Source organism: Brassica napus, chromosome C9 (genome assembly GCF_020379485.1).
Source record: "Brassica napus cultivar Da-Ae chromosome C9, Da-Ae, whole genome shotgun sequence".
Classification (NCBI taxonomy): domain Eukaryota; kingdom Viridiplantae; phylum Streptophyta; class Magnoliopsida; order Brassicales; family Brassicaceae; genus Brassica; species Brassica napus.
Genome location: NC_063452.1, coordinates 12230245 through 12371892, shown reverse-complemented (window position 1 = coordinate 12371892; position 141648 = coordinate 12230245). Strand labels below are relative to the sequence as shown.

The 141648-nt window shown below is 36.0% G+C and overlaps 16 protein-coding genes and 2 pseudogenes across 18 annotated transcripts; 11 read left to right on the top strand and 7 right to left on the bottom strand.

Moving 5' to 3' along the window:
- The first annotated feature begins 3957 nt into the window (after nt 1-3957).
- LOC106385276 (reticulon-like protein B3) lies at nt 3958-5589 on the top strand. Its single transcript, XM_013825199.3, has 5 exons — nt 3958-4262; nt 4577-4757; nt 4838-4979; nt 5058-5127; nt 5217-5589. Exons 1-5 carry the CDS (start codon nt 4079-4081, stop codon nt 5390-5392), a joined length of 753 nt encoding a protein of 250 aa, XP_013680653.1. The 5' UTR covers nt 3958-4078; the 3' UTR covers nt 5393-5589.
- A 30818-nt stretch (nt 5590-36407) lies between these two features.
- Nucleotides 36408-37222, top strand: LOC111209757 (defensin-like protein 269). The gene is made up of 2 exons (XM_022709768.2): nt 36408-36809; nt 36933-37222. The coding sequence occupies exons 1-2, from the start codon at nt 36758-36760 to the stop codon at nt 37136-37138; spliced, it is 258 nt and encodes an 85-aa protein (XP_022565489.1). The 5' UTR covers nt 36408-36757; the 3' UTR covers nt 37139-37222.
- Nucleotides 37223-41092: 3870 nt separating this feature from the next.
- Nucleotides 41093-46028, bottom strand: LOC106382013 (putative cell division cycle ATPase). Of its 2 annotated transcripts, none has more exons than XM_013821967.3 (17): nt 45731-46028; nt 45339-45578; nt 44859-44980; nt 44687-44775; nt 44555-44593; nt 44334-44427; nt 44194-44242; nt 43994-44082; nt 43858-43922; nt 43277-43776; nt 43102-43189; nt 42870-43001; nt 42148-42716; nt 41822-41960; nt 41646-41714; nt 41445-41555; nt 41093-41350 (listed from the first exon to the last, which is right to left on the bottom strand). In XM_013821967.3, exons 2-17 carry the CDS (start codon nt 45557-45559, stop codon nt 41237-41239), a joined length of 2490 nt encoding a protein of 829 aa, XP_013677421.1. In that variant the 5' UTR covers nt 45560-45578; nt 45731-46028; the 3' UTR covers nt 41093-41236. The 2 variants fall into 2 exon arrangements, with proteins under 2 accessions (XP_013677421.1, XP_013677420.1); XM_013821966.2 differs by having other exon boundaries at nt 41445-41561; nt 45731-46027.
- A 3015-nt stretch (nt 46029-49043) lies between these two features.
- Nucleotides 49044-52394, bottom strand: LOC106382017. 2 transcript variants are annotated; one of them, XM_013821972.3, is made up of 3 exons: nt 52222-52394; nt 52092-52139; nt 49044-51528 (listed from the first exon to the last, which is right to left on the bottom strand). In XM_013821972.3, exon 3 carries the CDS (start codon nt 51265-51267, stop codon nt 49321-49323), a length of 1947 nt encoding a protein of 648 aa, XP_013677426.2. In that variant the 5' UTR covers nt 51268-51528; nt 52092-52139; nt 52222-52394; the 3' UTR covers nt 49044-49320. The 2 variants fall into 2 exon arrangements, with proteins under 2 accessions (XP_013677426.2, XP_048625964.1); XM_048770007.1 differs by having other exon boundaries at nt 49044-51522; nt 52222-52338.
- Nucleotides 52395-55149: 2755 nt separating this feature from the next.
- On the bottom strand, nt 55150-59655 carry LOC106382018 (protein PAM71, chloroplastic). The gene is made up of 12 exons (XM_013821974.3): nt 59335-59655; nt 59179-59242; nt 58763-58972; nt 58610-58663; nt 58472-58533; nt 58301-58369; nt 58153-58204; nt 57129-57203; nt 56923-57052; nt 56743-56813; nt 56315-56362; nt 55150-55396 (listed from the first exon to the last, which is right to left on the bottom strand). Exons 1-12 carry the CDS (start codon nt 59466-59468, stop codon nt 55325-55327), a joined length of 1041 nt encoding a protein of 346 aa, XP_013677428.1. The 5' UTR covers nt 59469-59655; the 3' UTR covers nt 55150-55324.
- A 10492-nt stretch (nt 59656-70147) lies between these two features.
- LOC106379774 lies at nt 70148-70949 on the top strand. Its single transcript, XM_013819651.3, has 3 exons — nt 70148-70396; nt 70586-70721; nt 70811-70949. The coding sequence occupies exons 1-3, from the start codon at nt 70233-70235 to the stop codon at nt 70874-70876; spliced, it is 366 nt and encodes a 121-aa protein (XP_013675105.1). The 5' UTR covers nt 70148-70232; the 3' UTR covers nt 70877-70949.
- Nucleotides 70950-73680: 2731 nt separating this feature from the next.
- Nucleotides 73681-74601, bottom strand: LOC106379775 (defensin-like protein 35). Its single transcript, XM_013819653.3, has 2 exons — nt 74495-74601; nt 73681-74262 (listed from the first exon to the last, which is right to left on the bottom strand). Exons 1-2 carry the CDS (start codon nt 74553-74555, stop codon nt 74096-74098), a joined length of 228 nt encoding a protein of 75 aa, XP_013675107.1. The 5' UTR covers nt 74556-74601; the 3' UTR covers nt 73681-74095.
- A 1839-nt stretch (nt 74602-76440) lies between these two features.
- On the bottom strand, nt 76441-78224 carry LOC106382019 (V-type proton ATPase subunit E3). The gene is made up of 7 exons (XM_013821976.3): nt 77922-78224; nt 77710-77810; nt 77292-77466; nt 77007-77203; nt 76817-76916; nt 76613-76682; nt 76441-76522 (listed from the first exon to the last, which is right to left on the bottom strand). The coding sequence occupies exons 1-6, from the start codon at nt 78021-78023 to the stop codon at nt 76635-76637; spliced, it is 723 nt and encodes a 240-aa protein (XP_013677430.1). The 5' UTR covers nt 78024-78224; the 3' UTR covers nt 76441-76522; nt 76613-76634.
- Nucleotides 78225-78751: 527 nt separating this feature from the next.
- Nucleotides 78752-81293, top strand: LOC106379921 (putative inactive receptor-like protein kinase At1g64210). Its single transcript, XM_013819768.3, has 2 exons — nt 78752-80635; nt 80705-81293. Exons 1-2 carry the CDS (start codon nt 79453-79455, stop codon nt 81289-81291), a joined length of 1770 nt encoding a protein of 589 aa, XP_013675222.1. The 5' UTR covers nt 78752-79452; the 3' UTR covers nt 81292-81293.
- Nucleotides 81294-81405: 112 nt separating this feature from the next.
- LOC106379776 (mitochondrial import receptor subunit TOM7-2-like) lies at nt 81406-81751 on the bottom strand. Its single transcript, XM_013819655.3, has one exon. It carries the CDS (start codon nt 81749-81751, stop codon nt 81530-81532), a length of 222 nt encoding a protein of 73 aa, XP_013675109.2. The 3' UTR covers nt 81406-81529.
- Nucleotides 81752-81968: 217 nt separating this feature from the next.
- LOC106379777 (ubiquitin-conjugating enzyme E2 28) lies at nt 81969-83112 on the top strand. Its single transcript, XM_013819656.3, has 4 exons — nt 81969-82110; nt 82460-82587; nt 82657-82773; nt 82863-83112. Exons 1-4 carry the CDS (start codon nt 82020-82022, stop codon nt 83004-83006), a joined length of 480 nt encoding a protein of 159 aa, XP_013675110.1. The 5' UTR covers nt 81969-82019; the 3' UTR covers nt 83007-83112.
- Nucleotides 83113-83399: 287 nt separating this feature from the next.
- Nucleotides 83400-86226, top strand: LOC106378592 (annotated as a pseudogene).
- Nucleotides 86227-86489: 263 nt separating this feature from the next.
- On the top strand, nt 86490-89621 carry LOC106378593 (annotated as a pseudogene).
- Nucleotides 89622-89881: 260 nt separating this feature from the next.
- LOC106378594 (kunitz trypsin inhibitor 6-like) lies at nt 89882-90445 on the bottom strand. The gene has a single exon (XM_013818700.3). The coding sequence runs from the start codon at nt 90443-90445 to the stop codon at nt 89882-89884; it is 564 nt and encodes a 187-aa protein (XP_013674154.3).
- A 7856-nt stretch (nt 90446-98301) lies between these two features.
- LOC106378596 lies at nt 98302-101997 on the top strand. The gene has a single exon (XM_048770006.1). The coding sequence runs from the start codon at nt 100597-100599 to the stop codon at nt 101863-101865; it is 1269 nt and encodes a 422-aa protein (XP_048625963.1). The 5' UTR covers nt 98302-100596; the 3' UTR covers nt 101866-101997.
- A 21653-nt stretch (nt 101998-123650) lies between these two features.
- Nucleotides 123651-127541, top strand: LOC106395468 (mitogen-activated protein kinase kinase kinase 7-like). Its single transcript, XM_013835917.3, has 2 exons — nt 123651-127207; nt 127280-127541. The coding sequence occupies exons 1-2, from the start codon at nt 125251-125253 to the stop codon at nt 127468-127470; spliced, it is 2148 nt and encodes a 715-aa protein (XP_013691371.1). The 5' UTR covers nt 123651-125250; the 3' UTR covers nt 127471-127541.
- A 63-nt stretch (nt 127542-127604) lies between these two features.
- On the top strand, nt 127605-130307 carry LOC106392087 (putative pentatricopeptide repeat-containing protein At1g64310). The gene has a single exon (XM_013832861.3). It carries the CDS (start codon nt 128124-128126, stop codon nt 129786-129788), a length of 1665 nt encoding a protein of 554 aa, XP_013688315.1. The 5' UTR covers nt 127605-128123; the 3' UTR covers nt 129789-130307.
- Nucleotides 130308-134220: 3913 nt separating this feature from the next.
- On the top strand, nt 134221-138354 carry LOC106392090 (COP1-interactive protein 1). Its single transcript, XM_022713225.2, has 5 exons — nt 134221-134978; nt 135462-135524; nt 135626-136604; nt 136806-136910; nt 137136-138354. Exons 2-5 carry the CDS (start codon nt 135506-135508, stop codon nt 137923-137925), a joined length of 1893 nt encoding a protein of 630 aa, XP_022568946.1. The 5' UTR covers nt 134221-134978; nt 135462-135505; the 3' UTR covers nt 137926-138354.
- Nucleotides 138355-141648: the final 3294 nt, after the last annotated feature.

The window sequence follows — 141648 nt, the reverse complement described above, 5'->3', positions numbered from 1 at the left end:
AAAAGACTCATCCACGTTACATTTAGCCTAATGTGCCGGTGGAACCTTCCAGCTTTGCTTCCTTCTCACTTCTATCCTATTATTACAGCTTTGATTTCCTTCTTCATAATGCATATCTATTTTATTCCATTTATGCGCATCTTTTCTTGCAGCTAACAATACATTCCTCCAATGCGTTTGTTTATGTTGGAACATGAGCTTGTTTCGACTCTTCCAGATCCTCCATAAGATCCAACATGGTAGTTCCTGATAGTGGTGTAGTGAAACCGAAGATGAGAATAGCAATCAAGCCTCCATTTTGTCATCCAAAGTTGACAGTGGATTATCTATGACTATGTTAGTTAACCTCGATGCTCTCCAAATCCGCTTAGCATATATACAGTTGGAAAAGATGTTCTTCTGTTTCTTCCTCCAAATAACACATTTTACATATCCCATATGCAGTAATACGTCGAGAAGTTGACAGTGGATTATCTATGACTATGTTAGTTAACCTCGATGCTCTCCAAATCCGCTTAGCATATATACAGTTGAAAAAGATGTTCTTTTGTTTCTTCCTCCAAATAACACATTTTACATATCCCATATGCAGTAATACGTCGTCTTCTCAGATTGTTCCCAATGGATAGATTTCAAGACAAAAGCCTCTATAGAAATTGTTTCATGAGAAGAAACTTTTGTTTCCACACTTTATGTTTCAAGCACACATTTTCATGAGTAAAAATGATATAGTTATTATCTGGGAGATGTGTAGCTAACCAATACCCCAACTTGACTGAATATATACCATTATCATTATAATGCCATCCCATTAAGTCTTGTTGAGCCTTTGAGCTAACTTTTAATTCCAAAATCAACTTCAAATCGTCTTTAACCACCGCTTCACGTAACTATCAACATCCTAACCACTTCTGGTATCATTTAGGAAAGTGTAGACTTTTGTATCAAGATTTATTTCTCGCAAAACACGCGGAGGCCTTGGAGAATGCAGCGGTAACCATTGATCTGTCCACATATTAGTCGTCCGTCCATCACCAATGATGTGTCTCATTCTCTTAACTATTAAATCCTTTCCATAAAGAATTGATTTCCGTGCATAAGAAAACCTTTTCTTTAAGGTAGCCTTCAGTATAACACCATCAAGAAAGTATCTTGCTCTAAAAACCCGAACTATAAGACAGTTTGGATTTTACATTATCCTCCACACCTGTTTTCTCAATAAAGCTTGATTGAAAGCTGCTAAATCTCTGAAGCCAATTCCTCCTTCCTACTTTGGTGTACATACTCTTTTCCAAACATATCAATGTAGTCTTTTGTTGTCTCCAGAACCCCCACCAAAATAAATCTAGCCACAATAGCATTCTTTTGGTATTCTTTTAGTTTAACTAGGTGCATAGTCCCCGCGCAAGCGCGGGATCAGCTACATTATAGGTGTATTGTATAGTTTTGTTTACGGGATTTTATTGTTTTTTTTGTCTATAATGTGATTGATTGGACTTTGGATATTACATAGGTTGATGAGTTTGATATAAGAATGAACGACGAAGTCATATGTTGATATTTTTATATCTTATATGTTCAAAGTTGAGGGTGATGAAACTTGTTAGTGTTTACTTAGGTAGTTGTTTGTATATAAATCAAATAGTGCATGGAAAAAGATAATAAATTTGGATTTAAAATGTTAGGGTTTCAAAATAACTGGGTCTTGAATCTGTGGTTTAGTCTAATACTGAAAAAACTGTTAGGACTTCAACTCCTTTTTTTCTCTATGTCGGGAATGTGGGCACTAATTTCCCGATTCATGTAGGTAAAATTGTTTCTTAGTTTGTGAGATTGAAAAGCGTAGATTGATTTTAAGCATGATTGATAAGAGGTTTACTTGCATCAGCTTCGTCTGCCGTGGGTGTTGAGTTTCATCGGCGCCAGATGTTAGACATGCAAGAGAGAAGATCTGAATATGTTAATTTCGTGTTTTGTTTTTTCTTCTCTCGTGTTTTGTGGGTTCCACTCTTTGCTCAGGCTGTACAAAAGATGAAGTATGGCTAGGCCGTCTCACTTCTCTGAAGTATTCCCTTGATTAACCTCCCACCAACATCTATCTTCTGATTCTGTCTTGAAGTCGAGGAGCTTCCAGAAAAATTAGCTTCCATCTGCTGTTCCGCTTGGAATGGAGAGTTCTGAAATGCCGCATAAAAAACATATTGGCAAATAACTAATGATTGTCAACAACTATCACTATACTAAATAGAAAATAAATCAAGGTTTTTTGTTCTGCACAAACTAAAATCTTACAACAGGGTTGTCACGGTCTTTTTTCAGGAGCAATATCTTTTTCTTCCCAGAAACCATAGTCAATACAATTCTTGGGAGAGAGCTATCCATGACAGAGGCTAAAGTTGCGTAGATGAAAAAATAGATCAGAAACACAGTAGATTTTTTCAGATAAGGAAAATATGGGATAAGTTGTTGACTAATTACCAGTTTCAGTTGTTGGTATGTCATTCCACTTGAATTTGCCTGATAGTAATCTTGCTTGGAGCTATCAAATATGGTATGTTTACCAATTTCTAGGTTTGTGTTCGCAATCACTTTGAGCACCTAGCAACCTCAAAACGATCGACTTTCACAATGGAATCTGCTTTCAAAGATGGCATGTAATGATTAGCACGTCTGACGGGAGTAAACCCATGAATCACGGAATCTGCAAATAGTATTATCCAACAAAGAATCATGAAATAAATTAAAACAATTATGTTAAATAAGTGTGATAGATCGAAGATTAACTTACGTTTTCATCGAGGAAAAAAACCGTGATTCCCACAAACTCCCTGTATTTCTTGAAGTTCAGGGAATCCCAGAAGCGGAGGAAGCCAGAGGCTATGCTCTGACTACTAAGACCAAGACGGAGAGACTCGAGGTTGTGTGACGTACGCCGGGACTCCGGTTTGACGAACTGGAGAGGCAGAGAGAAACTTTTTTCTAGAAGATGGTTAAAGCTAAGAGGAATCAATGAGTTTTGTGGAGATGTAGATTGAGTTCATCAAAGATGAGAATCATATATATATATGGTTTAGAGAGGGGCTACAAATGAGGAACATTTATGATCAAACGATTTAAGATGGGGACATGAAGAGTTCACCAGTGAAAAAATAGATTACGAACATACACACGGCGCAACTCTGTAACTCAGACTTGTTTGAGACAATGATGAAAAGAACCCATATTAAACTACAACAGTTTACAATATAGGAAAACTATAATTGTTGCAAACTTAAGATTTTTTTCATATAACGTGATCAATCCCATTTAAAAATGAAACCCATAACTCATTTGTAGGTCCGATCCTCAGAGGAAGCCGAAGAAGCAAGAGCTTCCGACCTTCATAAATATATATTAGGTTAGACCATCAATGTACAAAGGTATCAGTTAGTTTAGTGGTATAAATGTTGGTGTTTATATCTCAATAACCCGGGTTCGAGCCATGGGCTTGACACTTTTTTACACTTTTTAAAAGTAGGGTCCACAAAACGATGACGTGGCGCGCTGAGGAGTGAGCAAAAACTGATCTATTATAATATAGATCAGTTGATTTTTTACACCGTTTAACTTACGTGGTACTACATAATTTTAGAAGAAACTCATGTAACGGTATCTGGGTTTATCTTTTGGGCCTACCTTAAAATTCCTTACAGGCCCAAACCGAACGGTTTACACATTGTTCTTTGACCCCTTCGCCTTATTCCTTATCCACGTGGAGTGTGGAGACATTTAAACGATTCGCTAACGGAGACATCTAGACTAGGAACAACAATTTAACGGTCGTTTGTCTACTTTTTTCAAATTAAATTATTTTAGAAAGCAAGCTACTGATTCCCAACGTGGACCGTACCTGCCCGGACAAACCAACGGCTCAGATTGAGTTATAAAATCGACGGTTGAGATTGAATCTGTATCAAACGCTCTTATTCAGAGGCGACTGAAGTCTTTTTAATTTCATCTCCCGTTTCTAAACTCATTCACGTCTGAACCAGAAAGAGTTTTAGGGTTCTTGCGGAGGTTTCAAGGAAGTAAAGTTACAATGGCGGAAGAGAACAAACACGAGGAGTCAATCATGGAGAAGATAGCTGAGAAGATCCATGGCCACGATAACTCTTCTTCGTCAGATTCAGATGACGAGAAGAAAGCGTCGTCTATCAAGACGAAGATCTACCGCCTCTTTGGAAGAGAAAAGCCTGTCCACAAGGTCTTCGGTGGCGGAAAACGTACGGATCTCTCTCTCTTTCTCCTGTTCTTCTACAGTTTGGTTTTTGTTTCCGCTTCGGTCTGAACTTTGAGGCATAGCGTTGTTAGCTGGTTTTTCTTGTCGGATCTGGAATCTAGCTGTCCGAATGTGAAGTCGTTGTTGTATGCTTACTTAAGTTGACCGTTACTGTAGATTTGGGTTTGTTGTTAGATATGATGTATAGTATACAATACGTATATAGAAGAATGATTTGATTTGTTATATTTATTAATATCTTATATTATACACCTTAGAAGATCTGTGAAATTTTTGTGGTTTACTGTTTTGATTCAGCTGCCGACATATTCCTATGGAGGAACAAGAAGGTATCAGGAGGAGTGTTGGGTGCTGCAACTCTCTCCTGGATCTTATTCGAGTTACTTCAATACAACCTCCTCACTCTCTTCGGCCACATCTCGATCCTTGCTCTTGCAGTGTTGTTCTTGTGGTCTAGTGCTTCTACCTTCATTCACAAGTAAGTTTCACAATGGCTGAGTGTTGAGATTATATGTATTTACAAAGTGTGCTAAAGGCCGATTATTTGCATTTTTACAGGAAACCTCCTCGTATCCCTGAAGTGCACATCCCCGAGGAAGTCGTTCTCCAGCTCGCCTCTGGACTAAGGATTGAAATCAATCGCGGGTTTACTCTTCTTAGGCACATCGCATTAGGAAGAGATCTCAAGAAGTTCCTTATGGTAAATACTCTTTTTATTTGTTAACCATTACTGTTGTTTGATTACTATTTGAAAATGACTCTTAAAATCTGTTTTTAGGTGATTGCTGGGTTGTGGGTTTTGTCCAAAGTTGGTAGCTCCTGCAACTTCTTGACCTTAGTCTATAGCGGTAACAATCCATACCCTTATTACATAAAAACACTCTTGTTTGTGTTTGTTTCTGATATCTTCTAATTCTTTTTTTTTCTCTCCTTTCAGCAACTGTTCTTCTCTTCACCGTTCCTGTGCTCTATGAAAAGTATGAGGATAAAGTCGATGACTTTGGTGAAAAGGCAATGAAGGAGATCAAGAAGCAATACGCTGTGCTTGATGAGAAGGTTTTGAGTAAGGTGATAAGCAAAATCCCCAAAGGAGCCTTCAAGAAGAAGGATTAGAGAGTGTGTAAGTTTCTCTCATCATCATCTGAGTCTTCCAGGTTGATATATAAATCTCGAAGCATTGTTTTTCTTACTTGCATTGGAAGCTGTGTTGGTTAATAAACCCTTTTAGTCTCTCAAATATCTGCTTTGTGGGTTTTATTCGGGGGTTTAACCAAATTTTATACAACCATATTAAATTTGAGCTTATATCATCGCCTCCTCTGTTATGGTAATTGATCTTTGAATTTAAATAATCCAACTTAGAGTTTGCGACGGCATAATGGACTTCGTCCATCTAGTTTTTTTGTTTGCAAAATTACTTTCTGAACTGATTGACATTATTAAAAATGCTTTTACGATTGTAAATATGCTCTTGTTTTGATCTTTTGATTATGGACTCAAATAAATAAAATCTGAGAACTAATAATCTGAAAGAAAAAACGTTAACCAATTTTTAAGTAGATTGGTAAAAATTGGGACTCATTAACGCACCAACCAAATTGAACTAGCAATTCAATATAATACGTCGTCAGGTTTTGATTCCTTTTACTTGTTTCGAATATCTCAAGGACTTTATACAAGGTTACACACACCGACACACGGATGGGTATAATAACTTGGAAGATTGGCAAGCAAATATAATTCAGGCGAAACAAAATGCTAGCTAAGGTTTTGATGGATATAAACCGAAAGCAACATATTATAAGCAAGATGGGTATATAAACATATTTTTGTTCTTTCATTTTCATAGAGTTGTCCTCTATTCTACTAAATCTCAAGTACAAAACAGTAATTGTCTATTTTAAAGTGATTTCTTAGTGACTTTCATTTCATTTTAAATAATTATAGCTATTTTATTTATTGTATTTTCTAAATAATTTGAATTTATTTATTACAAAAGTACAAAACATAACTTAACTACTTTGAAATGTTTTATTATATCTTTTATGTTGTGAATCAAGAGAAATGAGGAATCAGTTGTTCTTATTATTCCATAGATAATAATACATATATATACAGATACAAAGCTAGGGTTCTAGAACCCTAGAACATAGGTTTAATGGGTCTAATGGACATCCACACAATTGGTTCATAACATTTCCCATTGGATGTTCATTACAAAAATATTTCCTAAAGCGCGTAGAATACTGCCTCATTAAAAACTTTGCCAGGAAAACCCAGTGGGAAAAACTGTGGTGAAGGAAAAAAGAGTGCAGCGCGCATCTACTCCCCCTGATGAGAACATAACTTGAGATATCTGATAGGACACAATCCAATGTGATGAATTAACTCCTTCGTCTTAGGCTTGGACCAGTTCACTTCTTTTGGCAGATTCGACACTCCTCACTGAAACTTGAATATCTTGATGGCCGTAGGACAAAATGACTTCAAACCACTTGGAAATCGAAGCTAACATCCATGTCTAACTTTAGGCACCAATCTGGCTCTGTTAAGATGGAAATACCGAGCAGTATTTTGAATATCATACGATATTAGGTATTCTGAGACAGCTTGTACATGTCCCATGAAAACAACCATATCTCGAGTTCTATCATATAGAATGACATGATTCAAATTGGAGATGAAAATAGACTCAAAGATATTTCTCCGGACACAAAATTCATATTTTAATTCCATCTAGAAGGTCTCCTTTAATTCAAAAAATTTCGACCTTCGTTTCTGTCTAGCGAATGAAATATGTCCATATCTTGATTCTTGTTTAAGTATGATTGATCTTTGATCATCATCTTCTGCTTTTTTTAGTCTCAAAATACATTGGAAGATTGATAGATCTTCATCACTTAAGTGTTAACATTTCTCTTTAGGTATCTATCATTTACATGTTCTTTGTTGCCTCGTTAAAACCTTGACATGCATGGAAAACTCAATGGGACAAAAACCATGATAAAGAAAAAGAGTACAACTACGAACATCCTCATATTTCTCCCCCTGGAAGCATCATCTTAGAGAGATGTTTTCTCATCAAATATATCTTCCTTTTAAGAATTGATATAAGCATATCCTTAGTAATAAACTAGTTTGATTGTCAGATAATCTCTTAAACCATTGGACTTCTTATCCATTGCATTATTTTCACACAAAAGATCATATATTGGTCTATTTGGACTCCTTGTCCAAGTTTCCTCTTATAGACAATCTTCTAAACCTTCACATTATGCATACTTATACATACGAGTTATTATTTTGCTTATTGTGAAAGTTACAAATATGACTATCCCTCTTGTCATACGAAATCACATCTTTCAATCATGAAAGAGATCAGTAAATTTCCAATATCATGGTACTTCATGACCAATACTTTTTCTTTCTTTTATATGCTCAATATACCCACGCGTTAATGTTCTCGAGAACTTGCACTTACTGCTTCTAGCAGTCCAAATCCTTATGGGGTTTACTGCTTCTTACAGTTTATATTCTTTTGGATCTTTGATATAATTGTCATTTCCAGTGGCTTTCAATTCTTGCCAGATTAAAGAAACTAGAAAGTTGATGCTTCCACCATATGATGATGTGTTTCTTATAACTATTTCGGGTCTTTGTGAGAACTCTTGTGCAACTACTCTTTTGCATCTCACAACTTTTCATCATCTCATTCATTCTTTCACATAAAGACTCATTTATGTACCATTGGTTTTGCACTATTAGGTGTACGGACTATCAGTCAGAATTCTCTTCTCTTTGCAAGAGATTTAATCCTTCATCTATTGCTTATTTCCATTTTGGCCTATCATTTTCTTTGTCTACACTTTCCAATAGATGGTTCATGATCCTCATTCTCATCAACTGCTACATTGCATGCATATATATTTACGACGCCGATTTGATAACAGTTCCATATTATTCCAGACATGACATAGCTATTTGAGATTTCTTTATTCTCAGGTACCTGAATTTCCTTCTTGTCATGTTTTCTATCTCTTCTCGAGATCATTAATATTTCATTCCTCGATTCTGGCATTCTCATTCATGCTCCTTTTCTTTTCGAGGATTATTTATTTGGAACCAATAGGTCTTTCACGCTTCAAGAGCTCTTTAGACTCATTAGCAGTTTGATACTGTCCTTATGGGACATCCATTTTAATTGGAGCATTTACAGCTGGTACTTGTGAGTTATTCACTTTCTCAAGGTCAGTAAATGAGTCTGGCAACTCATATGCTAATCTTTGTAATATAATTATCTCCATATTTTCATTTTTGGACTTCTATTCACGCTATATAGTCCGAGGATCAATGATAATTCATTTCAACTCATTCATTCTCCAGCTGTTTATTTTCTCCTCCTAATGTTGGATAGACTAACTTTCGAGACTTTAAATAAATTTTATAAAATCTTCTAGATTTTATCATCAATGTAGATTATATCCAACATGTTCATAACCTCTTTCGAGGCCCCATCCTTTAGCGGTGTGGTGGATCAACTATAACTTATCCAAATTTTTAGATGGGATCTTTGGTTCTCGACCCAAAACCAGTTTGATCGGGAGAGTTCTTAATTACTCTTGGCATTATGCGAATTAACGCTGCTGCATCTTACGTATGAACATTAGCTATAAGATGTTCATCATGTATCTCCACATGCATAAAATAATCATCAAAGGCTTGTGAATTCACAGGTATACTACTTAGTCTCGCAAACATCAGGTTGCAGATTTATGACAAGGATACATGCAATCTTCTTATCGATGCATTAATTATAAACATATGGTGGATGATCAGTCCACCAGTGGGTGATCAAACCTCCTTGTATAAATAGATTATAGATCTATTTGACTGGTAAAAACTGTATTCTTATATTTCCTTATAAGCAAGCAGAATATAGCAGATCATTCGTAAGAATCTTCTGGATCTTCAACGAGTGTCTATATGATTATCTTTCGCATCATTACTAAACCGAGATGGCATAACCGGTTTGCCAAACATTACACTTTCAATAAACTTCTGGTTTACTATTACATTTATCTCCATTTTTAATCATTGTGTAGTACAATACAATAGTGTCTTGCGTAATACTTCTATTCGAAGGTATTCAACATTTCCATTTACTTAATTGTCTCAACATTACTAGATTATAAATCCCGTGGTTTTATTTTATAAATGACTCATTAAGTCTATTTCCAGTGTGAACATACTTCTGGATGTTCCACTTACTAGGGATGTGGGATTATGTAATTTTCCCCTCGAGATAATGACATTCCAAGTTAATATACTAGAACTGAATCCCACTTTAGAATCAACGACATATCGAACTTAATATCATGTGTTATATCTTAGATCATTTTGACCATTGAAACTTAGGAAAGTATAACGCACTAATGATTTTAAGTTGCGTTTCCATAGGCAAACATGTATGTGTTCCTCTGAAGCTTCCAATAATCTTGGTGATACAAGACATTGTACTTACACTAGTTTCTTTCCAAATAATATAAGAAAATATCTCTTGAAAAAAAAAATACTTATATCGATAAAAGGGAATGAAGTGGACACTGAAGATCTAACAAGATGATGGTCAAACCACTCTGCGAAAATCTCGCCTTGTATAAGATATAGCTCTGAAATATTTGAAGTTTTGCTCATGAAAACATGTCTATTACATTAGTAGACAACAACATTTAATTTCAAAACTAAATATATGACAGTACACCATTATCACATTTAATGGTAAGACTTCATAAAACAAAAAATATTTCAAATATTTTATTTCTATCATGCTATATATTTAACAAACTCTTATTCAACCGATCTTATAAATTTGTATATATATATATACAGCATCAACTCAAAAATAGATAATATCAAATTAATGAAGTTCACCACATATGTTTATAACTGAATGCTAATAATAACTAAACCAATATAATAGAATCAATATAATAGTTCTACTTTGTTTAGTAAATTTATTCGCAACTGTAATCACTATTCACCTATGTTACATGGAAACGGAAGTGGGTACGTGGAAGTGGAAGCGTAAAGAAGCGCAGAAGCGAGATTTTTTAAAATATTAGGAAGCGGGTACGTGTTGGAAGCGTATATCCATATATATATATATAATTTTTTTAAAAAAAATAGGACTAAAAATTATATGATTTGAAATAAAACATTTATTCATCTATAATAATTTAGAAATGATTTTATATTAAAACTGTAAAAATACACATAAATTAAGTTTACAAAAAATATTATATTAATTATTTTTAATACTTCATAAATAATTGACACAATATATTTCAATATGTGCTATATCTTTAATAAAAAATCTCAATGCATAAAGATAATTTATAGTATTATTTTTAATATTTGTATATTTATAACTCAATATTCATTACTATTAATTTTTTTTATATAGATTAAAACTATGGTTTTATATTTTATTGATATACATTGCACTTTTAAAAAAAACGGAAGCGTGATTCCGAAATGGAATCGTAAGCTTCCAACCGGTTTTTAAAGAGAATATTTTAGAAACGTTTTGGAAACGAGATTCCGCAAGCTTCCACAAGGTTCCGATTCTGATTCCGGTTCCGAAGCGAGAAGCGGACGTCCGATAAAGCTTCTGTGCAACATAGCTATTCACACAATTTGACAATAACTAGACGGTTGAATATATATATATATATACAAATCAACTAAAAACATAATTACAATCGAATACCAAATCAGGGTGACTAAAATAAAACATGTTTCAGTTAGAAAACATGATATGGTTAAGATGTATTACTTACCTTGAAATAAAGGTTTTTAGAGATGGAAATGTCGCCGGGAAACATTTAGACAACCACAAAGTTTATATCTTTAAACAAACTTAGAGATACCTTAATGCACAAGCCACAAATAACCATGTAGAACAAATAAAATATGTTCCAGTCATATTCAGTTAAAGACTGTCAAAGTCAACAATAGAAAACGAGACAGATCCGAACACGTAACTGAACTCAAATAAATTAGTTACTAGAAGAGATCATTACAAACAAATCTATTTATAAATCTATATGACATATTAGTTTAGATTCTGTCAACTGTTCGTTCAGATTTTATAATAATATTTAGGCAATCAATCTCAAAATTTTTTTTTTTAAAAACCCAACAATTTTTCCAAACCAGTGATTGATTTATTAAACCAAAAATAGCGTGCATGCTATATTACTGCTAGATCAAAGGCGAGATATGTACCAATGAATCGTATCAGTTTTCTTATAGTATACTCTAAAAATAATTAATCAAAGCCGGATATGTAACATAGTCTCCAATATACTTTTTTAATACTTTACGGTGATAAAAAGAATTGATATAGAGCATAAATATGGTATATGATTCTTGTCAAACCAAATTAAACATGAGTTGTGGAAACATGAGGACACAGCTGAAGTCAAGTCAATTCACGATCATTATATATATCACAAAACACTTAGTCTGATGAGAATTCTCTAATAAATAATTTATTAAACCAATTCAACCCAACATATATTAAACCAGACAGTTGAGAACATGCGACAGATCAAAATTTGATATAACAATTTTAGTTACAATTTTCATATGTCGGACAAAACATATATGGATCAAAAAGCCTATCTGAAACAAGATCAGTTTATAATTTAATAAACATATTGGAATTATGACTTATCTCGATTTGGAACGAACAAGGTTGGATTAACCAAAGAGCCCTCATTTAATAATGAACATGGGAGAGATCTCGATTTTTCTTTCGGTGGAACATTAGATGCACCAGTAGATAACACACGTTTTTGCTCGATGGCTAAGGGTTTTTTTTTGGATAAGAACGTGCTGATATCGTGTTGTGAATCAAGAGAAATGAGAAATCGGTTGTTCTTATTATTCCATAAATAATAGTACATATATATACATATACAAGGCCAGGGTTCTAAAACCCTAGAACATAAGCATAATGAGCCTAATGACATCAACTTAATTGGTTCATAACATTTTATATTTTTTTCTCACTCTTTTTAACTACTTCACTAATTATTTTTACTATAATAGTTTGACATCATTTATTATCATATTAACCATAATAATTCGATATGTTTGAACAAAATTGTTTCATTTGTGGCAAAAATTCAAAATGATTAACAAAGAGTTTTTTTTTTAATATTTGTTTACATAATCATTTAGGCATAGACATTCGGATACCCGTTCAGGTACAATTATTTCTTTCGGATATCAAGTTTTTTTGGGCTTTGAAATTAGACTCCACATAAAATTTCCGGTGGATTTCGAGTCAGGTCCTCCAGTCCGTATGGATTTGTTTTTGATAAATAGAAACCTAAAAGTATCTAAAAACTAATGTATTTGAAACATGTTCGGATATTTGTATAAAAAATAACCTTGCTAAACTATTCGGTTTGGATATTTTAAATCCAAACTAAAAAGGATCAACGATCTATTTCTCCACAAGAACTATCATATAACATCAGATATCCACCAAATTATGACCTGATGCTAGTTCCCCCTAAATCTAAAGTTATAAACTTATTTTTCTCTGATTCATAAATTGTAAACTTATTTCTCTTGAAACCAATAATTTAAAGCTTAATAACCCATCGACCATGGTTTTTACTGGTTTACACTTAACCAACCAACTTAACCAATCAAAACTCTAATTTTTTTTCTTGATATATAAAGAGTTTTTTTTTGTTTTTTTTTGACAACATCATTTAGAAACTACGAAGAAAAACCAACCGGTCCAACAAGCCAAACCGGTGGGACTGAATCGACATAAAGCATAGCTGAAGGAGAACTTCTCGCACCACGTGCAAGCTTGTCCGCCAAAGTGTTTTGTGCTCTAGGAATATGTCTGATCCGGAAGTGAGGAAAGAAAATCTTACTGCGTTTGAATTCTTCCATGTGTGTAAAGAAAGCATGCCATTCTTCAGGTGTCAACACCATCTTCACCAGCTGAGAACAATCCGTCGCAAAAACTACATCAGAGAATTGGAGGGTCTTCATGCACCCCATTGCCCAAATTAGTGCTTCACACTCAGCATACAAAGGTGACAAACTCCTACGAAGATTCATTGCCCCATCATAACATCTGTCGAGCCACTATTTCTACAGAACCACCCTTGTCCCGTATATATGTCCTCCTTTTTCCTAGCCCCATCAATATAACAAACTCTATTGTCTTCCAAAGCTATACAGACAGGTTGTTATATTTACCTACCATTTCTACGCCTCATAACATAATATAAATAGTCACATATATATAAGAATCTCAAAGCACAATCATAAAACATATACATCAAGTACAAATTGTAAAAGACATGACAGTATCAAAGACAACATTGCTTATTATTCTGGTCGCACTCCTCTCATGTTCGTCTCTACCACTCTATCTCTCTATGTGTGTGTGTGTATATATATGATGCCTAACTAGTTCGAAATTTGGAATGAAAGTGCATGTACTAAATTCTGTTTTATAGGTGTATGTATATCAAATGCAAGGGAACTAATAAAACCTGGACGATATGTGCAAAAGTGTGCTGGAGCATCATGCCAACCCAAGCTGGCCCAACCAAATCAATATTTTGGGAGTTGCATTAATAATATTGATTGCAAAAACAGTTGTTTTGATTCGTGTAAAGTTAAAAAATGTATTAATTTCCTATGCGACTGTGAAAATTGTTAGAAATCATGCTATGCACTTTGTTTTTTTCTTGCCACAGTTGTAAAATGATTTGATCATTAAATTACTTCTGGAAAATAATGTTTGATATGATGCATGCACATATTTTTCTCAATTTACCTTTGCTTCTTTTAAGAAATATGTTTTTGTTTGTTTTAAAGACATCAAAACTAATCATACTGCCTCTACTTTAATAAAAAATGATCGGATAATTAAATTCATTGCAAAAATTCACTTTTGTTAACCAGATAGATTATTTCAGGTATCCAAAAAAAATCTAGATACTTGTATTTATGTATTTTTTACATTGGATTATCTGATCCACACTTTGTTTGCCAAATTTTATATTTCGAAATTTTACACAGTACAAAGCAAATGAATAGTAGAAAAATGTCGATTCCTCCTTGCAGTTGATTCACTTTCACTTTAGTTGGACATGGCATGGAAAGCATGAATATAAAATTTGAGAAAACATCGCAATTTCCACATTGACAGCCTACATGTGATAAATTGAGTTTTGATAATAATATGCTTAAGATAAGATAATGACTTTGAACCTTTTACCGAAATGACTAAATCTTAGACTACTCGTTAAAATTTATTTTACGATATTAAAGATGAAAGTAACAACTTGCTGAAAACAAAAGAACAAAAATATGGGAAATGTTCATGCTGCATATGATATGTTGCCTCCGGTTTATACTCTAAAGAAAGAAAGCAACATGGTAATGAAGAGAGTTGCATATCTCCAAACTTTTGTCAGAATTTAGTTTCTCAACTCCATAAGCAAAAGGGCCAAGATTGTATTTATAATTCGTAAATGCTTTTTAATCCCGAAAATTATTTCAGTAAGTATCTTGTAAAAAAATGTTAAATAGATGAAACCCATTATTCTCATCGCATGTGTCTTTGGGATGATACACATATTTCTTCCACTAATAAAACTTCTAAAAAAACATAGTCATATTCACAAAAGATCTAACATCACATAAGTTCAAACATATAACACTTTCACAAGATGTCTTCTAGGAAGTCTTCCGGGAAGTCTTCTGAGAAGATATAAATTTTAAGTAGGAAACTTTACGAGAATTTAAAACATGCAGAAAATTTAAGCGGAAAATTAAAATTTAAGCAGAAAACTTAACTTTTAAGTGAAAATTGAAAATTTATATCTTATGAAAGTTAAAAAGTATATCTTATGATATAAGAAGACACATTAAACCACATGACTTGATATTCTTGAAATTACATAACACTTTTGAAAGTTAAAAAATATATCTTGAAGTTACTTAGCACTCTTGAAAATAGAAGTTTTACAAAAACTAACGTAGAAGACTTTTGGGTCTTCTCTCAGAAGATTTCTTAAAATCATGCTCTCAGTAGGTAGAAACATTAATAAACATGAATGTTGGTATCCTCACAATTGTCACCAATTAAGCTATCAATTTCATTGAGTAGCCTAAATATTGACTAATATGCATGAATTAACAAGAAAATATTAAAAAGTCTCTTAATTTTATATAAAATGAAATTTTATTAAACATTGACCTAGAATACTTCCACATAAGTCTTTTCAAAGAAGACTTCTACGGAAGTCTTCCGGTACAAGACTTCTAGGAAGTCTACCATTTTGGTCTTTTTGTAAACTCTAAACATATCAGAAAATATATATTTTTTTGGAAGTCTTCTCGGATAAACAAGTTAGTTTTGTAATTAACCGAATTGTATTAGATATTTGACTTTCTATAGAAGACTTCCCGGGAAAACTTTCGTCGGAAAACTCCTCAGAAGTCTTTCGTCGGAAAACTCCTCAGAAGTCTTTCGTCGGAAGACCCCTGGAAAGTCTGCTTAGGTAAGTTTTGCAGTTGACAATTAAAACTTAAATATTTAATTTTAATTGGAAGACTTCCATAGAATTCCGCTTTCATAACCAAAAGTTTGACTAGAATCACATAATAAAAAGCTACAAGAATTCCACTTAAATATTTAAGTCTTAATTATCAGTTGCAAATCTATCCTACATAAATTTCCACCAACAAGTGAGAAGACTTCCAAAGAGTTTTCCGACGGGAAGTCTTCTATAGAAAGTCAAATTTCTGACACAATTCGGTCAATTGCATAACTAACATGTTTTTTGTTAACAAAGAAAAGTTGAAAATTTCGAGAGAAATAGTCTTTAAAACACACACCGAAAGTCATTTTCAAAACTAACATATGCATTGACCATAAGACTTTCATAGAAGTTTTCTCGGAAAAACAAATCTTTAAAAAATTCAAAATTGTTTTTAAATCCGGTGAGGTTCATGTTTAGCTTTTCTAAGCACACATAACTTCTTAGTGAAAGTTACCCACTTGTTCTTGAGCAAGAATCATGAGCTTGAATTGGTCTATGAACCTTGCAAAGTTTGAAATCAAAATCTTGGATTTTTTGAATGAATATATAGAGAAAGTGAAATAGATATAGGGTCTGATTGGTGTTAAGGCTTTGAGGGCTTTATGGGATTAGAAAGTCTCTAAAGCTTCTTTTTTGTCAATCAGTTTTTTCTTTAAAATAATCATTCTAAAGTCTCTAAAGTCATTGTAAGTTTCTCTCTTCTCTTTTGTGTTGTTTTTTCTAAAGCCGTACGTGAATATTGCAACTTTTTTTTCCTTCTTTTTATTTTTTCACTAAAAATATTTTCTTTTCTTTTTCTCTTTGTAACTAAATCACTTATTCAAGTTTGTAACAATTTTATCAAAATTTATGATTGACAAATTAATCATTGAATTTTTTTTCTTGTTCATTTGAGATCCATATTGTACTACTTTTACAATCATATATATATTTAAACTACTAATAGTAGTATAATTTTACTTTTTAAATAAAATATTTTAAATATTATTTCATACTTCTATAATTTTAACTACCAATTTTATTTTAATAAAACTTAAAATAACAGTCAAAGTCTTAACATCCAAATTCTCTACAACCATAATTATAAAGCCAAAGCCTAAAGCGAAAGTACTTACCAATCGGACCCATAGTTTATGTGCATATGAATGAGATAAGAGCTGAGAAAATTGATTTTCTAGGTTCATTAATAGCTTCAAATTTGTTGTTCATGGTGGTTAGTGTGGTAAGACAATTGACAATATTGTAAATACTTGATGAAGATGAAGACGAAGATGAAGATGATAGAATAAAAAACTCATTTTTAATATAATCACATTTTCGTGAATAATTCGAATTCTTAGGTTTGAATAAAACAAATAAAAACTTCAAAAAAATCATCGATTGCTTTTGCATTAGACTTTTTGCTTTGGGTCATATTTGAAAAAACTCTTTTATATTATAGCATTTGTTGATATTTTAAAATCTGCAAATAATATTTTTTTGCAAAATAATATGCATTTCATATTTCCAAAAGTTGTCTATTTTTACAAAAAATATATTTCAAATAATATAATATTACTTTTATAAAATTGTATTATTACCATATTATTTATAAATTATATAGTATTACTTTCCAAAAGTTATTTTATGTGTGGTTATCATAAATTAATTTGTTATAGATATTTTCATTTTAATCATATTTATATAATCATATAAATATATCTATTCGAATATTTAAATAAATAAAGTTTATTTTAAGTTTAATATTCAATGTAATAATAAACTTACTCAAATCTCTAAATTATTGAGCATATTTAAAATTTAAATGTGATAAAACAATTTAATTAAGTGTTTAGCATTCAATTCATTAGGTTTAATAAATAATTTTATAAGTTAATTTTTAAACTAAAAATAACAAAAGTAAAATTTCATTAAAAAAATAAATATAGCAATATAATAATTATTATTTAGGAAAATGAAAAAAGTAAAATTATTAAATTAACCTAATTTAAATACAATTATATTAGAAAATTAAACTATAAGCGATTGCTTTATACTTAAACATATATAAAAAAATATTTATCACCAAATTTAGAGACGTAATTAAACAGGCTTTTTTTAAAATTGTACAATTTGTGGAAATGGTTGACTTTTGTGTAGATTTGACTCTATACTATGGATTTTATTCTTGTTTTGTTCCTTTCCATTTCCTTTGATTCCTTTGATTCTTCATCTTCTCTATTGTTCATGTATTGGCCACAACTTATTACTCAGAGAAGAAATTGTATATGTTACCTACCATTTCTATGCCTCGTAACATTATATAAATAGACACTAAGACATCTAAAAAATCTCAAAGCACAATCATAAAACATAAACATCGAGTACAAATTGTAAAAGATATGACAGAATCAAAGATAACATTGCTTATTGTTCTGGTCGCACTCCTTTCATGTTTGTTTCTCTCTCGCTCTCTTTATGTATATATATATGCATGTGTGTGATGCCTAACTAGTTTGATATTTGGAATGAAAGTGCATATACTAAATTCTGTTTTATAGGTGTCTGTATATCAAATGCAAGGGAACTAATGAAACATGGACGATATGTGCAAGATTGTGCTGGATCATCATGTCAACCAAAGCTGGCCCAACCAAATCAATATTTTGGGAGTTGCTTTAAAAATAGTGATTGCAAAAATAGTTGTTTTGATTCGTGCAAATTTCAAAAATGTACTAATCACCAATGTGACTGCGGCGAATGTTAGAAATCATGCTATGGACTTTGTTATTTCTTTTATTTCTATGTCTTTTAGTAGCTACAATTATAAAATTATTTGATCATTAATTTACTTTAGGACAATAAGTCAATAATGTTTGATATGATGCATGCACTTTTTTGTTTCTCAATTTACTTTTGCTTCGTTTAAGAAATATGTTTTTGTTTGTTTTAACGATATTGTGTAGAGGTAAGGTACATATATTTTGGATATCTAAACTAACCATACTGACTCTACTTTAATAAAAGATGAGTGGACAATTAAGTTCCTTGCACAAATTTTACTTTTGTTAACCAGATTGATTAATTCAGGTAGCCAAAAAAATCCTGATATTTGTAATTATGTATTTTTACATTGGATGATCTGATCCACATAACTTGGTTAGCCTAATATTATATTTCGAAATTTTACACAGTATAAATATTTTTTTTTGAGTAAACATAACAAGTTCCACATGGAAATTTGCTAAAAATATCACATTCATAATACTACTTTTCAGAGTTATACTAACCACTTTTATCCTTACTTTTAACCAACATAAACTTCCATCGACAGTTGAGAAGACTTCCAAAGAGTTTTCCGACATTAGATTTCCACGGGAAGTCATCTATAGAAAGTCAAATTTCTGACACAATTCGGTCAATTGCATAACTAACCTGTTTGATCGAGAAGTTTCTCATATTTTTGCTAACAAAGAAAAGTTGAAAATTTCGAGAGAAATAGTCTTTAAAAGCACACCGAAAGTCATTTTCAAAACTAACATATGCATTGACCATAAGACTTTCATTGAATTCTTCTCGGCCAAACAAATCTTAAAAAAGTTCAAAAAATTTTTTTATTCCGGTGAGGTTCATGTTTAGCTTCTCTAAGGACACATAACTACTTAGTGAAAGTTACCCACTTGTTCTTGGGCAAGAATCATGAGCTTGAATTGCTCTATGAACCTTGCAAAGTTTGGAATCAAAATCTTAGATTTTTTAGATGAATGTATAGAGAAAGTGAAATAGATATAGGGTCCGATTGGTGTTAAGGCTTTGAGGGCTTTGTGGGATTAGAAAGTCTCTAAAGTTCTTTTTTACCAATAAGGTTTTTTTAAAAAATAATCATTCTAAATTCTTTAAAGTCATTATAAATTTCTCTCTTCTCTTTTGTGTTGTTTTTTCTAAAGCCATACATGACTTTTGCAACTTTTTTCCTCCTTTTTATTTTTCACAAAAAATATTTTCTTTTCTGTTTCTCTTTGTAACTAAATCACTTATCTAAATTTGTATCAATTTTATTAAAATTTATGATCGAAAAATTAATCATTGAATTTTTTTCTTGTTCATTTGAGATCCATATTGTATTACTTTTACAATCATATATATATTTAAACTATTAATAGTAGTATAATTTTACTTTTTAAATACAATATTTTAAATATTATTTCATACTTCTATAATTTTAACTACCAATTTTATTTTAATAAAACTTAAACTAACAGCCAAAGTCTTAACGTCCAAATTCTCTACAGCCATAATTTTAAAGCCAAAGCCTAAAGGGAAAGTCCTTACCAATCGGACCCATAGTTTATGTGCATATGAATGAGATAAGAGCTGTGAACATTGATTTTCTAGGTTCATTAAGAGCTTCAAATTGGTTGTTCAAGGTGGTTAGTGTGGTATGGCAATTGAAAATATTATAAATACTTGATGAAGATGAAGATGAGGATGATAGAGTAAAACACTCATTTTTAATATAATCAAATTTTCGTGAATAATTCAAATTTTTAGGTTTGAACAGGACAAATAAATATTTCAAAAAAATCATCGATTGCTTTTGCATTAGACTTTTTGCTTTGGGTCATATTTGAAAAAAACCTCTTTTATATTATAGCATTTGTTGATATTTTAAAATCTGCAAATAATATTTTTTGCAAAAGAATATGCATTTCATATTTCCAAAAGTTGTCAATATTTACAAAAAATATATTTCAAATAATATAATATTACTTTTATAAAATTGTATTATTACCATATTATTTATAAATTAAATAATATAACTTTAGAAAAGTTATTTTATGTGTGGTTATCATAAATTAATTTGTTATTGATATTTACATTTTAATCATATTTATATAATCATATAAATATATATATTCGAATATTTAAATAAATAAAGTTTTATTTAAGTTTAATATTCAATGTAATAATAAACTTACTCAAATCTCTAAATTATTGAGCGTATTTAAAATTTAAATGTGATAAAACAATTTAATTAAGTGTTTAGCATTCAATTCATTAGGTTTAATAAATAATTTTGTAAGTTAATTTTTTAACTAAAAATAACAAAAGTAAAATTTCATTTAAAAATAAATATAGCAATATAATAATTATTATTTAGGAAAATGAAAAAAGTAAAATTATCAAATTAAACTAATTTAAATACAGTTATATTAGAAAATTAAACTATAAGCGATTACTTTATACTTAAACATATGTAAAAAAATATTTATCACCAAATTTAGAGACAAAATTAAACATGATTTTTAAATAATTGTACAATTTGTGGAAATAGTTGTCTTTTGTGTAGATTTGACTCTATACTATGGATTTTATTCTTGTTTTGTTCCTTTCCATTTCCTTTGATTCCTTTGATTCTTCTTCTTCTCTATTGTTCATGTATTGGTTACAACTTATTACTCAGAGATGAGATTGTATATGTTACTTACCATTTCTATGCCTCGTAACATTATATAAATAGACACTAAGACATATAAAAAATCTCAAAGCACAATCATAAAACATAAACATCGAGTACAAATTGTAAAGACATGACAGTATCAAAGACAACATTGCTTATTGTTCTGGTCGCACTCCTTTCATGTTTGTTTCTCTCTCTCTCTCTATGTATATATATATGCGTGTGTGTGATGCCTAACTAGTTTGATATTTGGAATGAAAGTGCATATACTAAATTCTGTTTTATAGGTGTCTGTATATCAAATGCAAGAGAACTAATGAAACCTGGACGATATGTGCAAGATTGTGCTGGATCATCATGTCAACCAATGCTGGCCCAACCAAATCAATATTTTGGGAGTTGCATTAATAATATTGATTGCAAAGACAGTTGTTTTGATTCATGTAAAGTTAAAAAATGTATTAATTTCCTATGCGACTGCGAAAATTGTTAGAAATCATGCTATGGACTTTGTTATTTCTTTTATTTCTATGTCTTTTAGTAGCTACAATTATAAAATTATTTAATCATTAATTTACTTCAGGACAATAAGTCAATAATGTTTGATATGATGCATGCACTTTTTTGTTTCTCAATTTACTTTTGCTTCGTTTAAGAAATATTTTTTTGTTTGTTTTAAAGATATTGTGTAGAGGTAAGGTGCATATATTTTGGATATCTAAACTAACCATACTGACTCTACTTTAATAAAAGATGAGTGGAGAATTAAGTTCCTTGCACAAATTTTAATTTTGTTAACCAGATTGATTACTTCAGGTATCCAAAAAAATCCTGATATTTGTAATTATGTATTTTTACATTGGATGATGTGATCCACATAACTTCGTTAGCCTAATATTATATTTTGAAATTTTACACAGTATAAATATTTGTTTTTTTGAGTAAACATAACAATTTCCACATGAAAAAATTGCTAAAAATATCACATTCATAATACCACTTTTCAGAGTTATACTAACCATTTTTATCCTTACTTTTAACCAACATAAACTTCCATCGACAGTTGAGAAGACTTCCAAAGAGTTTTCCGACAGAAGATTTCCACAAGAAGTCTTCTATAGAAAGTCAAATTTCTGACATAATTCGGTCAATTGCATAACTAACCTGTTTAATCGAGAAGTTTCTCATATTTTTGCTACCAAAGAAAAGTTGAAAATTTCGAGAGAAATAGTCTTTAAAAACAAACCGAAAGTCATTTTCAAAACTAACATATGCATTGACCATAAGACTTTCATAGAAGTCTTCTCGGCAAAACAAATCTTAAAAAAATTCAAAAAAAAATTTTAATCCGTTGAGGTTCATGTTTAGTTTCTCTAAGCACACATAACTTCTTAGTGAAAGTTACCCACTTGTTCTTGAGCAAGAATCATGAGCTTGAATTGCTCTATGAACCTTGCAAAGTTTGGAATCAAAATCTTGGATTTTTTGGATTAATGTATAGAGAAAGTGAAATAGATATAGGGTCTGATTGGTGTTAAGGCTTCGAGGGCTTTGTGGGATTAGAAAGTCTCTAAAGCTTCTTTTTTACCAATGAGGTTTTTTTAAAAAATAATCATTCTAAAGTCTCTAAAGTCATTATAAATTTCTCTCTTCTCTTTTGTTATGTTTTTTCTAAAGCCATACGTGACTTTTGCAACTTTTTTTCCATCTTTTTATTTTTCACTAAAAATATTTTCTTTTCTTTTTCTTTTTGTAACTAAATCACTTATCTAAATTCGTAACAAATTTATTAAAATTTATGATCGACAAATTAATCATTGAATTGTTTTTTTGTTCATTTGAGATCCATATTGTACTACTTTTACAATCATATATATATATATTTAAACTATTAATAGTAGTATAATTTTACTTTTTAAATACAATATTTTAAATATTATTTCAGACTTCTATAATTTTTACTACCAATTTTATTTTAATAAAACTTAAATTAACAGCCAAAGTCTTAACCTCCAAATTCTCTACAGCCATAATTATAAAGCCAAAGCCTAAAGGGAAAGTCCTTACCAATCGGACTCATAGTTTATGTGCATATGAATGAGATAAGAGCTGTGAAAATTGATTTTTTAGGTTCATTAAGAGCTTCAAATTGGTTGTTCAAGGTGGTTAGTGTGGTATGGCAATTGACAATATTATACATACTTGATGAAGATGAAGATGAAGATGATAGAGTAAAACACTCATTTTTAATATAATCAAATTTTCGTTAATAATTCAAATTTTTAGGTTTGAGTAGGACAAATAAAAATTTCAAAAAAATCATCGATTGCTTTTGCATTAGACTTTTTGCTTTGGGTCATATTTGAAAAAACACTTTTATATTATAGCATTTGTTGATATTTAAAAATCTGCAAATAATAATTTTTGCAAAATAATATGCATTTCATATTTCCAAAAGTTGTCTATTTTTACAAAAACTATATTTCAAATAATATAATATTTCTCTTATATAATTGTATTATTACCATATTATTTATAAATTATATAATATTACTTTCCAAAAGTTATTTTATGTGTGGTTATCATAAATTAATTTGTTATAGATATTTACATTTTAGTCATATAAATATATCTATTCGAATATTTAAATAAATTAATTTTTATTTAAGTTTAAAATTCAATGTAATAATAAACTTACTCAAATCTCTAAATTATTGAGCGTATTTAAAATTTAAATGTGATAAAACAATTTAATTAAGTGTTTAGCATTCAATTCATTAGGTTTCATAAGTAATTTTATAAGTTAATTTTTTTTAACTAAAAATAACAAAAGTAAAATTTCATTAAAAAAATAAATATAGCAATATAATTATTATTATTTAGGAAAATGAAAAAGTAAAATTATTAAATTAAACTAATTTAAATACAATTATATTAGAAAGTTAAACTATAAGCGATTACGTTAAACTTAAAACATATATAAAAATATATTTATCACCAAATTTAGAGACATAATTAAACAGGCTTTTTAAAAAATTGTACAATTTGTGGAAATGGTTGACTTTTGTGTAGATTTGACTCTATACTATGGATTTTATTCTTGTTTTGTTCCTTTCCATTTCCTTTGATTCCTTTGATCCTTCTTCTTCTCTATTGTTCATGTATTGGCTACAACTTATTACCTAGAGAAGAAATTGTATATGTTACCTACCATTTCTATGCCTCGTAACATTATGTAAATAGACACTAATACATATAAAAGATCTCAAAGCACAATCATAAAACATAAACATCGAGTACAAATTGTAAAAGACATGACAGTATCAAAGACAACATTGCTTATTGTTCTGGTCGCACCCCTTTCATGTTTGTTTCTCTCTCTCTATGTGTATATATATATATATATATATAGGTGTGTGATGCCTAACTAGTTTGATATTTGGAATGAAAGTGCATATACTAAATTCTGTTTTTTAGGTGTATGTATATCAAATGCAAGTGAACTAATGAAACCTGGATGATATGTGCAAGATTGTGCTGGATCATCATGTCAACCAAAGTTGGCCCAACCAAATCAATATTTTGGGAATTGTTTTAAAATAGTGATTGCAAACATAGTTGTTTTGATTCGTGCAAATTTCAAAAATGTACTAATCACCAGTGTGACTGCGGAGAATGTTAGAAATCATGCTATGGACTTTGTTATTTCTTTTATTTCTATGTCTTTTAGTAGCTACAATTATAAAATTATTTGATCATTAATTTACTTTAGGACAATAAGTCAATAATGTTTGATATGATGCATGCAATTTTTTGTTTCTCAATTTACTTTTGCTTCGTTTAAGAAATATGTTTTTGTTTGTTTTAAAGATATTGTGTAGAGGTAAGGTGTATATATTTTGAATATCTAAACTAACTGACTCTACTTAGTAAAAGATGAGTGAACAATTAAGTTCCTTGCACAAATTTTACTTTTGTTAACCAGATTGATTACTTCAGGTATCCAAAAAATCCTGATATTTGTAATTATGTATTTTTACATTGGATGATCTGATCCACATAACTTGGTTAGCCTAATATATTTCAAAATTTTACACAGTATAAATATTTTTTTTGAGTAAACATAACAATTTCCACATGAAAAAATTGCTAAAAATATCACCTTCATAATACTACTTTTCAGTGTTATACTAACCACTTTTATCCTTACTTTCATAATTGCTAACGGAATTGTGTCAGAAATTTAATTTTTTTAACATTAAGTATAATAAAAATAAAATATTTTGTTAAAATTATTATTTCTACCCAAGAAACCATCTGGTAGTCTTAGCGACGGAGGTTTCGTCGTAAACGACTCGTTACGTTTACGACGAAATATATTCCTCGTAAAGCGCAGGGAAAGGATTCGTCGTAAACGCCACGTAAGACTTCGTCGTAAAGCCCACGTAATTATTTTGATGTAAAGCACACGTAAATACTTTCGTTGTAAATCACTCGTAAACATTTCGATGTAAAATCCTCGTAAATATTTCGATGTTAACCACTCGTAAACATTCGATGTAAACTCCATGTAATGTTTACGAGGAGTTTACGTCGTTTCTTATTATATTATTATTAATTAGTATATAATAGATTTTAATTTATATTTAATATTCAGAATTTAAAATAATTTAAATTTTAAAACAAAATATGAAATTGGAAAACATATTTTAAAAAGTCATACAATAATATTTAAATTCATAATACAAACAGAAAAAAAAAACTACATATTGTCGAAGTAGTTGGTGGGGTTGCTCGGCTGTTGACGGGTTGGATCGGACTCTTGGGGATCTCTTGGTGGCATTCCAAGAGCGGCTCGTCTCTCACTCAACATTCTCTGCATAACCGGGTTTCCCACGGCCATCACGTCTAGCAAATCCTCAAGAGAGTCTAAACGAACCTGCTGGCTATCCATTTGAGCCTTCTGGCTATCCATTTGAGCCTTCATCTGAGCAGTCTCTTCATCCCGTCTCGAAGTGTATGACGAAGTTGCCCTTGCAACTTCGTTAACAGAGCCTATACCGACTATCCGTCTCTTATTTTTAGGAGCCACCTATAAAATCAAAACATATATTAATATAGTTAATTATGTTAAAATATTTAAAATAATGTAAACTAAAATTTTAAGTTACCTCTTCGAAGATTCTGTCGACCTCTTGGGTGGACAATGTGACTGGTAATCCATCGGGAGACTCCTGAGTTAGTTACGTCTCCCGTTCTTCAATCCGACCAGCCACTGTTCGGAAGAGTTTCTCAGATGCAGGATCCACAAAAACTCCGTCGGATGTGGCGTGAGTCATCTTGAATAGGTCAGACAGAGAATGTAAGACTCCCGTCTTCTCGAACTACAAAAAAAAATTAAATTAAATATTATAAATTATATTAATTGAATATTTTAAAATATATATTTAAAACAAAACTTACAGCTTCTAGACGGACTTCTGCATGAGGTTTTTGTCCGGTTCTGTGAAGCATGGGCAAATGACCATCTTTATCCTTCGTCCTTCGAGAAGCCGAGCACGAATTGGCCTTTCTGATCGAAGAGGGGTGCTCCCAATAGGCGATGAGGCCATCCCACACATCCGTCGTGAGCTCAGTGGGCTTTCCCTCATACCCGTAGATCTCCCACTTGTCCTTCCAATCAGTGGGCTTTCCCTCATACCCGTAAATATAAAAATCTTACCGCAAAACATTTAAACCATGTGATATTAACGTGATTTGGTGTCTTGCTCCAGTTCGGGTATGCCCCGTCGTAGTAACCCTTAATCGTCGCCGAAACGCTCCGGCTAACACGGTTGTTAGCCCCAAACCTGAAAAAAAATCAATTTAACGGTTACAAAATAAAAATTAATTAAATTTTAAAGTAATAAAAATTAATAACTTACCAATAAGTTCCTCGGGGTCTATCGGGGTCTAGAACATCCAAACCCTCCCGTCCAGGCTGGGCAAGCAAATCCTCCACCGTATATCTAGCGAAGGGAGCATATGAAGGCACACGCAAATCCGGATGAACTGCACCTTCTGGGACAGGCTCAGATGCAGCCGCTGGAGGAGGAGGTGGAGGCATCTGCGGTGGAAGAGGAGGACTCGAAAAAACTCTCTGAGAAGTCTGAGAGTCTGGAACTGCATCGGAAGACGATGGACCGGAAGAAGATGTGCCGGAACCATCGCCAAACAACTGGGCATAAGTAGGTGCTGCTGGTTTCCTTCTATGAGCCATCTAAAAAAAATTTAAATAAATTTAATCAATTATGACGACATAATTAAAAAATTATTCCGTTACCTAACTAATCACCTAAACTATAGGATTCCGTCATCTAACTAATCACCTAAACTAATTATCTAAATAATCACCTAAACTAATTACCTAACTAATTAATAACCTAAACTAACTTAAAAAAAAAAAAAAAAGGAGGGAAGAGAATGTACCTTAGGGAGAGGAGAGGAGTTTGGGAGGAATGGACGAGGCAGCCTCGTCTCGGCGTCCCAATATATTGAAAATGTTTCGTCGTAAACGCGACGTAACATTACGACGAAGTTACCAGGCCCGTGTTTTTTCATTTACGACGAAGTTACCAGGCCCGCGTTTTTCGATTTACGACGAAATTACGTCGAAACATCGGTTTACGACGAATTTACAAGGCCCACGTTTACGACGAAGTTACCAGGCCCGCGTTTTTCCATTTACGACGAAATTACGTCGAAACATCGGTTTACGACGATTTTACAACGCTTAACCCTAAACACCGAGAATGAAATCCCTAAACCCCAAAGTCACATATCATCTAACATCATATCTCTTCTTCTCTACTACTTTGTGCTCTTTCTCCAACTTAAACTCTAAAACCCTAAAACTCCAAATAATTTTTTTTAAATTAACACAAATACATATTATATAAAACAACATTTGTTACACATACATTAGGATGGTAAAAAAACAATATTTCTTTAAACATACGTTACAATAGAGAAATACAACATAAGAGACATATATTACATCACTCTAAATCGTTTTCGTTCTCATCAATATTACATCACTCTAAATCGTTTTCGTTCTCATCACTATCATTACAATCATCATCGTCGCTTCTCTCGAACTCGTCTTCACGTGCTTCATCTGTCGCATCTTCGGGAATATCTTCATATTGAAAGTTTTGCGGGTCGATCAAAAGGATTTCATCAGTTGGTTGTTCTGGTACCTCAACTTCATTGATAGCGTCTTCTTCTTGCAAGGGTGGTTCTTCTCCAGCGACAATGCGTCCACGAGGTGTAATTTTGATAGCAGCTAACCAGTTTATCCCGGAAGTTCGAAGCCGAGGATAAGGAAGGAAGCTTACTTGCTCGGCTTGTGAAGCTAAAATGAAAGGCTCAAATTTGTTGTATCTTCTCCCAAAATTGACATCCACAACACCAAATTTGTTATACCGAATCCCTCGGTTCACAACAGGATCGAACCATTCACATTTGAAGAGGACGCATTTTAGCTTCAATAACCCCGGAAATTCCACTTCAATAATCTCCTGCAAGATCCCGTAAAAGTCCGTTTCACCTTTCACACATATTCCGTAGTTACTCGTTGCCCGATGTCTCCCATACTCGTATGTGTGAAAGGTAAATCCTCGTGTGAAATACATAGGTGATGTGGTGACCTTTGCAACTGGACCTTGAACCAATTCGTGAAACCATACGGGATAATAAGGATCGTCATAATCAACCTGCAAAAAGCAGTTATTCTTAATTAATATTGAAGTATCAAAACACTTACTTAATTAATCAATGTATGAGATATATTACGTACCTGTGATTTTAACCACTTGACAAAGTGCTTATCTTTACGTGTGTCCACATCAGTTGCAGATATTCCTGGTATTGCTTCTTCAACTTGAGATACAAACATGCTGCAAATTAAACAAATAATCAAGTCATACATAATTAACTGCAATTCATATAATTAACATTCACAAAAATATTTACCTTTCAAAGTAACGGGTCACTGCATCCTCGCAGTTGAGCAGAATATAAGTGTGGGCACTATGTTTATCCTCTTCACATGACCACCATACTTCTTTCGTTTTACCACCAAACCGTGCAATTTCGCAGAAAATGTCAGGAACACCATCAATTGGATATGATGTCGGTACTCCACCATCATCATATCTTCTAGGAACTCTTTTCCTCGTACGAACAGTTGGAGCAAAGTAGTATGATGTGAAGTTAGATGTTTCGGCTGTCAAACTTCCCGCAACTATTGAACCTTCCACCTTTGCAAGATTTCTTGCTTTCCCCTTCAAATGTTTCATCTGTCGCTCATACGGATACATCCATCCGTTGTGAACAGGTCCACGAAGCAATGCTTCATACGGTAGGTGGACAACTAGATGCTCCATGACGTCAAAAAATGAAGGAGGAAATATCTTCTCCAGGTTGCACAATATGATCGGAATGTTATGATGAAGTTGTTCGATGACTTCTTCCTTGAACGTACGTGTGCTGAGATCTCTGAAAAAAGCGCCGATGGCTGTATATTGCAAAAGTAATCAAATTAATAACATTTCATAACATATGTATATATATTAACGTTTTATAATTACCTGCAAGTGCTTCATGGACATTTGCTGGAAGGAGCTCGGCAAAAGCAAATGGAAGTAGTCGTTGCATAAACACATGACAATCATGACTCTTCATTCCGGAGAACTTTTGACCTCGTTCAACACATCTTGACAGATTTGAAACATAACCATCAGGAAACTTAACTTCTGATGCAACCCAGTCAAACAAGGTTGTTTTGGCTTCTGATGACAACCGGAAGATGGGAACAAGAACGTTTCCATTGCTCTTGATATGTAACTCACTTCTTGAGCAAATATCAGGTAAGTCCATCCTTGACTTTTTGTTATCTTTTGTCTTCCCAGGGACGTTAAGTAATGTATTCATGATGTTCTCAAAAAAGTTCTTCTCAATATGCATGACATCCAGATTGTGGCGTAAGAGAAGATCCTTCCAATAGGGTAGCTCCCAAAATATACTCTTCTTATGCCAATTGTGAGACACACCATATCCATCAGGCATATTTCCAGGAACATGCCAATTTCCTCCAACTTTAACTGTTTCCTGAGCTCCGTAATAATCAATGTCTGCTTCGATCTGCTGGCCGGTGAGATATGGAGGAGGACCGTCTCTGACAATTTTTTTGTGCCGAAACAATGTCTTATTTCTTCTGTACGGATGGGCAAGTGGAAGAAAGCGACGATGACAGTCAAACCAACAACTCTTCCTACCATTCTTCAGTTGAAAAGCATCTGTCGATCCAAGACAATATGGACAAGATAATCTTCCATGTGTTGTCCAGCCAGACAACATCCCATAAGCAGGGAAATCACTTATCGTCCACAGCAGAACTGCTCGCATCGTAAAATTGTTTTTCAAGGAACAATCGTACGTCCTCACCCCTTCTGACCACAATTGCTTTAGCTCTTCTATCAACGGTTGAAGAAAAACATCAAGAGACCGTTTTGGATGCTTCGGCCCAGGGATTAATATGGTCAAAAATAGAAATTCTTGTTCCATGCACATATCCGGCGGTAAATTGTACGGCGTAAGAATGACTGGCCACAAAGAATATTGTCTACCAGACATTCCAAATGGACTAAATCCATCGGTGCATAACCCAAGATAGACATTCCGAATATTTGTAGCAAAATCTGCGTGTACCTTGTTGAAATGTTTCCACGCTCTTGCGTCTGATGGATGTGCAACCTCACCATCTCTCTGGACATGTTCCGCATGCCACCTCATCGATGCAGCAGTCCTCTCAGATTGATATAATCTTTTCAATCTGTCTGTAATTGGTAGGTACCACATCCTTTGGTACGGTACCCTATTCCTCCCACGGCCTTGCGGTTTGAATCGTGGTTTTTTGCAGAATCGACACTCTTCTAACTTGTCATCTTCTTTCCAGTAGATCATGCAGTTGTCGATGCAAACATCAATCATCTCCGAAGGCAACCCAAGACTATAAACCAATTTCTGAATCTCATAATAAGATTCAGCAGACACGTTGTCTTCTGGCAAATACTCTTTAAACAACTCCGCCCATGCATCCATGCAATTCTCAGGTAAATTATGATCCGTTTTAATATTCATCATCCTAGCTGCTAGAGACAATTTAGAGAGACCTTCTCTACAACCAGTGTAGATTGGTTGATTTGCAGCATCTAGCATTTCATAAAACCTTTTTGCATCCAAATTAGGTTCTTCTACATTTCCAGTTCCATCAGCTATTGTTGTAGTTGTTTCTAAAAATGCATCACTAATCATATCTTGAACCCTATCATGATCTACCATCTGCTCATGATCTTGATGATAATTATATTCATTATGCAAATGATTCGGTTCTTCACTATGATGACCATCCTCAAAATTATTATTACTACTACTAGCTTCATTTCCCTCATAACCCTCTCCATGTTGATACCAAATGTAGTACTGTGGTGTAAATCCTCTGTTTACTAAATGCTTCCATACAGTTTCACTACGTGCAAATTTTGAATTCTTGCATTTCCGACAGGGGCAGAACATCTTACCGCTTTCCTGTGTGATCGGTGTACAGCCCGCCTGGTGCATGAATGTCTCTAGCCCGCTCAGAAATGCGTTCGTCACCCTCCCGTCGGAATCTTTGTGCAAATACATCCAACTCCGTAACTCGTAAATACTACCGCCACCGGCCATTTTTTTCTTAGATTTTTTTTTGAAATCTTTTTTTTTCTGATTTTTTTTCGGATTTTTTTTCTCCCGTTTGTGTGTTGTGAGGAAGAGAGTTGTGGGAAATGACATATATATAGAGAAATTTTTGAGTTGGGTAGTTGAAATATAACAACGATTTTACAAGGAATATTTTACATGGATTTTACATGGTTTTAACATATTATTAACAACGACTTTACGACGAAATTAGGTAAGTTAAAGCACATTGAATACACGTTTTCACCTAAATATAACGGTAACATGCTTCGTTGTAATGTCGATGTAATGATTACGACGTATTTCTCATTCCACGTACATTCGTCGTAAATTTACATGGAGTTTACGACGAAATCAGTTCGTCGTAAATTTACATGGCGTTTACGATGAAAGTTAGATTCCTCGTAATTTCGTTGTAAAGACCATGCAAATTTACGACGAAATATTTTCGTCGTAAATGTTCGTTGTTATGGGCACGTTTTCTTGTAGTGTTTGCTTCTTTTAAGAAATATGTTTTTGTTTGTTTTAAGGACATCAAAACTAATCATACTGCCTCTACTTTAATAAAAAATGATCGGATAATTAAATTCATTAAAAAAATTCACTTTTGTTAACCAGATAGATTATTTCAGGTATCCAAAAAAAATCTAGATACTTGTAGTTATGTATTTTTTACATTGGATTATCTGATCCACACTTTGTTTGCCAAATTTTATATTTCGAAATTTTACACAGTACAAAGCAAATGAATAGTAGAAAAATGTCGATTCCTCCTTGTAGTTGATTCACTTTCACTTTAGTTGGACATGGCATGGAAAGCATGAATATAAAATTTGAGAAAACATCGCAATTTCCACATTGACAGCCTACATGTGATAAATTGAGTTTTGATACTAATATGCTTAAGATAAGATAATGACTTTGAACCTTTTACCGAAATGACTAAATCTTAGACTACTCGTTAAAATTTATTTTACGATATTAAAGATGAAAGTAAAAACTTGCTGAAAACAAAAGAACAAAAATATGGGAAATGTTCATGCTGCATATGATCTGTTGCCTCCGGTTTATACTCTAAAGAAAGAAAGCAACATGGTAATGAAGAGAGTTGCATATCTCCAAACTTTTGTCAGAATTTAGTTTCTCAACTCCATAAGCAAAAGGGCCAAGATTGTATTTATAAATCGTAAATGCTTTTTAATCCCGACAATTATTTCAGTAAGTATCTTGTAAAAAAAAAAGTTAAATAGATGAAACCCATTATTCTCATCGCATGTGTCTTTGGGATGATACACATATTTCTTCCACTAATAAAACTTCTAAAAAACATAGTCATATTCACAAAAGATCTAACATCACATAAGTTCAAACATATAACACTTTCACAAGATGTCTTCTAGGAAGTCTTCCGGGAAGTCTTCTGAGAAGATATAAATTTTAAGTAGGAAACTTTACGAGAATTTAAAACATGCAGAAAATTTAAGCGGAAAATTAAAATTTAAGCAGAAAACTTAACTTTTAAGTGAAAATTGAAAATTTATATCTTATGAAAGTTAAAAAGTATATCTTATGATCTAAGAAGACACATTAAACCACATGACTTGATATTCTTGAAATTATATAACACTTTTGAAAGTTAAAAAATATATCTTGAAGTTACTTAGCACTATTGAAAATAGAAGTTTTACAAAAACTAACGTAAAAGACTTTTGGGTCTTCTCTCAGAAGATTTCTTAAAATCATGCTCTCAGTAGGTAGAAACATTAATAAACATGAATGTTGGTATCCTCACAATTGTCACCAATTAAGTTATCAATTTCATTGAGTAGCCCAAATATTGACTAATATGCATGAATTAACAAGAAAATATTAAAAAGTCTCTTAATTTTATATAAAATGAAATTTTATTAAACATTGACCTAGAATACTTCCACATAAGTCTTTTCAAAGAAGACTTCTACGGAAGTCTTCCGGTAAAAGACTTCTAGGAAGTCTACCATTTTGGACTTTTTGTAAACTCTAAACATATTAGAAAAGTTTTTTTTTTGGAAGTTTTCTCGGATAAACAAGTTAGTTTTGCAATTAACCGAATTGTATTAGATATTTGACTTTCTATAGAAGACTTCCCGGGAAGTCTTTCGTCGGAAAACTCCTCAGAAGTCTTTCGTCGGAAGACTCCTGGAAAGTCTGCTTAGGTAAGTTTTGCAGTTGACAATTAAAATTTAAATATTTAATTTTAATTGGAAGACTTCCATAGAATTCCTCTTTCATAACCAAAAGTTTGACTAGAATCACATAATAAAAAGCTACAAGAATTTCACTTAAATATTTAAGTCTTAATTATCAGTTGCAAATCTATCCTACATAAATTTCCACTAACAAGTGAGAAGACTTCCAAAGAGTTTTCCGACAGGAAGTCTTATATAGAAAGTCAAATTTCTGACACAATTCGGTCAATTGCATAACTAACCTGTTTTTTGTTAACAAAGAAAAGTTGAAAATTTTGAGAGAAATAGTCTTTAAAACACACACCGAAAGTCATTTTCAAAACTAACATATGCATTGACCATAAGACTTTCATAGAAGTCTTCTCGGCAAAACAAATCTTTAAAAAATTCAAAAAAAAATTTAATCTGGTGAGGTTCATGTTTAGCTTTTCTAAGCACACATAACTTCTTAGTGAAAGTTACCCACTTGTTCATAAGCAAGAATCATGAGCTTGAGTTGCTCTATGAACCTTCCAAAGTTTGAAAACAAAATCTTGGATTTTTTGAATGAATATATAGAGAAAGTGAAATAGATATATGGTCTGATTGGTGTTAAGGCTTTGAGGGCTTTATGGGATTAGAAAGTCTCTAAAGCTTCTTTTTTATCAATCAGTTTTTTCTTTAAAATAATCATTCTAAAGTCTCTAAAGTCATTGTAAGTTTCTCTCTTCTCTTTTGTGTTTTTTTTTCTAAAGCCATAAGTGAATATTGCAACTTTTTTTCCTTCTTTTTATTTTTTCACTAAAAATATTTTCTTTTCTTTTTCTCTTTGTAACTAAATCACTTATCCAAGTTTGTAACAATTTTATTAAAATTTATGATTGATAAATTAATCATTGAATTTTTTTTCTTGTTCATTTGAGATCCATATTGTACTACATTTACAATCATATATATATTTAAACTACTAATAGTAGTATAATTTTACTTTTTAAATAAAATATTTTAAATATTATTTCATACTTCTATAATTTTAACTACCAATTTTATTTTAATAAAACTTAAAATAACAGCCAGAGTCTTAACATCTAAATTCTCTACAGACATAATTATAAAGCCAAAGCCTAAAGCGAAAGTCCTTACCAATCGGACCCATAGTTTATGTGCATATGAATGAGACAAGAGCTGTGAATATTGATTTTCTTGGTTCATTAATAGCTTCAAATTTGTTGTTCATGGTGGTTAGTGTGGTAAGACAATTGACAATATTGTAAATACTTGATAAAGATGAAGATGAAGATGATAGAGTAAAACACTCATTTTTAATATAATCACATTTTCGTGAATAATTCAAATTTTTAGGTTTGAATAGGACAAATAAAAATTTCAAAAAAATCATCGATTGCTTTTGCATTAGACTTTTTGCTTTGGGTCATATTTGAAAAAACCCTTTTATATTATAGCATTTGTTGATATTTTAAAATCTGCAAATAATATTTTTTGCAAAATAATATGCATTTCATATTTCCAAAAGTTGTCTATTTTTACAAAAAATATATTTCAAATAATATAATATTACTTTTATAAAATTGAATTATTACCATATTATATATAAATTATATAATATTACTTTCCAAAAGTTATTTTATGTGTGGTTATCATAAATTAATTTGTTATAGATATTTTCATATTAATCATATTTATATAATCATATAAATATATCTATTAGAATATTTAAATAAATAAAGTTTTATTTAAGTTTAATATTCAATGTAATAAGAAACTTACTCAAATCTCTAAATTATTGGGCGTATTTAAAATTTAAATGTGATAAAAAAAATTAATTAAGTGTTTAGCATTCAATTCATTAGGTTTAATAAATAATTTTATAAGTTAATTTTTTAGCTAAAAATAACAAAAGTAAAATTTCATTTAAAAAATAAATATAGCGATATAATAATAATTATTTAGGAAAATGAAAAAAGTAAAATTATTAAATTAAACTAATTTAAATACAGTTATATTAGAAAATTAAACTATAAGCGATTACTTTATACTTAAACATATGTAAAAAAATATTTATCACCAAATTTAGAGACATAATTAAACATGTTTTTTTTTAAATTGTACAATTTGTGGAAATGGTTGACTTTTGTGTAAATTTGACTCTATACAATGGATTTTATTCTTGTTTTGTTCCTTTCCATTTCCTTTGATTCCTTTGATTCTTCTTCTTCTCTATTGTTCATGTATTGGTTACAACTTATTACTCAGAGAAGAGATTGTATATGTTACCTACCATTTCTATGCCTCGTAACATTATATAAATAGACACTAAGACATATAAAAAATCTCAAAGCACATTCATAAAACATAAACATCGAGTACAAATTGTAAAGACATGACAGTATCAAAGACAACATTTCTTATTGTTCTGGTCGCACTCCTTTCATGTTTGTTTCTCTCTCTCTCTCTCTCTCTCTCTCTCTCTCTCTCTATGTATATATGCGTGTGTGTGATGCCTAACTAGTTTGATATTCGGAATGAAAGTGCATATACTAAATTCTGTTTTATAGGTGTCTGTATATCAAATGCAAGGGAACTAATGAAACCTGGACGATATGTGCAAGATTGTGCTGGATCATCATGTCAACCAAAGCTGGCCCAACCAAATCAATATTTTGGTAGTTGCTTTAAAAATAGTGATTGCAAAAATAGTTGTTTTGATTCGTGCAAATTTCAAAAATGTACTAATCACCAATGTGACTGCGGAGAATGTTAGAAATCATGCTATGGACTTTGTTATTTCTTTTATTTCTATGTCTTTTAGTAGCTACAATTATAAAATTATTTGATCATTAATTTACTTCAGGACAAGAAGTCAATAATGTTTGATATGATGCATGCACTTTCTTGTTTCTCAATTTACTTTTGCTTCGTTTAAGAAATATGTTTTTGTTTGTTTTAAAGATATTGTGTAGAGGTAAGGTGCATATATTTTGGATATCTAAACTAACCATACTGACTCTAATTTAATAAAAGATGAGTGGACAATTAAGTTCCTTGCACAAATTTTACTTTTGTTAACCAGATTGATTACTTCAGGTATCCAAAAAAATCCTGATATTTGTAATTATGTATTCTTACATTGGATGATCTGATCCGCATAACTTGGTTAGCCAAATATTATATTTCGAAATTTTACACACTATAAATATTTTTTTTTGAGTAAACATAACAAGTTCCACATGAAAAATTGCTTAAAATATCACATTTATAATACCACTTTTTAGGGTTATACTAACCACTTTTATCCTCCAACCTAAACTTCCATCGACAGTTGAGAAGACTTCCAAAGAGTTTTCCGACATAAGATTTCCACGGGAAGTCATCTATAGAAAGTCAAATTTCTGACACAATTCGTTCAATTGCATAACTAACCTGTTTAATCGAGAAGTTTCTCATATTTTTGCTAACAAAGAAAAGTTGAAAATTTCGAGAGAAATAGTCTTTAAAAACACACCGAAAGTCATTTTCAAAACTAACATATGCATTGACCTTAAGACTTTCATAGAAGTCTTCTCGGCAAAACAAATCTTAAAAAAATTCAAAAAACATTTTTATCCCGGTGAGGTTCATGTTTAGCTTCTCTAAGCACACATAACTTTTTAGTGAAAGTTACCCACTTGTTCTTGAGCAAGAATCATGAGCTTGAATTGCTCTATGAACTTTGCAAAGTTTGGAATCAAAATCTTAGATTTTTTGGATGAATGTATAGAGAAAGTGAAATAGATATAGGGTCCGATTGGTGTTAAGGCTTTGAGGGCTTTGAGGGCTTTCTGGGATTAGAAAGTCTCTAAAGTTATTTTTTACCAATAAGGTTATTTTAAAAAATAATCATTCTAAATTCTATAAAGTCATTATAAATTTCTCTCTTCTCTTTGTGTTGTTTTTTCTAAAGCCATACGTGACTTTTGCAACTTTTTTTCTTTCTTTTTGTTTTTCACTAAAAATATTTTTTTTTCTTTTTCTCTTTGTAACTAAATCACTTATCTAAATTTGTAACAATTTTATTAAAATTTATAATCGACAAATTAATCATTGAATTTTTTTTCTTGTTCATTTGAGATCCATATTGTACTACTTTTACAATCATATATATATATATATTTAAACTATTAATAGTAGTATAATTTTACTTTTTAAATACAATATTTTAAATATTATTTCATACTTCTATAATTTTAACTACCAATTTTATTTTAATAAAACTTAAACTAACAGCCAAAGTCTTAACCTCCAAATTCTCTACAGCCATAATGATAAAGCCAAAGCCTAAAGGGAAAGTCCTTACCAGTCGGACTCATAGTTTATGTGCATATGAATGAGATAAGAGCTGTGAAAATTGATTTTCTAGGTTCATTAAGAGTTTCAAATTGGTTGTTCATGGTGGTTAGTGTGGTATGGCAATTGACAATATTATAAATACTTGATGAAGATGAAGATGAAGATGATAGAGTAAAACACTCATTTTTAATATAATCACATTTTCGTGAATAATTCAAATTTTTAGGTTTGAGTAGGACAAATAAAAATTTCAAAAAAAATCATCGATTGCTTTTGCATAAGACTTTTTGCTTTGGGTCATATTTGAAAAAACCCTTTTATATTATAGCATTTGTTGATATTTTAAAATCTGCAAATAATATTTTTTTGCAAAATAAAATGCATTTCATATTTTTAAAAGTTGTCTATTTTTACAAAAAATATATATTTCAAATAATATAATATTACTTTTATAAAATTGTATTATTACCATATTATTTATAAATTATATAATATTACTTCCCAAAAGTTATTTTATGTGTGGTTATCATAAATTAATTTGTTATAGATATTTACATTTTAATCATATTTATATAATCATATAAATATATATATTCGAATATTTAAATAAATAAAGTTTTATTTAAGTTTAATATTCAATGTAATAATAAACTTACTCAAATCTCTAAATTATTGAGCGTATTTAAAAATTAAATGTGATAAAACAATTTAATTAAGTGTTTAGCATTCAATTCATTAGGTTTAATAAATAATTTTATAAGTTAATTTTTTAACTAAAAATAAAAAAAGTAAAATTTCATTTAAAAAATAAATATAGCAATATAATAATTATTATTTAGGAAAATGAAAAAAGTAAAATTATTAAATTAAACTAATTTAAATACAGTTATATTAGAAAATTAAACTATAAGCGATTACTTTATACTTAAATATATGTAAAAAAATATTTATCACCAAATTTAGAGACATAATTAAACATGTTTTTTAAAAAATTGTACAATTTGTGGAAATGGTTGACTTTTGTGTAAATTTGAGTCTATACTATGGATTTTATTCTTGTTTTGTTCCTTTCCATTTTCTTTGATTCCTTTGATTCTTCTTCTTCTCTATTGTTCATGTATTGGTTACAACTTATTACTCAGAGAAGAGATTGTATATGTTACCTACCATTTCTATGCCTCGTAACATTATATAAATAGACACTAAGACATATAAAAAATCTCAAAGCACAATCATAAAACATAAACATCGAGTACAAATTGTAAAAGACATGACAGTATCAAACACAACATTGCTTATTGTTCTGGTCGCACTCCTTTCATGTTTGTTTCTTTCTCTCTCTCTCTCTATATATATATATATATGCGTGTGTGTGATGCTTAACTAGTTTGATATTTGGAATGAAAGTGCATATACTAAATTCTGTTTTATAGGTGTCTGTATATCAAATGCAAGGGAACTAATGAAACCTGGACGATATGTGCAAGATTGTGGTGGATCATCATGTCAACCAAAGCTGGCCCAACCAAATCAATATTTTGGGAGTTGCTTTAAAAATAGTGATTGCAAAAATAGTTGTTTTGATTCGTGCAAATTTCAAAAATGTACTAATCACCAATGTGACTGCGGAGAATGTTAGAAATCATGCTATGGACTTTGTTATTTCTTTTATTTCTATGTCTTTTAGTAGCTACAATTAAAAAATTATTTGATCATTAATTTACTTCAGGACAATAAGTCAATAATGTTTGATATGATGCATGCACTTTTTTGTTTCTCAATTTACTTTTGCTTCGTTTAAGAAATATGTTTTTGTTTGTTTTAAAGATATTGTGTAGAGGTAAGGTGCATATATTTTGGATATCTAAACTAACTGGCTCTACTTAATAAAAGATGAGTGGACAATTAAGTTTCTTGCACAAATTTTACTTTTGTTAACCAGATTGATTACTTCAGGTATCCAAAAAAATCTTGATATTTGTAATTATGTATTCTTACATTGGATGATCTGATCCACATAACTTGGTTAGCCTAATATTATATTTCGAAATGTTACACAGTATAAATATTTTTTTTTTGAGTAAACATAACAATTTCCACATGAAAAATTGCTAAAAATATCACATTCATAATATCACTTTTCAGAGTTATACTAAGCACTTTTATCATTACTTTCATAATTGCTAACTGAATTGTGTCAGAAATTTAATTTTTTTAACATTAAGTATAATAAAAATAAAATATTTTGTTAAAATTATTATTTCTACCCAAGAAACCATCTGGTAGTCTTAGTGTTTATTTATGATGTATTATTAAGCATATCTAATTAGTATATAATCTAGTAACATACTATAATTTATTTTTCCGGAATACATGTTAGGGGTCAAGATAATTAAATATTATCGTTTCTCCTCTCTTATTATTAACCATGAAAAAAGTCATCATAATATTATTACATTACCAAAGTGAGTTCACATCCAACATAGTACCATGTCTTTACTCGTTTGATCCATCATCCTCATCATCATCATCATCACAAGAAGTAAGTGAGTTGTTCTTTCTTCCTGGATCCTCCTTCTCCATACAACTCATTCCACTGCTTCAGTTCTCCCATTCCAGCTCCCTCTGCCGCAAAACTCGCTGCCACCTGCGTTTTCAATTTCAAAACGTTTAAAACTCGAACGCTATTTTCCAAATATATAATAATTGCCAGAACAAATGTGCTTCAGTCTCTTTCAAACCTGATTCTTGGCTTCTTTAAAATCTTGTCTGTTCAACGGACGTAGTGTGATAATTCTCTCTTCTTTCCCTTCATCATCTTCACTTGTCTTTGTAGTCTCTCTCTGTTTCTTCTTCTCCTTTTAAAAAATTAATTACGAATAACAATAAAATCAAACAAAAAAAATTGAGAGAAAGAACCCTAGAATAATATGATTTCTTACAGTATCTTTGATCCTCTCTTGCTGTATAAGTTCTCTCACTGGCCTATACGCAGCAGTTGTGCACAGATTCTGTTTAGGTAAATCAACGGTCAGGAAAGATCATTTCTTTTTTTATTTTAGGATGAATTCAAAATGTGCAAAAAAAAAGGGATGAATTAAAAAAAAAAAAATCAAACCTTGAGGTCGCTTCCTGTGTAACCTTCTGTCATCATTGAAAGTTCCTTGTAATCCAAGTTTTCATCCACTTTCTCTTTTGCCAACAATGTCTTTAGTATCTTCTCTCTGTTCTCTACACCTGGTAGTCCCACCATAATCCTATGGAAGGAAAATTGATGAAAAAAAAAAAAGAAAAAATCCTATGGAAGGAAAAATAATAAACTAACTAAACCAATCTAAACCCCTACCAAATCAAAATAAACCGAAGAATCAAAAATCTAAACCAAAACCCTATCATTAGTTTAAATGTAAAAGGGTAGACAAAAAGTAGGTAGCTTGGGGGTACCTTCGTTCAAATCGTCTGATAATGGCCTCGTCTAGATCAAAAGGTCGATTAGTAGCAGCAAGGACTAAGATACGCTCACCAGGTTTAGTCATCAACCCATCCCAATGACTCATAAACTCATTCTTAATCTTTCTCATAGCTTCATGTTCTCCAACTCTCGTTCTCTGTCCCAACATACTATCAACTTCGTCCACGAATATAATCGTGGGCGACACTTTCGAAGCCAGAGTGAACAAGGCCCTAACATTCTTCTCGTCTTCTCCAAACCATTTCGAAGTTATGGTCGACATGGAAACGTTTATGAAACTGGCTCCCGCCTCTCTCGCTATGGCTTTAGCCAGCATTGTTTTACCGGTCCCAGGCGGGCCGAAGAGCAGGATTCCCCTGCAGGGCTTTAAGAGACCACCTGTGAAGAGATCTGGTCTGCGGAGAGGAAGCATTACAAGCTCTTGTAGTGATTCTTTTATGTCGTCAAGTGCACCGATGTCTTCGAATGTCACGTTGATTTCTTCTGCTGGGATTACTTCCGGTCTTATCCGTTTCTCGAACTCGTTATCCGGCGGAACTTCCTGTTCCATATGGTTATTAACATCATTGACATAGATTTGAACCAAGTAGGAAAATAATAGTAGATTTATTTTTTTGAATGATTTTTTTTTTAAATTAAGAATAAGGGCCCAACCGGGTACAAACCGGAAAATAATAGATTAGATCAAACATACCGCAGCTTTAGGAGTTGCTGCTTTCTCAGATTTAGTTTCTTTCTCCGGTTCGGTCTTGCTGCTGCTTGCGGTAGCGATGCTCTCTGGTTTGGTATCCGGTTTGACAGCAGCCGCTAATTCAGCTTTTGGTTCCTAAAACAGTTAAGAAACAGACAAGCTAATTGGTTCTACTCTGTTCATGTCAGAATCCTCTGCTTTCAGTTCAAAACAGAGTATAGAGAGAGAGAGAGACCTTGGATTTGTCTTCCTTAGCGGTTTGTTTCAGCTTCTCACGACCACTTGCTTTTCCTTCTCTGAAGAGGCTGAATCCATGCGACAAACTAACCTCGAAATAAAAAAAAATATATTAGTAACATTATGTGCATTGAGGTTTGCTTCTAATACAAGTTAGGGTTCTTTTTTTTAACCTTGTGGAAGATATAACGAGCTTTCCATTTCTGTACTCAGGATCTTTGTTGTTCATGAGATGATAAGAGAGAGCAGAGACGACAATCTCTTCGATGTAATTGCTCAAAACCTTTGTGTCCTCAAAAGAGATCGATTCGAGGTCGTCGCATATAAGATCATTCTCAGACAAAACCTCCATGATATGGTTCCTATTGTCCTGAGTTTGGATCATGTTCATGTCGCGTTCAAGCTGAGATTTCCAGCTAACGAGATGGGTCTCATCGTCAGGAGGTCTTATGTCAATGTTATAAGGGAAAACAGCGGAGAGCTTCTCATCGATTTCGTGAGCGTCTTCACTAGACAAGTCCACGATTCTCGAACCGAGAATGAGGACCGGTCCACTGAGTTTCTGGAGAAGCTTTTGGAACAGGTTGTAAGTTCTCTGAGAACGGAACAGAAGGTTCTCTATGTCTCGAAGGTATAACACAATCGGATTCGCCTTGGAGACATAGGTCAAGACCTACACTTGGTACTTGCACCATGTTATAAACAATATACCTTAAACAACGTACCTTACCTGCATGGTATTATAATACGTTACCTTGTATAAAGACTGGATGAGAAGCTTTTCGTCGAAGGACCAGCTACTCGTACGCTTCAGAGGCGCTGAAAAATGGAATCATATATTATTAGTCTACGTGCCGGAATAAAAAAAAATTTAGTGTCATTGATGAGACCTGAGTTTGATGAAGAGGCAAGGTTGCTTATATTAGCTGCTGAAGAGTTTCGACGAAGCTTTGAAGGATTACTAGACCCTTCCATTGGGCTGTATATTGATCATGGATCATACGTTAAACGATACACTTCCACATAAGTTTTGATTGTTAACAAATAGTAACGCTCCTTGGAAGTTTGAAGTAAAGGGCACAAACATTACCTTGATTTAATATCCATACCACTGCTTTGCCTCCTCAAGGTACCACCAGCTAAACAGAGTCATCAATGAAATGTCAATTACACTTTGATATATAGTAAGGTTCATTAAACAGGTTAAGCAGAGTCGGTTTAAACATTTACCTTTGGGCTCTTCTCTCTGAGGGAGGATGGAGAAGGAACTAAACAGTCCTGATAGTTGCTCTAAAGCAGATTCTGATGGGGATCTCTTAAACGACTAAAATACCGGATTTTCCAATTTAGATCATACGATGTTTTCCAATTTTGATCAAAAAAAAAAAAAAAAAAGATCATACGCAAGAAACAAGAAAACACTATGCAAACCAAATCAGTAAACCGCTTACCGAAGATTCTGTATTTCCGCTGCCATACTTGCTCTGAATCTGGAAACACACACAATAAAAAAGTAGATTTAAGGTTCACAACATAGAAAACTCACATAAACAAACAGATTATTGGTTAAGGGTTTAAGGTACCTTTAGCGCAAAATCATTAACGTCTAGAAGAAGTAACTTGGCGTCAAAGAAATGCGCTAGGGCTTTGGCAAGCATTTGTTGGTAAAGCTCTGCAAAGAAACGGGTTACCAATCAAAACATGACCAAATGGGTTCAAGAACGGCATATTGAGATCGAATCATCAGAATCTAACCGGCAGGGCCAGACAAGAGAATGGCTCGGCTCGCGGGAGACAAGTTTCTGGTATACTTTGAAGCATCAAAGTGTTTCAAGTGGACATAAGCTGCACTTGTTAGAAGCACTCGTGTCTGTTCACTGCATCAACATTGATGAACGGAATAATTCCAAACATATAGGGAGTAAAAGATCACAGGATCTGACTGTCTGTGCCACGTGTCAGAACAAGAAGACAATGAGACCGTCCCCGCCGTACATAAACAGAAACTCACATGCCTTCACTTTTATTTCTATCACTCCAACAAATATCTTATCCGTTTTTATTGATAATAATCTAATTTTAATACTTTAAAAAATATAAAACCTGTCCTGACTCTTTTTTTATTTACTTTATCATTTCTATATCCTCACTTGTATAGTTGTATCATCGTCTTGAAGTTCGGAAAAGTTTCGACTATTTATCAGAAAATGAATTAAAAATAGTTTATAAATTTACCTGAGATAATAAGGAAACTCATCGAATGTAATTTTACTCTCTCTTCCGTCGACAACTTGACGGAGTATCTCCTTCTCCATCTTATCCGCCGTAACGGCGTTACTTGACGTCGAATTACCGGTGGCCCATTTCCCGACGGCTTGGCCTGAAGCGAGGCCCAAACCGACACCGACTCCAACGCCGACGCCGAGCGCCGATAATAACATCTGTTTGCTATCCATTGTTCTTCCAGAAACGAAACTAAAAACAGAGTATTAGTAATATCATATATATAGTTTAAGATCTATACGAAAAATACTTAGTGTAACAATAATTAAATCATATAATAACATCCAAGCCTAGAACGCACACAAACTTTCCAAGTAGTTTCTTATTTAACAAGAAAAAATAACCTTGTTGTATAAGGTATCGTTAAGGTATTTTCTTCAGCAGTTTCTTTCTTTTACTTTCTCTCGAAAACACAAAACCTTATAACTCGAAACATAAACCGCTTCAAACTGTCTGAAAATCACAGAAACCGGCCAGTGTTAAAACCGGATCTACTGGCACGTCATCACAGGCGGTGGAAATGAGGCGCAGACGGCGGCGAATAAGAGATTTAGAGGGTTTTCTTACAGATTTGTTTGTTGGAATCGCTTATCTGTGTTTTAATCAAGAGATGTGTGTATTTTATGAGATGAGTGTATACACTACTTCATACATACACATGAAAACTGATGACTCATTACGGGACTTTGCTTGCGTGTCGTAAAATCAACGGCTAGCGGGTTCGGTTTTGGCAGTTTTTAATTCGATTTTGCCGCTTCTTACTTTAATACCCTTTAATTCTGTTGCTCTTTCAACTTATTCCTCGGTATTTCTAAAATTGACATTCCAGTCCCGGAAAATGTATACTGTTTCAGTAAAATATACCTCAGTTTTGCAATTCTAGAACTACATGTCAAACTAATGATATTAGAAAGAAAAAAAGTCAAAATATTTTGTTCAAATGCTGTAAAATTAGGCGCAGTAAAATGAGATTATGATTTTATTTCTAATGATTGAATAGTTTATGGGTATATATCTTAAGTTCTTAACTAGATTTGTACCCCCAAAAACGATAGAGAAAACAATTGAAACTGGAAATTAAATTAAATAAAAGAAGGCACGGAAAGTCAGAAACTAGTAGAAAACATGACTGTTAGATCTGGAAGGCATGGTTTATTATAAGCTGTTGGATTACAAAATAGGATCCACGTAAGGGGATACTTTGACGGCTTCGATCGAAAGGTATGGCTTCTCCTATCTTCGCAGCATGTCTGAATCATCATCTTATCGCCACGCACCCGAATATATCGCGTGAACTTGTATGGTTTACGTACTTATTCTTAGGTTCACCAAATATTGTGTTATTTCATATTCGATATCTTTTAAAAAAATATATATATATTGTCAAATTATATTATTTTTTTAAAATTATTTAGTAAAAATATATATATAAAAATAGTTATAATTACAAAAAAAAATATTTTTAACGTCGTCATCAAAACATTAAACCCTAAATCCTAAATCCTAATTCCTAAACCGTAAATCATAAATTTTAAACCCTTGGGTAAACCTTAAACTCTAGGAAAAATCTTAAACTCTAGAATAAATCTTAAACTCTAAATCAAAATCACTAAACACTAAAACACTCAAGGGTTTAGAGTTTAGGATTTAGGGTTTAGAGTTTTACGGTTTAGAGTTTTAGGGTTTAGTGTTTTTATTTAGAGTTTAGGATTTATCCAAAAGTTTAGGGTTTACCCAAGGGTTTAGAGTTTATCCAAAAGTTTAGGGTTTACTCAAGGGTTTAGGTTTACCCAAAGGTTTAGGGTTTAGGATTTAGGGTTTAGGGATTAGGGTTTAGGATTTAGGGTTTAGGGATTAGGGTTTAGTGTTTTGCTGACGACGTTAAAAAGATTTTTTTAATTCTTTTTTCTGTAACTGCTATTTTTTAAAAAAAAAATAATATAACTTCATAATATTTTGTTTTTTTAAAAAAAATATCGAATTTAAAATAATGAAATTTTATTGACTAGGGATTCACCCAAGAATAACTCTTGTTTATATTTGGAGGAGTGGGTGCGACGTGCGTTGTAATTTTCAAAAGAGAAATCTAACCCATTTGAAATTTTGAAGTAATCATATATATGTAGGCTTTATATTTTAAATGAGCCGACTTTTTTTTCTGTGATAAAATATTGGGCAAATCTCTAAAATAGCACATTTCTAAGTTTATATCACAAAAATAGCACTTCAAAACTAAAATAACCAAAATAGCATTTTTCTAAGTTTATCCTTTTAAAATTTTAATTTTTTTATTTTTCAAAATTTGAAATCTTATCCCCAAAACCTCATTTCTCAACTCTAAACCCTAAACCTTAAACTCTAAACCCTAAACCCTAAACCCTAAACCCTAAACTCTAAACTCTAAACCCTAAACCCTAAACTCTAAACCCTAAACCCTAAACCCTAAACCCTAAACTCTAAACCCTAAACCCTAAATCCTAAACCCCACCCTTTAACTCTAAACCCTAAGTTTGTGACTTTTGATAAAACATTAAGTGCTATTTTTGTGACTTTTGACCTTGAGTGTTAGTTTGGAAACAAAAACTTGATTTAATGCTATTTTTGTTTTTTTTCTCTAAAATATTTGTATATGATGCGATATTAATTTAAGGATGTGCTATTGAAACAAAAGTCAGGATGGCCGAGTGGTCTAACGCGCCAGACTCAAGTTCTGGTCTTCGAGAGAGGGCGTGGGTTCAATCCCACCAAAAACATTGTTTTTATTTATAATTTTGTACCTTCCATATATTTACATGCCAATTTTCTAATTATTTACAAAGCTCACAATCATATAAAAGCACGATTACTCTTAATTTTTTTTTAAAAAAATAAGTGGATTCCACCTTATTATTAAGAGTTGTCTCTTCTGTAAGAAGCGAATTTAGTTTGGTTTTTGCACTATGCGCGGACCCCATTAATACATGGCGTTCCGCGATTGGTTCGATTATTTTTTTATTTTGTTTTTTTTCAACCCAAAAAAAAAAAAAAAAACTAAAAACTTGTGCCTAAGAAAGATCAGAGATGTTATTATATAATTTGGTCGTTTAATAAAAAATATTGGGTAATTTGCTTATAAAGTATTAACTAATGCAATATATCTCCTAAACAGTCGTCTTACAACATGATTAATAGGAAATTCTTAGAGTGAGGTTTTTATATTCCGCTAAAAACTCCCGGAACTCTCCATTAATCATGTTCTTATGTTGTCAAAAAAGAAATACACGTGTCTTGTATAAACATGCAATAGAGTGAGAAGAAAACTATTTACAAAGCTCACAATCATATAAGCTAGTAACAAAGACAAAAACATCAAGAAGAGATGTCACTGAAACGAGTTTACAAGGTGGAGCTTGAGTTTCCGAATAAAGCAAGATCAATGTGGGAATGTTTTCTCGAAACCATGGATCATATATAGATGATCTGAGCTCTTAGGATATCTTTATCTATATAAATCTCCTTTTTGATCCAAAAAAAAAATCTCCTAATCTGATCATTTATGTATATGATATTTTGTTCATAACTCGATATGCACCTGTTAGTTGTTTCTATTGGTTGGACAAGGGTAGTAAAGATTAAAATGATCTGAGCACAAATAAAGAAGCAACTAAACTTGCAATCTGCAAACAAAGACATGACTTTTATTCTCATCATCATCATCAATAGATAGACTGTTTTGACAATTCACAATAACGTTGCTTGAACCCATAAATTCAATATCTACAGGAAAATAAGACAGAGAATAGAGACTTTGATCCCTTTTGTACTCTCTAAACACAAACCTAAACAAGAACAAACACAAGACTCCGTAACACTTTCACTTCACTCTCACGTGCCAACATACTACTCCACACGTGCAGAATTAAAGACTGGAAGCAAACTGAAGACGATTATTAACTTACACCCACCTTTTAGGCAGGTTGCTTGAGCCAGAGCCACCCTCTCTAGCAGCCAACATCGCCATTATCAAACTTCCACCATGGACTCTTCCTTCTGGAGCCAACCCCCGTCCTGTTTCATTCTCATTGAGATCAATATCAGTCTCTGGAGATCCAACAGCGCTTCTCGCTTTCATCCTATCCATGTTCATGTCTTGAGAACCACTAAACTCTTCCTCGCTGCTGCTTATTCTCGGTTCTTGGCTCTCTGAAGTCACAGTCATTCCTCCGTGAACCCGGTTATCCTCAACCAAACTGGTATGGAGTGCACAAAGACCAGTCTTACCTCTAGCAAACGAGGTACAAGGACCAGAAGAAGATTGACCCGCATACTCAGTCTCAGGATGACCCCAAGCACAACGCTTCCCTCCTCCATGCGCCTTGCAAAAATCAGTACTACCCTGTGCGCTTTTCCCACATCCTTCAGACTTGCACCTCTTCCCTCCACCGTGCCTGACGCAGAAATCAGTCCTTCCTCTAGCGCTCTTAGTGCATTCAGGAACCGCACATCTCTTACCACCGCCGTGAGCCACGCAGAAATTAGTACCTCCATGAACACTCTTGGAGCAAGGATGACCCTCTTGAAACGCGCATCTTTTACCTCCTCCATGTCCTTTACAGAACGGCGTGCTTCCCTCCGCGCCTTTGGAGCAACCAGGGTGCGTGCACCGTTTACCACCACCGTGTGCTTTGCAGAACATAGTGCTCCCTTGCGCTCCTTTCGTGCATCCACTAGACTGGCATCGACGACCACCTCCGTGAGAGATGCAGAGTCCCGAAAGCCCTTCAGCGCTCTTTGTGCAGTTCTCTCTTTGGCATCTCTTTCCTCCACCGTGCCTGATACAGAGCCCTGACCTTCCTCTGGCAGCTCGTGTGCAATCTTCATGGCTGCATCTTCGCCCACCTCCATGGGCTATACAGAAGTCAGTACGGCCTTCAGCGCTTTTGGTGCATCCGAGAAACTCGCATCTTCGGCCACCTCCGTGGGCTTTACAGTAGACAGTTCGGCCTTCAGCTCCCTTGTGGCAACCATGTCTCTGGCATCTACGTCCACCACCGTGGGATATGCAACGGCCAGACGCGCCTCTTGCCCCCTTTTGACATCCTTCAACTTGACATAGCTTGGAACTAGAAGAACTCTTATGCTGTGGCTTCAGCTGCTGAGATAAAACGGAAGTACATGTACCGGAACTTATTGGTGTTGTTGTTGTTGTTGTTGTTGCCGAGCTAGATGACAGGTCCAGAACACGAGGAGCAGGAATGATTATCTTTTTAGGAGCATGAGCTAAGAAGGAGCTTGTTTCTTTGCTTGATAAAGCTTGCAATGCAGGTGATGATGCAAACCCTGGTCTCCAGCCACGTGACGTGGATCCTTCATTAGTTGCACGTAGCATGTCCCCAAGAGTTGGAAACTGGTTCGCCTGCTGCTGGACCGCAGTGATCTCAGATTGAGAGGACCCTCCTCCACCAGAAAGACTCAGTTCAAGATCAAATTCTGGGGAGAGGACCTGCAACTCTTTCATTTTCAGATTAGCTGGTTTATGGTTGGTGGCAGGTTTCTCGTTGCCAAGATGGAGGGTAAAGTCCAGCTCAATATCCATTGAGGAAGCCTCCTCAATCTCTTTGGCAGAAGATAAACTCGTGAATGCAGTTGCTGAACTCCCTTTGCTATCAGAAGAGCTTGAGGAGTGACCGAGCCTCAAGGAGAGTAAAGGATCAGCTTCTTGATCCATCCATTTTCTTTTAGTACCAATTGAGTTGGAAAGTGGAGAGGAAAGGGAATCAAGACGCAGAGTAGTATCAGCGGCGGCCTCTGATTCTTGGACTTGAAGGGAACGGCCCAAGATCTTAAAGGAATTGGGTGAAGACTTAGAAGCAAAGCCAGTGTTTTGGAATCTGGCATGCATGGTCACAACTAAAAAGATGAAAACTGTTCAAGAAACTTCCGGGGGTTCGAGGAGAAAAAGCCACAGCAGCACTAGTAGTACTAAGAGTTAGAAGACCTTATAAGCATCTCCACCTCCGCTTACAAATCCTGAGGTATCACACCGATCCATTTCTCAAATTAAATGTTCCAAAACCAAATCTGGCAGCTGATTCCAATACTTGCTCTGAATTAACTCTCAACCTTGACCAATGTATTAAAGTAGCAGCTAACCATCCTGATCCTGCTTCATAACAACCAAACAAACAAGATTATAATCAAGTGAGTGCAAGTAACGTAGAGACAAGAAAAAAAAGCAGTGAGAAATTCAAGTGGGCTACCAAGTTAACAAAATCGTTCAAGAAAATTAAAAAAAAAACAAGCATAAATAATAAGATTGTGACAGCATAACAAAGATAAATGGATTTCATCAGAAATTAGATACAAAAGATTCGTTAATTAATCCTCAGCGTTTATGAGACGAGGGATCTTAATTAAGAGAGGTTGTAAAATCAGATGATATATTAACATAAAACAACCAAAACGAGAGCACCTCTAGAAAACTAAGTCCTTCACCGACACAAACTAACTCCATCGGTTTCAGAGATATAATTAAAAAGAAAACACAACAAAGCAACGGAATAAATTCGAAAGAGCTCAATTTCCAACGAAAACATACATCGACCGAGATCTCAGAGAGACTCATCCTTTTAACTCAATTTTCATCAAACAAACATGCAAATCAATCGAACACACAAAGTCAAACCTACGAATTAAAAGAAGGGGATTTGGGGGATCAAGTATTACCTCAATTCAACTCTCTCTCTCTCTCTCTCTCTCTCTCTCTTTTTGAATCTGATTAGAGAATTTCACGGCATCAAATGATTAATCAAATCGCAATTCTTCAACGAAATTTAAAAAAAAAAATACTATTCACCAATTGTCTTCTTCGTGTTCTTCTTCTTTCAGGTTGGGGATTTACAGCGCCGGCGAGAGGGGTTGAAAGAGATATATAAATAGAGGAGAAACAAAGCAAAGGAGTGGTAATCATCGAATCTCAAAATAAGCGGAGGAAATAAAACAAGACTTATTTGCCCACACGTGCCTTCCGAATCTTTGGCACGTGCCACTTCCCTTTTCTCGTCTTCTTCCTTCATTTTGTGTTGAATTATTATTTTTTTCATTAACAGAGCAAAATAAATCAATAATTAAATTAATTATTTGTTTGTAAGCACAGCTAAAAAGATACTTAATTACCTGTCAAAACATGATTTTGTTGTGTCCTCCACATTCCTCCCATTTTTCCTCATTTCTATTTCTTTTTTTTTCTCTCGGTTTTTAACTATATGTTGCAAGTTTTATTACCTCTCTTACTGTCTTACATTCAGATGTTTTAATTTGTATGTAAGATTCTTTTCTTACTACTGTATCTATTGCAGTGAAATAGAAGGTCAACTAATAAAAATGTTTTTTTCTCGGTAAAATGTTAAATATAAAAGCATTTTTCCAGCAAATTTATATTTGATCTTGCAACAAATTTATTAAAATGTGTAAACTATACAAGATTTTTTAATTATTTCATACACATTTTAATAAAACGAAGTTCTATTCTGAGAACAATTTTTTCCAAAGTTTAAGTTGAACAATCTAATAAATAATAGATGGGGCTTCTTGCAAGAATTAAGAAAGATTAATGTTGCTGGTAATGAATGATTTAAGTAGTTTACAAAAAAAAAAAAAAAAGAATGATTTAAGTAATTAGCGTATGACCAAATCAACAGTCGGCGGATGCCAGCGTCAGCATAACGCAATGCGTGGCGGCTGAAGCAGCAGCGGCTCGTCACCGTTCAATTTGGTTCTGTGATTATAGTCTGGGCCCTACTTGCCTCTTTGTGTGGGCCCCTTATGATTCCCTCGGGAATATCTACGATCGATAGCCTAATTTTCACGATTTTTTTTTTATTTTTATTCTGAGAACAACATATAAAGCGACATCGTTTCTTCCCTTTGCTATCATTCATTGTCCGTATTAAGAAACCAAAGAAGAAGGCCCACGTACGATCAAAGAGTGGTTCAGGTTGCACATGCAGACACCTTAGATTTTGTTACCTTTTTTTGTAAAAATAGATACTCTTTTGGGGTCAAATGTTTTAATTCTCAAATTCAACTAATTTTTGTTATTTACTCACTTCAATTAAATCATGTTAGAGTTTTATCAACAGCAATAAAATACATAACATATTAGATAGTATATTTTACTATTGATAAGAGTAGCTGAAAGTTTACAGTTTTCTAAACATTAAATATCAAATTTTGATAATTTTATATAATTTATGTAGTTTTAAAATAGACAACTTGCATTTTATTTGTGATTTTAAATATTGGTGGGAAAAGGTATTTGTAAGTGCTCTTTCTACAGTTTTTCTTCTAATCTTATCTTTTTATTAAATAAAACTACAGGTTACAAGAAAAGAAACTCATTTGGGAGTGGAACTTTTTTTTTTGTCATTTGGGAGTGGAACTTATAAAGCGTGTAAATTTGTAACTTTTCATATACTTTATTTCAGATCCACGATTATAATATTTAAATATACCTTTACACGAAGAATAATAAAAAGAATATGCTCTATCATGTTCGACTCCTTTATATTCTTTACTGTCCTGACCACGTGTTATGTTTGGACGTATCTTTCAAAAACATAATAAAATTACTACCTATGTTTTTTTTTTTGGTAAAAAATGTTGAAATTCATATACCAGATTTTAAGTTTTTTACAGAACACAGAGAAGACAAGAAGCAGAAGAATTTAAAAGCAACTAAACACAAGCTCCAGCTAAACTATGCAGGACAAACACAACAGGAAAAACAGCTAGCCAAAGACACAATAGAACAATACTAGTCGCTTGCCACAAAAGAGAGAACCCCAGATTAAAACGAGATGCTGAACCCGGTAGAATTGGCGGTACCCGATGAATAGATCTTAAAGATTGACTCAACAAGAACAGCTTGCGACCGACCACAATCTGTGTCTCAAACAGTTAGCGAACAGGACCTGAGGCTAGCCACAGTTGCAGAGAGGAAGCCGAGCATTATTTGGAAAGAGGAGTCACAAAGAGTCGCCACACCTGACGAACCTACACTAAGAAGACAGAGAAACAAGCACCACCTTGAGTCGAAAGCGGACATGGTGCAGCCCTAGATCATTCCCCTGAGACTTGCCTTCTCAACACGCGTTGCCACCGAGGAAGAAAGCCGCGGCTGACAAGACCAACGATACTCCGTCTCTCATGCACCTATTACGGAGAACCCGCAACAGATCTACTTAGCTTGGAAACATAAGCACTATTGAGCTTCCTCAGAAAGCTAGACTGACTAGTCTTAAAAAGTTCACCGCCGGAGACACAGAAACAAGCAGAAGAACACCGCCCTTCCACTGACCTGAGGAATCTGACCACGACTCAGACCAAGCGAATCTGCTAACCCACGCCGAGAAGGGAAAAGTAGAGGAGACAGAGGAAGGAGGAAAGAGACGAGAGACGAAGAAGAAGAAACAGAGCGGGGGCGGACCAGAGGTGGTGAAGCCGCCGGCCACCCAGACAGTAACAGAAATTAGGGTTTTCTTTTAGGGAGAGTTTAGAGAGAGAGGAGTTATCCCTCATTACTGAAGGGATTCTCACACACGACTGCCAGAGGTCGCGGGTTCGACACTCTGTCGGCAGGGTAGTACTGAAACCTTTTCAAAAAAATCCTAAATGGTTTTCCTGGATACAGAACTTTTCGAGGTGAGGTCAGTCACTATAAAAAGTTTACCCACAACAGTTTTATTAGTAACTATGTTGTTGACCTCTAAGCAACTCTAACCACTAAAACAAATGCATCGATGCTCGATAGTACACATGAAAACTGTGAATCCACAGTATAGTTAGCAGAAAAAGAGTGGACAGTAAACAATGATAAAAATTTACAAATAACATGAAAATTGTATTTTAAATTCACAAACAAATAAGAGGAAAAGAAATATCATTATTAATTTCGTCACTTACGTAATGATCTCAGACACTGTCACAGCAGCAAACACGAGAAACAAAACTCCTCCGACATAAGCTATTGCCTGTTTTGAACAAAACAAACATTTAGCTTACCTTTCTGTTAAGAATTCTCCTCTCACTCAAAACACTTCAATAAATAAAGAATTAAATTTTTGAGCAACTCCAAAAAGCAGTTTTAGAAAGTTTGTTTATCAAAGGCAAAAAAAAAAATGGTAGAGTTAGAGCATGATTATTGGGGATTCTTATGGTAGGGTTTTTAACAGAATATAAAAACCCGTCTCTTAACTTTTAACTAAAACAGTTAAGAATCAGTTTTTAAATAAGAGTTTTAAGAGCCGGTTCTTAACTTTTTTAGTTAAAATTTAAGAGACGGATTCTTATATTCCGGTAAGAACTCCACTCTAAGAACCCCCAATAATCATGCTCTTATGATAGTAGTAAAGGTTCTATATAAAACTACTAAAATATAATCTAAAATCAAAATTCTAAATCCAAAGTCTTCAAACAGAACTATAAACTTCAAAACCTAACGTCGAACACTCTTTTCATATACTTTTTCTGAAAGATTTGTTGGCGTTTAGCTTATTTGTTTAGGAATATTATCACGTTGTTGACAGATTAAATCGGACACAGGAAAGAATCAAAACAGTAAAAGATGTTATTTTGACTCTTTCTGGGGGAGGGGAGGAATCGATACCAAATGATGTGGAAGGATTGAGATCAATGAACATAGAAGCCTATTTGTTGCCACTTGCCATAGAATAAAAACCTTAATCTCTAACTTCTCTCACTTTCTTATATATCAAGTGTAAAAAGAGATCCTTTGACTAAAACAAAACTCGAAAAGGGGGTTTTGGAAAAAAAACTAAGGATAAAAGCTAGTAATATTGCCATTAGAATCTGTGTTTTGTGTAATAAAAGCTGAATAATTCCAAGGATATGCTTTTAGGAACTAATATATGTATAAAGATATCTGATACCTTCTCTGACAAGAAGTTTCCTAGCAAAGAACCTCCCAAAACCGCAAGCTGTAATAAGGAAAAACAAATCCAAGTAGCAAATTATGGTTCTTGTGTTCCAAGTTTCTGGAGAGTAACAGTTCTTCTCGTTGATGGGTTTTAAAGCCCTATCAATATTAAGATTTTTAGGGTTTATAAATGCTTTTGATTAGCCTAGTTGTTAGGGTGGTAACATAAGAGCATGATTAACCCGGACTCTTAATTTAGGGTTCTTAACTCATGATTTGACACTCTTTTTTTTTTTTCTACACTTTTCATCTAAGAGCTGCTATTTAAGAGAAGGTTCTTAGTTTTTCTTAGTTAAAAGCTAAGAACCTCACCCTAAGAGTCCGGGTTAATCATCGCCTAAGTTAATACATTTCTGACAAAGAAAATGAGCTATAACTGACCAGAGTCGCAGCACCGTGACCCGCCAATGCTCCAGTGATGACACCCAATGGCGATGATGCAGCCGCAAGAGCTTCAAATAATTTAAAGATTATGATGCATATTGGAGTTTTGGACCTGAGCTTTGGTAACAATGTTGGCCAAGTTTATATGATGGAAAGTTTAAAAGTTTAAAGACTAACCAATTGTTGAGAAGAAGGATTTATCACCCCATTCCGCAACAAAAACCAATGCGAAAGTGCTGATGATGGTGTTAGCGGCTGCTGCTAACCCGGCTCCGTTACCTGAAAGCTCTGAAACCGCTAGTTCTGCCTGTAGAAAACAAGTGTTGAGTTCTTGAATGTCTATGGAAATAAAAACAAGTCAAAAGGCTAAAAAGAGAGTTTACTTCTTTCTGTTCTTCGTCGGCTTTAAGTCCATCGTCAGAGATAGCATCTGCTAACGTTGAAACACCGAAGTAAACCTAAATGCAACAAAATTGGTTAAATACTATTTTATGGTTAAGAATAAGCCTGTAAGATATGATCCAGCCCAAACCCAAAAAAACAGGTCTGAAAAAAAAGCAATCAAAATCTTCATTTGGTTTAGTCGAACCTGAGACTTAAACTTCAATAAAAAAACTCATACCAAGCGGGTCCGAACAACATTCTTTAGTAGATATACTTGCTAGGCAGGGGCATTTTACCCGGACCCGAAGACCCGAACCGGAATTGACCCGAACCCGAACCGACCCAAAAATACAGGTTCGGGTTCGGGTCCATGCTAAAGTACCTACTGGGTCTTTTTTTTTGACCCGCGGGTCTCGGTTCGGGTCCGGGTCCTACCCGAGACCCGTTCGGGTACCCGAAGTACCCGAAAATAATTGTATATATTAAGTATATTTGGGTGATTGGGTATATTTTTGGTATTTCGGTTTTTTTTTTAAAGTTTCGTGTTCGGGTTTTCGGGTATAATTGTAGGTTTCGGATAAAATTTTAGATTTTTAGAAAATATAATTCGGATATTTGGGTATGTTTTGGGTTTTCTGGTCTGATTTTCCAAAATCAGACAAATTTTTGGGTATTTTCGGGTATGTTTGCGGTTCTTTGGGTATTTTTAGAGTTTTTGGTCCAGTTCGAGTATTTTGGGTTTTTTTCGGATCCTAAATAACCGAACCGACCCGGATCCAAAATATACCCGAAAACTATGGGTATTTTACGGGTATTGAAATTATAGATCCAAACCGACCCGGAACCGACCCGAAAAATTATAGGTACCTATATGAGTCTAAATTTCTAGGACCCGGACCCAACAAGACCCGACCCGAACCCGACCCGAAGACCCGGATGCCCAGGCCATTACTTGCTAAACTGAAAGTTCCAAACCAAAACCCCTTGAGCTCTACTTAGAAAGGTGAACGAATAACGATTTACCAGGAGACAAACTGCTGCAATATCATCTATAGGCAAATCCGTCTCACCAAACCTGTGTGGTTTCAAGTCATTGACATTCTGATTCAGCATCAAACTTAAACCTGAAACATAAATTTTGAGCCGGAATTTTTTATTTCATTTTACAAACCTGAATGGAAGAATTTCATCGACATAGTGGAAAGTTCGTCCTAGCACCACAGATATAATCGTCATGATCCTGCAAAATTACCAAAATTTAGTAACGTTTCTCTACTGATTTCGAATTAACAATTATATTTTGGACATGATGCAACGACAGTGTTTGAGAAAGAAAGCATACCCAAGAGCGCCAAAAGTCCCAGCGAAAACAGTGGCAGCGTTGTTCCTTGCTGCTAAAAGGGCCTACGCATACCACCGCATGACAGTCAATAAATCGTTTCTAAAGCGTAGATTTAACATTTGAAGCTCAACACCATACCGCGATGAAGAAAGTTTTATCTCCAAGTTCAGAGAAAAAGATAAGCAAGAAGGCCTGCAGAGAGGGAGAGAGAGAGAGAAAATTTAAAGGACTGGTACTGAAAGAAGACATACATAGTTTCTGGTTCAATGCAAAAAAGGAAGATTCTCTAACCGAAGCAAAACCTGAGCTAATGTCACCGAGGTCTCCAAGAGAAGTGACAAATGACTGCGGAATTAGCGAAACCGCAAAAGCTGGGTCAGTTCCGAGCAATGCGACCGAGCCAGATACAGCCAAGAGCTTAAGAACTCTCTGTGTCGGGTGAGGTACCGATGGTTCGCCCAATAAATCAAGATTTCTTTCTTTTTCTTCAGACTCCGATTTCTAATTAAAAAGAAAAACAAGATAACTTATGCATTAAACACACACACACTAAACTATAGTTCAAGCTTCAAATGAAACCGAAACATCTCCAAGGTCTCTATAACATTAGGATACAAGCAATTCAAGAATAGACTTGGCTTCCACATATTTTTTCTACCATGAAAGTGATGGATCAAAGTAAAAAAAAAAACAAGAATAAAAGTCACCTCATCGAGGTAACAAGACGCATTTCGTTGGAAGCATCTCCGATATTCATTTCGACGCAATTTACTGCACAGAATTGCCAAGACACATAAACGCCTAAGTTCCTTTCGCAGAGTAAATTGAAAAGCCGATGAACATTAGGAGAGAACAAAACATACCTAGAGATGCATCGAACCGAAAAACCGACCGGAATTGGACAAGCGGAGACGCATCTCCTCGACGACGAGGAAGAAGAGTTCGGAGGACTAGGGTTTGGGTATGGAAGACGAAGAAGCGAATTCAAACTAAGCATTTCTCTCTTAATCTTCTACTCCTCCCCGAGTTTTGTGTGTTCAATCTATCTTCTTCTTCTTCTTTGCAGACAGTGTGAATATTTGATTCTTTACTGGCAGAGAAAAGAGAAACCTCTGGCTCTGTTTAGTTGTCTGAAGATAGTGAAAATCCACTCAACTTGTTATGCGCGCGCCTCCACGTATTACCCACATCACTCGTGTGTATAGCTCATTTATTCAATAAACAAAACATGTGTGTATGCGCCTATGCGGCCCAAATTAGGCCCATTATTTATCAAAATAAATAGACCGATGGAATTCGTTGATTTGTCATGTTCTCGATATTTTTAGGTAATTTTACTTATTTCTCGTATTTTTATTAGGATCCTCGACGGAATCGCTGGAAAAATGGAAGGTCTACGCTGGGAAGATCCGTGGATATATTGGCATGGTTACCCACGTTAACGAAGATCTTGCGTTTGGTCTCATTAAATCAAGTGCAATCTCCATCCTACTGTGTGGACATAACACACAGGAGTTGTTACCAGGCACTACAAGAAAACAGTCCGAATTCCGACGGAGGTTCCGACGGACATCAATGTCGTCGGACGTTTGTGACGGATTACCGACCAATTTCCAACGAAATCCAAAAATTTGAAGTCGTCGGAATTCCGTCGGCGGAATTCCGACGAAACATGGGTCGTCGGAATTTTCCGACGACTTTTCGACGACATTCCGATAAAAAATGTAACCGTTGTAGTCGTCGGAAATTCGTCGGAATATACCGACGAACTTCCGACGAATTTCCGACTCGTCGGAATTTTCCGACGACTTCTCGACGAGATTCCGATAAAAATGTAACCGTTGTAGTCGTCGGAAGTTCGTCGGTATATTCCGACGAATTTCCGACGACATTCCGATTAACAGTACAGTCGTCGGAATTCCGTCGGAATTTTCCGACGAATTTCCGACGAACCATGTGACCGTTGCCGACAAATATATATGACCGTTGTATAGCCGTTTGAGATTGGACAATACCGACGGAATTCTGACAGACTGCTTTACATCCGTCGGAATTTCGTCGGAAAGTCGTCGGAGGGCCGTAAGCAATTTCCTATAAATACAACTCCTCCTCATTCAACTCATTCACACTTCATTCTCTCTTCATTCTCTTTAGTCATAACAATTCCGTGAAAATCATGTCTTCAGAAGTTTATTATCGTTCGTGGATGGATAAACCTCATTTGGATCTGAACACCAATTTGCTTACGGAAGAATACGTTCAAGGGATTGGAGAATTCATGAGGCTTGTTCAACAGCAACCGGATGCAAAAAGTGGTATGTTAAGATGTCACTGCTCTACTTGCAATAATAATAAGGTTATAAAAGAATTTGATGTTTGGACTCATTTGTATATGAAAGGGTTTTCACGTAATTATAAAGTTTGGTACCTTCATGGGGAAACTGGTTATGAATATGGTAGTACTAGCGAACCTCAGCCTGTTAGTGAACTTCAGCCTGATATTAGGTTAGAAGAATCTAGAACGGATATAGATTATGGTGTAGGTACTGAGCAGATGGTACATGATCATTATAGAGGGGAAAAATCAAATCCCGAATCTAGGAGATTTTTTGACATGTTGGATGCAGGAAAACAACCTTTGTATCAAAATTGTAGAGATGGTCATTCAGTCTTATCATCTGCAACTAGATTAATAGGTATTAAGACATACTATAATTTGGCTGAAGAATATATGAATGTGATTACTGATTTTGTCAAAGGTATTCTACTTGAGGATAACCTTGCACCGGGTTCATTCTACGAGGTTCAGAAACTTGTTGCCGGTCTTCAACTACCGTATGAAGTGATAGATGTATGTATTGACAACTGCATGATCTCATCTTAACACTCATATACTAATACAATCGTATTCATATAATCTTACATTACAAAAAATGTTGTTGTGTAAAATCGTGTTATAAAAACATTTTTATTGTTAAATCTTTATGCAAATACTATATATCTTATCAAAGATATGGATTTTGCATTTAGAAACTTGTAATCAACACCCTAAACACTAAGTCGTCGGAATTCCGTCGGAATATACTGACGGACACATTCCGTCAGAATATACTGACGGACACATTCCGTTGGAAATCCAATTTGCCCGGGAGAACCAAACCGCGTGAAAATTTTCGCGAATCGCCATTTGGTATATTTTAATTATACCGACGGAATACTGATGAACCCGTATCCGTCGGAAACTTTAGATATAATAACCCTTCTTCTCCCTTCTTCGTTATTTCCGCCTCTCTCTCTCAAAAAACCTCTCTCTCACGGCGATTCCTCCCTCTACACCGGCGATTCCGGCCACTATCCACCTCCCTTCACCGGCGAATCCTCTTCTCACCCTCATATCTCTTCCCCAAACCCCAAATCATGTAAGAATCATCCCAAACCTTCTTTAATCTCAATTGTTTAGAGTTTTGGAAGTTAGATCTCGGATTTTAGGTTGTTTGATTGAAAATTTTAAGATTGAATGGATAGTTTAGGATATATAAGTTAGGTTTGTTGTTTGGATTGTTGTTTTAGTTTCTTTTTGGAACGTTTTATGATTTTTAAAAACGTTTTTTGATTTTTAAAAACGTTTTTTGATTTTTAAAAACGGTTTTTGATTTTTTAAAACGTTTTTTGATTTTTAAAAACGTTTTTCAAGTTTCCAGTAATGAAATATATATAATAAAATGTTTTTAAATTTTTTTAAAAATATTTAACAACATTTTTCTATATTTATAAATTTTTTATAATTTTGTATACATATATATATATATATATAAATCATATATAATAAAAAATTTAAATTTTTTTATAATTTTTTATAAGTTTCCACTAATAAACTATGTATAATAAAACGTTTTTTAAAAAAAATTATAAATATTTAACAACATTTTCCTTCATTTATAAATTTTTTATAATTGTGTATACATATATATATATATATAAATCATGTATAATAAAAAAAATTTAAATTTTTAATTATTTTTTATAAGTTTCTAGTAATAAACTATGTATAATAAAAGGTTTAATAGTTTTTTTTTAAAACGTTTATAAAACCTTTTGTAAATATATAAATGAAAACATTAAAAATAGAAATGATTTGAAAATATTTTTGATGTATTAATTTTTTTTTGGGGCCGAGGATGAACCCCGCCCCGCAGCCCGTCTTCGACGTAGTTCGGTGAGCAGTTCCCGTGCATCGGGATCGTCTCATGACTCGGTTCCCGCATATATTCCCGCTCCAGCTTCCGCTGCCCCTCGCGCTGCTGCTCAACAGGATCCGGGGGTCATGCCAGTTCATCTATTGGTTCAACAACCAGGTCGAGAGCATCTCCCGGTTCTCCACCCGAACCCACGACGAGGACATAGCACTTGGTTAGTATTTTTTTTATTTGTACCATTATGTTTTTTTTCCTTTAATTAACTTGCTAACTTGTATTTTTTTAAAGGTTCACCAAGTCGAAAAATGGCATTAGCCGGAGCATCAACCAGATGATGTACTCCATGCTCCGTTTTGGATATCCAAAGTGGAGTGTGATCCCTTCCGACGAACGAGAGTTGTGGTTTCGTCAGTTTGCGGTATAGTAACTCTTCATTTTTTTAAAGTTTTTACATTTTTTTAAATACATTTACTTATTAAATTATGTTTGTTTTGTAGCAAGAGTTCAACTGGCACTCCGATCTTACGGAAACAGTCCGTAAGAAATTCAACGAAAAGGCCATGGACTCTTATACGAAGCAGATAAACGCGTGGAAGACAGTTTGGCAGAAGAACAAGAGGCTACGGTTCATCAACGGGGCGGTGTGGGAGCAGTTGATAGCTCATTGGGAGAAGGAAGAAACTGCAGAGACGTCTTCTAGGAACTCCAAGAACCGGAAGAGCGATCGTGGCAGGAAAGGTATGTATGTGCACAACCTCGGCGCTTGCTCTATGTCTACTAAGGAGGATGAACTTGTAAGTTTTTTATTATTATTTATCTTTATATTTTTTAAATAAATATTTTATATATTCCTTGGCTAATAATGGCGGTTTTTTTAGATCGAAGCAAATGACGGTAATCCCGTTGATCGTCTCCAACTCATTAAGGTGGCTCACACTAACAAGACGACGGGTCAAATTCAGGACCCCGTGATCAAAGGTGTCGTTGATTTGGTGGAAGCTGAAATAGTATCTCAATCTCAGCATCTCTCTGATGACGGCGATTCTACGAGAGTTTCAACCAACTTGTCTCTATTGGAAATAAATGAGATGGTTGAAAAGGTAATTTTTTTATTAATATATTTTTTTTTATAATGTCGATTACTAACTTGTACCTATTAACTAACTTTAAATATTTTTGTAGGCGGTTCATAAAAGGAAAGGAGGCCGTTTAGTCGGGTTGGACCGCCGTGCTTCTTCGTATCCGGCATCTTCTTCGCAAGCTCCGTATGCCGATCCCATGATTCTCGAGGAGCTACATGACAAAGATGAACGGATTGGGGCATTGGAGGAGCAGAACACCACTATCCTTTCTGAGAATGCCACTATCCGTTCGGAGAATGCCACTATCCTTGCTGAGTTGGTATCCCAGAAGAAGTTCAACACCGAGATAATGCAGAAGCTAGATCGTTTGATGTCTTCGAGTTCATCTTAGTTTTTTTCGGCTTTTTAAAACTTTCTGAATGTTTTTTTTTTCTATTTCGGTTTGTATGAATTTTAAACTTTCTGAATGTTTTTTTTCTATTTCGGTTTGTATGAATTTAAATTATATAATATTATTAGTTTTAAATTTCTGATTTTTTTAATTTATTAATTAATTTTTAATAAAAAAAAAATATATAAAAATGCAAAATCAATTCGTTTTTAAAATTGGTATATTCCGACGAACTCTGGGCGTCGGAATATAGAGTTCGTCGGAATATACCGACGGACAACGGTTCCTCGGAATATACCGACGAACCAACATTCGTCGGAATTTACCGACGAACCAATATCCGTCGGAATATACCGACGAACAAATATCCGTCGGTATATTCCGATGAACAATGTCCGTCGGTATATTCCGACGAACCAACGTCCATCGGAATATACCGAGGAATACACTGCGTCGGAATTGTCCGAGGAACGTTCTCCGTCGGTACATAGTTTTTCCGATGAACTATGGTCTCGTGTGTCCGCATCGTAATATCGTCGGAAGTTCGTCAGAATGACGTTTTTCGGTATTCGTCAGAAAGTCGTCGGAAGTTCTGACGAAATTCCGACGAATTTTTTTTTCCGACAAAACGATACCGACGGACAGGTTCATCAGAAATTTGTCGGAATCGGTCTATTCCGACGAATTTCTGACGATTTCGGCCATCAGAATCCCCCTGTTTTCTTGTAGTGAGGGAAGGTATGGGTTCTCCTTATCAAAGATCAGGGACATGGGCTCTCGGTCTTTGCAGGATCACAACGGATGCAATGGTTTTAAGTATAAAGTTATGGAAGTAAGATATTTCCTTTTAATTTCATATTGAGCAGTGGGTATGTTTGTTAGAAAGGTTACACATATGAGTGAGGAGCAGCCAGTATATCTATTTTGCTGTTCGACTGGTGGTGGCAATAGGAAGTGGAAAATTATGATAAGAATGGTGTTCTATGTTAATGTTAGTGGACTTTTTTTTCACATGCCTAAGAGTAGGAATGAGAAGGTTCATGGCTAATTCACTTAATGGCAAGTATATGATTGTTACAGAAGAACGATCTCAAGGGTATTATGGTTTGCCTCTGACAGGGGTAAAGAGAAACACGGCTCCGCAGATGGTCTCATCAAAACATCACAAGGAATGCAGCTGGCTGACCGGTTTTGGCTTAATGCAGACTGTGTTTTGGTTTGGGGTTACGGAAAGTTTTAAAACATTTATTTGTTCAGCGGTTGTGATGATGGTAACACAATTAAAGGGTCAAAAGGATCGAAGATCAAAACGGAAGATCTTTTTGTTTACAGATCATCAAGAAGCGGAAGGAGTTATGGGTTATTGGCAGTTTTCTTTTCCTGGTATTTTATTTAATTATGGTCAAGTAAGCTTTATAAGCAGTAATTATGGTCAAGTAAGCTTTATAAGCAGTAGTTTGGCCAGCCGCTTTATACATAGTTTGGCCGCCAGCGTATGTAGATCTCATTGGAGCTCTAATTTGGCTTCCTTATTGTATAAGTCTTGCTCTTTGTTTTTTATCAAGTATTGGAATAAAGATGTTGGTTCATTTTATTGGTGTTGTGGCGGTTTAAAAGTTCTTGGCTCATACTGTGGTGATGGCTATATTTCATTGGAAAGGACGTATGGGAATGTTTGGGAGATTATGTGGTTATGGTACAGGGTTCTCTTTCTTCTGGTGTCGTTGACATATGAACAAGGGTTATTGAAGCTGGACTGGGACAGCGTTGAGAAACCTTTGTTTTGGCGGTTTTGGAATTTAAGTTGTTTAAAATGGTTGGATATCTTCAAGCCCCATTTCCTAGCTCTTGGGGGCATGATCAAATTTTAATTTTATGAGGATCCTAAGTTGGAATTGTAGAGGAATGGAGAGTCATTGGACAATAAGTTAACTTCGGGAAATTTGGCATAAACATAAACCTGATTTTTTATTCTTATCAGAAAGTAAGCAAGATTTTGAATTTGTTCAAAAATTTCAATCACATGTTGGATATGATCGCTTGGTGACAGTGGATCCTATTGGACGGAGGGGGGTTTAGCGCTTTTTTACAATAATGAATACTATGTTCAGATTCTCTATTCGAGTAATAGGATGATTGATGTAGAGGCGGTGGCACTTGGAAAAAAAGTGTATCTTACATTTGTGTATGGAGAACCGGTACAAAAATTGAGGGAACGGGTTTGGGAGCGGTTGACGAGGTATGGGTTATCGAGAACAGACCCTTGGTTCATGATTGGAGATTTAAACGAGATTACCGGAAATCATGAAAAAATGGGGGTTCTTTAAGGAGCGCAAGTTCTTTTGTCCCTTTCAATGATATGATTAGAAACTGCGGTTTGTTGGAGTTTCCAGCTCGGGGAAACACATTTTCATGGCAGGGGAGAAGGGAAAAGGAAAGGGGACAGTAACGATTAGATGTCGGCTAGATCGGGATCTAGCAAACGAAGACTAGCACACGCTTTTTCCCTGTTCTTATACTGAGTACCTAGGGATGGTAGCGTCTGACCATCGGCCAGTGGTCGCTTTTTTGGAGGATAAAGTCTACCGTAGACGAGGGCAGTTTAGGTTTGATAAACGTTGGATCGGACATGATGGCCTCATGGAATCAATAGTCTCAGGCTGGCTGGAAAATAATGAAGGACAGACAGGGGATGTTGTTTCAAAGATTAGCAATTCTCGACATGAAATTGCAGCGTGGCGGAAAAATAACCCACCTTATGGAAAGGACAAAATTCAGAACCTCCAAAAAGCACTAGAAGAGGTTCAATCCGATAATAATAGAACGCAAGAGGAGATTTTGGAAGTCTCTAGGAAATTGCAAGAGGCTTATAAGGATGAGGAGGAGTATTGACACCAAAAAGTCGGAATAAGTGGTATTCATGTGGAAACCTAAATACTAAATTCTATCATGCTTTGACAAAACAAAGACGGGTTCGAAATAGGATTGTGGGTCTTCATGATGAAACTGGTAATTGGATAACGGAAGAAAATGGTGTAGAAAAGGTGGTGGTGGACTACTTTGAAGATTTGTTTAGTACTATTTCTCCTTCAGATTTTGACAGTTTCCTGGAGGAAATAATCCTGTGTATTACTCCACAGATGAATCATGGGTTGCTGAGGCCAGCAACGGAGGAGGAAGTTCGTCAGGCTTTGTTCATGATGCATCCGGAAAAAAGCTCCAGGACCGGATGGGATGACGACGCTTTTTTTTTCAACATGCATGGCATATCATCAAAAATGATTTGGTTGCGATGGTGAATAATTTTTTGATCGCAGGAGACATGAATTCAAGGTTAAATATTACCAATATCTGTATGATCCCGAAGACGGAAAGACATACAAGGATGTCAGAGTTGATGCCAATTAGCTTGTGTAATGTAGGGTACAAGATTATTTCGAAGGGCTTATGTCAGCGCTTGAAATTATGTCTCCCACGGTTAATATCGGAGACACAATCAGCATTTGTGCCAGGAAGATTGATTTCAGATAACATTCTTATTGCTCAGGAAATGTTTCATGGACTGTGGACTAATAAGGCTTGCCAAAGTAAATATATGGCGATCAAGACGGATATGAGCAAAGCGTATTATGGTGGAGTGGGGTTTTATTCAAGCGCTACTTCTCAGGATGGGTTTTGATCCACATTGGGTAAAATTAATTATGAAATGTATATCATCGGTTCAATATCATGTTTTGTTGAATGGGCAGCCGCGTGGACATATAGTTCCTCAAAGAGGTTTACGGCAGGGGGATCCCTTATCCCCTTATCTATTTATCATGTGTACTGAGGCTTTGATTGCAAATATTAAGAAAGCTGAAAGGGGTGAAGGGGTAATCAATTCACGGGAATGAAGGTTGCAAGAGCTTGCCCTTCGATTTCTCATATGTTGTTCGCAGACGATAATCTTTTTTCTGTAAGGCACAGAAGGAAGAATGTCATACTATCCTTAGGATCTTGAAAGAATATGAGGTGGTCTCGGGCCAACTGATTAATTTTCAAAAATCTTCGATTCTATTTGGACATAAGATTGAGGAGTCCACTAGACAGGAATTGAGAGACATCCTAGGGATACATAATTTAGGAGGGATGGGATCATATCTGGGTCTGCCGGAGAGTCTTGGGGAATCCAAGATACAGGTTTTTGGATGAATGGATGTACGTTTAAACTTTTTTCCAAAGGTGGAAAGGAAGTAATCATTAAATCAGTAGTCACGGCTTTGCCTAACCATGTGATGTCTGTTTATCGGTTACCAAGGGCAACGGTGAAGAAATTGACGAGTGCGGTAACAAAATTTTGGTGGAGTCCAGGGGGAAATACAAGGGGTATGCACTGGAAGTCATGAGATAAAGTATGTACAAATAAGGACGAATGAGGTCTGGGTTTTAAGGACATAACGGATTTCAATACGACTATGCTTGGAAAGCAATTGTGGAGGCTGATAGAGAAGCCTTCAACTCTTTTTGCTAGAGTTTTTAAAGGTCGGTACTATAGGAATGCCTCACCCCTAGAACCGGTCCATTCATACTCTCTGTCGTATGGTTGGAGAAGTATTGTATCTGCTAGATCTCTGATTAGCAAAGGACTAATCAAAAGGGTGGGAACGGGGTCCTCTATCTCTGTATGGAGTGATCCATGGCTTCCAACCGCTCACCCGAGACCAGAAAACAAAAATCAACATGACACTTATCATGACCTCACAGTGGACTCTTTGATAGATCCAATTTCACGAACTTGGAAGTCGCAAGTAATTCGGGATTTGGTGGATCTCCAGGATGCTCAAATTATTGAAAGTATTCCTTTGAGTAAGACTCAGATGGTGGATAGGAATGGAACGGGTCTATCCGGACAAGGCAAAACCACCAGCGTTTTATGATCTCACAGTGGATATTCTAAAAGTGTTCTGCTGGGAGGTGAGATGCCCTCCGAAGATTAAGCACTTTTTATGGCAAATGGTATCCGGATGTATAGCTGTTAAGAAGAATTTGCAAGCAAGAGGAATGAAGGGAGATATTTGTTGTATTAGATGTGGAGCTGAGGAGGAATCAATAAACCATGTGTTTTTTGAGTGCCTTCCTGCGCGTCAAGTTTGGGCTTTGTTAAAAATACCGTCTAACCCAGTCTACTTCCCCACTAGTTCTCTATTTACGAATATGGATCATCTTTTCTGGAGGGTACTCCCGAAGATGCAAGATCATCATTTTGCGTGGATATTGTGGTATATTTGGAAAGGAAGGAATAAGGTCTTTAGTAATTTGGATATTGACCCAAGAGATACACTTACGCTTGCAGAAACTGAATCAACACTTTGGGCTGAGGCTCAGGTGATGAAGACTAAGCAGGCTCCACAACAGACTGAGGCTTTGAATCGTCAGCCGAGGGTCGGTCGTTGGTGCTTTATAGATGGTTCCTGGAAAGATAAAGCTTCTTATTCAGGTCAAGGATGGTATAGCATACTCGGAGGCTTTCAAGGATTGATGGGTGCAATGAATACTAGGGCATGTATTTCACCTCTTCATGCAGAGATAGAAGCGTTGATATGGGAAATGGAATGTATGAGGAATTTACATCAGTTTCAGGTTACTTTTGCTAAGGATTGTTCTCAATTGGTGAAGATGGTTTCAGAACCAGAGGAATGACCGGCGTTTGAAAGTTACATGCACGACATAAAGTTACTGAAGACACGTTTTACTAGTTCAGAGATCATTCATGTACCCCGGACGGGAAATCAAAAGGCGGATAGTCTAGCAATGTGCTAGGAAACAATCGTCTTTCGTCGTTCACATGGATGCGGAGTTACCGGATTGGTTCGCAGAGTCTATATGAGTATGTTTGTTGATGACAAAAAAAAAAGATTAATAAGACATGAACTAATAAGTATTAATAAGAAAATCATGTCCGCATGTGCGGGCAAAACGCCTAGCGAAAGTGTGAATCAATTATGCGTGGAGAGAATACTGAAGATATCAAAACGGCGTCGTGTTAAGCTGATTCGTGTGCTTGTTTAACAAAGTCAAAGGTGTTTTTCGTCTCTAGATACAGAAATCAAGATATGGCTACGGCGTCGTTCAGGTGGATTTTGCAGCTACACAAAGATGTACCAAAAGCTGCTCGCTTCTACGCGCAAGGTCTTGATTTCTCCGTCAATGTCGTCACTTTACGTTGGGCTGAGCTTCAGTCTGGTCCTCTCAAGCTAGCTCTTATGCAATCTCCCAGGTATTGATCAATGCAGATCACCTGTTCGATCATTTGTCTCACTGAAACTTTTTTTTCCTGAGTTTGTTTCTCTAGAGTAGTTTTTTTAATTTGGTTGCCTTCAATTCACTGTAAAGCATGTCTGACTAAAAGGTTGATCATATAGTGTCCAATCATTGCAAAGATAAAGGATTAATTTTTTTGATGCAGCGAGCATGTGGTGAGTGAGAAGGGATACTCTTCGCTACTGTCGTTCACTGTGACTGACATTAATACATCAATCTCCAAACTTATGGAGTTAGGTGCCGAACTCGATGGCTCTATCAAATACGAAGTCCATGGCAAGGTAAAAGCAAACAGAGCAACCATCTTCTTTTATCTTTTCTGCAAATACTCAAATCTCATATTCATTGTTAACGTTTCTTTGATAACCAGGTTGCATCTGTGAGATGTCTCGACGGTCATGTGCTCGGCCTCTATGAACCTCTTAGATTTTATTAATTCATGAGTTTACTTTGTTACGGATGATTTCCTATTGGGACCGCCGATCAATAAACTAGATGGTTGATATGTACTAGTAGCCCAGCAAAAATCAAAGTAGTGCATAGGGCTCAGCATAAAATTCGTAACCCAAAATCCGAACCAATCCCGAACCAAAAAACTCATTCCGTACCCAGTCCCAAATGTAAAAAATACCTGAATAAATTTTGTAGGGTGTTACAAAATATATCTGAATCCAAACTGTTATTAACCGAATTCGAAAAGACAATTCGAAAAATCTAGGGAAAAAAAACAATCTGAATATCTAAATTAATATACAATATAAATATTTGAAACATAAATATGTAATTCAAATATTCAATTTCGTATTTATTTCTATATGATATTTAACAATAAGTATTTAAATAAATATGTTACAAGTGTGAGGCGGTTTCGACGTTTGAACCGAACTCGGTATACAATAATAATCGGGATCGCTATGTTATCTCTCTAAAATCTCTCTCTATGAGTTGTAGGAAGAAAGATTGGCCCTTTGTTTGATCGACAAAGTTTTTTTTTTATAGTTGCGAGATTGTTTGAATGAGAAAAGAAGACAACTCATTTTCCTTGTTGATGAGATTACATACTCTATCCTGTTAAGTGAAGTCACATATTCTTTACGATGCAGATGTAGCTCGTTTTGTCCCAAGGTACTAAATGTGAATCATACAGTATCATCTATATTCGCTTATCGAATCAACATGTTTTTCCTTGAGTATGGACGCAAGCTCGTCTCGTCGATTTCATCATCCTCTTTTGTCTTTTAATGAATTGTACTTCTTTAATTTTTCCGCTTTTGAATTCAATGAACTTCTTCTATAACTACGCTGGATATTGATGGGAATGTGTAGTTTACTTACAATACTAAGAGCATATGCAATGGTGTTACTCTAATTAGAGTCCTTAGCATTATTAAAACATTAAATTTTTTTTGTTTTTTTTTTTGAATAGTTAAGGACTTAATCAAAAGAATCAAGTCCAATGGTGTTACTTGAATTAGAGTCCTTAGCGTTTTGTATTCATGAAGTTCAAAAAAAAAAGAGAGAGTTCATGTTTCACTTTGCCATAGTCAATCACTTTCACTCGGCTCTTCTGCTTCTTAAACCAATCTTCCTCCTTCACCACCGACACAATACTCTCTCCATTCACTTCCACTGCATCCGTAACGTTCCGACAGTTATTGGGATCCATGACATAAACTCAAAAGTATATTTTGTTTACTCAACCTAAGGCCTAACGGTGAAGCAAGCTCCTCTACGAGAATGTGAATTACGGGACTGTCCCATTACAAGTGACAAGAAGGGCAAGGAGCCATGTGAAAGCATACTCGACTGTGAAGCTCCCAAACAATTTATTTGGCTGATGCAACTGCTGAAGGTTATATCAAAATAAAGACAACTTCATTAGCCTCTCAGATACATGAAACTTTACAAAGCAGTAAGACTAAATACTTTACAGCAATTATATGCAATGGGAAGAAGCAATCTCAACAAATTAAGTGCATGAGAAAGGGATTGAGAACTCTTCCAGCACCAATTTAAGTAGCTACACAACCCACGTCATGATTGCAGTAACACCAAAACAAACCCACAAATATGATTTTTTTTTTTTTGATAATGCAGTATAATGGCAACTGAATCGCTCCAAAAGCTTAAAAATTTGACAGAGAGTTTCTTCCAAACTATTCAATATGTTCTACACTTGATCCGTCTTTGGATTTCAAAATTCATCTTTCATCTTCTACAAGTAAAATCTCAAAGATAGACTCCAAAGATAGACTCCTAATCAATGACGGAAAAGGATAAAGACACAATTGAAACGGAACGTTACCAGGATTCGTGGGCAGTGAAGTGGAACCTTCAATATCTCGATTAAGAGCGGCATGGAAGGCGTCGACATCAGCTCCCGAATGCATCGATTCACCCTAATGACACACACACATCGGAATTCAATATCACCCACAACGCTCCGGGCAAAGAACTCATCATGACATACGAATTGAAGAAATGCATGATTTACATAAAGGAACCTAACCTCGTCTTCTTCGAGGAGCTTGAAAATCGTAGGATCCATTGATACGGGGAAAAAACGATAAGGATCAAGTCTTAAGGATTGAGTCATACGGGAAAAACCGAAAAGGGAGAAGAGGAATTATCGAAAAGGTTTCGATAAGGATCATGGTGGGAGATGATGGAGCGAGGAGAGATCGAGAGAGAGCGTGGGAGGAGAGATACAGAGAGACACGTGTGTTAAGGATTGAGTCCTTCCAATCTCTCTTGAAGGATTGATCCCTAGCTAATTAAGCCAAAATAATAATATTATATTGAAATAATGCTAAGGATTAACGGTAAGGACTCATCTAAAATCACCGTTGCAGTTGCTCTAATGAAATATTTAATTGGTGAAAAACTCATGTTGAAATATTATTGATACAGATTCTCTAGTCTCATTTAAAATTTTAAAGATTACATATCAATTTGTTCTTTGATGCTGCTTAATAGTCAAGTATAGTTATTTTATCCGTTATTATTATAATTAAATTCAACTTTAATTATATTTGTAAATACTAAAAATATATCCAATATTTTTATCAGTAAGAATCATGAAAATTATCTCCCAGACGTATAATAAACGAATACAGCAAATAAAGTATGCATTTGAGTTTATTATTCCTCCTAAAACCAATGTTTATTATTCGTCATAAAACCAAACCAACAAATATATGAAAGTAACAAAAAAATCACAAAATATTAATACAAAAGAAGTAGATTATGAATTTGATATAATAGTCTCCGCAACGATCATGTACTGTTTGAGTCTCTCTAACAAAAAAATAATTATATCTTATTACTTAATTGTGTTTTATTGTTTTAGATTAATTCCAGCCTTCAAACAAGCAATACCTATAAATTTAGGGTCCGAATAACATGCGCGGCAATTATGAAACAACTGCGATGCGGTTCTAATAGTAACAAAAACATATAATATATAATTATATGTAGAGATTTTTGTTACTATTAATGGTGATGCAGAGCGGTGTAGTCCATCATCATTCAAAACTTTATTATGTTAAAACGTAAGGAAGCGTTTATTCTCTCTCTCTCCATTGATGGTCTTCAGTATTTTATTAGCAAGAGTTCTAAGGAGAGACTGCCGTCGAAGATGCCGTGCAATAGGTATTCATATACCTTCATAACACTTGCACATGTAATTACCTTTATGTCCTTGACAAGAACCACCCATAAAACCTTGTGTTTTACAATAGCTATAACATGCAGCTTTTTTGTCTACACCATTTGGATCCGGACATTTTCTTCCCGTTGGATTTAGTGCTGCTTCTCCAAATCCTATCGAATATTTTCTTAAGAAGAAACAAATTAGAGTTGTTTGACCAAAAAAAAAAACAAATTAGAGTTTTATCTAAATATAAAAACAAAAAACAAAAACTACTATAATTTTATAAATGAGACGAACACACAAACTTTTGAATCGAAATTTAATAAACATGCGAAACAATCCATTATAATAAATATAACTGAAAACGTATCAAAGGGATAAGATGTATTAGAAATCGATCACCTGAGGATATCAAAACACAGAGGCAAAGAACCAAGAAGAAGGAGATTTTGTTAGTTGCCATTTTCTTGTTTCAAAGTTAGAAGAGTTTACTGGATATATCTTTCATTACTTTTATTTTATAACAAAAAGTATACATCTAAAAATAACATTTGGGAAGAGGTCAAAAATAAAAGGAATGACCCGTTTTTCTGTGAGACTATTATGCTTCGGGCGGCCATGTATGAAACATTTTTTGGACGTAAATCTTAATAAAACAAAAAAAAATGTTAAATCAAGCAAATGTATATGTATGAAACTTTGCGATGTCCCGTTTTCTTTCCTTCTTTCAAGATTCGACATATACCAAAAGAGCAACTAATCTAGTGGCGGACAAGCTTGCACGAGGTGCTCGAAGTTCCCATATAGCTGTGTTCTATGTTGATTCAACACCACTGGTTTGGTTTTTCGATCCAGTGGACCTTTTATTAAAGTTTAATTATTGTTGTCAAGAAAAAAAATAAAAAAAAACTTTGCGATGTCCTTTTCTCTTTCGTTTTTTTAACTGTTTTGAATAAAATTTTTATACCGATGAAATTTCACCATTTGTGCTGACCTAAATGTGGATACGGATCGAATATTACCATAAATTTTTTTTAGTATTTGTAATCTATTATGTAACTTTGTGATGCTTCTCTCTTTTGTTTTTTAAACTACTTTGAGTTATTAGATCCCACCACATGTGCTGGCCTAGATGTGGATGCGAATCAAATATTACTATTGTTTTTAGTATTTGTGATTTGCTTTGTATTTTACGGATATTTAAATTTTCAATTGCTTTGTCTTAGAAAAATATGGATATCCGATTTTTTAGATATTTGGAAAATTTACAGATATTTGTGAATATTTACGGATATTTCATCTAATTTCTTCAATACAATTAAATCTAGAAAGAATGTAAGTCCATTTAAAAAAAAAAATTCTTTTACATAATAAAAAATAAAAAGTAAACATTAGTGAGACTATATGTTCCATAAATTTTAAAAATCAGTTATTTTTTTATAAAACATAATTGTTTTTAAAAATTGTACTTTTTATAAATATTTTATATTCATTTATTAATTTAATACTTCTAAAAGTAATTTTATAAATAATTTCTTAAAAATATAAATTTAAAATTATATATTTAAGTGTACATATCTATTTGTATGTTGACAAAAAAAACTATTTGTATAAAAGTCAGAGTGAAGCGAATGTCCGATTCTTGAAATTTTAGCATTTGTGATTTATTTTATTTTTAGTGGATATTTATTTTTTATATTTATTTTATCACGGATACTTACGGAATCCAGATTTTTTTGGATCAAATAACAAGGTATAACGAATGTAATTAATACTCCCTCCGTTTTTTAATATAAGTCGTTTTAGAGAAATTTTTATGTTCTAAATTATATGACGTTTTCGGTTTTCTACGTAAAATTTATTAACAGTTAATGTTATATGACCAATAATAATATACATTCTATTTCATTATTGATTGATTTGTGGTTAGATAAATAACTAATGATGTTTTTGTTTAGAAAATGTAAGAAATTAATGATTTTTTTTAATTTGTGTGCACAATTCTAAAACAATTTATATTAAAAAACGGAGGTAGTATTAACAGATAAAATTTGCAGCTCTATGTTCTGCTGCTATACAATCCAAAAAGAAAAGATTTTTAATTTTTTTAAAAGAAATATAATACCACCGGTTTGACAAAGAGTCGAACATGTAATCTCTAACAGTTGTGTGTGAGAAATGAAACCACTGGCAATTGTATTCTTATTCATTTTTGGTTTATTATATTTTGAAAAAAACTAAAACAAATGCTATTTTTTGTATCTCTTCTAATCTCAACCCTAAATTTTGTTATTTGTGTCATTGACAGAACAACTCAGAAACATTTATCAGAAGAAAAAAAAAGCATATTCAACCAAATATTTATTTATAACATCACCACACCAAACCAACATACATGTGAAGAAAATAACAGACAAAGGCCAAGGTCCACTGACAAAAGCAAAAGGCCAATTAACACATTGTACAGAGTTTTTCAAATTGGTGACAATAGAAAGAATGGATAGATAATGGAGCCATTACCTTTCATGGTTCAAAGTTGGAGTCACTCATCAAAAGCTGCACCAACCTGGCCGAAGAGCGACTTTCGGATCTACAAACATTCAAATATAAACACCTTTTAGAGAAACAATTTCACAACTTAGAATGAAGAAGAAAACATTTTATCAAGTTCTTGTGAAGAGGTTCCAAGAGCCTTATGATGATGCTAATGCAATTATGTCTAACCTCAGGAAGTTTCTTGCGGAAAGCGACCTCCAACCTTGCATCAAGAGTGTTTTCACACACAATTTTCCCATCACGAGAAGCCAGCACCACTCCTCCAGCACTGTTATACATCACAACACAAGTGGTATTATTACAGGTTGGTTCTTTAATTACAGTTTGTAGTTTTTTTTTTTGGTATCAAGAAAGTTACCAGAAAGGAGCATGAGGATCATCTTCGGAAGGAGCAGGAGGAAGGAAAATGTCCTTGTCAACTATGATCTCAGGAACATGAACCTTTGCCTTCTCGCAGTATTCTTCAGTTGCATCGTCCAGCATAGACTCCACAATGTGAAGGTCTTCTTTGCGACAACGCAGTAACACTGAAGGCTCTTTCAGTCTAAGCAAACACTACAAATTTCATAACAAAACGAATTTTAGTGAAGTATAACAGTTAAGAGAAAAACTATGGGATTGAGATTGTTGGTGTGAGACAGACCTGAACAATGAGATGCTTCAAGAGATGTTTATACTGATGGTGATGATGGTTGAAGAAGCCATGTTCGCTGACTTTGAGGAGTTGCTTTGCAGCCTCTTCTTTCATTGCATTGACAATGTCATCTTGTGCTTGCAGAACTTTGATCCTCGATGCGTTCAGTTGCATTGAGTAATCACTTAAAGAGACACAAGAAGAAAAGCAAAACACACAAATTAACAAGGTGACATCAAATCAAAACAAAACCAATCAACCAGCATTGATTAGTATCTAAGAGCCAGAAAGCTAATAATCAATTATGAGTCTCAATCCAAACGGAATAGCCATGAGACAGTGAACTAATAAGCCAGACAGGTACACCCAACTTCAAATAATCAACTACACAAAACAGATCTCTAAGCAAAAGCAAAGAGATGCTTACATCTTCCTTCGGACATCGACTTGCTTCTCCTTCTTCTCATACTCCTGTCTAATCTTCTTCTTCTCTGCCTCCACGAGCTGCAACTTCTCTATGTTAAATTCCTGTAACATCACGATTCAGCAGATCAGAATCATAAGATCCGAAGGTCAACAAGCAAAATAGTTGCAAACATCAGTCAACGAAATCGATCAAGAGAGAGAGAGAAGAAAGACTTCTTCAGCGGAGACGGAGATCTCATTGGCCTTTTCTTCGGCTTCCTGGCGGATAAACCTCACCATCTGCTCGATCTGCTTGGAGACATCTGCGTCGTTCATCTTGAGCCACCTACCAAATGACGATTGGGAGAAAAGAAAAACACAGAGGAGATCTTCTAGTAAGTGATTGATGATGAAGAGAGAGGGGAAGTATTGAAACGGTTTTGTATATGTGGACGGGGGCCCCAAACAGTTATTATGTTTGGTCGGGTCGACCTAGCCAGATCATGTTTCGTTGTTTTTTCTGTTTTTATTATTTTAGATTTGCCACTAGAACCATCCCACCTCACGTGTTACTCGTTTCATCTTTGACTAGAGATTCATTTATTAATATGATAACTCCAAAAAATATCTGTAAAACATATTTAATTATTTACTGATATGATGAAAAAACAGACTTTGTAAGAGTAACATACAACTGGGACCATATCAAATAGCCTCAGACTCAAATTGTAATTTACATTTGGTATGTTGCTAAAAAAATATTACATTTGGTATCACATATTTTGTTGTTTTTTTTTGTATCTCTGCTCTCAGTTCTAAGTCCTACCAAATCACTTGTTAAAGAAAAAGGTTTCAAGATGTTATTGGTTTATATATTTTGATTGATTTAGAAATCTATATAGTATTTATAAATCCAAGTAAAATATGCAAATCCGGAAGTTTTCCCTCGGATTTGAGTCTTTGTATTTTTAACTAAAAAATCCATTCAAATCCATTATAAAATCAAATATATTAGTAAATCCGTGCGATTGAATAACACTTGATTTGATACAGAATTTACAAATCATTAAACCAATAACATATGATTTTAATACAGATTTGAAAATCATAGAACCAATAACACTAGATTTAGTTCGGATTTTCAAATCCATTAAAATACAACAACCAATAACCCTTACTAAACCATATATGGATAGATGTGGCTATGTGAGTAAACATCCCTAATCTAAATAACACTTCAAAATTATAAACACACAGACACGTAAATCAACATACAAAAATAAATAAGAAAAATATATTCAATTATCATAAAATGTTGTAGATTCTTTAACCTTTTCTAATAAATAAAACACTATATTCAACTATCATCAAATATTGTAGATTCTTTAACCTATTCTGATAGAAAGTTGTATTGTTTACAATTCAAAGAAATGGTTAGTCAAGCCTCTGAATTTTACACCAGTCACTGGCTCACTGCGCTTGCGTTACAGTATAGTGAAAATAGCCGTTTGGTGTCAAAATGTTACAAGCAAGAATTAAATTACAGAACAACAGTTGAAAACTTAAAACGCAGAGAAACGGTCACGATTGGCTTCATCAAGTTTTAAAAAAAAAAATTCTTAATAAAACATTTTTTCTGCCGGCTATAACCTGCCGGCGTATCTTTGCAATCTCGCAACATACAACATTTTTAAATCAGCACACATTCTTCAGCAAAAGAAAAGTTCTCTGTTACAAGATAGAGACAAAAGCTAGTTTTCTTACAATGCAAGTCTTCTTCTTCTTTTTCTCTTTGATCCTCTGTTTCGCTCTGATCTTTGCTGAGACCCTTGAAAACGACAAGAGAGCTTTGCTTGATTTCTTGTCACATTTGAGTTTACCTCTTCACCGCTGGAACCAGAGCTCTCCGACTTGCCATCAGTGGACCGGAGTTACCTGCAGCCGAAACAGAATCGTATCCGTTAGATTGCCTGCGGTTGGACTCAACGGTTTGATCCCACCATTCACCATCACTCGTCTCTCGTCTCTAAAGATTCTAAGCCTTAGAAACAACCAGCTCACAGGAGAGCTCCCTTCTGATCTCATCAACCTCAAGAACCTGACTCGTCTCTACCTACAACACAACCGCCTCTCCGGTCCATTACCAGAGACTCTCTCGGAGTTACAGAATCTCAAGGTTCTTGATCTTTCTAACAATGGACTCAACGGAAGCATCTCATCATCTCTTTCACGTTTGACCAGACTTAGAGTCTTGAACCTTGCAAACAACTCATTCTCAGGGGACATTCCCGATCTCGATCTTCCAAACCTGAGGCAAATCGACCTGTCAAACAATAAACTTATCGGCGCAATACCCAAGTCTCTTCAAAGATTCCAAACTTCAGCGTTTTCCGGAAACAACATAACCGGAAAGGAGACACAAAACAAGACTCCTTTCGGGTTAAGCCAGCTTGCTTTCTTGCTCATTCTCTCCGCAGCTTGCGTTTTGGGTGTTTCTGGACTCTCCTGTATAATAATGATCACTTGTTTCGGGAAGTCTACAATCTCCGGGAAGTCTCGGAAGAGAGACTCCTCCTCGTCGTCCACCACTCCTCCAGGGAACTGGACATCCAGAGACGATGACGCTGAAGGAGGGAAGATCATCTTCTTCGGGGGAAAGAACCATTTATTTGATTTAGACGATCTGCTAAGCTCATCAGCTCAAGTTTTGGGTAAAGGCGCCTTTGGTACAACCTATAAGGTAACAATGGATGACATGAGCGCTGTCGTGGTGAAGCGTCTGAAGGAAGTAGTGGTGGGGAGAAGAGAATTTGAGCAACAAATGGAGATGATTGGCATGATCAGACATGAGAATGTAGCTGAGCTAAAGGCTTACTACTATTCCAAAGACGATAAACTCGCTGTTTATAGCTATTACACTCAAGGAAGCCTCTTCCAGATGCTTCACGGTTAGTTTTAAACTAAATCAAAAGCGTAACTAGTACACAAAGCAAAATGTTAGTTTAATTTGTATGCAGGAAACAGAGGAACGTATGATCGAGTGCCTTTAAGTTGGGACGCTAGACTGAGGATAGCAACAGGGGCAGCGAGAGGTTTGGCTAAAATACATGAAGGGAACAACGGGAGACTCATCCATGGGAACATCAAATCATCAAACATCTTCTTAGACTCGCAAGGCCACGGCTGCATAGGAGACATTGGCTTGACAACCATCATGAGGTCTCTCCCTCAAACCACTTGTCTTACTTCAGGTTACCACGCACCTGAAATAACAGATACGAGGAGAAGCACACAGTCTTCGGATGTGTACAGCTTCGGGGTGGTTTTACTCGAGCTCTTGACAGGGAAGTCGCCGGCAAGTCGAGAGACGAAACATGGCGAGAAGATGTATTTGGCCACGTGGATAAGGAATGTGGTGGTGGAAGAGTGGACAGGGGAAGTATTCGATATGGAGATTTTGAGTGAGTCAGGTGGGTTCGAGGAAGAGATGGTTGAGATGATGCAAATAGGGTTGGCTTGTGTTGCTGTGAAGCAACAAGAACGACCTCACATAGCTCATGTTGTGAAAATGATCCAAGATATTCGATCAACTGATGCAGAGTGACTGAATAAACATTGGATCACTTTTTTTCCTTGGTAGATCAATTTGTTTATTTAATTTGAAAGTGATTTTTTTTGTTATTTGATAAATTGTTTCAGAGCAGATTTGCAAAAGAAAAAAACGAAACTTTGAGTTATATAGATTCAGAAACAAACAAAATCATTCATTTTCATAAAATAAGATTAAAAAAAAAAAAACAGAACAGAATTGGGGAAGTAAAAGGACTAAAACATTGCGAAGATCAAACGGGGCTGAGAAGCTGGAAAAGGTGAGTATTTGGATCTGACTTCATGCCGAGGATGATGATGAGAGGGATGAATCCATAGTGAGTCGCGACCTTGGCTTTCTTCAGCGACCAGTTGGTCCAATCCTTGAAGAGCTCGTACTTTGATGACGAGGAAGAAGATGATCCCTTGGACCCTTTTCCTTTGGCTTTGACCTTCAACGAAGCCTTAGCCGCCATTGATTCTTACGGTCTTAACTCAGAGCTCTCTGCGTCTATCTGTGTTGGTATATTCTGGAAGCTGAGGTTAACCCAAAACAAAAACCCTAAAGGGTTTAAGCCCCCTTTTTAAAGCACCATTTACGAAAACCTCTGTCTGTATCAGAAGGTTCGCTCATTCTCATTTATTATTTTCCATTTTTAATAAGGAAAAAAGTGTTTTCTCGATGGCTGGCAATTTTGGTCTCCAAGGCTTTCTCTCTCGTCTTCTCACGATCGCTGAAATCGAATGTTTGTTCAGAGCGAGAAAATGGCTTCGAAACGGATCTTAAAGGAGCTCAAGGATCTTCAGAAAGATCCTTCAACCTTGTACACTGCTGGTCAGACTTATTAACTCTTCTTCGTTAGTAACTCGTTTTAAGCAGAAAAAAGTGTCATTTTTTCTTCTTCTTGGTCAACATTAACATAGTTAAGATGTAATTGCAGCTATTTAATTTAAAAAGAACACTTTCTTGTTCCCTATTAGATATCTATTGCATTCGGGTGTTATAGTTGTTGATTTTGCTTATTAGAATGTAGTAAAAGTTCATTATGAATCGATCAAACTGCTGATGCATGAGAGCATTCATGTTTTGTTGTGTGTATTTCAGTTATTGCTATGGATCATATGTTTAAGAGAGGCTAAACTTTTATTTAATGTCTTCTGTGAACAATTGTGAAACCTTCAAGGTCCAGTTGGTGAAGACTTGTTTCATTGGCAAGCTACAATAACGGGTCCATCAGACAGTCCTTACTCAGGTGGAATCTTTATCTTAACCATTCACTTCCCTCCAGATTATCCTTTCAAACCACCAAAGGTTTGAATCAAATTTGTAACATTTTTAAAACCATTCTGTTGTAATTCATTTGCCTTTTTCTTCTTGCAGGTTGTGTTTAGGACAAAAGTGTTCCACCCTAATGTCAACAGCAACGGCATCATTTGCTTCCACATTTGCCACGACGTTTTGAAAGAACAATGGAGTCCTGCACTCACCATATCCAAGGTGGACCAAAAATAAAGCTCTCTTATTTTTACAAAATATCAATAGCGTGTTTAACTCTGATCTGAATCCAGTCTATTCTGAATTTCTAGCTTTTGGTTTCGATATGTTCATTGTTGAGGGATCCAAACCCAGATGATCCTATGGTTCCGGAGATTGCTCACATGTATAAAACCGATAGAGCCAAGTATGAGTCAACTGCAAGAAGCTGGACCCAGAAGTATGCAATGGGATAAAGTTTCTTCTTTTGATCCTTACTTTGTTCCCTGGTTATCCTTTTGTTGTTTTCCTTGCATTAATATTTAAAAACGATCTTGTCTATAATTTTCTATACTAAACTCACATGTGAATCCTTGAAAATAAGATAAATACCCCCAAAAAAATTTCAAAATTTTATGAGTATCCAAACAATTTGCTACAGATAAGATCCAAATGGTAGATCTCTTAACAAACAACTACTATAAACGAAGACCGTAGCAGCATTGTTTAGTGCATTTGTGAGATAACCTTTTGCGATACTCTTTGCCATCATTCCCTCCTCGGACTGGGCTTTATTTCCCTCACACACATACATAAATGGGCCATTTTGGGCCTGTTGGTCGTATGTATAATGCTAATGATATTTTTGTGGTTCCCTGACAATCGAAAACATCTTATTTACAGAGTGCGAGAGTGACTGTCTGCCTCCTTGATCACATCACCGGGAAATCCTTAATGCTACTGAAAGTTCTTCCATTTCTGAACATCCAAAGTTTCCTTGCAACAACCAAGCAAAGAATCTCCATTTTCTCAGGTATTTAGATATCTTCGATGACCTACTTTTTGTTTTTAGGGTTTTACGAATCGTTTCTGTTTTAGGTTACCATTTTAGGGCTGTTGTTTCAAAGAGAGACATTGTTCATTTTGCTTTTTAGGTTTTATTATTCATGTAAAATCAAAGTCATGGGTTTTTATTTTATCCACTGCATTGACGTTTTTTCTTAAATTTGAATTCATTGCAGGCTGAACTAGAGGTTTCTGTGTACTGCTACTGGAACGGTTGCATCAAGTATGGCCCTGAAGGCGTTTACTATGAAGGACCAGCTCCTAAAAAGATTATAGTCAACCCAAAGATTGCATTGAACCGATTGTTGGATGAGATGTATGTGCTTACTGGAGTAGATGTTGACAAGCAGAGGTCCAAAGTTAAAATATTTGGTAGGTATCCTTCTGTGGTTGGACACTCCAAGTTTCAGTATCTGCTTCTGCCCGTCGTGAACAACAGTAGTCTGGAGACAATGCTTGAGGTTCCAAGCAAACACCCTTCTGTCAAGAATGTTGAATTGTATTTGGAAGTGAAGTCTGAAGGGGTTACTGGTCCTGCTGCTTGTTCCTCGAAACGACAGAAGACTGTTAAGGTAGAGAGGGGTAGCAGAACTGGCAACATTGGAGATGCTGCGGTAGACGCTGACATGACAGATAACATTTCTGGTTCAAATGCTGTAGCGCAGGTGGTTAATTTGGCAGGGGATGGTAGCAATATTCCGCGTAAGGATTTGAATAAAGACTCGAATCCTGGTGTTCCAAAGCCTTGTCTCTCTCTAGTTTGTGGCTAGACGATCATGACTTGCGTGTAGGATTGTGCTTCAAAGATGCTGATGAGCTGAAGAAGGCTGTGGATTGGTGTTCCATTAAAGGGCTTCAAAAGTGTGTAGTAAGAGAAACTCAGAAGGGCGAGTGTATGTTTGAGTGCATCAAATGGAGATGCAAGTGGTCATTTGGGGCTGCTAAAATGGAAAAGCACGGACTTTTCGAGATAATCAAGTATACTGGTCCACATACTTGTCGTGCCATTGAGCCAGAAAAGTCTGATTCAGAGTTTGAAGCAGATGAGATTGAGCGTTTGGTCAGGAGACATCCAACGCTATCATTTTCAGAGTTGCAGAATTGGTGGAAAGCAAATATTGGGTATGCGCTTGAAACTTGGGAGGTGAGGGCTGCTAAAGAGGAGGCTATTAAAAGAGCCTTTGGAGATCAGAGTTTTGAAGATTTGCCCAAGTTAATGTCCGCCTTTCAATCATCTAATGGACTCCTAGTTGACTGGAAGTACGATCTTTTTCCTAATCCTAAGTTTGCATCATTCTGTGGAGTGTTTTGGGCGTTTCCACAGTCTGTCCAAGGGTTTCAACACTGTAGACCTCTGATCCTAGTGGACACCAAAGAATTGAGTGGTAAGAACCAGTTAAACTTGATGATTGCCTCAGGGGTAGATGCAGACAATGTTTATTTGCCTCTTGCATTTGCTGTGACCAAACAAGTGTCTTCAGATAGTTGGCGCTGGTTTCTCACTAATATTAGAAAGAAAGTTACACAAAGGAAAGGCCTTTGCCTCATCTCCAGTCCCCACCCGGACATACTCTCTGTTATTAACGAACCCGGATCTCAGTGGAAAGAACCCTGGGCTTATCACAGGTTCTGTCTGAAACAGTTCTCGTCCCAGTTTTGTAGCGGTTTTCCAGGCTACAACCAACTGGAGAATCTTGTGAAGCAAGCTGGATCCACCGGTCAGAAGGAGGAATTTGAAACCCACATAGAGAGAATTAAAAAGGAGAACCCAGAAGCTAGGAGAAGGTTAGCCCAAATCCCCCAAAATCAGTGGGCTCTGGTTCATGACAGTGGTAGGAGATACAAAATCATGGAGATAGATACAAAAAGTTTGTTTGCAGTTTGTAGAGGCTTTGAGTTGGCTGATCATGCAGTGACTGGTTCTGTTATGCTTCTCTTTGATGAGCTGAGAGACCGCTTTTATGACCTTTCTCATTTCAGTCGTGGCTCTCTTAATTCTGGCCATGTGTACACCAAACCTGTCACGGACAAGCTTGAAGAGTTCAGGACAGCTACGGTTACTTACGTTGTAATGCCGCTAGACAATAACGCGTTTAAGGTCGCAGAACCAGCACAAAATGATGAATGGATCGTCCGGTTGAGCGACTGTAGCTGCACATGTGGGGATTTTCAAAGCTACAAGTTCCCATGCCTGCACGTTCTAGCTGTATGCAAGCAGCTGAAAATCAACCCTCTACAGTATGTAGACAACTGCTACACTTATGAACGGAGTTACAAAACTTATGCCGCCACTTTCTCTTCTGTTCCGGAGCTAGCAGCTTGGCTGGAAGCTTCTGGAGTTCCGAGATTGTTTCCTCCGGTCATTCTGCCGCCACCATCTAACGTATCAGGTAAGTCCCAAAGCAAGGCCACTCCAAAAACTAATAACAAGAAGAGCTGATAAAAGGTAGAGAGGTTTGAACCGAACCGGGCATTTTAGTATGGTTATGTAACTGACCGACTTCTATTAAGTAATCGGATCTCCTAATCGGCCAAAACTTAATCCGGTTCGTTAATGAGAACTTTTGGTGATCCCATGCTTTTTGATACGAAACAAAGCTAAACCGGAAATTAAATCCCATTCTTCTTCAACATCTCTTCCCTTATCGTTTTTTAAAAAAAATTATTGAAGCGGTAAAATCTCCCGCTTACACAAACGGGACTTTCAATTTCGGCCCATTTATACGCACGCAATTTCTGTTTTTTTAATTATATTTCGAAAAAGCTGAGAAACGTGTACAAGTAAGCAGAGTGTGCGAGAGTGATCGTCTTTCCAGAGACGCTTCCTCGGAGAAACCCTGTGAAATTTCTCTCCATTTCTTCACGAAAAAAAACTTCCGCTTTGCAGGTACGTACAATTGTTGACTTGATTATCTGTTATCTCCCAAACGGCAAGCGTCGCTGTTTTCGTTTATGATTTGATTCGGAGATTTCTAGGGTCTCAGTATCATTTTCTAGGGCTCGAGAAACTTGCAAGTCCTTACTTTGTTTTTCATTTCTTAGGGTTTATGATCTTCGCCCTTCCTTTTAGAGATAGACATTGTCGTTTTGATACGGATCTTTTTAGGGTTTTGGCGTTTCGACCGACCTTTTAAAATTCTCTTCAGGATTGTTGTGGTGATGGCTGAAAGAGAGATTAAGGTGCTGTGTTACTCGGATGGTGGTATCAGTCGTGGCCCTGATGGTTTCTACTTTGAAGGATCCATTCCAAAAGAGATGAGAGTCAAGCAAAATACTAACTTTACCACTTTTCTGGATGAGATTTATCTGATGACTGGATTAGATAAAGGAGACATCATCAAACCTTAGAATCTTCTGTAGGTACCCGTCTCTTGTTTCACAACCGATGGTTACGTACGGGCTTTTACCCGTCACGTGCGACGGTGATTTGGAGAGAATGCTTGAGGTTCCAAGCAACCATCCTTCTATAAACACTCTGGAATTGTTTTTGGAAGTTTGTGGCTTGAGGATGGTGCAACGGTTGTTGGATTTTGTTTCAAAGATAGAGGTGAGCTGAAGAAGGCGGTGGACTGGCGCTCCATTAGGGGGCAGCATAAGTGTGTTGTAAAAGAGACCGGGAAGGATGAGTTTACGTTCGAGTGCATCAAATGGAAATGCAGGTGGTCGCTTCGTGCAGTTAGGATGGAAGAACACGGACCGTTTGAGATAACCAGTTGTAGTGGTCCAGATGCTTGTAAGCAGCGAGGGAGTAATGCATGTCCAGATGAGGAGTTTTTAGCATACGAGGTTGAGGGTGTGGTCAGTGAACATCCTATGCTCTCAGTTGCGGAGTTGCACAAGTGGTGGAATGAAAAGTTTGGCTCTGAGCAAACTTTTCTTACCCAACTTGACATGGAAGGTGAGGAAGTTAGTGATGCAAAAACACTGTTGCAGGATGCGAAAAAGAATGCTATCAAAAGACTCTTTGGAGAGTGGGATGAGAGTTTCAGATTCATACCCAAGTTGATGTCTGCGCTTCACTCTTCTAACGGGACGCTCGTTGACTGGGAGTCTGATTCTTTGCCTAACCCTGAACATGCATCCTTTCGAAGCGTGTTTTGGGCGTTTTCACAGTCTGTTAAAGGGTTTCAGCATTGTATACCTCTCTGGTTGTTGTGGACAGCAAACAGTTGAAGGGTAAGTACAATATGAAACTGATGATAGCCTCAGGGTTTGATGCAGCCTACAAAAGTTTCCCGCTTGCCTTTGCGGTTACTAAAGAAGTATCCATTGATAGTTGGCGTTGGTTTCTCACTAGAATCAGAGAGAAGGTAACACAAAGGAAGGGCCTTTGCCTCATCACAAGGCATCACCCGGACATACTCGCTGTTGTTAACGAACCCGGGTCTCAGTGGAAAGAGCTCTGGGCTTATCACAGGTTCTGTCTGACTCATCTGTGCTCCCAATTCTCTCGCCTCTTCCCAGACCACCACCACCACACGGAGTATCTTGTGATGCAGGCTGGTTCTTCGACTCACAAGGCAGAATTTGATTCCTACATCAAGGACATCAAAGAGAAGAGTCCAGAAGGCTGGAAATGGCTAGACCAAATCCCTCCGCATCAGTGGGCTCTGGCGCATGACAGTGGTCTTAGATACGGAGTCATGAAGATAGATAGAAAATCTCTGTTTGAAGTTTGTAGAAGAAGCTTTTCGAAAGTTGCAATGACAGGGGGTGTGATGCTGCTGTTCAGTGAGATGAAAGACGCTTTTGACGTATCATTTAGCTGTAGCCGTGGTTCTCTTCACCGCGGCGATGTGTACACAGAAAATGTCATGAGAAAATTTCAAGAGTCTTTGATAGATTCTGGTGCTTACGTTGTAACTCCGTTAGAAAGAGATGCATTCAAGGTCTCAGGACCCTCAGAACGCGTCTCCATGAGGCATTTAATGGAGAAATATAAAGAATATAAGGAATGCATTCTTGAGTTGAATGACTCGACCTGCACGTGTGGGAAGTTCCAAAGGAAGAGGTTTCCATGTCTGCACGCTCTAGCTGTCTTCCAGAAGATGAAAATCAACCCTTTGCCGTATGTGGACGACTGTTACTTTGCTGAAAGCTATTACAAAACTTATGAGGCTACATTTTCTCCTGTTCCGGAGATGTCAGCTTGGCCGGAAGCTTCTGGAGTTCCTACATTGTTTCCCCCCGTCATTGCACCACCTCCACTTAAAGTATCAGGTATAAGTCTCAGTGATCAAAGTTAAAAACAGATTTGAATCAACCCGGACTTAGGATTAAACCGGTTTAGGTTTATATTCAGTAAGAGAGCATTCATTATGTACCTGTGTTACTGCGTTTTTTATGTCAAAAATCAACCTGGTTCGTTAATATTACGTTCTCGGTGAATTTTATTAACGTCTCTTATTTGTCTGACACCATCTTTCTGTTATCTTGAAAAAGGAAAAGGGAAAGGAAAAAGCAAAAGCAAGGAGCCTCCTAGTGATGAAGAGTTGAGAAATGCAATTCTTGATATCTTGAAAGTGATGGACTTTAAAATGGTAAGGACTTCGAACACCATCATGTAACTTTCTGTGTTACAAGTTAGATGTTTGACAAAAGCTTTGTTGTTTTGTGACAGGCTTCGTTTACTGACATCATTAAGCAACTTGGTATGAGCCTAAGATTAGGTGTTTTCATTTCTTTTCTTTACTGATGGTTTCTTCTTTGTAACGTGCATTGTTTCACCATGTGTTTACAGCTGACAAGTTTCGATATGATCTCACCCCTAGAAAGTCATCCATAGAAGTAATGATCCAGTATGAGCTCGAGAAGTATGCAGCTGATTCCGAAGAGGAGGAGGATGAGGATGAAGAAGGGTTGTGGTAGGAGGGAGCATTAACATTAGCTCGTTAGGATTCATTTCATGCCCTTTTTTAAAACAATCTTTTGAATTCTTGCGTATGCTTTCTAGTAACTGGTCAAATAGGTATTATGTCAAACTGAACCAGGCTTAGAATCAAACCAGTGGGGCTATTTTGCTGTGATGGTTATACTGAGTTGACTGCCCTATTGTTAGTTAAATCCTCAAAAAATTCACCAACAACAACAAGCCTGGTCAGATTTGCTACGCTCTTGTTCTCAAGTCAGGTTTTCTACGTTCTCCAAATATTATTATAATTATCAAACATTACATAACAATTCACAAGAAAAACAAAAAAAGAACAAGGTTATTTGATTTGAAGGGAAACATAACTTGAAAAAGACAACAAGAAAAGAAGAATACAAGTAAAAGGTGGAACATGTTTTAAGCCGGGGTGAAAGAGACGCCAAAGCTAGAGGTGTTGGACAATACCAACCTCGATATACCAGGATAAATCCCATCTAAACCGATATCGATCGGTTTGTCAGCACTGCCGAAAGCAAACTTGTAAGATCCGTTGACAGATTTCTGGATGGTGAAGGTACTGTCATAGCTTGACTTGGATCCGGACAGGACTACTTCTTTGATAGGCAGTGAGCTATTTGCAACTCTCCAGTACCCGGACTCATCACGGCAGAAAAAGCGCCTTGCGAACATGATGTTAAGCTCTGTTGATACACGTACGACATCATCTGATGATGATAATACAAATATAACTGGCGGAGGTGTTTCTACAATTGCATTAGAGAACAGTACAACTCTCCGTGGGCACGAGAAGGGAGAAAGCGTCCTGTTTCCGTAACGGGAAATCCATGCTCTTTCTTCCGGCTTCCAGATGTAATAAGGAGCATTGGCCCTTACTGGTTGTCCGCCAGAGTCAAGTACTACTTCCTTCTCACCAGCAACAGCACCAGATGGTGTTATCGCAATGAGCAAGAAAGATATCATCAGTCCGAATATTTTGATTGCGGCGCCAGTTGTTTTCATCTTTCTTCTTTTTCTGATTGTTTTGCTTTGTGATCTTTTTGTTGAGTTCCTTTGATGATTGCTAATGCTCTAGATTAGCTAGGGATATATAATGTGGTTCATTACTCTCTCTTTTTTTTTCTACACGCCATGTTGATTGTTGAACCTTCTTCTTTTATTGTATGTTGGTCTTAGTAGTGTTGAACGTGCTTCTTAATTAAGCTTCTTAACATTTGTTTTTTCCTTACGACCTGGATATTGATTACGAATTGATCTTCGTCAATGCTACCTACTAATTAATAAATATTATGCACGCTTCAGGCGAGCTTATAATGGCTTTAATCCAGTCTTTTTTTTTATCTTTTTCTTTTTTATGTATCCACGTGAACTGTGTAACATGCTTCTGAAGCTCTCATAATAATTCTTTTTCCCCCTTTACCAGCTGGAGATACGAGTGGATCTTAGTCAACGCCACTGATACGATGTGGAGGCCTTAGAAGATTAATACTTGTTTGAGTCAAGTGTGTAACAAATGCACAATCTGTGAGATTTATCCAAATCAGCTGCTTGTCTTTTTTTTTTTTTTTTTTGTAACTTAAATCAGCTGCTTGTTTGTGTATACGTTATGTAACATAAGCTCCACCGGATTCATTCGTCCCCACTTTGACAACAGAGCCTTTTTGATTTTTGGGTTCCTTGTATAACTGATAGTTATATTTTGGGTCCGTTCCAAACCAGATTTGAAACCAGTCTTGTTCATGTGATGTAATATTGCGTTGCTGCTTTTGTGCGTGAAAGATCAATCTGGTTCGTTATTATGTGAGCCGTTCAACCTAGATCAAAACAAAAGCTTATTTCGATTTATAATTTGAAAGATTTGATTCTTGTTCACATTAACATTTCGTGGTATGTAGATGATCATTTTATTTTAGGATTATAAATGTCTGCTTTTCTGATGCTGATAATAACCTTCCTTGCTCTTGTTTTAGAGATAAAAAAAATTGTTTCTGTTTATTTTACTGTTCCCTATACTACTGCTACTTGGCGATTCATAGACAAGTCTGTGTTTTAGGGTTTAATCCCCTGAATTTAGGTTTTCCTTTGAATTTGATGTAGCGAACATCCTTATTCCCTTATGTTTTGGTTTTCCTTTTTATTTTAGATAAACATTAGATTTCCTTAAAAGATTACGATTAAGGCTTAAGGATAAAAGATTAGATTCTAATCCCTAAGGACTTAGGAGTTTTCATCTTGTTATATATAGTGATCTCATGATTTGTAAGAGACACAACTTGATTAATATTTTATAAAACTTAGAGCTTTGTTTTACAACATCTCTTGAATCCTTGCAATCGGCTAGAACATAGGTGTTCTCAACGATCACAAGAAGACTTTGATCTTAGGAATTCGCAGACTAAATAGGATCATCGTGCTATCGGTTACTAAACGGTACTTCCGCTCCGTCAATTGGTATCAGAGACTTGGAACTTCGATTCTCATCGAGTTTCGATCTGGTGATGGCTCCTCGACCAGGCAAAGAACCGGCTAACGACTGGACACACTTTCAGCAATTCTTAGAAGATTTTCAAGAAAATTTTCATGATGAAATCCGCAGAACCTTGGCTGAGTCAATTCAGGCTGGAGTTCAAGTCGGAGTTCAAGCCGCACTAGCGGCAAACGCACCACCGGTTCAAGCACCTCAACGTCAACGCCGCAACAACAACCCCGTATTTGAAGAACATGAAGACGACGACATTGAGAACCCGTTTGGAGATCAAAATCGCGCACAACACCACCAGCGTCAACGACACAACGATGACGATCCGCGCTGGAGTGCGGGTATTAAAATTGAGATCCCTGAGTTTAAAGGTGGATCACAACCTGAGGAGCTACTTGATTGGTTTGTAACTGTCGGTGAATTTATGGAATTCAAAGACGTTCCAGAACAGAAGAGAGTACCTCTCATCACAACACGTTTTCGCGGACATGCCGCTTCGTGGTGGACAACTTAAACTGTCGCGTACACGACGGGGAAAAGAAAAAATCACATCATGGGACAAGCTAAAGAAACATATGCGCAAGTCATTCATTCCTTACAACTTTGAGCGCCTGTTGTTTCAGAAGTTTCACAATATACGACAAGGATCACGGCCCGTCGAGGACTACGCTAACGAATTCGACCAGATGTTGACAAGAGTTGACATCCATGATTCTGAGGATCAGTTGGTGGCTCGCTTTATCGCAGGCTTACGACCAAAACTACAAAATATGCTTCATCAATTTGATCCATGTTCTGTCTCCGAAGCAAGGCAACGAGCCTTACTTGTCGAACACCAGACTCGCCTCAACACAAATCAATGGACGGGTAACTCCCGACCTCGCACCACATCGACTTCGGAGGACTCCAAGACCGCGACGACTCAGACAGCAACGACGACCTTGGGTACAAAAACCACGAATCACACTGATGAACCAACGGACGTACGACCTTCACGACCTAATGCTCTCAGGTGTTTCACATGTGGAGAAAGGGGACATATTCAAACAGCTTGTCCAAATCGTGGTCGACGAGGATTACTTGCGGATAGAGAAATCATAGGAGATGCCATCTATGATGAAGAAGAAGCACAATCTGACGATGTGGAAGAGGAACAACTCACCGGTGATACGGGAACTTTTCTAATGATACGACGAAATTGTTTTGCTCCGAAGACAAGCGAGGCGTGGCAACGAACCTCTTTGTTCAGCTCAACGTGCACAGTGAAAGGGAAAGTATGTCGGTTCGTCATCGACTCAGGGTGTTCAGCAAACGTGGTTTCGGAAGAGGCCGTCCGCAAGCTTTCACTCAAACCAGAGGCTCACCCACACCCTTACAGGCTCCTTTGGATGCAAACTGGAGCTGAAGTGTATGTTTCTCAGCGCGCTTTGGTTTCACTTTCGATCGGAGCATTCTACAAAGACGAGATCTATTGTGATATCGCCACCATGGACGTGTCTCACCTTATTCTTGGTCGGCCATGGCAATATGATCGGGAAGTTATTCATAATGGAAAAACGAATACACACTCGTTTTTGTTCCAAGGACGAAAAATTACTCTCCTTCCGTCGCCGGACACTAACGACACAGGCTCGCTTACGACCTCTGCATCATCGTCAAAGCAAAATTGATGATTATCTCCAAATCTCAGTTCGAGCAGGAGTTACAAGACGCAAAGCCATTATTTGCTTTGGTTTCAGTCACTCCTGCACCGTCACAACGTCCTCCTTGCCCTCCAGAGTTTGATCCAATTCTCACCGAGTTTGAGGACTTGTTCCCGGCTGAGTTACCAGCAGGATTACCTCCCCTCCGAGATATTCAGCATCACATTGACCTGGTTCCTAATACAGTTCTACCAAACCGGGCGCACTACCGTATGAGCCCAGAGGAGCATGAGGAGCTTCGCCGCCAAGTTGAAGACTTATTGATTAAGGGATATGTTTGCGAGTCTCAGTCCGTGCGCGGTGCCAGCACTACTCATCCCCAAGAAAGATCGATCATGGCGCATGTGTGTTGACAGCCGAGCTATCAACAAAATTACGACACGCTATCGTTTTCCCATCCCTAGGCTCGATGATCTTCTTGATCAGATCGGAAAGGCCTCTATCTTCACGAAATTAGATCTTAAGAGTGGATATCACCAGATTCGCATTCGCCCTGGGGACGAGTGGAAAACCGCTTTTAAGACTCGTGAAGGCTTGTTTGAATGGTTAGTAATGCCGTTTGGCTTATCTAATGCACCAAGCACATTTATGAGAGTCATGAACCAAGCGCTTCGACCCTTTATTGGCTGCTTTGTCGTCGTTTATTTTGACGATATCCTGATCTTTAGTACCAACATGACTGAGCATCTCTCTCATCTTCGCGAGGTGTTGTTGTCTCTGCGGAAGGAAAAGTTGTTCATCGCACGACAAAAGTGTGAGTTTGGTGCTTCGGAGGTCCTTTTCCTCGGTTATGTTGTCTCTGCAAATGGCCTCCGTGTTGATCCACAGAAAGTTGAAGCGGTCGCGTCATGGCCTACACCTACTACAATATCAGAGGTTCGAAGCTTTCACGGACTAGCATCGTTTTACCGGCGCTTCGTACATAACTTTAGTGCCATTATGGCCCCAATAACCGATTGTATGAAGACAGGATCATTCTTTTGGACAGAGGAGGCGGCACGAGCTTTCACTCTTATCAAGGGGAAACTCACTTCAGCGCCTATCTTGGTCCTCCCGGATTTTGAAGCGCCATTCGAGCTTCATTGTGACGCCTCAAAGTTAGGCATCGGCGCTGTTTTAAGTCAACATGGTCGTCCGGTGGCATACTATAGTGAAAAACTGGCGGGTGCTCGCAGTCGTTACAGCACGTATGATATAGAGTTCTACGCCATCGTCCAGGACATCAAGCATTGGCGCCATTACCTGGCCCATAAGGAATTTATTCTCTTCACCGACACGCGTTGAAATATTTAGGGACTCAAGATAAAATCTTGTCTCGCCATGCCTCGTGGACAGCTTACCTGCAGCAGTTCACTTTCGTTATCAAACATCAATCTGGCAAGCTTAATAAAGTGGCCGATGCTTTAAGTCGCAGACATGGCTTGGTGTCTACACTTCGTGTTTCGGTCGTGGGAATGGAGTGCTTCGCGGAACTGTACCAAACGGACCCATTCTTTTCTGTGGCGATTCGCGATTTAGTACAGGGTGTGCGTTCCGACTACACTTTGGTCGATGGCTTCGTCTTTAAGAACAATCGATTGTGCGTTTTGGATTGTAGTTGACGGTTGCAAATCATCAAAGAACTCCACAATGAGGGTCACATTGGGCGGGATCGCACGCTTAAACTCGTCACCAATGATTATTTCTGGCCTACGCTTCGCCGGGATGTCGAGAGGTTTGTCTTATGGTGTGTTACTTGTCAACGTGGGAAGGGGCACGCCTCTAATGCAGGCCTATACCTGCCGTTACCAATTCCGACACAACCGTGGAGTGATATCAGTATGGACTTCGTGCTGGAACTTCCTCGTACTCAGCGTGGCCACGATTCTATTTTTGTAGTGGTCGATCGGTTTTCAAAAATGGCGCACTTTATTCCTTGTAAGAAAACGACTGATGCTGTGCAAGTGGCGCAACTTTTCTTTCGCGAAATATATCGACTGCACGGTCTTCCTGTGTCTATAGTATCTGATTGAGATTCAAGGTTTATTGGGCACTCTTGGCGTTCTCTCTGGAAGTTGTTTAAGACAAATTTAAATATGAGCTCTGCTTATCATCCTCAAACTGACAGACAGACTGAAGTTACCAATCGCAGCTTGGGCAATATGTTACGTTGCTTAGTGGGTGATAACCTTCGGTCGTGGGACTCTCTCTTGTGCCAAGCGGAATTCGCTCATAATCATGCTAATAATCGAAGTTTAGGTTTCAGTCCTTTCCAGGTCGTGTATGGTGTCATTCCACGGGCACCTCTAGCGTTGTCGCCTCTTCCTCGGCCTGATGAATTCCATGGTCGGGCGGTAGACCTGGTGGATGAAATCTCCTGTGTTCACGCTCAGGCTCAGGATAATTTGCAGGGAACGGCTATAAAATACAAACGTGCAGTGGATAAACGTCGAAGGGAAGTCCATTTTGAAGTCGGTGATTATGTGTGGGCGGTGCTTATTAAGGAACGGTTTCCAGTGGGACAGTAGAACAAGCTGAAGCCGAGAAAGTTAGGACCTGTCGAAGTCATTGAGAAAATCAGCTCCAATGCGTATAGGCTGGCTCTTCCGCCACATATCCGAACGGCAGACGTTTTTAATGTCAAGCATCTCTTTAAATTTGAACCAGATGATGACATCCTATCCGGATTCGTGGATGAATCTTTTGTACCGGGGGAGACCTGATGTAGCGAACATCCTTATTCCCTTATGTTTTGGTTTTTCTTTTTATTTTAGATAAACATTAGATTTCTTTAAAAGATTACGATTAAGGCTTAAGGATAAAAGATTAGATTCTAATCCCTAAGGACTTAGGAGTTTTCATCTTGTTATATATAGTGATCTCTTGATTTGTAAGAGACACAACTTGATTAATATTTTATAAAACTTAGAGCTTTGTTTTACAACATCTCTTGAATCCTTCCAATCGGCTAGAATATAGGTGTTCTCAACGATCACAAGAAGACTTTGATCTTAGGAATTCGCAGACTAAATAGGATCATCGTGCTATCGGTTACTAAACGGTACTTCCGCTCCGTCAGAATTCCTTTCAGGTTTGTTCATGGATATAATAGAGGCTCCAATGTTGTGTTACTGGAACGGTTGCATCAAGTTTAGCCGTAATGGCGTGTACTATGAAGGATCAAATCGTATGTATATTGTGTACCATCAGCTTCAAAGCGCAAGTGGAGCTTTACCGGATGGATCTGCTCTATCAAGTTACTGGATTAGATGTTTTCAAAAAAAGTTACTGGATTAGATACGCAGAAATCCAAGTAATGATATAATCATTTGACTTGGTTTTAAACGGCGGTGGAATTTAGAATGTTTCATAACTTTTTGAAATTCGATGGAATTCTTCATATATTTTTAAAAAATTAAAAGGTAAATCGGCAGTTTTTTGTTTTGTCGCAATTGAGCACCTTGAGCGGTAGAACATTATATATAAAAATTATTTTATGTATTATATGTTTTTACATATTATGAAATAATAAATATATATTGAATAATTAAAAATCAGTAGCTATTACATATATAATTAAATTGATGCAAATATATAAATCAATTTTATTAATCCAAACAATTTTTTTTTTCTATTTGATAGGATATATAACTAAATTTAAATGATATTAACATACATAGTATATTTTTAATATTAATGTCTATTAAATAATGATTTCTACTCATATGATTTTTTTGATCATTTGTATCTTTTATAGAAAAAAAATTAAATTACTCATAACAAAATTTTCATTATGGGATTAATAGTTTTAGTAATTTATAGATTTTTTAAAATAAATTTGTCAATGTTTGTTCAAAGCTTTTATCAAAAAAACATTGTTCAAAGTAAATTTCAAAATTAAAATATTTATGTATTTTATATGGTATATAATTTAATTTAAAACAATATATATATATATATATATATATATATATATATATATCTTTTAATCTTAATAATTAATTAAATTAGACTTTTTACTTATATGATTTGTAATTATTTGTATTTTGTCATAACAAAAATTTTAAACCATGGATAATAAAATTTGAATGTGAGACTTTTACTAGTTTTAATAATTTATAGTCGTTTTTAAAAATTCAAAATATAACATATACAGAAAAATCTAAGTTTTATTATATGGTTAATGTAGTTGTTTAATTTATTTTAATAATTTAAAATTAACCAAATATGATAGAAGATACACTAATTTTTATCAAATTTTTATTATTCAAAATCATTAATTGTCATATATACTTTAGCCACATTAGATATTTCCATAACTTTTATTTATGAAAATAATAAAGAACAATAATAATGAATTTATGGTTAGTTTAATAAAAAACTTATTATATATAATTAGATGGACCAACTCATTTCTCTAATGATTATAAGAATTATCCTAATAATGATACGTGGCTATAAAGGAATTTGTAACGTTTCTCAATTAATATATAAGAGAGATAATATTAAAGGAATACCGCACACTAGTAAGAAAAATGAATGGAAATTCTTGGTATTATTAACAAAATCATTACTTATTTATTGTTGAAAACTAAAAGGAAATAGGATTTATCAAAGCTAAAAAGGAAATATGGTCGAAAAAATCCAATATATCTATACTATACTAAAAGCTCTATATACTCCACTCTAAAGCTGTCCACGTCATTTATTATATTCAACCAATCAGAGAGTATTGTTTGGTCACGTCACCATCAAACTTCTCAAAAAGCTTCGAACCTATTTCCATTGATCTTCTCATCTTTTTTTCTCTTGCAAAAACGTTTCTTGAAAGGACTGTCTTCTTATCTCTCAAACCTTCCTCTATCACTCATAATTATATATTGATTCAACTTATAAAGTCACTAATAATAGATTGATTTGTCTGTTTGAGTCGATTTCATCATCTCTCCTTCAGTTCTAAATACAATTTTTCAGTTTAAAATTCACATTGATTCGGGAACACTCAACCGACGAATACTATAGTTCATCAACCGCAGGCCATGTTCGAAAACGCGGCAACTCGGCCGAGTACACGGCCTTGCAACGCTCGGCGGTACAGAACCGCCGCGATTTCATCAAAATCGGACAAAAAATCGGATTCATCAAAAAAGTCCAGGCTTTTGAATTTTAAACGCTTGGAATTTGATGTTACGTCGCAAATCTACAGTTTTTATGCAAAAATTGATAAGAAAACTGCAAGAAAATGATGTTTTATGTTAAAAAAGTTCGAGGCGGCCATGAAAATTTCGCAGTAGAAGTGAAAACCCTAAAAGGAAGAAGACGAATTAATTACAAATTTGCCATTAATGAAAAAAAAAAATTCTAAAACAAAAAAGAAGGACCTGCGTTTTGAACCCATGACATCCTCCGTCATAAAACCGTCTTTTGCCACCGGACCACGTTGTCTTTACAAATAATCGTAGAAAATTATTTAATAGGTTATAGTTTTACGTAAATTAAAAAAAGAAAAAGATAACAAATGAATTGAAAAAATAAAAAGTGGAACCATACATACAAAATAAATATTATGGCCAAAACACAAAAAAAAAAAAGATGAACCCAAATTTTTTTTTTTGAAACTAAGATGAACCAAAAGTTAAAAACAGAAACATTTAAAATTGGTTCAAATAAAGAATTTAGGCGACAATTAATGACAGCAACAAAATAATAAAACTACAATAAATATACTCCAAAAGTTAACACCAACAATTAACACAAAAATCATATAATCACATATTAATCATTGTTGTATCAATCATTCCCAAAAAATAATTACATACTATAACAACAAAGTAACGTTAATATACAAGTGAAACATTAAACAACGACATGTATCCACAAAAATCTGAATTATAAAACACATAAAACAATCAGTCGAAAAAGAGAGCTTGACAAATATTCTTATGTGATACATGAGAAATCAATATGCTAAGAAACAATTAACCGGCTGGTTAGAAGCGTTAATCCAACAATATAAAAAAAAATGAAATCCTACTATCAATTACATTACATTAAAAAAAACTATCAATTACAACACATTTAAAAATGAGAAATCAAAAAACTACTACACTTTTATAGTAGGAGCAAAATTCTACAAACAATAAGTTGTATCCGGTGGTTTAGAAGAATATGAACTTCAAAAATATAAATATCATATTTAAATACAATACATAACTGTACATGGACATTAACTTTAGAAGAAAATAAAATGTTACATTTATTGATTTCAAAAATGTATTTTCTCATATACATAAATATGTTATAGTATTCTTGCAACCAGAAACATATATTATTCAAATAAAAATAATACTCTTTGTTAAAATATATATTTCCTCTTTATAAATAAGTGTATGTTCTTTATTCACCAAAAGAAAAAAATTTAAAACGAAAAGGATAAACGAATATCTGACACATGAGAGAAAATGATTACAAATAATAATACATTGCAAACCAATATTACAACAAAGACACACACAAAATCTAATTTAATTTACCACCTACTACATATTTTAAAACCCATCGAAAATAGTGAATAAAAATTAGTATTCACCTGCAAAAGAGGGTGTGACTTCTTTTTGTTTCCATTAGTTAGCGCTAAATTTATATATAAATACACTTAAATCAAACATTAGTTACATGAAAATGGCTATATGTTACATATCAAATTTCTTTTTGTATTCGCTCCTCTATGACATAAAAGATAAGCTGATTTCAACACCATCTTCAGTGTGTTCATAAAATATAGACATATCATAAGACCAAAGCTAAGTGGTGCATATACCAAATTTTTTAAAATTTCTAAATTTATAGAAAACAAAAACGTAAAAAAAATAATAGAAAACTGCTAAAGATACTATCAAACATTAAAGTTAAATTTAATACAAAGTAAAAATATTCACATATTAATAATAATTATGAATAATATATTTAAAATTTATAATCCGCGCGTAGCGCGGACAGAGGATCTAGTATATATAGATAGACTTATTTCTTATCGCATATACACACACCCAACGAAAAAGAAACAATCATTTTTCACACTCCAATCAGATTATACATTCTTCTCGACTTCCATCACCATGAATTCTTTCGATATGAACCCAGACATGATCATCGAGATTCTTTCTCATTCTCCTGCTTCGTTGGTGGGAAAGTGTAGACTCTTAAACAAAGAATGTAACAAGAGAACCTACGATTCTTCCTTTCTCAAACTCAATCTCCAAAGAACCAATTCCGTTTCCGGTTACTTCCTCGAATTCAGCGAGAGACTTAGGGTTCATTCCGCTATTGTCAGAGATTTAGGCAACATTCCTTGTGGGTCTGATGAAATCTCGCTGGATTTTCTACCACCAGGAAGAGTAAGTATTAAAGCTTGTGACGCAAGTCATGGGATTTTGCTTTGTGTTAATGATCTTCCGGTTAAAGGAAGACAACCGGAGTACATCGTCTGCAAACCAACCACCAAACAGTACATGATTCTACCTAAACCAAAAACCCGGTATTTCACAATCGCACTCGGTTTAATGGTTAGTGGGTCTGATCCTTTCCGGTACAAGATACTGAGGCTCTCACAGTTACCTGGCAACGAGAATAGGAGGTACAACTTCAGTTTCACTCTCGTTTGTGAAGTTTTCGATTCGGATTCGTTTGCGTGGAAGAGATTAAACAACGTGGAGCTACCTAAAGAAGACTTACTGGTTCCAAGAACTGCTAATCCGGTTGCTTCTTACGGGTTCTTGCATTGGTTAACGACAAGCAACAATGTATTCCGGTTTTGTTTCAAAACCAATTCTTGGTCATTTTTCCCGGTTCCTGAGAATCTAGCGAGCGATGATTCTCTAAAGTTGACAAGATACGATGGAAAAGTTGGAGTTATTAGTTCGAGGTCGAAGGAAGGAGTGGATTATCAGGACTTATGGGTTTTGGAGAGGAGTTTGGGCAATTCTTGGGTACATGTGAAAGAGATTAAAAGAATAGGGCTCGAACCTGTGGGGTTCTCAAGCAACGACGTCGTAACACTGGCTGACTTGGATGGAATGTGTTCATACAATATGAATAACGGGAAATCTCAGAAACTACAAATAAGAGCTCCAAAGTTTTTCCCTTCTTATTATTGGACCATGAGTTATTTTCCTTTCTATTCTGACTACGAGAGAAGTGAGCTCGGGAGATCTAATGGCTGAACATTATCAACAAGACACAAGACATAGACAGGGTTTAAGACTTATGTGTGAATATGGGGTTATTGGTAGATAATTTTCAATAATTTGTCAATAAGGAGTCGGTAGAATTTATTGTTCGAGTGCATTACCGAATGAGATATCACTACAAGAAAACATCAAGGATTCTGAGGGAAAAAATCGTCGGAATTTCGTCGGAATATCGTTATTCCGACGCAATTCCGACGAAATACGTCGTCGGAAATAATTCGTCGGAATTTCTTTTTTCCTCTGAAATCCCTCGGAATTTTCCGACGGAATTCCGAGGAAATAAATTTCCGAGGAAATTCCGAGGATCCCTTGTTTGTCGGAAAAGTCCTCGGAATATACCGAGGTAGAACTTCGTCGGGATAATTCCTCGGAAGTTCATCGATCGATGCGTGTTTGGACATATATACATCGATCGATAGGAGTATACCGACGGACTTTTTCCTCGGTTTATTCCGAGGAACTGTTCCCTCGGTATATTCCGAGGGATCCGTTCCTCGGAATTTTCCGAGGGAGTTGTCCCTCGGAAAATTCCGAGGGAAATGTCCCTCGCTATGTTTTTTAAAAAAAACGGATCGATCGATGCGTTTTTGTTCAAAAACGCATCGATCGATGTAGTGAAAAATATAATTAATTTCCTCGAAATGTAAAAAATATTAATTTTTTTGAAAAAATAAAATTTCTGAAATTTAAATTCGAAAATATGAAATTAAAAGTAAAATTGAAATCATACTAATTAATATTCAAAGTTTCACAAATAAAAATAAAACATTCCGAGATTGGGGAAAAAAAAACTACGGGTCTGGCACGTCCGGGAACACCTCGTTCGGGTACATCCTCTGCATCATCTCCATCATTTGCTGGTTCAGCCTCCTCTGTGCCTCATAGCCCGCCTGTTGAGCCGCCATCTGGGTCTCCAACAAAGATATTCGATCATCTTTGTCCTTCAACTGAGCCGTAAGTACTTCTGGATCAACAAAGGGCGGTGGTGCAGAAGAAGGAGGAACCGACCGGGTGCGACGACCCAAACCGAACAAACGTCCCTTCTTCTTTGGAACCGACTGAATAGAAAAAAGCCAAATTTAGAAATTTAAACCAAGAAATAAATGAATTGAACTTAAAAAAAAAAAACTTACGGATTCAACGATTTCGTTGATTCGAAACCGGGACAAGTTGGTCGAAGCCGTCGAAGCGTCATCCTCGGTTTGAAGCTGAGACACTTCGTCTACCACCTGAGTTTGGACCAGGTCGACCACGTCCCTCACAAGACCGTCATCAATCTGGCCGGTCTTCTTGTTGGTATACGCCCTCCTCATTAGGGCGAGATCATCGACCGGCTCGCCATCATTTTCTTCCGCCTTGAAAAAAAACATAAAATTAAAGAAACATTAGAAATTAGAAGAAATGCACAATAAATTTAAATTCTGAAACTCAAATAATTGAAGAAAAAGCGGTTGAACTTACCATGCGATCTCCGAGAGTGGCAATAGATTGAGCACCCAAGTTATGCTTGTAGATGCCCTTCCCTTTACGGTCGCTCCTGCGGTTGGTGGAGTTGGTGGAAGAAGTTTCTTTCGTCTCCTCCTTATCCCAATGCGCACACAACTCCTTCCAGACCGTATCGTTCATCGACTTTGGGACCTTTTAATTAAAAAAAAAGAAAAAGTTTAATAAATTAAAAAATAGTTTAATAAATTAAAAAATTGTTTAATAAATTAAATCGAACCTTATTGATTTCCCACTTCTTCTTCCACTCGTGGATCTGCTTCCCATAGTTGTCCATTACTTTATGGACGAAGTGGTGATAGATAAAGAGCGTCTCATCGGAATTCCAGTTGAACTCTTGCTGAAAAAAAAACACAATTAGTAGAAAATTTATATTAAAGATTAAAAATATAAGTAAAAAATTAGAATACTTACCGCAAACTGACGAAACCACAGAACCTGCTTGTCGGTTGGGAAGTGAGTGAAAGTCGGATGTCCACTGTCGAGGGCCGAGTACATCATACGGTTGATCCATGCGCTGATCCCGTTCCCGGATCGGTTGAACCTTATTAAAAGAACAAACGGTTAATAATGAATCCAAATTTAAAGAAAAAAAAATGTTTAATTACCATGTTTGACCCCGTCCATGTGGATACGGAGTGAGATACGGAAGATGGTCACGACCGGGCTGTTGAACCAACTCCGCAACCCTCATCACTCCCGGAGGACCCGGAGGAACAGGAGCGGATGCAGCAGCGGGAGCGAGAGGAGCATGAGCGGGTGCAGCAGAGGGAGATGTATGGTTGGAGCTGTGGGGCGAAGGGGAATCCTGAAAATGGCTGGAATCCCGAGACTGGCTCCCCGTACCACCACGACCACGACGCTGTCGAGGCCGGGTCTGATCATCATGAGACCTGTAAATTAAAAAATATATATTTAATAAATACAGAAATATATAAATTAATTTTTTTTATTAAAAAAAAATCCCAAATAATTTAATCACAGAAAAAGATTTATATATATTAAATTTTTTTAATAAATATATAAAAATAGTTCTAATAAACAAAAATAGTTTTAATAAATAAAAATTGTTTAATAATTAAAATGTTTTGTAAAATCCAAAAAATCGAATTTATATAGAAATTTTTTTTGTAAAATCCAAAAAATCGAATTTATATAGAAAAATCGTTTTGTAAAATACAAAAATCGATTTTATATACAAAAATCGATTTTATAAATACAAAAAATAAAAAAATTATAAAAAAATTCTAAATCAATTCAACAAAACAAATTATTCAACCAAATCACAATTCTAAACCTATTATACAACCAAATCACAATCCTAACCAATCACCCTAACAAAAATCTATCAAAACTACACAAAAACCTAACAAATAGAACCTAAGAGAGTGGGATAGGGTCCTTACATGATTTGTGTAAGAGAAGAGGGAGATCGCCGGAGATATCGTCGGATTTCAGGGGGAAATCGCCGGAGAGAAAGAGAGGAGGCGCAGAGGAAGAAGAGAGAAATGGGGAAGAAGAAGGGGCTCGTGGTTATAAAACCTAGGGTCCGACGGACATTATCCGTCGGAATTCCGTCGGAATTCTAATTTCAATTTTCGCGAAATATTTGCCCGGTAAAATGAAAATATTCCGAGGAAATTCCGACAGATAGTAAAATATCCGTCGGAATTTCCTCGGAATATTCCGAGGAAATACCGAGGAACTAGTGTTTGGGGTTTCAAAACATCAATTTTTTTTGCCGTATTTCATTTCTTATACAATTGTAATGCATACCATTGAGGATTCTTTGTATACATGAGCATAAACCATGAAATAACAAATTTCAAAACTAATTGAAAGTATTCCCTTTACCGTTCGTTAAAAGGTATAAGTGTTTCTCTTATGTTGCGAGATTTCGTTCATACAATCGGAAAAGTGTTAATTATACGGTAAGGAACAAATTTTTGACTTCATAATGAACGTAAGACACTTAATAAGGGTTATATAGGTGTTATTCAAACGGCAAAACGTTGTTTTCGGTTTAAAAACCCTATTTCCTCGGAATTTCCTCGGATTATTCCGAGGGAACTCCGACGAAACCCTCTTCTTCCTCGAAATTTCCTCGGAATATTCCGAGGAAATTCCGACGAACTAGTGTTTGGGGTTTCAAAACGTAATTTTTTTTAAAAAAACGCATCGATCGATGCGTTTTTGAACAAAAACAAATCGATCGATTACTAAGATGGCCCGGGCCGTAAGATTGTGATCGATCGATGAGAGTATCCCATCGATCTATCGACAATCTGAATTGTTCCTCGGAATTTCCTCGGAAAATCTTGTATGTTTTTTTAAAAATGCATCGATCGATGCGTTATAGAACAAAAACGCATCGATCGATTACTAGGATGGACCGGGCCGTAAGATTGTGATCGATCGATGAGATTAACCCATCGATCTATCGACAATCTGAATTGTTCCTCGGAATTTCATCGGAAAATCTTGTATGTTTTTTTAAAAATGCATCGATCGATGCGTTATAGAACAAAAACGCATCGATCGATTACTAGGATTTACGGGGCCGTAAGATTGTGATCGATCGATGAGAGTAACCCATCGATCTATCGACAATCTGAATTGTTCCTCGGAATTTCGTCGGAAAATCTTGTATGTTTTTTTAAAAATGCATCGATCGATGCGTTATAGAACACAAACGCATCGATCGATTACTAGGATGGACCGGGCCGTAAGATTGTGATCGATCGATGAGAGTATCCCATCGATCGATCGACAATCTGAATTGTTCCTCGGAATTTCCTCGGAAAATCTTGTATGTTTTTTTAAAAACGCATCGATCGATGCGTTATAGAACAAAAACGCATCGATCGATTACCAAGATGGCCCGGGCCGTAAGAATGTGATCGATCGATGCGTTATAGAAACAAAACGCATCGATCGATGCGTGTTCGGAAAACAGAATTATAAGGCAAAACCCGACCTTTTTTGGATCTAAACCTTAGAACTCTCATCCCCTCCGATTTCCCCTATAATTCGCCCCCCCCTTTCTCTCTCTATAATCATCCGATTTGAACAATTTTGGGCTCTATTCCACTTGATTTTTCGAGCTCTACCTGATTCCTACACTCGTCTTCACCCTAAGACAGGTATACTCCGCGAATCTCCACATTCTGAAATCGTGTTCTTGAGCAATTTTTTGGGTTTTGTGAATTTCTTATTTCCGTGTTGATTCCTTGATCAAATATGCATGAAACAGATGTTTAAACATGGAATAGAACACAATTGTCTGTGATCAACGAGTTTGGAACATGATTTGAGATGATTTAGGGATAGAGAATTTTTTTCAATTTCGTTTTTTTTTATCACAACTCGATTTTGCTTTTCATTTTCATGTTCAGCTTTGCCTTCTTAATTGATTATAACCATGTTGAGAGCAATGATTCTATTTTGTAGAGAATGAAGCGCACGAAAACATCAGCAAAGAAAAACACACAAGAAGCGGGTTCGTCACAGCTGGAGAAGCAAAGGCCAAAGAAGTGGGATAAGTCTGATACCACCCACTACAACAACATGAAGAAGGTAGCCGTTCCGGCTACACAACTAGCATGTCCTGAGACGATGACAATATTGGGAATCAAAGCAGACATTGAAGGACTGTTCCAGAACATGGGTCTAGGCCAACTATGCAACCTCAAGGAACCCACTTATCCGGAGTTGGTACGCCAGTTCATAGCATCCGCATACGTCACCCGTCCCGATGATAGCCATCAGGAAGGTTTTCTGGCATTCGTAGTGCAGAAAGTATACTATGAGGTATCTTTCACAGACCTCTGCGGACTATTTGGATTGAGTGCGGGGGAGAGGACATATGGTCTTTATTGGACTTCAGAGCTGTTGAACTTCTGGGAAACGATTGGCACAGGGGTTTATAGATCTTCTCAGGCAAAGGAGTCACTTATCCGGAGCCCAGTACTGAGATATGCGACACGCCTCATTGGCTCATTGCTATACGGGACAACCACAGCCGCATCAGTCACGCAATGGGAGTTGTGCCTCCTGTACCAAGGTGTGAGGCATTTGCTACCGGCATTTGGAAACTCTACATTCCCACCTGCTACTGCCTTCAACATGGGAGCGGTGCTGGCCGCAAACTTAGCAGGATACAAGGGGAAAGTAACCAAATCCAAGAGCAATGCATGTGGATTTGGTGCAGTGATTACTCGGATCCTTAGACATGTGGGTGTAGACTGTGAGAACCACCAGGTAGCACTGGACAGATCGAACAACATTGCTTGGAACTACCTGGATGTCATTTCTCTAGTAAGTAAGGAGTTCATAGCTGGTCCCCACTCGAGGATCGATCGGGATGGTCCTTACGTCTACGTATTCCAGGACCGAGCGAAGAAAACACTCTACTGCCACCTGCCTCAGATCGGCCTGACTGCTCTACTTTCAGAGGCTGCAGTTGAGTTTCTACCCCCTGCTACCGCACTAGTAGACAAGCCATCCTTCTTCACGCCAAAATATCAGACCAAAGGCAAGGGCGTGGTTGATGAAGAAGGACAAGATGAGGCTGCACAAGCCATTCCAGATGATTCACAACCCCATCAGCTACTCCCATCAGACTCCAGCCAGTACAAGCTGCAAGAGCTTCCACCGAACGCCACTTCGCGCCAGCAACAACATTGGAGAGATCAGAGCATAAAGACAAACAACGACATGCTACACAAGATCTGGGCTGCCATTTCACGTATCAGGCCGTGTCGTTGCCAAAAGGATGATGTAGTTCATCGGGACAACTCTCCATCCAGCTCTGGTTCGGGTTCGAGTGGTACACACAGGGTAAGAAAGAGGTCCAAGAGACCCAACGATGCAGGAACATCTGGAGCAGGAGACGAGGAGTAGGAGCTATCACCGGCTATTTTATTTTCTTTTCTATTCTAACGTTTTATGGTCTTATTTTCTGTTAATTTTGAACTGAGTTTTTTTTTAGGTTTCTTAATTATGAGTTCGTATTTCTTTTACATGGTTTCTTTGTTTTATTTGGTTGTGTTTTGTGTAGCTTTTAATTCGTATTCAGCTTTGCCTTGCTAGATAAACCAAATAACTATTATCCAGGAAAGAGGTTATATCAAGTGTTCCTCGGAATTTCCTCGGTATTTCTTAAAAAAAAAAAAAAATAAGTTCAATGGTAGTCTGTTTCCGAGTCATCATCACCAGATGAATCTGAATCTGGATCTTGGTGAAACTCTCCAATTACTGGTTCATCCTCTACGTGAACGACGGCTTCCTCTCCAAAGTCGGTTAAATCGACTACAAGGCCAACTCCAGCTAAATCTTCTGCTGCACTACAGTTGCCGGATGTGCTTGGTTGTAGTGGGTCTTCCAGCTCAGAACTTCCCTGAACTCGGCCTCTCGGGTTGAGTCTTGTAACAGTAACCCATGGATCATCTCTGTTCCTTACCCGGGGGTACTTGATATAACAAACCTGTAACATTTAGAAAAATTATAAATTAATACACATGATGATGAATCATTCTGAATAATTAACATTTAATTACCTGATCGGCCTGGGAAGCAAGAATGAAAGGATCATAATATTGCAGCTTTCGCCTCGAATTTACTGATGTAACACCAAATGCATCTGTTCTCACACCTCGATCTGGGGTGTTGTCGTGCCAATCACAATAGAAAACAGTACAGCGCAATCCAACCATGCCCAAATACTTGATTTCCAAAATCTCATGTATGTGTCCGTAGTATACATCATCTCCTGATGCAGAACAAACGCCAGCATCATAAGTCGTACTCGAACGTCTCCTCTTCTGAGTTGTGAATGCATATCCTCGAGTACAAAATCTCGGATATGACTTCACAACAAAGTTTGGTCCAACGACCATCTCACGTATCCAATCGTCAAATGTTTCACCTCTGGCCAAACCAGCAGACACCTATTAATAGCACATATATATATATTATATCAATAAATGTGAATTAGTATAAATATGTGATAAAATATATTTTAATTTGTTTAAAGCACTCACATAAGTAAACATCCATCCAGTAAATTCTCTCTGCTTCATTTCTTCTAGTTCGTCCTCTGTGGCGTATCTATACTCGAACCGCTTTTCTGCCATGAAAATCCTGTATATGATGACAATAATGTAATTAATTAAGATTTAAATTTCAACTTGTTAAAATAAAAATTTGTAAGCTCATTTATTTACCTCTCATATTGAAGAACGTCTTCGCAGTTGGTGAGCAAATATGTTTGCAAATGACTGCGCTCCTGCTCAGTAAGTCGACGGTCCTTTGGTTTTCCGCTAAGTCGTCCAACGTCTGTGAAAATGTCTGGAACCGTAACATGATATGTTGCCCGTTCGCCTCTATCATCATGCCGAGCAGGTCTTCTGTTTTTGGTCTGAACTTCTGCTGGAAAGTAGTACTCGGCAAAGTTTGAAGTTTCTTCATTGATCATCTGTGCGACTATAGAACCTTCCACCCTACTTAAATTTTTCACCATCTTCTTCAAATGGAACATATACCGCTCATACAGATACATCCATCTATACTGCACAGGACCACCAAGTTCCAATTCTCTTGCCAGGTGAATAACAAGATGCTCCATAACATCAAAAAATGAGGGAGGAAATATCTTCTCAAGGTTGCACTGAATCACGGCTATGTTAGTCTTCAAATTTTCAATACCTTCAAGAGTCACTGATCTCGTGCATAAATCGCGGAAGAAACCACTTATCCCTGCAATTGCTTCATGAACATTTCGTGGTAATATTTCCTTGAAGGCGAACGGAAGGAGGCGCTGCATCATTACATGGCAATCGTGGCTTTTCAAGCCAGTAAACTTTCCTTCCTTTCTGTCGATACAGTTACGCAAATTTGATGCGTAACCGTCTGGAAATTCCACATCGTTTGAAATCCAATCAAAGAACGCATCTTTTCCCGCTGCATCAAGTCGGTATATGGGAAAAGGAGCCCTACCATTCTCATCAACATGAAGTTCTGAACGAGCACATATATCGACTAAATCCAGTCTTGACTTCAAATTATCCTTTGTTTTACCTTGAACATTAAGGATCGTGTTCATGAGATTGTCAAAAAAGTTCTTCTCAATATGCATGACATCTAAATTATGCCTTAGCAGATGATCCTCCCAGTATGGCAGATCCCAGAAAATACTTTTTTTGTGCCAGTTATGTAGTTCTCCAACAGCATCTACCGGAAAACGCTCATGTCCACCGACTTCTGGCGTCCTTTCTGCACCAAAATCTCTTAGTTGTATCTTCAAATCTTTCCCACAAATTTCCGGAGGTGGACTGTCAAACACCCTCTTGTTCTTCGTAAACAAATTCCTACTCCTACGATATGGATGATCAGGTGGTAGGAATCTCCTGTGACAGTCAAACCAACACGTTTTCCTTCCGTGCTTTAGTTGGAAAGCATCAGTGTTATCTTGACAATATGGACATGATAGCCTTCCATGCGTTGTCCATCCAGACAACATACCATATGCTGGAAAATCACTTATTGTCCACATTAGTACTGCCCGCATTTGAAAGTTTTCTTTACACGAAACATCGTATGTTTCAGCACCTTGAGCCCATAGTTGTTGCAACTCATATATTAGTGGCTGAAGAAACACATCAAGTGATCTCTTAGGATGCTCTGGTCCGGGAACGAGAATCGAGAGAAACAAAAACTCTCGTCGCAAGCACAAGTTTGGGGGGAGGTTGTATGGTGTAAGAATGACGGGCCATAGAGAATACTGTCTTCCACTCTTGCCAAACGGACTGAAACCATCAGTACATAATCCAAGGTAGACATTTCTTCTCTCATACGCAAAGTCGGGATACTTTGATTGGAAATGCTTCCACGCTTTTGCATCTGAAGGATGTCTGATCTCACCATCTGTTGAGTGCTCCGCATGCCATCTCATTGGTTGCGCTGTGCGTTCAGACAGATACAACCTCTGCAACCTTTCCGTCAAAGGTAAATACCACATCCTTTTATATGGCACTGGAACTCTTCCAATTGTATCTTTATAACGAGGCTTTCCACAAAATTTGCATGTAACCCGCTGTTCATCCACCCTCCAATAAATCATGCAGTTGTCGCTGCATACATCTATTACCTGATACGATAAACCAAGACCAGCTACGAGTTTCTGAACCTCGTAGTATGAACCAGGAGCTACATTATCCTCGGGTAGAATACCTTTTACAAAATCAGCAATCGCATCCACACAGTCTTCAGCCAAATTATAATCTGTTTTAATGCCCATCAATCTTGTAGCAGATGATAAAGCTGAATGACCATCTCTGCAACCTTCGTACAATGGTTGCTTTCCAGCATCCAACATATCATAAAATCTCCTAGCTTCTGCATTGGGTAAATCTTCCCCTCTAAAATGATCATTTACCATCTGCTCAGTACCTACACCATAATCTACATCCGTTCTAATTGGTTCTTCTAATCTAACCGCTGGCTGAGGTTCACTAGTACTACCATGTTCATAATCAGTTTCCCCATGATGATACCAAATTTTGTAACTTCGTGTAAACCCACTCAAATATAGATGAGTCCAAACATCCCACTCTTTAATAACCTTTCTATTTTTACAATTAGAGCAAGGACATCTTAACATACCTGTTTTTGCTTCCGGTTGTCGGTGAACTAACCCCATGAATTCAGTTATACCTCGTTGGTATTCTTCCGTAAGCAATCTCGTGTTCGGATCCAAATGAGGTCGATCGATCCAAGAACGAAAATAATTTGAAGAAGACATATTTTTTATGAATCAAATTCGTGTGTAAATAGAGTAAGAGGGAGGATGAAGATATGAAGTGAATGAAGAGGAAGAGGAGTGCTTGTATTTATAGTTTAAATCCTGCCGACATACCGAGGAAATTCCGACGGAATTCCGACGGACAAAACTAGTTCGTCGGAATTTCCTCGGAATTTTGTAAAATCCCCCAACGGCTCTCCAACGGCTATAATATTTCCTCGGAATTCATCGGTTTTTTCCGAGGAACAGAGTTTTCCTCGGAATTTCCTCGGAATATTCCGACGGACTGTAGTTTCCTCGGAATTCCGTCGGTATATTCCGAGGAAATTCCGAGGAAACCAAATTTTGTGTTTCCTCGGAATTTCCTCGGAAATTCCTCGGTATATTCCGAGGATTTCATTTTCCGTCGGAATGTCCGTCAGAATATCGCTGTTTTCTTGTAGTGTATTTTTTTATCTTTTTTAACATGTTAAAGACACATTATGCTTGAATAGTACTTTTCCTTGGTTGTAGGCTCATTTCGGACCAAAATGCCCCTTTATGGCTTAAATGAGATAAGGGACGAGTCTATTTTATAATATATTAATATTGTCTAGTTGGTGTATGCGCTTGTAGCCGTGTATTTTTGGGTTAAAGCAATTAAAGTGAAACAAAGAAATTGGTGAAGTCCGCCGTTGGTGTTTTCTTGTAGTCATGTATTTTTGGAATTGAATACAGTTCTTGAATATATTGGTCAATGTGTTGAAATTTTTTTTGTCTAATTGAATTTGAAAAACGTCTAGAAATGAATATAATAATTTTTAATTTATATTGTTTGGGATAAACGTGGATGTGGTCAAGTAATGGGGATAGTCAGCACACACATTGTTTTCGTGGATGTGGACAATGGTGTGTTCAGAGTACAATTATCGATGAAAATGAAGGTTGAAATGTATGTCAGTTGAGTTTGTTGAAAACGTAGAATTAGAAGTAGTAAAGATAGAACGACGAACCTAAAATCTGGACAACTAATGAGAAGTAGTAAATAAAGAGTGATGAGGATAAAAACATAGAATAAGATGCCACTATCGCAATGGAACAAAGTTACAGTTACGAAGCCTGTAAAGAGAGAATATAGCATATCGTTATTGCCTAAAACATCATTGGCAAGCAGCGCATCAAAAGACAAAAGATAAAGAACCCAAATTCAACAAGATACTCATATGTTACACAAAAGGTGAGCAGAGTAATTTGCAAGTCTGAAGGTAATTTTTTTGTGGGAGAATCGATAGTGGTGATCATCTGAGTGTCCAGAGGAGGAGGATGTATGGTTCCCCGATAAACAGGGTGACGTGATCACTGGTGCCACTGTGGTCAGGAGATGTGTGGACACTGGATGTGTTGTGGTCACTGGAATTGTGGACAGTCGGTGTAACGCCCCCGAACCGTTCTAGGCATAGGTCAAACCACCGGCCAACAATCAAACGAGAACATGACCGACGGCCGACCGTCTACCAAGGATCGAGAGTGCTACATGACGGGTTAACGGCCGATCTGGCCAAGGTCACGAAAAGTGCAATTCGTAACTAGGCCAGGCCGCCCACTAACACGTCCCGTCAGACCAAAGCCTAAGGCTTCTCAACCCGTACTCCAATCTGACGTTGTGTTAGCTCGGACAAGCTAATATCAGAACAACAAGGCAGTTTCACAAAACATTCGCTTTATTTATCTTATATAATATCTGGTACACAAAATATTATACAAGTGGTGGCATGCCAAGAAAGCGAAAGTACATACTTATAGTCTGAAAGCGTCTTAAGCAAAAAGTTGCAAATCTACACCAGCCAGCCTAGCCTCCCGCGCTTTCTGCAAGCTCACTACTGGTCACCTGAAAACAACAACGATTGAGAAGTGAGTAATCTAGCATTACTCAGCGAGTTACAATCCCCCACTAACAAATACAACCCCTCGCTATCCCACCCCAAACAATCTAAAGCGAGAGGTTCACCTAACAACACAATTTAATAACAATAAGCAATATCAGAAATACGCAGCGGTAAAAGATAGCAAGATAACTAGCATTATGCTAATTACTAGCTCATCACCAAACTCAAACTCGATTTAAACCAGGGTTTAACAACCCAAAACACGATATAATATATATATCAAACTCGGGCCCTGGTGACGTTATGTTCCTCCTTCACTATCGGCAATATCCTATCTTCCTACCACGAAGGCCAAAAGAAGGAACTTTCAACCGACCGCGGCCCACAGTCCTTCGGGTCACCGCGCGACAGCCCACAGTCCTTCGGGTCACTGCCACATTACACCGTCGTGTAATCACTCAGCCATAGGCCATGACCCCGTCTATCTGAGTCTTCCCGATCCAGCGAATAAGGGGTTTCCTTGAACCCGCCGGGTACGAGGTCTGAAGGAACACTAACTCACCCCAATATGCCTAGCATTGTGGGTTACACAAATGCTGTCGGCCAATATACGATTAATACTAAACCCGGTAAAAATAACACAAGGTTTCAAGTAATAATCACAACACAATCAACCACATTCCAGAATCTAGCATAAAGACTAATTCCAGAATACCTAACTATCCACAACTTAGCGATATCATCTAAGCATTCTGCATTCGCTAACTAACCAATCAACCTAACCATTAGCATGCTACTACGGTTCTCAAACAATAACAAGCATGCCATCAACTCAATCAACATAACCTCAATTATTCAAACCGTTACTCAGTTAGACCCGGCCTCCTGCCATGATCCAACTTCCAAGTAACGGGACCCTGCATGAAAACAACTCAGCAATCAATCGATTATAACTCACAGTTTTTGGTTGACCGTGGCCTTGACCCCACACCCAACTTCTGCGATCCGAACCCTTTCCCGACCTTCAGAAGTAGACCCTCTTCTTGACTGAACTCCACTTGAACTGGTCTCCACTATAACTGATCTCTCTTCACTTGAAAAGAACCTTCTCCAAGTGCTGACTCAAAATCGGCAGAGTAACTGTTCTCGAAAACTGCCTAAATCGCTCGAAAACTATCGAAACTCGATCTTTCTTTCTTTGCTTTCTCTTTATGTTTTGAAGTAGGTTTGATGTGTTCTGGATGGTTTGAAATGAGAGGGGGTCGTGGCCTATTTATAGGAATCAGCAACCAATCAGGAACAAGCCGTGTGGCAGCCCGTGTGTCGCTTCGCATGGCTCCAGACGCATGCGCAGCGGCACCTCGTGCTCCACATGTCCTTCAGCATGGCCTGCTCACATGCAAGCTGACACCACGCCCTCTACCTGTCTGAATGCATGGCCTGCTCCTATGCAAGCTGACACCACGTTCTCCACATGTCTGGCCGCATGGCCCGGTCGCATGCATCGCGACACCTCGTGCTTGGCCGTTCCACCTCGTGCTCCACATGGCTGGCTGCATGCCTCAGTCTCATGCAGGATGACACACCCCACGTCCAGATGGCCTGCTGCATGACTGAAGTGCATGCAGGTCGACACCCCATCTCACACATGGCTGGCCGCATGCTTCGGTCGCATGCATCGCAACACCTCGTGCTTGGCCGTTCCACCTCGTGCTCCACATGTCTACTTGCATGTACAGGTTGCATGTACTGCAAAACCTCCTGCTTCCCTTGACACATACACTGTCAAGAGCCTGCCACCACGTCCTGAACACATACACATCAAGCCACCTCGAGCTTCTCGGTCGATTCGGCCTACTTTCTGGTGAATTTTCGTCCCGCGATCACTCCCAATATTTTTCGACGCCCGTTCTGATGATCTGATTATTTTTAATAAGCTCCAAATAAATCCTGACTTGATGGAAAATATTTCCCGAGTTTCCGGCTTCTTCGAAAAATTCCATAATACCGAAATTAGGGTTTTTCGCCCAATTTCCGGTCTTCCTGTTGTGCTTCCAAAAGTGTCATGCTTCAAACGTCCTTTGAGTAAATATACCACATTGTCTAACCATTGTCTAGTGGGATACTTGACTCATGGTTCAGACAAAAACAATCTGATCGTCCACGACTCGATCACCCAAAGGTTACTCGACCATTCTTTTTTTTTTTTTTTTTTTTTTTTTTTTTTTGGGTTTCTACAGTCGGTGTGTGAATGATAGAGTTGAAAACAGGGGAGCTAGCGACAGGAGAAGTAGGTTGTGGCGAGTCATTGGAGGACGGGACGAGAGGTGTAGGACGAGTACTGTGGGAGAATCGTAGTAGTGATCATCTGAGTGTCCAAAGGAGGAGGATGTATGGTTCCTCAATAAACAAGGTGACGTGACCACTGGTGCCGATGTGGTCAGGAGATGTGTTGACACTGGATGTGTGTTGTGGTCACTGGAATTGTGGACAGTCGATGTGTGAATGATAGGGTTGAAAACAGGGGAGCTAGCAACAGGAGAAGTAGGTTGTAGCGAGTCATTGGAAGACGGGACGAGAGGTGTAGGACGAGTACTGGTAGAATCGCGGTGGAGTTGAGCTGCACAATCACAAACTTTCTTTACATGTATGGGTGAAAGAAATTACTATATCTAACAACCGCTAATCAAAGATAAAAAAAAAAAAAAAAAAAAAAAGATAAAACGCATCTATAATAAACCTTGTGATTATGAGGAGGTACATGTGGAGAAGCTTCAAGCTCTCTCTCGTTGAGAGTGTTACGACTGCGGCAAATTAACCGAACGTAACACTCGTCCCTTAGCGAATATCTTCACTTTTTTCTTGGTCTTCGGTTTCCTCATGGTTCGCGGCGGGGTTTGAGTGAGAGTGTTACGACTGCAGTGAATTCGAGACGGAGAGGATAAGGCGGAGAGGATGAGGCAGAGAGGATGAGAGAAGTTAGGGTTCGGAAATTGGGGGAAAATAGATCTACTTTCAAAACGAAAGTGGGGTTTGTCTTTCTAGACACGTGGGTATTTGGTTAACTCAGTATAGTTAAAGGCAACTGTGGTTAAGTTAGGTTTGAGGGTATCTGTGGCATTGCAACAAGATAAAATGTGTCACATGGGCAAAGTGTCTCAATGTGTAATATGAAAGACAAAATGTGTCTTAGAAAGTAAAATGTGTTATTGGAATGATTTTTTTAAAAAAAATATATCGCATTAGTTTAATTTAAATAAAAATTCATATACAAGATAGAAAACGGGCGTGCCACCCACGCGCCCTAACATCTCTCTCTGAAATCCTTCGTCTCGAGAGCTGCCGCCGTTGTTTTCAACTCGTCTCTCCGGTGCCTCTCGGCGCTGTGAGAGGGCCACTGTCGCTCCCATATGTCCATCTCCTACTCCGTCATGGGTCCGGTCGGTGAATCAGCGCTCTGCTTCTGGTCTTGACTAGCGTTCTCCATCTCTTCGATTGAAGGACTCGCCGTGCTGAGAGAGCTCAGATGCTGGTGCTTCAAGCGACTGTACCGCATCTTCGCAGCCTCTCCTCACCAGATCTTCTGCCGCCTCTCCGTCCACCGCAAAACCCTAACGGTTTGGTTCAAATTGTCGCTGTGAAAGTTGTCTTATCTGTCAAGGGTCTTTTGGGTGTGCTCCACTACGAGCTCGTTGTCTCGGGACTTCAGACTCAGGATTGGAGGCGGCTTGTTCGTCTCTCCATGGGTCAAGCTTAGGTGTTTGCTATTGAGTGTAGCTTTAATTAGCTCCTCATCTCTCATTTGTGTCGGATTTGGCGTTGCTTGTTGGTCTGGGTTTTGATTGTAGGTTCAGCTGATACGGGTAGTGGAGGTGGAGGCTCTTCGTTTTCTTGGTGTTCAGGGTTTCACTTTGTTCCTAGAGGAGGTAGTAAGGCTCGAAAGTGGTGATGCTGCCCCCTTTCTCTTCACCGGCTTAGAGGACGAGCGTGGTTGAGGAAGTTGAGCGCTATTAAGCTTCTGTGGTTAGTGTTGTCCTGTCTTTCGTCGGATCTTGGCTCAGACTGTGTCCCAGCTCGGACCTTGAGGGCAGTCTTTGAGCGGGCTTGTGTTTGTTCTTTTGAGAGATGACAAATTGTTCAGGTAGCCGGATGAATCAGCTTCTTGCGAGTGTTGTGCTTTCTCGTTCACTAGTCTTCGGTCCTCTCCCTTTAAATCTGTCTCGGCTTGTCTTCTCGCTCGGACTTCTCAAGTTTGTATCATTACTTTTGGTCCTGTTCGCTCCAACGCAGAACAACTAAAGTATTGATTGATTTTGTTTCCATGTTTTTACTTTTTTTGCCGTGGAAACAAGTTTTGAGGTCTTCTAGTTGTCAATCACATCTCGTAAAATCTCAACTTTCATTATGAAATGATATTTACAATTTAGCAAAAAAAACAAAAAAACAAAATTCATTCAAATCTCTTTTTATTCATTATGATTTATCTTCTAATTCTATCTAAATCTAATATTGTTTAATAATGAATCCTCCACATTCTACTCCTAAGTAATATATAACTTTAGTGTATAAGAAAATGTTTTAAAAAGAGTAATATAAATTTGAAATATCATGCATACATAAATTTTAAATTTTGTAAAATAAAAAATGTTAGGGATAATTAATCCTGAAAGTCATTCTTCATGTTTAGAGTAGTATGTCAATCTTTTTTTCGGGACATTTACTAAAAACAACCTAAATATTCAAATCAAACCTAAAAGTGTACATCACTTTCAGTCAAATGCAAAGCCAACCTAAAGGGATAGTGAAAGTACTATTTAACCTTTATGACCAAACAAAAAAACAGAAATATATTTTACGTTTTTATCCTTCGGAAGTCTACAGGTAATAAAAGAAGTCTACATATATATAGACTTCCTACGAAGTCTACCTTATAGATTTATTTTGGAGTTTACACTCTAATTTGATCTAATAATTTAATTTTAAAAATGTATTAAAATAATTATTGTGATATTTTTAACTAATCATCAATATAATGGATAATATGAAGTAAATAAATTAAAATTTCATATAATTGAACAATTTTGAAGAATATATACTAATTTGGTTATCATGTGTTAGACAATGTTCATAGTTTAGAAACAAAAGGTTCTAACATGTTATATCTTTTAGTGGTTGATTTCATAGGGTTAAATTTTAGATTTTGTTTTGATTTTGTTTTATTAACTTAAATCTGCATATTAATGTTTAGTAGTTTATATTCTGTATAATTGAGACTTTTTGATTATCAAGCAAAACATTTAGGGTTTGAAATTTGTGGTTTAGGGTATCGTAGACCTACAATAAAGTCTATTTATTTGAAGACGTCTTTTTAGTCTATATTTTTCAATTTTTTTTACAAAAAATCATTATATTTAAACTAAGTTAAGTTCCTTAAAAATAAAAAATGAAATCATAAACTATAACTATTAAAAAAATAAAGAAATAAATTTAGTAAATCATATATTAGAATTATTAAAATAATAAAGAATAAGCAACAATAATGAAATTATTATAGTAGACTTCTAAAAAAGTCTACTATGTTATAGTAAAATCTACTCCAAAATTTTAATTTTATTAGACTTCAAAAGAAGTCTACAGCATCGTAAATTTTAACCTAGTTACATTTTTGTCTCCCTATATAAACAAAATTAATACACTCTCTCTCTAAAGTGGCTGCACAAGTTTTTAAAACTCTCTCCCTTCTCTCTAAAACTCTCTTCCTTCTCCCTAAAATTCTCTCAATTCTTTCAAAAACTCTCTCATTTCTCTTCTTTCTCTCTAAAAATTTCTCAAGTCTTTCTCAGAATGTTATCTTGTCATTTTAGATATTATGATTCATTGTTTTCATCTTCTCCTTTAAAAAATGTAAGTTTTAGATCTATAGATTTTAAATGTGTATTTTTATGTTATTTATTTCTAACAATATTATCTTTTTTTGTAGGTATTATCACTCATGGATTTCATTTCTCCTCTAAAAATGTAAGTTTTAGATTAATAGATTTTAAATATGTATTTATATGTTTATATTCAAATAAATTTATAGATCAAGCTCTGTACATTAATTTTCTACTAGTTTATCTTATAAATTCTATTTTGAAAAGTATTTTCAGATTTAAATTATTTTCAAATTTCAAAATGTATAGATTTTTTCAGATCTGAAAATTATCAGACAGTGTAGACTTCCAAAGAAGTTTACTAAAGCTAGTAGACTTCATATGAAGTTTACTAAACCACAACGTTTAAGCAAACTTCATTGGAAGCGTACAAAAATATGACTTTAATTCTTTTCTATGTTTTTTAGTAATTTTATCTTGTTTTGCAGTTATTTTTTTCCATAGTTGTTTTCTTCTCCTCCCAAAAATGTAAGGTTTACATCTATAGATTTTAAATATGTGTTCTAGTATTTATATTAAAATAAATTTACATATTCAAATTCTATGTCTTTAATTATTACTATTTAATCTATTAAATTATATTTTTAAACGTTTTTTAGAATTGAACTTATTTCAGATCTAATTTTTTTTTGATAGAGTAGACTTTAAATGAAGTATACTTAAGTTAGGGCTGGTAGACTTGAAAAGAAATCTACAAGCCTTGAATTTTAAGCATATTTCATTAGAAGCTTACTCAAAATATGATTTTAATTTTTAATCTTTTTTTGCAGGTATTCTCTTCCAAAGTTTTAAAATCATCTTCCCAAAAATGTAAGCTTTACATATATTCATTATAAGATATTTTGTGTTTATAATGAACTAAATTTAAAGATTCATACTTTATGTTTTTGCTTTGTTACAAGGATGACAAAAAAACTATTTTTGAAATATCTTCCAGAACAGAATATTTTCAAATTTTCTAAATGTACACTTTTAGATATGAAAACTTTACGTCAGTGTAGACTTCAACTAAAGTCTACTAAACAATAACTTTACGTAGACTTAATAAAAAGTCTACTAAAATATGATTTATTTTTTTATCTTATGTTTTTCTCATAACTCTATCTTATTTTGCAGGTACTTTTTTCAAGACTTTATTTGAGGCATCAAGATTATGAAAAATCAAACATACTCAAGAATACTTTTTAATATATTGCTCTGTAATAATTTCTCATAATAAAATATTAATTTTTAAATAATTGTTTAATGCATAATCTATAAAGATTGTATTCATTTTTAGTTGTGTTTCACTTGTATGATATTATTAATTTTTTGTTAGATATCAATTTTTTCACAAGATCTAATCAACCAAACAAGTAAAACCACCATAGGCTAAAATAATAACTAACACACATGTGAAAAGAAGAAAATCTATACAAAATTCTCAAAAAGTTTCAAGAGTAAAACTAATCAAATTTTTTTGCAATAAGTTCCAAGTGTATAATTATAACACATTAACTTTTGAAATTCACCCAAGACAATTAAATTACTAACATACACTGTAAAATAATTAAATCATGAAAAAATATGATGAATAATACACAATTGCACTTTTAATAGAATTTACGACGTAGACTTCAACTGCAGTCTACCTTTGTAGATTTACAAAGACGTCTACATTTATTATCTAACACCAAAAATTTCTAGTTGGCTCTGACTTGATACACAAAGGCGTACAAAGTGTGTCTTAGCTAACTCGATCAAGTTCCGCACTTGTCTATCATTCGTGACATGCATAGGAGGAGTATCCGGAGCCATTTGTTGTAAAATGACGTCTGGTAAGGAATATGTTAGCACCACCTTCTCGATTTTCTTGTCCAGACCATAATCTTCTAGTGCCATTTCAAGAAGTTCACCATGTGTAAAACCACCCGACATAAGAAACATTCTCCCTCATTTCCGATTATTGACCACAAACTCCCGCAAAGAGCCTTTCACCACCCATTCTCCGTATACAACAGGTATCTGAGCCATTTCCTGCAAAAGAATACAGGTTTACATAATCAGCAAAGAAATATTTCATGCTTCATAAAACTATAAACGAAGACTTACAAATGCGTCTACAATTATTAGCTAACAATATTGTGAAATCAAATGAATTACACTTTCATAATTATAAAAACTTTTCTTTTCAAAATCACTCAAACTCATTAGGATTAAGTAACACACACTGTCAAACAAAAAAAAACTAAAAAAAAACTTAATGCATAATACACAAATTAACATTTTTATAGATTTTTCTATGCAGACTTAATATTCAGTCTCTGAAGATCTAGACGTTCGTTTCAGTTTACAGACGTAGACTATCAAATAGGTCTACTCTTTGGGTTGGTTTTTGCAATTGACCATTTTACGGGTTGCTTTCTACAGTTGAAAAAAAGCTGTGATTTTGTACATGTAGACTTTCATTTCAGTCTACAATTTAAAAAGGTTAGTTTTTGCAATTGACCAGAATTCATCCAAGATTTGACTTTCAGAACCAGACTTCATATGCAGTCTACATGTTTGAATTTTTTTTAAAGAGGTTAGTTTTGCAATTGACCTAGTTTGACTTCCAATCAGTAGATTGAAATGAACGTCTACGGGTGTGTAGACTTCTTGTGAAGTCTACTCTCAAATCCAACGGGTTGGTTTTGCATTTGACCAAAATAAAAAAGTAGACTTTATATACAGTCTACATTTTTTTTTCTAAGATAAGAAGACTGCATATGAAGCCTACAATTTAATAAATTTTTGATTGCTTTTTAAACTTTTTGATCAAAAACAAAACTAACCTATTCAACGAAGTCAAAGTTTTGGTCAAATGCAGAACTGACCTTTTATAGACTTTGTTGGCAGTCTACATTTTGTAAACTTCCGTTGAAGTCTATTTTGAAAAGTCAAAAGTTAGGTCAAATGAAAAACTAACCTCTTGTAGGTAGACGTCTTAGTAAGTCTACCGAAAGTTTTATTTTTGTTGTCAAAGGTAAAGACGGAGACTACTGGGGAAGTCTGCGTTAGAAAAAAAATTTGTTTAGTCAATTGCAAAACTAACTTGTGCGTTGACAAATAGACTGCATCGTAAGTCTCCACGGAGGCGTAGACATACAAAACAGTCTACCGTCGCGACACAGATCTGAAAAAGAACGAAAACCATGTAAATAGTTACTTTTTTCTGTGTAAAGCTCGTTTCCAACCTTTTCAACCGTCCAAACTCCAAATATGAGCAAAAAGAAACATCTTTGACTATTCACTAATGAAGAAACTCGAAAATATGAAGTTTGTGATTATGAAAATGAAAGTTATAAGAGTTTTTTAGATGGAAATGTAGAGGATATGAGAGGAAATGAAGTTTTTTGGGTTAGAATGAGAAAAAAGTGGTTGAAAATTGAATTTTTCAGCTTTAGAGCTCAAAAATGGTGGTTCATGGTGGTTGAAAAAATTGATGATGATGGTATTTTTGTAAATAAGAAGAAATGGTTAGGGTGTATTTGGTTTTTTGTTAATTTCGAAATTAATAAAAAATTAAATAAAAATGGCAATTTTGTGAATAATTCAAAAACATAGGGATAGTATGAAAATTTTATTGATGAATAGTAATGACCAAAAAAAAGAGGTTGGTTTTGGGTTTGACTAGAAATTGTGGGTTGGTTTTGAAAAATACCCTTTTTTTTCATACTCAGACGATTTTCTGCTTCCGAGCTGGTTTTGCCTTCGGGTAAAATAGAAAATTTTCTATAAGAGAGGATTTTCCATATTCTAGGATATTGGATGATCTAACCTAAATTTCAACTAAAAGACTTATAAACAAAGTTCTTAAACGTCCGGAACATCATGGCCCAATGGTAAGGACGGGCTCCTTCCTGCACCCAGGTTGCGAGATCGAACTCTGCCGGAGGGAACTACCTCATGATGTCTCTGGACACCCCCACACGGATATGGGTCCATGCTTTAGGGTCCATTTGCATACCCGGAGAGAGGGTCTATCCGTGGGCTGCACCTCCCCTTGGGGATTAGTCTGGGCCCTTCCATAGGTCCGGGATACCCCAGGTTAAACCAAAAAAAAAAAAAAACAAAGTTCTTAAACCCTAGAACAAAGGGATCAATTATTCTACACTTCGATTATACAGACATGCGGCACTAAACCCATATGTTGTAATTTGTGCTCTAAAAATCAATAATACACTACTTTTAATCTTTTATTCTTGTTTTAATTTTTTGCTTCATGTTTCCCTAGTATCACGAAAAACTTTACTTTATTTTACCTTAACAAGAATTATAATAAAAATATGTAAACCAGAGTTATAATAAAAATATGTAAACCAGAGTATACATATTTGCAGAATCCATAATGTTCAAAAAAACTTTAAAAGTTACACTCTTTCACAAATCAATCTCCCAGGACTCCATAAACTCCAATTAATTACATGACGTATTTATGGTAAAAAAACATTGTATGATAAAATTATTAGGACGAAAGTCACGGGAACACTACATAAATGGCGGACAACAACGGCCAGACGCAAACCAAATCAAACTTAGACCAAAACGTTACACTTTGCATGCAATTAATAATAAAATATATTTTCTGCGTTCTCTGCAAAAAAAAAAACCGTTACAGAGGAGACAGCGAAAACCTTTGAGTCTTTTCTAGGACGACTCGGAAGCAGCAAACCCCAAAAGAGAAGAAAGGAAAAATTATTTTCTCTTCTGAAGCCTCTTCTGATTAGAAGTTATATTATATAGGTAAAAAGATCTCTATTTTCCTATTGGTTTTGGTTTCTTTATTTGGAACCCTAACTTTTTTGAGATTTGTTTGTCTAGTTTGAACCCTAATTATATTTTTCTTTAGGTATTGAAAGGTTCTTCTGATTCAAAGTTATTATATAGGTAATATCTTCAATCTTTTTAACGATTGGTTTCTTCTCAATTTTTTTTTAGTTTTCAACCCATAATTTTGAGATATAGTGTGTTTTTTTTTGTCAGATTCGATTACTCAACGATGTGATTTGAAATATTCCAAAAGAGAATTCATCGATCCTTGACGAACAAGGATCTTCATTTCAGGTTTTTCTCTTTCTTCTGTTTTTATTTTCCCTTCAAATGATAAAATGGTTTATAAATATAATTGAATTTTTCTCTATTTATGATTTTCTTTTCATGTTTTTTTTTTTGGCTCAAGCCATCATCAGATCAAACCTAGTTCGGTTTTGTTGGTTACTTTGTACAAAGCCATTTGATGGAGCAGTTCAGGCAAATCGGCGAGGTTCTTGGAAGCTTAAACGCGCTTATGGTGTTACAAGACGATATCTTGATCAACCAAAGACAATGCTGTTTGTTGTTAGACATTTTCAGTTTGGCGTTCAACACCGTAGCGGAAGAGATCAGACAAAACTTGAAGCTCGAAGAGAAGCATTCCAAATGGAGAGCCCTTGAACAGCCTTTGAGAGAGCTCTACAGAGTGTTTAGAGAAGGTGAAACCTATGTTCGAAGCTGCATGTCTAATAAAGATTGGTGGGGCAAAGTAATCAACTTTCATCAGAACAAAGATTGTGTTGAGTTTCACATACACAACTTGTTCTGTTACTTTCCCGCCGTGATCGAGGCGATAGAGACAGCTGGAGAGATTTCTGGTCTCGACCCTTCTGAGATGGATAGAAGGAGAGTTGTCTTCTCTAGAAAGTACGATAGAGAGTGGAATGATCCTAAGCTGTTTCAGTGGAGGTTTGGGAAACAGTATCTGGTTCCCAAGGATATTTGTAGCCGCTTTGAGCATTCATGGAGAGAAGACAGATGGAATCTAGTTGAGGCGTTACAAGAGAAGAGAAAGTCCAAGAGCGATGAGATTGGGAAAACCGAGAAGCGTTTAGCTGACTTTCTGTTGAAGAAACTAACCGGTTTGGAACAGTTTAACGGTAGGCTCTTCCCGAGTTCGATACTCGTTGGCTCTAAAGATTACCAAGTGAGGAGGAGACTAGGCCGTGGTGGTCAGTACAAGGAGATTCAATGGTTAGGTGATTCTTTTGTCCTGAGACATTTTTTCGGAGATCTTGAGCCGTTGGATGCAGAGATATCTTCTCTGTTATCGCTATGTCACTCGAATATACTTCAGTACCTATGTGGATTCTATGACGAAGAGAAGAAAGAATGTTCTCTGGTAATGGAGTTAATGCACAAAGACTTGAAAAGCTACATGAAGGAGAACTGTGGACCTCGAAGAAGATATCTCTTCTCTGTTCCCGTTGTAATTGATATAATGCTTCAGATCGCGCGAGGCATGGAGTATCTTCATTCAAACGAGATCTTCCATGGAGACTTGAATCCAATGAATATTCTTTTGAAAGAGAGAAGTCACACCGAAGGTTACTTCCACGCCAAGATATCCGGTTTCGGTTTGAACTCAGTCAAAACTTTTACTCGAGCTTCCTCTAGACCAACCACTCCTGCTCCTGTGATTTGGTATGCACCTGAGGTTCTAACAGAGATGGAACAAGATCTCAAAGGTATAACAGTTCCGAGATCAAAGTTTACTCATAAAGCTGATGTGTATAGCTTTGCTATGGTGTGTTTTGAGCTTATAACCGGTAAGGTACCATTTGAAGATAGTCATCTACAAGGAGATGAGATGGGTAAGAACATAAGAAGGGGAGATAGACCTCTCTTCCCATTCCCTTCTCCTAAATACCTCGTTAGTCTTATCAGACGGTGTTGGCACTCAGAACCTAGCCAGCGTCCGACTTTCTCTTCCATTTGCCGGATACTCCGCTACGTAAAGAAGTTCTTAGTTGTGAATCCGGATCAGGGTCACATCCAAATCCAAACTCCGCTTGTTGATTGCTGGGACTTGGAAGCAAGATTCTTGAAAAAGTTCTCAATCGAGACAGGGTCTCACGCGGAGTCCGTGATGCAAATACCGTTCCAGCTTTACTCGTATAGAGTCGCAGAGAAGGAGAAGATGAGTCCAAACTTGAGCAAAGAAGAGAGTTCGGACACAGGAGGTGAGTCTGCTTCAGAAAGCGTTTCGGATCCACCAACAACAACGCCAAAGTATACAAAGTCATTGTGCTTAGATGCAATATCTGAATACTCAGAGTCAGATACAAGATCAATTTACTCAGAAGCTCCTAAGAAAAAGATCTCACCAGCTTCAAAGAAAAGTGGTGACATGGCCAAACTCAGGAGAAACTCAAGCGCAGGTTAGTTACATTTTACACTACCAAAATGATCCTTAGTTCTAAAGACTAAACTCTTTTTCAAATGTTGTATAGGTTTACGGTCAACAGGATCATCGCCAGTAAAGCCAAGACCAGCACCGAAAGTGACATTGCCGTTAAGTCCGTTTGGAAGAAACAGTAAAGCAAGGAAGGATACAAGATTGCCTTTGAGTCCTATGAGTCCTTTAGGCCATGGAAGACGCAGACATCTCTCTGGTCCTGCTTCGGACTCTGAGCTAACTTAGCCTTTGAAACCCACACTTGTTGTCATATTTGTGTGTGAAAAATTAACTAGTTTCAATTCGTTCGTTAGATACTTCCCCTTGTTGATTTTCTAGTTTCTGATATTTGATTTTTTTCCGACTGTATGTCATCTCTCTGGCCCTGCTTCAGACTCTGAGCTAACTTAGCTTTTTAAAACACACACACTTCTTGTTTTTTTTTTTGTTTTTTTTTCGCAAGAACCTTAAATTAAGACAAAAAGTTTTTCGAAAAGACAACTTTAGTTTAAACTCTTGAATATTTTTGTTGTAATTTTTACTCTTTTAGTTTCAATTCTTTTAATTATAAAATTATTTTGTTGAAGTATAAAAATTATTTTGATGAATTATACAATTATAAAAATTAATGAATTGTAAAAATTAATTTAGTTTCAAAATTTTTGAGTTTAGTTACAGAGTTATTTTGATGAATTGCAAGAAAATAAACTAGACGAATTGTGGATTTACACTATTATTATTGTTTAATTTAACTGATTTAAATTAATTTTAACTAAAATTTAAAACAGTTTAAAAAAAATTTAAGTTGTATAAATTAAATTTTAAGAAATTCATAATTTGCCGCGGCAAACTTATTTTAAGAACATTGCTTTTTGTTAGATACTTTTCTAGCTTCTGCAATGTCATCGCAGTCGCAATTACGTTTGATTATCAACGAGTTCTCTAGAAAAATTCAAACGAAGTTGAATACACAGAAGCTGCATAGCTTCGTTACCAAGTCCCAACTCGCGCGTGATCCCTATTTCGCCACGCAGCTTGTCAGATGCTATTCCTTAAACGATGATCTTATCTCCGCACGCAAACTGTTCGACGTATTTCCTGAGAGAAGCGTTTTCCTCTGGAACTCTGTGATTCGAGCTTACGCTAAATCTCATCATCTTGGCCCCGCTTCCTCACTCTTCTCTCAGATGCTTAGCTCCGATACGAAGCCAGATAGCTTCACCTACGCGTGCTTAGCTCGTGGCTTCTCAGAGAGTTCTGATACAGAGGGGCTTAGGTGTATCCATGGAAACGCAATTGTGTCTGGTCTTGGCTTTGACCAAGTTTGCGGCAGTACACTTGTTAAAGCTTATTCAAAAGCTGGCCTAACGTTTGAAGCGAGTAAGTTGTTTTATTCAGTAACAGAGCCAGATGTTCCTCTATGGAATGCTATGCTCTCTGGATATGGAAGTTGTGGATATTGGGACGAAGGAATCAGTATGTTTAATTTAATGTTACGTCAAGGGAACAGACCTGATTGTTATACGATGGTAGCCTTGATGACTGGAGTGATTGATCCTGGTTTAACACTCGTTGCTCGGTCTGTCCATGGGTTTTGTTTGAAAGTGAATCTAGACTCTCATTCTTATGTTGGTTGTGCGCTTGTGAGCATGTACTCGAGGTGTAAGTGCATAGCTTCTGCTTGTGGTGTGTTTAGTGGCATCTCTGAGCCTACTGATTTAGTTGCGTGTTCTTCTTTGATAAACGGTTACTCGAAATGTGGACACCACAAGGAGGCTTTGTGTCTGTTTAATGAGCTGAGAATGAGTGGTAAGAAGCCAGATTCTGTTCTCGTTGCGATTGTATTAGGGTCTTGTGCTGAGTTATCGGATTCGCTCTACGGACAAGAGGTGCACAGTTATGTTATTCGACAAGGGCTGGAACTTGATATAAAGGTTAGCTCTGCTCTTATAGACATGTACTCAAAATGCGGGGTTCTTGACTCAGCGATGACTCTTTTCGCTAAAGTTCCAGAGAAGAGTGTTGTTTCGTTCAACTCTGTTATTTTGGGTCTCGGCTTGCACGGATTCGCATCCTCTGCTTTTGAAAAGTTCGACGAGATGCTTGAGATGGGATTGCAACCCGACGAGGTCACTTTCTCTGCTCTCCTTTGTACATGTTGCCATTCTGGTCTTTTACACGAAGGTCAAGAGATGTTCATGAGGATGAAGAGGGAGTTTGGTGTTGAGCCAAGGACGAAACATCATGTTTACATTGTGAAGCTAATGGGAATGGCTGGAAAAGTGGAAGAAGCATTTGAGTTTGTGATGTCACTGCCAAGACCGGTTGATACTGGGATTTGGGGAGCATTGTTGTCATGTTGTGAAGTTCACGAGGATGCTCAGTTGGCTGAAGTTGTAGCAGAGAAGATAAGAGAGAACGAGGAGGAAGAGAGAAGAAGTGTTTACAACGTTATGCTCTCTAATGTGTATGCCAGATATGGGAAATGGGATGAAGTAGAGATGCTTAGAGATGGTGTTTCAGAGAGCTTTGGAGGCAAATTGCCAGGCATTAGCTGGGTTTAACCGCAAGGAAGCAGTTCATGGCTTGGTTGGGTCTATGTTGAGGCATAGATGGAAAAAAAGTTTAGGAATGGAGTATAAGCTAAGCATAGAAGAAGCTCTTCGGTGATGTTTGAGAAGCAGTACGAAGATAAAGAGGGGAGATCAAGGACGCCATGGTTGGCAAAAGGATGTTCAGTAGGAAGATGAGGTTAGTAACAAGCTCTCGAATTAGGATTTTAGAGACGTGAATGATAGGTAAATTGCTAATGATAGTGGCAGAGATATATCTATCCTTGGTAGAGTTGTTAACATTAGGGATCCTATTTATTTATGTATTAAACAATAACTGAAAGTGCAGAACATTTTTAGTACATAATGATTTCAAGGTTGATATCAAACGGTATCTCCCTTAACAAAGCTAGAATAAGAAAAGCAACTAGGTAGGTCATAAGAAAGTACACAGTAGAGGAGTTGTCTATTTACTTCTTGGTTGATTCCTTCTCATTAAACTCCTTACAGAATGCAATTATTCTTCCAGCCCACAGATGAAGATCATCTTGGTTGTTTCGAATATACCCTTGCAACTGTTTGATGTTAGAAGCTTGACCTGAGCCTCCTCCTGATGATGATGTTCCTCCAATGGTATCTGCAATGACAGCTAGTAAAGCTGCTAAAAACACACACCTCTTCGTTTGCAGACTGCCAAACATATCTGAGTCGAATATCCTAGAGTAAATCCATGTGCACTTAGACTTTCTATCACCCTCGTCTAAGCAAGGATCCTCGTAGCGTTTTAATATCTCCATGATTGTTTCTAGGCCTTCTTCGGCAGCGTGATGACGGAGTACATGACGAAACACATGGTGCGGCACAGCGAGTTTACTAGCGTTTGAGATAAACAGAGTATAAGCATGAAGTCCTGTAAACCCCAGATGGCTCTCAAACAACGTTTTGCAGATGGCTCGATTCTTGCTGCTTCCACTAAGCTCTTGGAATGCTAAAAGAAAAGGAGCTACTGAGTTGCGAATTGTTGTACTTTTCTGAAGAAGTCTCCTTAGACATTTTAAGCACTCGTGATTCAGTGAGAGACTAAACTCTAAGGGAGTTTTGTAAAAACTCTGGTAATGCTCAGGAAGATAAGACCAAGCCTTTACAAGAGCATCATGCTCCTTGGTAGCTAGTCTCAACACTGCAGCGCAGTAAAAACATGCCGTTCTCACCCAGTTTACACCGTTGCTTGTTGTGGTAAACAGGATCAGATCTTTATCATCAGGAGGGGATCTCCATCTGGATGATTTGCAGAGTATTCCATCAGAGAGTCTAGTGTACTCTTCAAGCTCTCTTGCCTTTGAACTCTCCCATAATCCACCAAACACAGATTCATTTGGATTTTCACAAGAAACTAAACCCCAAGCACATACCATGAGAGCACCCACAGATCTAAAACTTACCTCAATTGTTAGAGAAGTTAGAGCTTCTCTGATGATTTGAATCCTCTCATCAAATGTTCCAACTTGATTCCAGGCATCGAGATTGATAACCTTCCTATCCTTCAACATCTCATTTGTCCAAACCACTTTGTTAGGGTTCAGTTTGTGTCTGACAGATGAAAGAGCTTCCCACTTTTTCATAAGATGTGGGTTGAAAAAACTACTAGCCGAAACAGTGCCATCATCTGGTTCATTCGGAGATGTTGCCATTGATCCAGTAGAGGTCTTGGTCCTTGAAGCAGGTCCTGGCTTTTAAGTCGGAGGAGGTATAAAAAAAATAAGGAAACAAGCCGTCAGAAGAACTCCACCTTTTTTTAACCTAACTGTAAGAGAAGGGACGATCTAAACGGGCCTGGGCCTGGGCCTTTACAATCCTGATATGGACCTCCGGACTGATGCATGGAAATTGTTACACGGTTCACCATGTTCACATGCAAATTAAAAAACATTATTAAAGGAGATTGAAAGTATTTTTGAATGTAATCCATGTATATTAATACCGGAGCATTACAACATATTTTCGTAGCCACATGTCATCATGAAAATGTTTCTTAGAATTGTTAGAAAAATAAATTGGTCCATATAAACATATATTTTTATTAAACTAACTATCAAATTAATTAGTACTGTACAAAAGAATATTTTTTCTTTTCTTAAATAAAAGTTACGGAATTATTAACATATGACAATTAATGATTATGAATAATACATATTTGATCAATTTTTCTAACCTCTCTCTTTTTTGTTTAATTTTATACTATTAAAAGAAATTAAACAATCACATTAGGCATATAATAAAAAAATTTAGATTTTTTCTTATATGTTATATTTTAAAATTTTAAAAATGACTATAAATTAATAAAATTGGTAAAAGTCTCACATTGAAATTTTTTTGATTCAATGGTTTAACTTTCTTTTGTTCAAGCAAGAAACAAATGATATCGCAGGAGTGGGCGTTCAGATACACGTTCGGGTTAATATCGGGTATTTCAGTATAAAGGTATGGAACCCATTCGGGTATTTCTACATTTCGAGTCGGGTTCGGGTATGTTATGTTCAGGTTCAGATATTTTGGGTTGGGTTCGAATATTTAAATTTTGAAGAAAAAATAAATAAATTATTCATTTTTTAAAGTTTTTTTGTATTTAAAATATATTTTAACTTAACTGGTTTTCTAATTTTTAAAAGAATAAACTATTAATAGGTTAGAAATACACTAATTTAGTTGTTGTTTTGAAAATTTAGATGCAACTTTTGTTTTTTTTTAACGCTGATTTATTATGATATTACAATTATGAGAAAAATTACATAGACAATACACGACAACCGACAATACAACATGCCTTATAAGGCTATACGCCTAACTGCATCATCTGAGCCGTCCTACGAAGATCACGTCTGACCGAGTTTACTAGCACCATGTTGAAGATCCCTTGTAAGTCTTTCCTCCGTAGCCTATATAATTGTTTAATAAATCATTTTCTCCGGGAATTGAAACTTGTATCTGATGGTGTAGAAGCATTAATAAACTCTTAGTCAAACCATTGGACTAAGGGGGCTTCCACAAATGCAACTTTTGTTAATGCAAGAAACAAGAGATTGATATGTATTTTAAGTGAGTAACAATTGATTTTGTCCATAATTATATGTATATTATTTAATTTTGAGCAATAAGCATCATTAATATAAATATTTTGAATAAAATGAGAGAAGTAAACTAGAAATATAGGGTTAAGTATACTTATGTTTGGTTATTTTTGGATATCCATTCGGGTTCGGATATTACCCGTTCGGATTCAGATATTACTTGAACTGGTGAAATAAGTAATTTTTTTTTGTTCTTGAATTAGATGATTTTTAAACCGAGCTGGTGAATATATATTAAAAGACATTTATATTTCGAGGCTGCACTTATATTCTATAACAACTTGATATATTAGATTTGAACATTAACCTATTAATATAGTTTGCCAGTGATTGTTTTTCAAAAATTGATTTTTAGATATGTATCTAGAGTGAGACTAATTTTTACAGATGTCTATTTTTTAAAAATTTACACTTCTGTAATTCACTGAATTCATAGAAGATGTTAAAAAAAAAGAAACTTAACTCATATCAATGAAACAAAGACGGGACCGAAAACACAACTTTATAGAGATAGAATATGAAATCACTTATGGAGAGTCAATAATAAACAAATCGAGAGCAGAAAACCTAATCCCCTTTCGTCATTATACAATCGATGTTGTTTATTTGGATTTGATGATTTGTGTCAGCCGCAAAACTTAATTTCTTTTTGTGCATATGAAGTCTTAAAAATAATTAAAATGAGATGTAATATGTTAACTATTCAACAACAATGATATATTTAAGACACCAACATTTGTATTTGTCATTTTATAATCGATAAAAATTGTAGGATTGCAAGATGTTAAAACTATTTAATAAATAAACATTATTATAAAAACTTATCCGCGCATGCGCGCGATTATGATATAGTACTGTATAATTACAATTTACAAAGACATATTATATATATAAAGTATCTATGATGGACTCTCAGGTATCTTATTTCTGACTGTTTGTCGCAGTAAGTCAAAACAAATTGAAAGTTTTATTGTGAACCGATGTGGTCTCATCCATATATAGCTTACGCTTTTAGCTTTCTGGTTTAGTGTTACTTCAGTCCTTGCCAACGTGAGTCTTTCTTTCCTTAGAGTTGTGTTAGATTAGTTAGCTTTGTTCTTGTTCTCTCATATGCTGCTAGTGTCTTACCTTTTGTCATGGAAAACTAGTAATAATACCAACATTTTTACCAAAAATAAAAATTCAAAAATTTATAGTATTCGTTTATCCAAGTTGAAGATGAAAGGAACATGTGTTTGAGTAACAATATTCCATTGTACTATGTGGTATTGTCACTCAGGACTGGTTATAAAATTTTCAAGACTATAAATAATTTATAAAAAATGTAATAAAAATAAAATAATTTTGGAGGTCTATAGATCACTGTTTCTTTTACCATTAACCACAGTTAGCTTCGGGTAAGAGACGGTTCTTAGATTTTCTTAAATTTTAACTAAGAAAAGCTAACAACCGTCTCTTAAATAAGAGATATAAAAGCCGTCTCTTAACCGAAAAATGTAAAACAAAAAAATGTTAAATCATGAGTTAAGAACCCCGACTAAGATACCGGGGTTAGTCATGTCATGACTGGCTCTGTTATCACCAAAGAATGTAATGGATGAAGCGATTGTGCTGACTTTAAAAAATGAAAAGACTCTCGATGAAACCGAACAAGCCTTGGCTATTTTTAATTTTACGCTATAACTTGCTTGCCATCTCTTTTGGACGTCGTTATATGTGTGTATCGTTAGTGGTTATATAGTAAAAATGGTAAATGGTACGCAAATGTTTGCTGAGTTTTCTTTAACATGTATTTACGAGAAACATAGGTTTTGAGCTACTTAATAGATATTGGTTAACCGGATTAAACCGGTTAGTTCTTACAAAAATAACAAAGGCTTTTATTTATGTAAATATAAAGTCCAAAGTGAGCCATTCAATTTAACTTCCTTTTTTTTTTTCCTTTTTCTTCTGATCACCACCAGCCCCTAATATTTATCTTTCTTTTTGCTAAAATTCTCTCTTCCTAATTCAAAGAAATCAGATTTCTCCGAGGACTGCGGAGAAAGGACCATTTGAATTTTAGATTTACCTGGTAATTCTTTTAACCCTTTTCTGGAGAAGTCAAAATGTCAATGTATTAGAGATTTTGATTTTGCTGAGAAATTCGATTGTTTCTGACCAAACAACATAGATAAAGTGGTGTTGCGTAGGGTATGTGCAATATTCCAGCTCGTTCTAGATTCCGTACCTAAAATCAACGTCCCTAGAAAAAAAGCTGGTTCATCGCATTGTGATTTGATCCATATATATTATGAAAACGTGAAAAAATTGAACCTACTTGTTCTCTAATGCCGGCCTAATTAATGGGTGTAGTATGTATTTCTTCTTGATTCATGCATGTCCTGGAGGAAAAAGTAATTCAAAACGAGTACTACATTATCTACACGTTATTGCTCAAAGCAATGCATACGTTGGAAAAAAAATGTTTTCTTCATTGTGATTTTGTAGGAATTTTTTTTCTCTTCTTCCTGGTTTTTGTTTGGATCGATAATCTTTATTGCACTTTCAAATGCAGAGACAATAACAAGCATCCTGAGAGTTTATTTTAACTTCTTGGAAATGGAGCAAGCAAAAACAGGTAAGATTTGTTTGAATAAAATGCTCAATGAAAATGTTTGTTTTAGTTCTTTGAAAATTGTTTATGTAAGGGTTTGGTTAGTTCTCTTGTTGTCTCTACAGAAGTTGAGAAGAAAGTGTCAAGACTTCTAAAATTCCTCCAAAACAAAAACAAGATCCCAAGAGATTCAAAGAGAGAGCTTCTAGCGATTGCTACCGATCTCCAAGAGCATTGTCGATCTCTTTATTCTTCCATTGATGATTTTCAACAAGATTTGGATCCGACAAGAAGCGGCGGCAGAAGTAAAGTGCAATCGCGCGTTGCTTCATCGGAAGATATAGAGAATCTTGTTGAGCAAGGAAGCAAGCTTGAAGCATTGAGGAACGAGGCTGAAGAGAAAGAACATGCACTGGCTTTACGCGTGAAGGAGCTAGAGCGAGAGCTAGGAGAGGCGAAAGCTGAGTGTGATCGTCGTAAGGGAGATTTGGAAGAAGAGATTGAGATGAAAGCTAGCGAAAGTAAGCAGCTAGGAGAGATGAACAAAGGGCTTAGGTCTCAGATCTCCGGTTTGAAACTGGTTTTGAAAGAAACAGGAGATGAGATATCGACACTTGTGAACAAGTTTGGGAAGAGTGAGTTAGGTTTAACGTCGAGGATTGAAGATTTGAAGTGCCAGTTGAGAAACTTGGAGCAGGAGATTGGTTTTCTCCGCGAGAGGAACGCGGAATTGACTGGAAGCTTTCAAGTCAAGAGAGTTGAGGACAAAGAACGTGTAAACGGCTTGATGGATCAGGTAAGTAGTTTGAAACATGAGCTTGAATCCTTGCGGAACAAGGAAGTCGAACAAGTTACAGAGAAAGATATGCAAGGGAGGAGTGTGGAACAAGAAACAGATGAAGAGAGGAATAAGTTGAATGAAGAGATTGACAATCTTAGAGAAGAAAATAAGGAGCTGCACACAAGAATCACAGAACTTGAATCATCACAGATGGAAAGAGAGATCAAAAATACCGATGAAAATGAAGATAAGAGCAAGAAACTGGACGCTGAACTTTCTCATCAGAAGAAACTGGCCAAGGAACAAGATGATGTTATTAACAGGTAAAACAACAAAACATTTACGATTCAACTTCAATAATTAATTCAATTTCGAGGTAACGTTCACTCAAGTAATGTTTCCAAATTAAGCTGCTTTGCGACTTGGTTCATCCTACCATGTTTGTATGGTATGGTGGCGCGATGGTCTACGTGAATTCACGTTGGAAGGACATCTGACTCTTTGAGTATTGGTTTAAATCGCAGGCTATCGGAAAAAATCAAGGATCAAGAAAGACTTGTGAAAGAACAGAAAGAGACCATTGACAGGTTCTCTGAAGATCTGAAGCAACAAGATGATGTTATTCGCAGGTAAAACAACATAAACATTTTGATTCAACTTCACGAATATTTAGAATTTTAAGTACTTGGTTTATATAAATGGCCTGTTGTCATATTCGCCTTACTCGTCAAATTTTTAAAGAACTATTATACATAGGAGTAGGACACATGATTCCTAATTATCATTTTTAACTAATTAACATTAAAATGTTTATGGCTCCGTAAATGTCAGATCCACCTCTATTTATCTTGCAGGCTATCGGCGAAAATCAAGGATCAGGAAAGACTTGTGAAAGAACAGAAAGAGACCATTGACAAGTTCTCTGAAGATCTGAAGCAATCAAAGCGTTGGTCACTTGGTTCAAGCCGAGACTCGAAGCTGAATCCAAATGCCATAGAGAAGAAAATGGAAGAAATAGCTGAAGATTTCCGGATGAAGATAGAAGACCATATCAGGATACTGTACAGGAGGATCCATGTAGCTGAACAAATACACTTGGAGAGCAAGAACGAATATATCAAAATACGAGACATTGTTCAAGAAAACAAAGAAACTAGAGAGAGTTTGCTCTTTTACCAAACCCATTTCAAAAGAATCAAAGACACTTGGGAAAAAGGGTACACAAGATCGACCAAGAAGCTGGAGGAAGCAGAGGAACACACGGGCAGAGTTGCTAGGTTAGCAAAAGAGATTGATTCAGCGAAGATTTGGGTGTGTGAGAAGAAGAGCGAGTTGGAAACTCTAGCTGCAAAGCTAGAATGCGGAGAAGCTCAAGAGACTTTGTTGAAAGAGAAATTATCTAAGCTAGAGAAGAAACTTGCAGAAGAAGGTACAGAGAAATTGAGTCTAGCAAAGGTTGTGACCAAATTTGAAGCGAGAATTAAAGAGCTTGAGATCAATGTGAAGGGACGAGAAATTGAATTGTTGAGCTTAGGGGAAGAGAAGAGAGAAGCAATTAGACAACTCTGTGTTCTCGTGGATTATCAAAGAGATCGATACGATGACCTCAAGAAATCAGTCTTAAAGGTTTCTCTTAAGACCTAATGTCACAAAACTCAACTCTTTTGTCTTCCTTTTCACGAATGTTTTTTTTTTAAGTTTTATTTGTTGTATCTATTTACGTTAGAATCATCTCCCCATCTTGTAAAATATGAAATGTTGATTGTAAGATCGGGGATCTATTGTGTTTGACAGTTATGTAAAACGTTTATATGGATACCTTGTTTGGCCATTATATAAACATTTTTGTATTTAGGTTTATAAATGTTTAAATAATTTGATGTAATGAGGCAAAGGATTCCATAGCTGAAACTACAGCCAATGGGAGTCCGCACTTCATAAATCTTGCTTTCTACTTCATTCAAACCTTCAGGTTTTTAAATTTTTTACAGTATCTACTAAGTAAATAATTTATGCACATTTTAAAAACTCATGCCTGAATCAGACAGAGAAAATAACGTAAACAAACCATAAGTGAAATAAAATGAATACTTGAAAAGATACAGAAAAGAGGAGAAAAGTTCATGCTATCCTCATTGATGTTGGCTTTCTCTCTTATTGAAAAAGTTAGCTTTAACGAAATCGAAAAAGAAGAATAAAAGCTATTCTTGTTCAAAAAGAAAAAAGAATACAAGCTATTATGGGTGTAATGTAATAGTGGTTGTTTCGTCACCTTTGTTTACCAGAACATGTCTCGGAAAATGTTGTAGATATGGAGAAAAACTGAGCATTAGAACATCTCCGACCAAGGAAATTTTTTTTATGTTTACCACTTGTTGGGTCCCTCCTAGATGGAGAGGACCAATTGGGGTGAACTTAAGAAATAATAATGTTTTCCTTTGGCACTAGACTCACAATAATAGAGTTTAGAGAGAGAGACAAAAGAGAGAAAGAAGAGAGAAGGAGAAAACTCGTAAAGTGATTTCAAGACTGGATTTGGAGGGTCAAACGGATCCTGATCGGGCTGATATTTTGTGAGAAGTTTCTTCAGTCAGTGGGTTAGAGGTTCACCGAAGGGATTTGGATTTCAACGGTTGGATCTTCTGTTGTCTGGGTTTTCTTGAAGCTGGTCGCCATAGTTCTTCAGCAGAGCAGTCTTGGGTGTTTGGTAAATCCAACGGTGAGATCTTCTCTTCTTGAGCTGAAATTTGGCAGAGGTATCGTCTACTTGTTTATCTTGGATTTGTACGGTTAGATTAGTTTCTGGAAGCCGGAATCTTTGTGAGCTGAGGTCGTTTGGTTGCTGCCGGTTTTGAAGCTTTGTGTTGCTCTCTTGTTGTTGTTGTTTGTGTTGGAGATAGCTATTTGTAGCTAGACTCTCTGTTCTGTTCAGGCTGTTGAACATGGAGGACGTGGTTGTACTCATACCATTTATATAGTGGATTTTTGAGTGGACTACGGTCCCGTGGTTTTTCCTTCTCACATCGAGGAGGTTTTCCACGTAAAAATTGTGTGTCTCATTTAGTTATCGCAACTTTGATATCTTGCCATCGTCGAAGTATTTTCCTCACAGGTTCGCACAAGGTCAGGGGAACACGACCATTAGTATTTCCGCTGCGCCGTGTGACTTTCCCCAACAGTGTGGTATCAGAGCTTCTGGTTTTAGAGCTTTGGTTTTGATAACTTTGGGTTGTTATTTGCTTGTGTGAAAGATGGAAAATATGAGCAGGATGATAAGCTTGAATGGTGCTAACTATCATCTATGGAAGGGCAAGATGGAGGATTTTCTCTTTGTTAAAGAATTCCATGTTCCAGTCTTCGAGGAGCAGAAACCTGAGAAGAAGACGGATGAAGAGTGGAAGCTGCAGCATCGCCAAGTGTGTGGGTTGATAAGGCAGTGGGTAGATGATAATGTGTTGCATCACATTGAGACTGAGACGGATGCTCGTTCTTTGTGGAAGAAGCTGGAGCAGTTATATGCTAGGAAGACCGGAAACAACAAGATGTACATGATCAAGAAGTTGATTGAGCTGAGGTATCAGGAGGGGACTCCGATGACAGATCACTTGAATGCGTTTCAGGGATTGCTCAACAAGTTGTCTGATATGGGCATCAAGTTTGATGATGAGATTCACGGTCTGTGGCTTCTCGGTACTTTACCGGACTCTTGGGAGGTTTTCAGGATGTCTCTTTGTAACTCCGCGTCGGAAGGTGTTATTTCGATGGATTCAGTGAAGAACAGTGTTCTTAATGAGGAAGCAAGAAGGATGTCGAATGCTAGCAGTTCGCGTTCAGATGTCTTTGTTACTGAGTCAAGGGGGAGAAGTACAAGTAGAGATCCCAAGAGAGACAAGAACAGGAGCAGGAGCAAGTCTAATAGATTTGCTAATATGGAGTGCTACTTCTGTCATAAGAAAGGGCACATGAAGAAGGATTGCTGGAAGTTGAAAAACAAGCAGCAAGGAAATCAAGAAGAAAAGGTGGATCGGGTGACTCTCACTGAAGATCAGTTTCTCATTCTTCTTGAGGGTGATGCCATTAATGTCGCATGCCAGGACACCAGTTGGGTGATTGACAGTGGAGCTACTACTCATGCTACATCACAGCGGGATTTGTTTTCTACCTATACTACGGGTAATTATGGCTCTGTGAAGATGGGTAATGATGTGATGGCTCAGGTTACTGGCATTGGTGATGTTTGCTTGGAGACTAGTCTTGGTACTAGGCTGGTGCTTAAGGATGTTAAGCATGTTCCTGATATTAGGATGAATCTGATATCGACGGGAAGACTTGATGATGAGGGCTATTTCAGTTTGCACGGTGGTGGTAAATGGAAGCTCTCTCGCGGCTCTTTGATTGTGGCTCGAGGTGAGAAGTCTTCATCTTTCTATTGGATGCAGGCTAAGGTCTCCAAAGATGTTGTTAATGCGGTGGAGAATGATAATGCCATGGAACTATGGCATAAGAGACTCGGTCACATGAGTGAGAAAGGAATGGTTGTGTTGTCTAAGAATGAGGTGATTCCAGGAATCTCTGGTTTGCACCTACAGAAGTGTTCGCATTGCTTTGCGGGAAAACAACACAGGGTATCTTTCAAGTCTTCCGCACCTTCTAGGAAACCCGAGGTACTGGATTTGGTACACTCAGATGTGTGTGGTCCAATGAAGACAAGATCTCTTGGTGGCGCATCATATTATGTGACTTTTATTGATGATCATTCAAGGAAGTCGTGGGTATTTCCTATGAGGACGAAGGATCAGGTGCTGGGATATTTCAAGCACTTTGTGGCATTGGTTGAGAGACAAACGGGGAAGAAGCTGAAGTGTATCCGCAGTGATAATGGTGGAGAGTATCTTGGACCATTTGATGCTTATTGCAAAGAGCATGGAATAAGGTATCAATTCACGCCACCTCATACTCCACAGTTAAATGGGTTGGCCGAAAGGATGAATCGAACGATTGTCGAGAGGATGAGATGTTTGCTCTCACAGTCAGGCTTATCGATGACTTTCTGGGCAGAAGCTTTGAACACGGTGGTTCATGTGCTGAATTTGTCACCAAGTGCTCCATTGGATGGTGATGTTCCAGAGAGGGTTTGGACTGGTAAGAATGTTTCTTACAGTCACTTGAGGGTCTTTGGGTGTAAGGCATTTGTTCATATTCCCAAAGTTGATAGATCGAAGCTTGAGATGAAGTCGCGGCAGTGTGTGTTCATCGGTTATGGTCATGATGAGTTCGGGTACAGATTTTATGATCCCGTTGAGAGGAAGCTCGTAAGGAGCAGAGATGTTGTGTTTATGGAAGATCAAACGATTAAGGACATTGACA

Excerpts from the sequence above, each read along its gene's own strand:
- LOC106379776 (XM_013819655.3), bottom strand. The coding sequence starts at position 81,751 with ATGGCGGCTAAGGCTTCGTTGAAGGTCAAAGCCAAAGGAAAAGGGTCC.
- LOC106378594 (XM_013818700.3), bottom strand. The coding sequence starts at position 90,445 with ATGATATCTTTCTTGCTCATTGCGATAACACCATCTGGTGCTGTTGCT.
- LOC106379775 (XM_013819653.3), bottom strand. The coding sequence starts at position 74,555 with ATGGCAACTAACAAAATCTCCTTCTTCTTGGTTCTTTGCCTCTGTGTT. Across the intron at positions 74,263-74,494 it reads CTGTGTTTTGATATCCTCAG|GATTTGGAGAAGCAGCACTA; the intron begins GTGATCGATTTC and ends AATATTCGATAG.
- LOC106392087 (XM_013832861.3), top strand. The coding sequence starts at position 128,124 with ATGTCATCGCAGTCGCAATTACGTTTGATTATCAACGAGTTCTCTAGA.
- LOC106382017 (XM_013821972.3), bottom strand. The coding sequence starts at position 51,267 with ATGCATGCCAGATTCCAAAACACTGGCTTTGCTTCTAAGTCTTCACCC.
- LOC106379921 (XM_013819768.3), top strand. The coding sequence starts at position 79,453 with ATGCAAGTCTTCTTCTTCTTTTTCTCTTTGATCCTCTGTTTCGCTCTG. Across the intron at positions 80,636-80,704 it reads CCTCTTCCAGATGCTTCACG|GAAACAGAGGAACGTATGAT; the intron begins GTTAGTTTTAAA and ends ATTTGTATGCAG.
- LOC106385276 (XM_013825199.3), top strand. The coding sequence starts at position 4,079 with ATGGCGGAAGAGAACAAACACGAGGAGTCAATCATGGAGAAGATAGCT. Across the intron at positions 4,980-5,057 it reads ATCTCAAGAAGTTCCTTATG|GTGATTGCTGGGTTGTGGGT; the intron begins GTAAATACTCTT and ends ATCTGTTTTTAG. Across the intron at positions 5,128-5,216 it reads CTTGACCTTAGTCTATAGCG|CAACTGTTCTTCTCTTCACC; the intron begins GTAACAATCCAT and ends CTCTCCTTTCAG.
- LOC106382018 (XM_013821974.3), bottom strand. The coding sequence starts at position 59,468 with ATGCTTAGTTTGAATTCGCTTCTTCGTCTTCCATACCCAAACCCTAGT. Across the intron at positions 58,664-58,762 it reads TTAGCTCAGGTTTTGCTTCG|GCCTTCTTGCTTATCTTTTT; the intron begins GTTAGAGAATCT and ends CCCTCTCTGCAG. Across the intron at positions 58,370-58,471 it reads GGGACTTTTGGCGCTCTTGG|GATCATGACGATTATATCTG; the intron begins GTATGCTTTCTT and ends GTAATTTTGCAG.
- LOC106382013 (XM_013821966.2), bottom strand. The coding sequence starts at position 45,559 with ATGGATAGCAAACAGATGTTATTATCGGCGCTCGGCGTCGGCGTTGGA. Across the intron at positions 44,776-44,858 it reads TCTCTTGTCTGGCCCTGCCG|AGCTTTACCAACAAATGCTT; the intron begins GTTAGATTCTGA and ends GTTTCTTTGCAG. Across the intron at positions 41,351-41,444 it reads TTAAAGAAGCCAAGAATCAG|GTGGCAGCGAGTTTTGCGGC; the intron begins GTTTGAAAGAGA and ends TTGAAAACGCAG.
- LOC106379774 (XM_013819651.3), top strand. The coding sequence starts at position 70,233 with ATGGCTACGGCGTCGTTCAGGTGGATTTTGCAGCTACACAAAGATGTA. Across the intron at positions 70,397-70,585 it reads GCTCTTATGCAATCTCCCAG|CGAGCATGTGGTGAGTGAGA; the intron begins GTATTGATCAAT and ends TTTTTGATGCAG. Across the intron at positions 70,722-70,810 it reads AATACGAAGTCCATGGCAAG|GTTGCATCTGTGAGATGTCT; the intron begins GTAAAAGCAAAC and ends TTTGATAACCAG.
- LOC111209757 (XM_022709768.2), top strand. The coding sequence starts at position 36,758 with ATGACAGTATCAAAGACAACATTTCTTATTGTTCTGGTCGCACTCCTT. Across the intron at positions 36,810-36,932 it reads TCTGGTCGCACTCCTTTCAT|GTGTCTGTATATCAAATGCA; the intron begins GTTTGTTTCTCT and ends TCTGTTTTATAG.
- LOC106379777 (XM_013819656.3), top strand. The coding sequence starts at position 82,020 with ATGTTTGTTCAGAGCGAGAAAATGGCTTCGAAACGGATCTTAAAGGAG. Across the intron at positions 82,111-82,459 it reads TTCAACCTTGTACACTGCTG|GTCCAGTTGGTGAAGACTTG; the intron begins GTCAGACTTATT and ends GAAACCTTCAAG. Across the intron at positions 82,588-82,656 it reads ATCCTTTCAAACCACCAAAG|GTTGTGTTTAGGACAAAAGT; the intron begins GTTTGAATCAAA and ends TTCTTCTTGCAG.
- LOC106382019 (XM_013821976.3), bottom strand. The coding sequence starts at position 78,023 with ATGAACGACGCAGATGTCTCCAAGCAGATCGAGCAGATGGTGAGGTTT. Across the intron at positions 77,467-77,709 it reads GTCGATGTCCGAAGGAAGAT|TGATTACTCAATGCAACTGA; the intron begins GTAAGCATCTCT and ends TGTCTCTTTAAG. Across the intron at positions 76,917-77,006 it reads GATCCTCATGCTCCTTTCTG|TGCTGGAGGAGTGGTGCTGG; the intron begins GTAACTTTCTTG and ends GATGTATAACAG.
- LOC106378596 (XM_048770006.1), top strand. The coding sequence starts at position 100,597 with ATGAATAATATATTTAAAATTTATAATCCGCGCGTAGCGCGGACAGAG.
- LOC106392090 (XM_022713225.2), top strand. Across the intron at positions 136,605-136,805 it reads CAAGATGATGTTATTAACAG|GCTATCGGAAAAAATCAAGG; the intron begins GTAAAACAACAA and ends TTTAAATCGCAG. Across the intron at positions 136,911-137,135 it reads CAAGATGATGTTATTCGCAG|GCTATCGGCGAAAATCAAGG; the intron begins GTAAAACAACAT and ends TTTATCTTGCAG.
- LOC106395468 (XM_013835917.3), top strand. The coding sequence starts at position 125,251 with ATGGAGCAGTTCAGGCAAATCGGCGAGGTTCTTGGAAGCTTAAACGCG. Across the intron at positions 127,208-127,279 it reads CAGGAGAAACTCAAGCGCAG|GTTTACGGTCAACAGGATCA; the intron begins GTTAGTTACATT and ends AATGTTGTATAG.